Here is a 132,365-nt window from a genome sequence, read left to right as displayed (position 1 = left end):
GAAATGTGAAATATCTCCTTGGGAAAAAAGCTGACCTGGAAAATAGATCCATGAGAAATCATGTGAAAATCATTGGACTACCTGAAAAAGATGACCAAAATAAGAAGTTAGACAGCATCTTCTAAGAGATTGTCAGGGAAATTTGCCCTGATATTCTAGAAGTAGAAGGTAAAACAGAAAATGAAAGAATCCACCAATCACCTCCTGAAAGAGATCCCCAAATGAAAACCCTCAGGAATATTATAGCCAAATTCCAGAACTCCCAGGTCAAGGAGAAAATATTTCAAACAGCTAGAAAAAAGGAATTCAAATACTGTGGAGCTATAGTAAGGATAACACAAAGTCCAGCAGCATCTATATTAAAGAACAAGAGAACATGAAGTATGATATTCCAGAGGACAAAGGAACTGGGACTACAACCAAGAATTGCCTACCCAGCAAAACTGTTCATAATGTTTCAGAGGAAAAAAATGGGACTTCAATGAAAAAGAGGACTTTCAGGCATTGATGATGAAAAGACCTGAACTGAATAGAAAATTTGACTTTCAAATACAAGACCCTAGAGAAGCATAAAAAGATAAACAGGAAAAAGAAATCATGAGGGATATTAAAAGACTAAACTGTTTACATTCCTACATGGGAAGATAATACTTTGAACTCATAAGAACTTTCTCAGTATTAGTGTAGCTGAAAGATATACACTTAGAGGACACAGGTCTGGACTGAATTTGAAGGGATGATATCTGTAAAGCATTTATTTTTTTGTTTATCCTTGTTTTTTGTGGGGCAGACAGGGTGGGGTGTCTTATAACCTAGCTAATGTGGAGATGATTTCCATGACTACTCATGTATAAGTGATATTGAATTGCTTGAGTTCTTGGGGGTGGGGAGTGGGAAGGGAGGGAGGAAGAAAAGTTGAAACACAAAGTTTTTTTAAAAAAATGATGTCAAAATTTGTTTTTACATGTATTTTGGAAAATAGAATTCTAAACAGGAAAAAAAAAGAATAATTGGACTACCTGAAAACTATGATTAAAAAAAAGAACCTAGACATCATATGTAAAAAATTATCATGCAAAACTGCCACAATATGTTAAATCCAGAGGATAAAATAGAAATTGAAAGAATCTATCAATCACCTCCTCAAAGATATCCCAAAATGAAAACTCCCAGGAATAGTATGGCCAAATTCTAGAGCTCCCAGGTCAAGGAGGAAATATTGCAAGCAACCAGAAAGAAACAATTCAAATATTTTGGAGTGAGGATCACACAAGATTTAGCAGCTTCCATGTTAAAGGAACAGAGTACTTAGAATATGATACAGGCAGTTTTGCTTTATGTAAAATCACATTAAACAAATTTGACCTTACATGAAGAATTCTGAAAGAAATCCACATCCCCTGCCAAATTTTACCTTAACTTGATTGTACAGTACTGTTCTCTCTCTCTCTCTCTCTTCCTCTCCTCTCCTCTCCTCTCCTCCCCCTCAGTTCAGAGCTCTGTAGTCCCCCAAGCCCTCCCCAAAAAAACCTCCAAGTGAAAGAATGGACATACAGAGAGACTACTACTGCCACTGCTGCAGGATCAGGGGTTTAGTTTGAGATCTCTGGAGCTGAGTGAGAAGACCTTTGCCCTGCTCTGCCCATTCACCCATATGTCTGTATTTCCTATGTCTGTTCTCAGGTACAATAGGTCTGTCCCTGCCCCACTGTGTGTCTCATTGTCCTCTCCTGTATGTGTCTATGTCCACCCCCCATGTATCTGCCCCCTACTTGTTCTTTCTTCTTGTTCTGGCCAGGCCACTGTGATGAAATAATGAGATTTAGCAGATACTCAAAGACCCACCTGGAGATTAATCTAGACTGATTGAATCAAGTGAGAGTGATTAACTGCTGATTAGCCTACTTCAAGTTAACTGGATTGTAATCACACCTTGAGAACACCTTCAGAACCAATGGATTTGGATGACACCAACCAATCAGCTTGAAGCAGTGTGTAAGGACGGCCTCTGTTCCAGACCTATAAAAAGCTTCCACAATCAGTTTGCTGGAAAGAGTTCCTGATTGAAGCAGGCTTGTGGCAGAGGACTTGAGAAAGAACCAGACTAGGCTGGAACTCTAGGCTAAATAGGCATTTTTCTTAACTTTCTGAACTCCATGGGAATATCTGTATACTTTAATAAATGTTTAATGCCCAAAGACTGGTGCTAAAGCTTCTAATTTAAGGTGACCACAATTTAGATTTTAAACATCACACCACCATATGGCTGACCCCAGCCCTTCTCATGTTCCTTCTCCAGCTCTCACTTCTTTGTCCTCAGTTCCCTCCTTTCCCCTGCACTTTCACATTATGTAAAAATTGCTTTATGTAGAGGACTGCAGAAAAGTCCACTTACATAAATGAGAACTATCTGTGACAAAGGAACTAGTATTACCAACAAGAATCACCTGCCCAGCAAAACTGTGAGTATAATCTTCCCGGGGAAAATAGGCATTTAATAAAATAGAGGACCTTTAAACATTCCTGATGAAAAGACCAGGGCTGAATAGAAAATGTCACATTCAACCTATACGACTCAAGAGAAACATAAAAACATAAACATGAAAGCGAAATCATAAGGAACTTGATAAAGCTAAACTATTTACATTGCTATATGGTAAGATGATATATGTAACCTCCAAGAATTTTATCATTATTGTGGAAGTTAGGAATCCACAGAGGCAGAGGGGACGGCTGTGAGTTGATTATGATATTTTTAAAATGAAGGGATAATCAATAGGGACATATTAGGAGAAGGGGGAAGGGAGAGATAGAATGGGGAAATTTTCTCACAGTAAATGAGGCTCAGAAGAACTTTTACAATCGCAGCTAAAATTGGGTGGGGCAATGTTTGAAACTCACTCATTGAAACTAGTTCAGAGGAAGGTGGCTCCTTACACACTGATCAAAGCTAATTGGAGTATCATTCAATTCCATTGGTAAACAGGACCTGAGGGTGGTCCATATTAAAATGAGCTCTACCCAAGGTCTAATGGGAGACCGACCTCCTGAGGGCAAAGTCAGAGTCGAGATAGGTATGGTTTAATCCCCTAAATTCACTAAACTAGTCAGAGTCTATTCTCCACCTCTATTGTACACCCTGCACAGGATTAAAGTTCCTCCCTAAAAATTTATCTCTCTAAAGTGAGTGTGGGGTGGGGGGAGAGAAAGGGTCCCCCCCCAAATTATTAATAATATTTTCTCACAATACACATACATAATTAGTTCCTATCTTAACCCAATAGGGAAATAGGAAAGGAAGGAGATCAGAGAAAGGGAGGAGGTAATGATAAAGAAAAGAGGGTAGATTGAGGGAGGCAGTGGTTAGAAGCAAAATGGATTTTTGAGGAGACACAGGATAAAAACAGAAGGATAAACAGAAGATAATGGGATAGAGGAAAATACATAGTTAATCACAACTGAATGTGAATGGGATGAGCTCACCCATAAAACAGAAGTGGATAGCAAGATAGATTAGAAACTAGAATCCAACAATATGTTGTTTACAAGAGACACATTTGAAACAAATATACATACAGAGTTAAAATAAGGGGCTAAAGCAGAATCTATTGTGCTTCAGCTAAAATAAAAAGGGCAGCAATCATGATCTCAGACAAAGCAAAAGCAGAAAATAGACCTAATTAAAAGAGATAATGGGGGGGCAGTTAGATGGTGCAGTGGATAGAGCACTGGCCCTGGAGTCAGGAGGACGTGAGTTCAAATCTGGCCTCAGACACTTAGCACTTAACTAGCTGTGTGACCCTGGGCAAGTCACTTAACCCCAATTGCCTCACCAAAAAAAAAAAAAAAAAAGAATAAAGGATGGGGGCAGCTAGGTGGCACAGTGGATAGAGCACTGGCCCTGGATTCAGGAGTACCTGAGTTCAAATCTGGCCTCAGACACTTAACACTTACTAGCTGTGTGATCCTGGGCAAGTCACTTGGCCCCAATTGCCTCACTAAAAAAAAAAAAAAGATAATAAGGGAAACTACATTTTGTTACAAAGGTACCATAGACAAATGAAATAATATCCAAAAAAATTTATAGCAAGTTTCTCTGATAAAGGCCTCATTTCTCAAATATAAAGAAGGGAACAATCAAATTTTAAAAATAAGAGCCATTTCCCAACAGATAAATAGTCAAAGGACATGAACAGAGAGTTTTCAGATGAAGAAATAAAAACTATAATCATAAAAAATTGCTCTAAATCACTATTGATTAGAGAAATGCAAATTAAAACAACTCTGAGGTACCATCTCACATAAATAGCAAATGCTGGAGGGGATGAGGGAAAATAAGTCCACTAATGAACGTTGGTAGAGTTGTGAACTGGTCCAACCATTCTAGGGAACAATTTAGAACTATGCCCAAAGGTCTATAAAATTTTGCATACCCTTTGACTCAGCAATACCACTACTAGACCTATATCCCAAAGAGATCAAAGAAAAAGGAAGGACCTATATGTACCAAAACATTTATAGTAGCAATCTTTGTGGTGGCAGAGAATTGGAAACTGAGGAGATGCTCATCAATCAGGGAATGGCTGAACCAACTGTGGCATGTGATTGTGATGGAGTACTATTGTGCTATAAGAAATGATGAATCATGGGGGCAGCTAGGTGTTGTAGTGGATAGAGCACCAGCCCTGGATTCAGGAGGACCTGAGTTCAAATCTGGACTTAGACACTTGACACTTAACTAGAAGTGTGACCCTGGGCAAGTCACTTAACCCTCATTGTCCTGAGGGAAAAAAAGAAAGAAATGATGAATCAGAAAAACAGGAAGAACTGATGTAAATGAAGAATTGGAAGATAGATCATTGTACACAGTGACAGTAATATGCAATAGTGACCAACTGTGAAAGACTTGGTGAGTAGGGGAATGGTGGAAGGGAGGGACAGAATTTGGAAATCAAAATTTAAAAAGAAAAGAAAGCAAAAAATTAAAATTGTGTGTGTGTGGGAGATCTCACCTTTATTTTTATTTTTTAAAGAAAGAACAAAGGGATCATCAGGAGTCAAAAGGCTTTAAGGTACTAAAGATTTAAAGGGATCTAGAGAGTCATGGGAAGGGAAAGAGGATGAATCAAAGTGATATTCAATGGACCAAAAACCTTGTATAAATTTAATTAAACTCAAGAGATTTGGGATAGGGTAGGCAAATAGGAGTTTGGAAGAACCTATGAGAGAAGACTAGGATCATATGAATATAAATAACAATAGATAAGGGGTCAAAGGATATGAACAAACAATTCTTAAAAGAAGAACAGAAATTGAAGGAATGCTCCAAGTCATTAATAAGAAGATAATTGCAAATCATAATGACTCTGAGGCTTAATTGCAATCTAGCAAATTAGCAAAGATGATAAAAAGTGGGTACTGCCAAAGTTGGAGGGGTTGTGGAAAGATGAGTTAATTGTGTGTGTGTGTGTAATCTCATTATCCTTAAACTGGGGGTTCCATTGCCGGACATATAGCCCAAGGAAGCCAATGATGATAACAAAGCATATTTGTATAACATTTTAAGGTTTGCAAAGTACCTAATACATATTATTCATTTGATCCTCACAATGACTCTGGGAGGTAGATGATATCATTATCCCCATTTTACAGAAAAGAAACTCTAACCTAAGAAATCAATTAACTTGCCTAGAATCACCCAACTACATATCTGAGGCAGAATTTGAAATTTGGTCTTCTTGACTCCTAGTCCACTGACTCTATCCACTGTGTTGCTTAGCTATGTCAATGACAAAAAGACTTCATATATACCAAAATATTTAAAACAGTATGGGTTTGGTGTGTGTTTTTGTTTTTTTGTTTTGTTTTGGTTTTTGGTTGTTTTTTGGTTTGTTTGTTTTTTGTAATACCAAAGAATTGGAAACAGTAGATACTCATCAATTAAGGGGTGTTCAAACAAGTTGTGGTACATGAATATAATGGAATATTTAAAATTATGAATACAATGAACACAAAAGCATGGGAAAATATATGAACTGATGCCAAGGGGAGCAAGAAGAATGAGGAAAACAACATAAAGAACTACAAATAAATAAATGGAAAGAGCAACAAGAAAAATGAAACTAAGTGCCACCAAATTATAATGACTAAGATTGGCACCAAGGAAGACTGATGAGAAGGTGTCTCTTCCTAATTCTTTGCAGAGGTAAGAGACTATGGGTGTGCAATAATATATGTAATATCAGACTTTTATTATGTGGATTAGTTTCACTGAACATCCCCTGCCACCCCCCCACCTTTTTAAAAAATTGTTCTCTAGAAGAAGGAAATGTATACAAAGGGAAATAGAGGTGATATAAAAATAAAAGATCTAAATTAAATTTAAATTAATCTTCTAATTTTTATTTTTAAAAAATCATTGTAAACAAAACTAATAACGGACAAAATCTTAACTTAAGAGAGAAAGGGGAAAAAAGAGAAAGGGAGAAAATCAATACATAAAAAATAATGGAAACAAATACAAATCCTATGGTCATAATCTTGATATTGTTGTCATTGTTATTGAGTCTGTCCAACTCTTTGTGACCCTGTGGACCATACTGTCCATGGGGTTTTCTTGGCAAAGATACTGAATTGGTTTGCCATTTCCTTCTCCAGTGGATTAAGGCAAACAAAGGTTAAATGATTTGTCCAGAGTCACATAGCTAGTGTCTGGGGCTGTATTTAAACTCAGGTCTTCCTGACTCCAGGTCTAGTGCGCTATACATCTGGGAAATGAGCTAGAGAAGGAAATGGCAAACCATTCCAATATGTTTGCCAAGAAAACCCCAAGTAGGGTCACGAAGAGATAGCCATGACTGAAACAACTCAACAACAGCAAAGCTGTTTGGAGGTATGAGGTAAAACGACTTGTCCAGGGTCACATAGCCGATTTGTGTCTGAGTTAGGACTTGAATTCAGGTCTTCCTAATTCTGTCTACTACACCATGCTGCCTCATCTTTCAGATCATAGTTCAATAAAAATGAAAACTGGGGCAGCTAGGTGGTGCAGTGGATAAAGCACCGGCCCTGGATTCAAGAGTACCTGAGTTCAAATCCAGCCTCAGACACTTAACACTTACTAGGTGTGACCCTGGGCAAGTCACTTAACCCTCATTGCCCTAAAAAAACAAACAAACAAAAAAAACCTAATACAATGTTCAAGCAAAAGAAATGAACATAAATAGGGAGTAAATAATGACATTTTGAATGCTGAGTAAATCATTAAACGAATCATAGAAACAACTATTAATTATGTAAAAGAACATAATAACAGATATGACAGAAGCTTCTAGATAGCCTAATGGATAGAGTATGCTTAAATCTTACTTCAGATACTCACTAGGCCCTTGGGCAAGTTAACCTCTCAGTCTCAGTTTTCTCATTTATATTTAAAAACAAAAAACAAGGGAGAAAGGGATGATAACAGCACTTACCTCTCAGGGTTGTTGTGACCATCTGGAGATTATTATAGATTTTGGGGATACAGCCAAAGCAGTCCTTGGGAAAAAAAGTTGTATCCCTGAAAGTATATCATTAACAAAATAGATAAAGTGATATTTAATGAACCAAGCATACAATTTTAAAAAACCCTAGAAATCTTCATTTAAAACAACAAATTAAAAACTCTAATCATAAAAGCAGAAATATTTGAAAATTAGAGGAGAAAAAGATAAAATGAAGGAGAGGTTTTTAAAATGACAAAATCAAGAACTTTTTTTTTTCAAAAGGAATATCTTTAAAATCACTAAGCCCTCCATTTACTGAGGATGGAAGAGGAAAATCAAGTCACCAAAATAAAAAAGAACAAGGTAAATTTACAATGAAAGTACAAAGAATAATCGGAAACTACTTTTAAAAAGTATTATTATCTTTTCAAATTATAAAGCATTTTTTTCTTTCCCATCTTCCTCCACTGCCTCCCAACCCAAAAAGTTCCTTTATTACCAAGCACAATCAGGCAAAACATGTTGCCATAGTGTTCACATCCAAAAATGAATTTCTCATTCTACATGTTAGTCCATGACTTCTGTCATGAATTGGGCAGAATTCTTCATCAGTTCTCTGAAATTATGAGTGATCGCTTAGTTGATCACAGTTTTAAAGTCTTTCAAAATGATTCATTTTTGTAATACTTTTGTTACAGTGTAAATTGTTCTTGTGGTTCTGCTCACTTAACTCTCCACTAGTGTCTTTCCATGTCTCTTTAAAATCATTTTTTCCCTTCATTTCTTATAGCACAATAGTATTCCATTACACTCACATACCATAAATTGTTCAGCCATTCCCAGCTCCTTGGTTTCTGATCTTCTGCTACCACAAAAGAGTTGCTATAAATATTTTTGTATATATATAACATTTTCCTCTTCCTTTGTTTTTTCTTGTTTGTTTTGTGAGGCAATTGGGGTTAAGTGACTTGCGCAGGGTCACACAGCTAGTAAATATCAAATGTCTGAGGCTGGGTTTGAACTCAGGTCCTCCTGAATCCAGAGCTGGTGCTTTATCCACTGTGCCACCTAGCTGCCCCTTTCCTCTTCCTTTGGAGTTGAGGTCAAAGGGTATGCCTGGCTTAGTAACTTTTTGCACATTAATTTCAAATTGCTGTCCAGAATGGCTAGATATCAACTGTGTTATCAATATGCCTGTTTTCTTGAAGTTCCTCCAATATTTGTCTTTTTCTTCATTTCTCTTTTTTTCTCATCTTTGCCAATCTGGTGGGTATGGAACAGCAGAATTGCTTTAATTTGCATTTCTCTAATTATTAATGATTTTGAGCATTTTTTTTTCACATATTATAGCCTGGGCTTCTTCCCTTTAGAACTGTCTGTCCTTAAACCTTTTGTCAGTTGGAGAAAGGTTCTTATTCCTACAAATTTTTGAATCAGTTCCTTCTTGAAAATAGGGCCTTTTTCAGAGAAACTTACTCTAAAGATTTTTTTCTCCAGCTGTTTCTTTTTTTTATCTTAGGTATATTAGTTTGTGTAAAAAAAAAAAAAGAAAAACACTTTATTATAATCAAAATTATTCATTGTATCTTCTGTGATCCTCTCTATCTAAAAACTGCTATATCTATTCCATCTCCAACAAAACTGAAAATATAAAGGAAATGGAATATGATCTACAAAATATAAAATAATTCATGTCATATTATACTGATATTCTATTTAATTATTTTTCTGACCAGACCTGTAACTTAATTGGTATAGCTAGTTCTCAGGAAGGAATTTCTATCAATGCAGATCAGAACATTCTCTGCAACTTTAAATAGTCTTACACAGTTGGCTAGGGCAGTGAGAGATTAAGTCACATGCTCAGGGATACACAGCCAGTAGGTGTCATGTTTTATACATACATATCTGTGCATACATATTAAAAACACAATTTAAAAAAACTCTGGGATCAACAAACCTGAATGTTCTAAATGTTTTGTTCACCTTTAATGGTTTCTAGTAGAACTGGTAGAATGGCTCAGAATTGTTCTTAGAATTCTGACTCTCTTTCTGCTAACATTTTTGGAGTGCCGACACTCTCCTCAGGCATATTATTGAGGAGTCTCATAATATAGCCTAGCTAATTAGAAACACATTCCAAACACAAAATTCCCAGCCAGGTGTACTTATTTATTTTTCACAGGATAAACAAATGAGGCAGAACAAAGGTGATATTTACTATTTGTTCATTTAAGAGGGAGGGGGCACTTTCTACAGTGCCTAGCATAGTATTTTGGGTTGTTTTTTTAAGTGCCTAAAAATCATTTTGGAAAAGAAAAGTTTTTGATAGTTGATTATTCCCAACGGCTTCAAACTGCAGCCTACATTTTGACACAAATGGATGCCCTACCAAGAAAGTAAGTGGTGACAAAAATGATATATACATTCCTATAAGAGAAACTATTTAATGGAGACATGTCAAGGGATTCCAGCCAGCTGTCTCATCTAAACCATGTTTATCCATATGTTATCACCATGTGTCTTTGTAATGCAGTTCAACTGAATCAGCATTCTTTTTTAATAGAATAAAATGACAATTAGGTACCTATTTAAAGCATGAACTCAGTGACTTATTAAAGCATAAAATTCACTAATAGACATGTGTTTTGGGGTTCCCTTTATCATTTCCGAGGCCACAGCTGTAATAGGCACCTGCAGAAATGTTCAGTTTTGTCAGGCATGTTCCCGTATTAAGACTGTTGGGGTTGTGAAAGGAAGACCGTGGTTAGTGCAACCAGATAACTTTTTCCTTTTTTCTTTTTAAAAATTATTTTTCCATCGTAATAGTATTTTTTCCAGTTACATGTAAAGATAGTTTTCAACATTTACTTTTATAAGATTCTGAATTCGAAATTTTTCTCCCTCCTTCCCAAGACAGAAATCAATCTGATATAGGTTATATATGTGTAATCACATTAAACATATTTCCACATTAGTCATGTTGTGAAGAATCAGAACAAATGGGAAAACTTCAAAAAACAAAACAAAAAAAAGTAAAATATGGTTCAATCTGCATTGAGATTCTACAATTTTTTTTTTCTGGATGTGGAGAGCATTTTCCAACATGAGTCCTTTGAAAGTGTCTTGGATCATTGTATAGCCGAGAAGAGCTAAGTCTATCACAGCTGATCATCACAGAATGTTGTTACTATGTACAATATTCTCCTGCTTCTGCTCAATTCACTCAGCATCAGTCTACTTAATTCTTTCCAGGTTTTTCTGAAATCTGCCTGCTCATTATTTCTTATAACACAATAGTAGTCCATTACATTCATATACCACAACTTGTTTAACCATTCCCTGATTGATGGGTATCCCTCTCAATTTCCAATTCTTTGCCACCACAAAGAGAGCTGCTATTAATATTTTTGTACATGTGGGTCCTTTCCCCTTTTTATGATCTCTTTGAGATACAAACCCAGTAGTGGTATTGTTGGGTCAAAGGGTATGCACAGCCCCATATCCCTTTGGGCATAGTTCCAAATTGCTCTCCAGAATGCTAACAGATAGCTCTTAAATTTCATGGACTAGTTTCACTAAATTCTATTTCTTTTTGTTTTGTTTTGTTTTGTTTTCTGCGGGGCAATGGGGGTTAAGTGACTTGCCCAGGGTCACACAGCTAGTAAGTGTCAAGTGTCTGAGGTCGGATTTGAACTCAGGTACTCCTGAATCCAGGGCCGGTGCTTTATCCACTGCGCCACCTAGCTGCCCCTAAATTCTATTTCTTAGAATCAAAAGTTAGACCTGTTGTGGGAGTGGTAAAAGGATGTCCCTTCTGTTTCTCTATGGCATATGAAGCACAAATCAAATTTTTTTTAAAGCAGGGTAAATTCTGCTGTAATACCCCAGAAAGCACTGCACTATGCAAAACCTCATGGTAGAACCACAGAAAGTTTATGGGGGAAATGGGATTAGGGGCACAATGCTCAAAAAACTTATCAGTGACAAATTTTTAAAACTGGGAAGCCAATAAAAATGACAGCATAGTTGTACACACATTAAATAAATACGCTGGCAGTGGCTGCAGCCTCAGGCTGTCCAGGTTGCTGCTCATCCTGTTCTTTCACCACCACCACTCCTTTCCTCCACTGCCTTTACCCCCCACCCCACCCCACTCCCTGTCTCTTTACCTTGGTTCTGGAGTCAGAAGGATTCGAGTTCAAATCTGACCTCAGACACTTGACACGTACTAGCTGTGTGACCCTGGGCAAGTCACTTAACCCTCATTGCCCCATGGGAAAAAAAGACCATTTTGGTATACAAAAACAGAACAGAAAAAAAATAGGATTGTATATAAAACTGTCACTTTCTATTATGCACAGTTTGTTTTTCAGTGCCTATTAAATTTAACACAGGAAAAGGGAAAAGGACCCACATGTACAAAAATATTTATAGCTGCTCTTTATGTGGTGGCAAGGAATTAGAAGTCGAGGGGATGTCCATCAATTGGGGAATGGCTGGACAAGTTGTGGTATATGAATGTAATGGAATACTATTGTGCTGTAAGAAACAATGAGCAGGAGGAGTTCAGAGAAACCTGGAGGGTCTTGCATGGGCTGATGATGAGTGAGATGAGCAAAACCAGAAGAACATTGTACACAGTATCATCAACATTGTGTGTTGATCTACTGTGATGGACTAGATTCTTCTACAGAAGAGTTCCAGGGGACTCATGATGGAAGAGCATCTCCAAATCCAGGAAAAAAAAAAAGAACTGTGGAGTATAGATGCTGAATGAACCATACTATTTCTTTTGTTTTTGGTGCTGTTGTTTTTCTGTTTTGAGGTTTTTCCTCATTGCTCTGATTTTTCTCTTATGACATGCTTAATGCAGAAATATGTATAATGTTATATATATATATATATAACCTATATCAGATTACCTGCTGTCTAGGGGAGGGGGGAGGGAGGGAGAAAAACCTGAAATTCGAAAGCTTGTACAAACAAATGTTGAGAACTATCTTTACATGTAACTGGAAAAAAAATACTTTTATCAGAAAAAATTAAATTTAACATAAATAGCTACAAGTTGCCCTGCTTGTCCTTATCCCTTTCTGAACATCATTCTATTCTCGTCTGTGTATTTCACAAATCATATGTAACAATTTCTCAATACCTTTTAGGGTCAAATAAAATTTGTTCAAAATATGTCAACTCGGGGCAGCTAGGTGGCGCAGTGGATAGAGCACCGGCCCTGGAGTCAGGAGTACCTGAGTTCAAATCCAGCCTCAGACACTTAACACTTACTAGCTGTGTGACCCTGGGCAAGTCACTTAACCCCAATTGCCTCACTAAAAAAAAAATAATAATAAATAATATGTCAACTCTTCCTAAAGTTGTCAGGGAGTAAATAGATTAAAAATTAATTTTCAAGTGTTAGGTTGAAAAAGATACCTCACATTGTTCAATCAATGATCTAGACAATAAATATGCTTTGATCCTTTTTTTAGAATAAGTTGAGTTAAGATTGGAGCAGTCCCAACTGTTCTCTCCTTAGAGAGCCTAAAGTGTGAGGGATTAACTGGGCAAAGCTATACTCTCTGAGAAAGTTCATAGTTCACCACCTGCCACTCTCAGAAGGCTACACGCCTATCTGTTCAGCATTGCTAGTTCACTTACAGGAAGCTGAGTCAAAGTCTAAGCCCATATGAGAGCTGGGGGGATGGGTACCTCAGTATACTCAGTACAGTGCAGAGGTTATACCAGGATACTATTGGCAAACCCATTAGTCTGGTAGGCAAAAGAAATCCACAGAGATCTAGCAGGACAAGAAGCTTACTAAAAGATCTGGCAATCCCACCACAAAGACAGGCTTTAAAGAGGTTAGGAGGCTTCCAGACCTGAGATGGCTTCTAACTCCCTTTCCATTACTGTGTCTCTGAAGATGCCCATCAGTAGTGATAGTAGAGGGGATGGGGTAGGAGGGATAGTTAGGGACATCAGAGAGTTAGCAAATGGGCAAATAGCTACCCAAGCCAAGATCTTTCACCTGAATTATTTTATAATCATTAATCTTTATTAGTACTTACTCTAAGCACTGTGCTAGAAGGAAGGAACCAAGCACTTATTAATCACCTACTGTATGGCAAATGCTGTGTTAAGCAGTTTACAAATATTATCACATTTGATCCTTACAACAATCCGGGGAAATAGGTGCTATTATTATTCCCATTTTACAGTTGAGGAAACTGAGGCAAACAAAGGCTAAGTGATTTGCCCAAGGTCATATAGCTAGTAAATATCTGGGACTAGATATGAATTCAAGGGTCCTCTTGACTCCAGACCCAGGTCTCCATCCACTGTGCCACCTAGCTGCCTTTAAACACTAGAGAGAATACAATTAATTACCTATCCTCATGGAATTTGCTGTTTCAAAGAATAGCACACATTTCTGTAGATATAACCCATGGTCCAGTGCCCCCAGAGACTAGGGATGCACATAGTCCAGGTCCAATTTTGGGAGCTAACCCTAAAAGATTGATTATTCCTTGTTTCTTGTTGCTTCTGCTTGGAGTTACTCCAGGAACTCTCTAAAAGGAAGTTCAAATATAATTCATGACGAGATTTTCCCTAAATGTAGGTAAAAAAGGGATCTTCCATTCCTATACAAGCACCCAAGGTAACAGATGCAAAATGGATGTTGCAGAGCCTTCTTTTCACCCCACAGAAAATTCAAAAAATGAAAAGGAACTCATAGAAGTCCATGAACAGATAAATCCATAATATACTCAAGTAAACCATAGTATTCCTAGAAGATGACTAAACCATGAATTGCAATTGGGACAACTCTTAGGCATTCTGGTGAGAACCGCATTCTACATTGTCACATACACACCCACACTTACAACACTATTCTGTAGTTTAAACTCCCCTGGAAGATAAACATAGTTTGGGAGCTGCTCAACAAACAACCCCTCATGATGATGGTGGGGTTTTGCAAGGTCCACAGCTCTTATCCAACCTCCCTTCCCCAGGGGAATGCCATTAGTCTTTTCTTTTTTTCTTTTTTTTTAGTGGAGCAATGAGGGTTAAGTGACTTGCCCAGGGTCACACAGCTAATAAGTGTCAAGTGACTGAGGCTGGATTTGAACTCAGGTACTCCTGAATCCAGGGCCAGTGCTTTATCCACTGTGCCACCTAGCTGCCCCTCGCCATTAGTCTTTTCAGTGCAGAAAATGAGGTGGTGATCCCCTTCCTTCTCTAAGTAGCATGCAGTTGAGGAGTTCTTCTCCCTCTAGAAGGTGGACAGGCAAGACTGTTTAAAATGCACCTTTGAACATGGGATTAACTACCCATAGAAGGCTACCCAGGAAATCTCCCTTCATGGGCTAGAAGGCTAGTTTCTAGCATCATCCTGATGCTAGAATTAAAAACACCTACTCTCAGCTCTGGTGGGCACATCCGTCTGCCCTCCATCCTGTGCTTCTGTAAGAACTTAATCATAGCCCCAGCTGTTCTCATCTCTTGGGTGGGACAGGTCCATTATCATAGACTTTATCCTCTCTGACATGCCCAGTAAAAAGGAGAAGAAAGCCAGATGTCTGCTGGGAACTTGAGGTTCAAGAACTCATGTCTAAAGACACTTGGGCAAGGGTATCCTGCTCACTAGATCAGGTACTTCTGATACAAATTACCATTAACTGCTCCTGGAAGCAGAAGGAGAAATCCACCCCACCCCATACATCTTGTACTCTGAAAGAAGGCAGAGTATATCCTAAAGAGAATAAGAGAGAGCTGGACTCAGCTTCACTTTTATAGACAATGGAGTGGAAGGTTTCTCCCGGAAGTCAGTCCACTTGGTCCCTTATCAGCTAATTATTAGCTCCCCATTTCCTCATACTCTGTGGAGAGGAGTCACTAAGATGCGTAGTATTATGGTTACTGGAGAGTTTGTCAAATTAAGTGGGGAATCTTGTGGGGGGTTTTCTTGCAAATAAAAGAAGTCTTGAATGATTTTTGTGCAATCAAAAGTTACAAGCTCCCAGACCTGCCCCTCAGCCCCTGCACTCATCCTTTTCTCCCATCTCCACATTCTAAATGCTACCATCCCAAGCCAGCAGCTCTGTCCCTCTTCCCTCTTGGCTCTAAGGGATCAGGCCCTGGATGGAGGGTAACCACCTCCAAAGCCTTCACTTGGTAAGCTGGAGGACCGGTCTACCCTGCCCAGAGTCCCAGGAATTTGACTCCCAAGTGCCCTGGACACTTTTCCCAAATGGAACAAAGAAGGAAAAAGCAGGAGTTTGGAAAAGATGAAGGGGGGAAAGGGGAAGAAGGGTGGCTGTGGTCCCTCCCAGCTGTCTCAGCCACCAGTTTTAAAACCTGGATCTATGTGTCCATAGCATCAGCTATTAACCACTGGTGGGGAGCTCTGCTCAGCCCCATGGCTGAGCATCTCTCCTCACACAAGCGCACACACCCTCCCTCTGTTCCCTACTCCCAGAGTACTCAGCATCAGGCTTTGGCCAGCAGAGGTAGAGGTTTGTTTGGTTGTTTGGTTTTTTAAACTTTTTCAGTTATATTTATAGTTTAAATTATTCAAAACATTATTCAGCTTAGAAACTATGTACAGATGGGCATACATACAAACATATATATTATATACATGTTTGCATATATGTTTATATATTTTAAAATCTGAGTATTCTTTCAAAAAACTCCATAATATACTTATTATTTAAATCAAGACAGTCTATAATTCTTACAAAGTAATTAAAATAGAGTTTCAGACACCAAATTGAATTGCAAAATAATCTCTCTCCTCCTACATACAACTTTTGTTTCCCTTAAAGAATGGTGGGAAAGTTGAAGGCACAGTATAATAGCTTTTTTTAGAATGAAGGAGAAAGAGGCTTCCTAGAAATGGCATGGCACCAATACACACACACACACACACACATATATATATATATAAACCCTTTTACATATGGTCACAACATGCTTTCATGTACATTATTTCATCTGAGTCTCACAATAAACCTGTGGGGGAGGTACAACGAGAATCAGTATCCATATTTTACAGATGAGGAAATTGAGGCTCAGAGGGAGTTGTGACTTGCCCAACATCACAGAGTGTTTGTGTAGAGGCCAATAGGAAGATGGTAGAAGGAGAGAGGTGGAGAGGGTGCTGCTCTGAGTCCTGGAGGGGCCTCAGATAGGGTAGAATCCACTACCCAATTATTGAAGCCTATATTATAGAATAATTGGAGAAGCATTCCTCCCCCATAAGATGCTCTGCTGTTTCCTCTCTGGCTGCTAGAGCTGAGGTCGCCCTCCTATTCTATTCTCAGCCTTTTATCTACCTGCCATTATCTGGCTCTGTCCATGCCTCTGCTCCCTCTTAGCATACGACCAGAACTAGGATGGTAATTTTCACACAGAGTCTCTAATTCCAGTCCTTTAGGATACTGGATTTCCTTAGAGCAGTTTTAGAAATATATTATATCACGCTCACTCTAGGTAGAAGGAAAAGTACTTGATACTGGTACTGGGGTGGGTGGGATTTGGGGGGGGGGGGCAGGAGGGAGGGAAAGCGATCACATTGGTCCCAAAAACCACAGTACTTCTCAAGGACCAGCATAGGATCATATGATTATAGACATAGCATATTCCGGATGAGGAAACTGAGATTAAGTGACTTCTCAAAGCTCCAAGCAGTAAGAAGAGGCATTAAGGATGTATATATGTGGATATATGTGCTGGAATTCACTAGACTGAGAGACAGATTTGAGATGGAGAAATCAGAGAAGCAGGTTATTATTGAGTGAGAAGCTAGAGCCAAAGATCTAAACTGTTGTGCACACTGAAATAATAATAATCACAATAGCTAACATTTGTATAGCACTATGTGCTATAAACTGTGCCAAGTGCTTTACAAATGTGATCTCATTTGATCCTCACAACAATCCTGGAATGTTGGTCATGTTATTGTGCCCATTTTATAGATGAAGAAATTGAAGCAGACAGAGGTTAAGAGACTTGCTTAGGGGGGCGGCTAGGTGGGGCAGTGGATAAAGCACTGGCCCTGGATTCAGGAGTATCTGAGTTCAAATCCGGTCTCAGACACTTGACACTTACTAGCTGTGTGACCCTGGGCAAGTCATTTAACCCCCATTGCCCCGCAAAAAAAAAAAAAAAAAAGAGAGAGACTTGCCTAGGATCATATGGCTAGTAAATATATGAGATCAAATTTGAATTCAAATCTTCCTTACTCCAGACCCAGTTCTCTATCCACTGTGCTACCTGGCTGTCCCTACTGAAACAGTTGAGATCAGTAGCTGTTTTGGATATTCCTATAGTGTTTTTCTCATGGTTCCGTACCTCCTGCCATTTAAGAGGGCTCTGTGTGAGAATGGCCAAGGTTATATAGGAAGATGCACACAAGCAGTACACCTTTAAGACTCATATGTCCTAATTCCTTACGTGCTTTTTTCAAAAACGCAGGCTGTCAGACATGGAGATTCTAGTTCCATGATTAAGCTTCTTTCTCTTTTCTTCTTCTTCTTCTTTTTTTTTTTTGTGGGGCAATGGGGGTTAAGTGACTTGCCCAGAGTCACATGGCTAGTAAGTGTTAAGTGTCTGAGGCTGGATTTGAACTCAGGTACTCCTGAATCCAGGGCCGGTGCTTTATCCACTGCGCCATCTAGCCGCCCCCTCTCTTTTCTTCTTTAATGGCTGTTTGCTGAGTATAGATTAACAACAATGCTCTTCCCAGTGTATGATGACTAGATGTTTGCTAAAGTACCTGCTAGTTCTATGATCCAGTGAGCCAGCAGGATTGTGCCCTCCTGATGGGTGTGTTTAAGCACAGACTCACATGGTCCTTTATGTCTAAATGACCCTAACTATGGTTAATATTTTGCCAAGATCATCTTCTTACCATTGACTATGTTGATATTCTCTGCCCACCCACCCCCCTCACTGTATTTCCAGAGATCATTCCCCCTGGGAACTGTGGATCTCCTGCTCTGGGGCCCATTCAGTAGGTCTGTGAGCACAAATGCAAATGGATTGAACACATATATAGCGCCACAAAAATGATGCACCCAGCAGAGATGACAAGCACAGAGAAATCAATCAGTCAATGAACATGCATTAAGAGCCTACTTAATGTGCCAAGTACTGTGCTAAGCAAAGAAAATAATGCCTGGGGAGAGCAGCTAGGTGGCACAGTGGATAAAGCCCTGGATTCAGGAGGACCTGAGTTCAAATCCAGCCTCAGCCACTTAACACGTAGTAGCTGTGTGACCTTGGGCAAGTCACTTAACCCTCATTGCCCAGCAAAAAAAAAGAAAAAGAAAATAACGCCTCCCTTACCTACCCACCCACTTAGCAGAGAACAATGCAATGTCATCAGGAGAGGACCTGAGCAGATCTGCAGTCAGAGATGTGAGGTGCAATGGTCTCAAGTGTTCTCTGCCTCCACAGTTCCCTTATGTGTACCCCTTTACTCCTGTTCCCTGCCTACAAACTCTGTGTGTTCTCCCTTATCGGTGATGTGGTAACCTATGGGAAACTATTCCCTTATGTGTATTGAGGGTTTTTTCTTCTCACTTTATTTGCTATGATATTGGATGAAATGTCTTTTCTTTGAACTAATACCCTTTGACTGGCTGGCAAAAGTAAACACAAGGTCCGTTATGCCAAACTGTCTCTCAGGATGCCCTCCCACTGAAAAGGCTGAAGTCAGGCAAAGGCCTCTGAGGGAGCAGCCACAGACACCGACTCTGGCCACCTTGTTGAAGCCAGTCAGCTTTTTATCCTTCACCCACCGGCCAATGCTCCCCACACCCCAGAATGTCACTTCTTTAGCATTCAGGTGTGCTTGGCACTATGTAACCATCATGAAGAATTACTATATTTTTAAAGAAAGCCCTCTATGTCCTGAAACACATATTTAAACAACCCAAAGATATATTTATAATTTTTTTGTTTCCAAAAGGCAAAAGAAAAGTTTTCTACAATGATGCTATTTTCAAAATACATTACTTTCCTACCATAGCTCAATTTCAACTGGCACATAATGAAAATAGTATTTGTAACCTTTGTCAACTATAGTAACACCTCTAATTGCATTTGGCACAGTCATCAGACTGAAAAAAATCTGCTAAGAAAGCAGATTGAGAAATTTCATTTGTCTTCTTTGCATGGCAGAAAATCTATTCAGTTAAATACTGATATACACACAAATACAGTTTTGAAAATGCTCCCAGTTGAAAATAACTTTTAATTATCCATATTCTACTTGAAGGGGGGGATGAGGGAGCTTTATTGATTAGTATGTCAACCCCATGCAAAGGATATATATAACAATATAGCTTAAAATTTTACTCTTTACTAAAATGTTTCCAACAAATAGTGATCACAAAACATTCCACTCTATCTCCTTTGATGCATTTTTTGTTATTTCTCTCTTCTTTAAATTGGTTGGACATTTCCCCTTATATCAAAGAATATTTCAGCTTGATATAAGAAAAATCTTCCCAACAAGTAACAATTTCCCAACAGTTAGAAAGTCCCAAACATGAATAGGCTTTCTTAGAAGACAGTGAGTTTCCTTCACTGGACATCTTCATGGGGAGACTAGACAACCACTTGTCAAGGAAGTCATATAAGAGAGTCCTTTTAGGCACAGGTAGATGGCCAATGAGGTCTCTTCCAAGTCCTATATTCCATTACTCTTCTTCCCCAGCAAACTAATAGTCTCTCATCCTCATTTGGTTGAATTCAACCAACATTTGTTAAGCCCCCAAGTGAACAATACTGTTCTAGGAGATGAAGACAAAAAAGCAAAAGGGAAAATTTTCTTCTCTCAAGAAGCTTATGTTTTTCGGCTCCTTTCTAATGGAATTTGTGCCCATTGTTGTTAGACCCATTCCCGTGCCATTGAGGAAGAAGACTCATTTTATTACTAATTAAAATAAAATCACAGAGAAGCTCATGAAGAGCTGTTCCTTCCCCCCTGCCCCCAAACCAAAGGAAAAACCAGTGGAGTAAAAAATAGGTGTTTATGTAGCAATATTTAATATACATCCTATAATCATAAAAACCTGTTTGTTCGTTGCATGCCTGAATTTTGCCCACCAGATGTCTCTCACAGATTTTCACACTCACTTATGTAACACCAAAGACAAATTGTATCAAAACATCGGGGAGACCATTTTATAATGGATCACATTTATACTATCCTATAATAATATGAACTAAAAAAGACCAACATCTGAAAAGGGGAAAAAAACGTGTGTTATCAAGGTTTTTAAAAATGTAAGATTTTTTTACTTAAGTATAATAATGTATTATTCATGTTAATATAAAGTCTAATATTTAGGGAACAGCTTCTGTTGCTGAAATCCCCTCACATAATTCCTATTAGCTCGTTTTTCTCTTCATACTAATACCTTCTTCCTAATAATGTGTGTGTATATGTAGGTGACTTTGAACCACTGATTTCCCCTCCATGGACCTCAGTGTATTTAGCTATAAAATAGATTGGGGTGAGGGGGAGTTAGTGAATTTCAGCGATCTCTGTGGTGTCTTCCTGATCTCACATTCTATAGTCCTCCCTTCTCCCAGAGTTAAACAGGAAATTAATGGCACACTCCTTGACATTCAGGCTAAACCTTCTGTTATATCACATTGTCTCCTGTACCCCCTCCTGAAAAATGAGCAGCCTTTACCAAGTCCATATACTGGGGAACAAGCACTTACCCAGGCTTGTAAGATGTAACAGAGGAAAATAAAGAGAAGACTCTGCCCTCAAAGTTCTTACTTTCATTCCTGTGGTCCTCCTCTTATCAGCTATGATATGTCCTCCATCTGTAATTTTTGTGTGTGTGGCCTGACAATCAACATGCAATTATGAAGCATTAACTATGTGTTGTGAGGCACTGTGCTAGGTCCTGGAGATACAAATATAACATCTATGCTCTCAAGTATCTTAAATTCTGTCAAAGAAAATAATATATACATATGTAAGTGTAACATTGTACCAGTATGGGTATAAGGTTGATGAAACTGAAAGGGGAAAAGGACTGTCTCCTCTGTCTCCCAACTTTGGAATCTAGGTGTAGCCAGCTAGGACAACTCAAGCCTTTTCCCTTCCTAGTAGGTGGAGAATTCCCATTAAGAACTTCTTATTCCCTAGGCACCACCCTGCAGAAAGTATGCTTGGAGAGAAAGAAAAGTGTCAATGAAGCTTTTTTGAACACATAGAAGAAATGAGAAGGAAAGCCAGAAGAAATCTCAAATAAACAGGAAAGCAAGATTTGGCAATTGATTGGAAATGTAGATTGAGAGAAGGTAAATAATCAAAGATAATGTTGAAGTTATGAACCTGGGAGACTGTGAGGATGATGGGGAAAAGATAATGAGTTTTCTCTTCTGATATCCAGTCTCATATCTTCATGCCATTGGCCATCTCAAACTGGATATCCCATTCATCTCAAACTGGATATCCCATTCATCTCAAACTGGATGTCCCTATCCATGGGATGGCTCATGGATATTCCATGTGACATGGGGCTTAGGATGGCCAGATAACAGCATGGACACACCTAAGAAATGAAGGGAGATAAAATTCTACAGCAGGAAAGTCAATTAAGCATGGCTACTACCTGACCAGAGCCAGACAACAGAGATTACTCCAGAGGTCAGAACCATTGTGGGAAAATATGGGCCCCCCCTCAAAAGCTGATTGACGTTGTCTGGGGAACAATTAATGTTTGGAAGGTGAATTTCAGCTGGGAGAAGGGTCACGTGGGGGAGGAGTTTAGAGGGCTGCCCCTTTGACTATACTGCATTACAATTGGCTAGCGTTTGGCACCAGTGTCTTGGCACTCAGATTGTAATTGAGGAAGAAAGGAGGGGCCAGTTGGATTAAGAGATAAAAGGGCTCCCGGTACTAAGGGAATTTCCAAGATGAGACAGTGATGGAGGAGGCTAAAAAGGGATTAACAGACAAACCTAAGATTTGAGCCTAAAACTTCAGCTTTAAAAAGGGGTTAACAGATAAACTGAGGCTTGAGTCCTGATCAGTAGCACCTAAAAGGGTTAACAGAGAAACTAAGGTTTGTGTTCTTATCAACAGATCTGTAACGAGGGGGTTCAGTCCCTACCAACCAATACCATCAACAGAGACTGTAACTAGGGACCATTAACCATTAATAGCCATTAATATCACTAGATGACAGGATACCTAGAAACCAGATCTTAAGTAAAGAGATATCAAAAACACAAAGACCCTCTGGTCTGACAAATTTAAGCATGTATTTATGAACATGCTCAGAAAAGGCCAAATGTGTCCTTAGGTTCACCTTATGATGTGTAAATCCCCAAAACACACCTCCAAGGGAAAAGGTACCCACCTTGGGGGTTGTCTTAGGACCCCAGGAAGTCCATATTAGGATAAGACCTCCCATGAACCTCCCATGAGGAGGAGATTAAGATAATGAAGAGATAATCTACTTTTTCTCACTATAATTATAAACATTTTCCTCTCCCTATTTGAGACACCTCTCTCCTTGGGTGATTCTCCCTGTGGACTCACAGTGTTTCAATAAAACTTGGGAAACTGAGTCACTGAGTCTTGTAATTCTTTTGGGATGCCCCATGATCAATTTAATCAATTAAATCCACCCCTACTACAACAGCAGTCTGTGGAAGGAGGGGAAGATTTTGAATTACAGGGCAAATCAATGACAAGGCCAGGGGAATGAAGGGAGGATAATTGGTCGGAGCCCTCAACAAAATGAATCGTCCAGGAGGATCTCACCAATGGCAGAAGTGGGGGAGGGGCTTACAGAGGGACCTAGTAAGTAGGCTATTAGGGAAGTAGAGGCACCTGTTACAGGAGAAGGGAACTGTCCAAAGCTGAACTGATTATCTTTCTCTGTCCCCCCATTTCAAAATTCCTTATTATTGTCAAAGATACCACCATCCTCCCACTCACCCAGGTTGACAACCAGAGAGGCTCACTTCTCAACTCCTTACCCTCTCTTAACCCCATATCCAATCTGACACTAAGTCCTGTCAATTTTATCTTCACAATGTTTCTCACAGATACACCCTCTTCCTTCCTCTGACACTGCCACAACCCTGGTGTAGGCCCTTATCACCTCATACCTGGACTGGTGCAATAACATGTTAGTTAGTCTCCCTGCCATAAGTGTCTCCCCACTATAGTCCATTCTTCACTCAAAGTATCAAAGCTATCAAAGTGATCTTCCTGAAGCATAGGCCTCCATTTCACAATCATCTGACCTCCACTTACACTGAAGTTGCACCATACCAAGAGAAAAGCATCTGTAAACTATGGGCCAATTTTTGATTCCTGGAAAAATCTAAACCAACTCATCAATGATAGGTGAATATCTCAAAAGAGAACTAGTGATTGCAGAAAGTCAGCATGTCTTCATCAAAAATAGGTCATACCAGACTAACCTTTTTTTTTCTTCAAGGTTTTTAAATTAGTAACTGAGACAATTGCTATAGCTATCATACATTTCGATTTTAGAAAGACTTTTGATAAAGTATCTCATACTCTTCTTGCAGAAAAGATAGAGACATGTGGAGGAGATGATAGGTGATAGAACTGGGTGGATGGCCAAATTCCTAGACTTGCCATTAATAGTTTGATGTCAAGGTAATAGGAGGTTCTCCAGTGAAGCACCCCAAGAATCTGTCCTTGCCCCAGTGTTAACATTTTTATCAATGAATGACTTGCTTATCAAATTTGCACATGACACTAAGATGGAAGGGATAACAATCACTGGATTACAGGGCAGCTAGGTGGCGCAGTGGATAAAGCACCGGCCCTGGATTCGGGAGTACCTGAGTTCAAATCCGGCCACAGACACTTGACACTTGCTAGCTGTGTGACCCTGGGCAAGTCACTTAACCCTCATTGCCCAGCAAAAAAAAAAAAAAAAAAGGAAAAAAACAATCACTGGATTACAGCATCAGGTTCCCCCCAAAAATCTTGACCAAGTTAGAGCAAAGGACTAAGTCTAATGGGATGAAATTCAATAGAGATAAATGCAAAGTCTTACACCTGGGTACAAAATAAACCTCATAAGTACAAGATGGGGAAGTTGTGGTTAAACAAGTTTACCTGAAAAAGATTCAGAATTTTAATGGCCTGAAGGTACGATATAAGTTAATAGTGTGGTATGGTAGCGAAAACGACAAATTTGATCTTGGGCTATATTGAGAGATATCTAGCTTCCAGGAAGGAGGTGACATCCCTTCTATACTCTGTCCTTGACAGGCCTCATCAGGAGTGTGGTGTTCAGCTCTTGGCACTACAGTTTAAGAAAGACAATAATAAGATAGAGAGCATACAGAAGAGAACAACCAGGCTGGTGAAAGGCCTTGAGTTCATACCATATGAAGACTGACTGAAGGAAATTGGGACGTTTAGTCTAGAGAAAAGAAGACTTAAGAGGTACATGACAGCTGTGTTTAAGGGACCTAACTAGCTATGTGACCCTGGGCAAATGACTCAATCCTATTTACCTCAATTTCCTCACATATCAAAAGAGCTGGAGAAGGAAAAGCCAAACTACTCCAGTATCTTTGCCAAGAAAACCCTGAATGGGGTCACAAAGAGTCAGACACAACTGAAAGATGATTGAACAACAGACAACAACAACAACAACAAAAAGTGTAATTGGGATTTGGTTCATGCACAGACCTCATTTGCTTTCAAAGCTAATTCAACCTCTCCAAGTAGAGATCACTAGAAATCTTTTTTCTGGAATAACTGTAATGTGAAAGGGAAATGGATCAGAGAGACTATGGAGTATGCACAGATGTTCTGTAATTGGCTCTGTTCATCTAAACAGATGTTAAAAGTGATTGGCTTTGATTGGCTGCAGAAGCATTAAAAAGGGCCCATCAGTTTCTATAATTCCTCTTTGCCTTACTCACCTGTTTGCTTCATTGGAAATCTCCTTTGCTCAGGTAAGAGACCATGCTGAGGCCTTCTGGACCTCAGAAATAGCACCTGGGCCTTGGTCTTTTTATTTGTTATTTTCTGTTCTAGGTGAAGGGAATGGAGCCTCATACCCAAGTAAGTGTGAAAGGTCCTCACTGGGGTACCCTTGCATCCCAGTGGTCCAGAGTTTGGGTTTACAGACCTGGATGCTCAGAGGAGCAAGAACTGATCTTTAGTAGTGACCTTCAGGACCCCAGCCCAGCACAAGGATTCATCAGTAATGCCACATTTGGACATGAACTTGGTGAGACCAATATGAACTGAGATAAGTTTTGAACCTTTTCTCCCAAAGACCAAAGTGATATAAAATGTTAGGAACAGTGAGAAGATGTTATATCCTGCTTTATCTTTGACATTAATGTCATTTTGTAAAAACTAATTGATGTTAAGTGGTTAAATGCAACTGGGATGTTAGTTATTGGCCCTCTAACAATGGGAGAACACGGTTGTTGGGGACTCAAACTGATGACATTCCCCCTAGAACACAGAAAGACAGATGGGGCAGCATGGTCCTGAGAAAATGGGCCAGAGTAAACTTTCTACATAAGTTTTTAAAGAGCCATCATGTGGAAGAAGGTTTCAATTCATTCTGTTTGGCCATGGAGAAGCAAATTTAAGCTTGGTGTCAGGAAAAGCATCCTAATAATTATAGAGTGGTTCCAAAGGGCTGCCTCAAAGGGTACTGATCTTTAGACAGTCTGAATGGTCACTTCTCATGAATACTGTACTGGAGAATCCTTTGGGGTTTGCATTCAAACTAGATGGTCACTAAATGTTCTTTTTAACTTTAAAAATTCTGAAATTTGGGGGCAGCTAGGTGGCGCAGTGGACAGAGCACCGGCCCTGGAGTCAGGAGTACCTGAGTTCAAATCTGGCCTCAGACACCTAACATTTACTAGCTGTGTGACCCTGGGCAAGTCACTTAACCCCAATTGCCTCACTAAAAGAAACTAAAAAAAAAATTCTGAAATTTTGTGATTCAAGAATATACATTTTTTAAAAGTAAAGCATTCAGGGGCAGCTAAGTGACACAGTGGATAAAGCACCGGCCCTGGAGTCAGGAGGACCTGAGTTCAAATTCTGACTCATACACTTAACACTTACTAGCTGTGTGACCCTAGACAAGTTACTTAACCCCAATTGCCTCACCAGAAAAAAAAAAGTAAAGCGTTCAATCAGGATTAAAACAATTAGCGAAGGAATAGAGTAAGCAAACACTCTTAGAACATACTCATGGGAATCCAAGTCTCCTTTCCTAGCAAAAATAGACGATCAGGGAAGATCAGATTCTGAGAAAACAATTCCCCAGGAAGACTCAAGGTCTGGATAAGGAAACTGTCTTACCAGGATAGGGAGCATGGAGAAAATTCACCCAAGTAGGATGTCTCCTCTCTTTCTCTGTTCACAGGCAAACTAAAAAGCAAGCTCTTGTTCTCAGCTTCTGCAGTTTACTATTGGCTACCATAAAGCAGGCTTTACAGGGGGTTGCTTCCCCCATTCTTTATTGACTATCACCATGAGCACAGCTCTACTTCATTTAGAATCCAAACCTGACACAGTTCCCTTGTATTCAGGTACAAAGTACTCTTTGCAAAATAAAGCTTTAGGAGTTTCTCCCAGTGAATGTTTGCTCCCTAGGCTCAGGCATTATTGGATGATGACATTGGACAAGCACAGACCTATTGCTTTTAAATAATATGTAAATAATATTTACCTTACCTACCTCACAGGATTGTTGTGTGGATCAAATGAGATAATGCACTTAAAGTGCTTTGTAACTGAAAAGTAATTATATGGTTGTATGGAAGCCAAAAATGCTAAAGCAATATTGAACATGGAGATACATGGCTTCAAGGAATACACAGGATGATTCTTTTTTTTTCTTTTTTTCTTTTTTTTTGCAGGGCAATGGGGGTTAAGTGACTTGGGTCACACAGCTAGTAAGTGTCAGGTGTCTGAGGTCGGATTTGAACTCAGGTACTTCTGAATCCAGGGCCGGTGCTTTATCCACTGTGCCACCTAGCTGCCCCAGGATGACTCTTATAAAGCGTGTACTGCTAAGTCCAGATCTGTAGAAAAAGGTAAGTTGGAGAATGTGCAAAGGTTGGCACCTAGGATGGTGAAGGGCACCGAGTCCATTTTTATATGTGGATCAGCTCAATGCAATGGGGATGCTTAGCCTGCCAAAGAAAAGGCCCTATGGGGACATGATAGCTACCTTCAAAGATTTAAAAAGCTGCTTCATGGGAGAAAGATTTGATTTATTGTGTTTGGCCCCAGAAAACAAAACAGGAGCAATTCATGTCACTTGAAAGGATGCAAATTGAGGCTTGATATTGGGGTAGTGGGGGAGGGGGGGAACCTTTCCCCAAAATTAGAGCTAACTCTAAATAGAATGGTCTCTTCCCAAAGATAGCAGATTGCTCCTTATTGGAAGTCTACAAGTAGCAGTCACATAGTTTCTGAGTTCCCTTCTAATTCTAAAATTTGATGATATAAATGGAATGGGATCCATGTGCCATCCATCATCCCTGACCCACATGGCGCATGGTCAAAACTGACCTTTCTGATTATTGGTCCCTCATATGGGAGTTGTAAGGCTGATTTCCAGCTATGTATGACTCAATGCTGAGAAGCTTTCCCTATAGAAGCAAAAGTATCTTAGTTGACTGCTGATGACTCAGCATATGGACAAAAGCGGGAGACCTGGTTCTTTCCTTTTTCTCTTCCTTTCCAGCTCTAACATGTGTGGACCTGAGAGCCTGCTGGGAGAAGAAGCAATTGTCCCATCTCCTATCAGGCCTCTATGCAGCCATGGACATGTGTCCTAATGAGCGGTTTTTGCCTGGGTCCCTGGCTGCTTTTCCATTTTGTGTGAAGCTTCTCTCCTAATGTTAGGTGAGCATCACAGTTAGAAGTGACCTCATGAGTTCAAGAGATCCAGAAACTGTGGGTGCCATAGGGACTGGAGCTGGCTGGAAACAGTAGGAGCTTTTGTATCAGAGAGGCTGGCCACTGACTGGTCTGCATCCATTTGAATTCCCAACAGAGTTGTAAGGAAAGTGCCAAGCTGGAAGAAAATGGAAAATGCCTAATTAGCAGTCCTACAAACTGCTCTATGTTCTGATGAGTTTTAAATATTAACTTTCTCATAGATTGGACCAGTACTATATGTTACTGAAACCTGTTGTTAAACGTGCTCTTGGAAGCTTCCAAAAATGTTTTGCCTTTCTTGTATGTGTAGAAATAAATTACCTGTCACATATCCTTGCTTCAAAGTATGCATTGATCACATCTTTTAATCTCTCACCCCACCATTTTCAGAACCCCTAAACTCTGGAGTTATAATCTGGTTTATTGTAATTAAAATTATCCTGGGGTAGGGAACTTAATTAGCCAATGAATGTTTGAAAAGAAAGCTTTCTCTCTCTTTAGAGGCAGACTCTCTGGGACTGAGTTTGGTCCAAACCACATTGCTGGGTACAGGATAAGTAGAGATGAGTGCCCTAGTTTTTGTGTGTCCAGAAGTGGTGCCTCAGAACTAGATAAGTGCAAAGTAGTGTCTAAGGTTACCATATTTGAACTCCACAAAATCCCATATGATCTCTCTCCCAGGAGTTAACCAAGAAGACTGTTTTCAAGGTAGAAAACATGGTGTAGTGAAAAAAACATTGGACTTTGGGACACTAATGCACTGTTGGTGATTGTTGTTGTTTGTCCTTTCTTAAAGAGGACCATGACATCAGGAGGTGATATCATGACTTGCAGTGAATGGGATTTAAGTGAGGGAGGGCTGTGCAAAGTTACCAGCCTTGTTCTCTCCTCCAGAGCCAACTGGGTACAGTGGCCAGATAGATAGATAGATAGATAGATAGATAGATAGATAGATAGATAGATAGATAGATAGATAGATAGATAGATAGATAGATAGATAGATATGTGTGAGTATATACATATATACGTGTGTGTGTGTATATGTGTGTGTGTGTGTAATATCAGGACAACTGGAGATGGCCCTGGATGTTTTGAGGCATTTGGGATTAAGTGACTTGCCCAGGGTCACACAGCTAGTAAGTGTCAAGTGTCTGAGGTCAGATTTGAACTCGAATCCTTCTGACTCCAGAACCAGTGTTCTATCCACTTTACCACCTAGCTGCCCCACTGTTGGTGAAGTTGTCAACTGATCCAACCATTCTCGAGAGAAATTTGGAACTATGCCCAAAGAGGTATAAAACTGGGCTATAAAACCCTTTGACCCAGAAATACCAATACTAGGTCTGTATCCCAAAGAGATTTTAAAAGAGAGAGAGGAATAGTACCTATTTGTACAAAAATATTTATAGCAGATCTTTTTGTGGTGACAAGGTTTGGAAAGTGAGGCAATGCCCATCAATTTGGAAATGGCTGAACAAATTGTGGCATATGATTGTGATGAAATACTATTTGTGCTATAGGACATGATGAGCAGGATGGTTTCAGAAAAAACTGTCAAGACTTATATGAACTTATGCAAAGTGAAATAAGCAGAACCAGGATAACATTGTATACAGTTAACAGCAGTATTGTATGATGATCAACTGTGAATGACAGATATTTTCAGCAATATAAAAATCAGATTCCAAAGGACTTATGATGAAAAATTCTATCCACCTGTAGAAAAAGAACTGACGGAGTCTGAATGCAGATTGCAGCATACTCTTTTTTACTTTATCTTTTTCATTTTTTTGGTCTGTGTATTCTTTCACAACATGACTAATATGGAAATATGTTTTGCATGACTACATATATAACATCAAATTACTTGCTTTTTCAATGAGGGGGAGGAGGAAGGAGGGAGAGAACTTGGAATTCAAATTTTTAAAAATGAATGTTAAGCTGTTTTTACATGCAATCAGAAAAAATAAAATATATAAACATCCGACTGAGGAAGAACATGATGAAATGAAATAAGCTGAAGGTTAGCTTTCATATTATAAAACAGTTGAAGTGTTCCAAAGGTAACTCATTCCATGTCAAGATATATAGAGGGAGGCCCACAATGTGTTGAGTGGACCGTTTCTGCAGAATTTGAGAGGATGTGGACCAGAACTGAGCAGAGCAATCAATGAAGCAATTGATAAACATTTACCATCGACTATATGCAGAAACAAAGGATTACAAATAAAACCAGGGGCAGTTAGATGGAGGAGTGGATAGAGCACCAGCCCTGGAGTCAGGAGTCCCTGAGTTCAAATCTGGCCTCAGACACTTGACACTTACTAGCTGTGTGACCCTGGGCAAGTCACTTAACCCCAATTGCCTCACACACGCACAAAAATAATAATAAAACCAAACAGTCCTTGGCCTGAAGGAGCTTATATTCTCTTGGAAAGAACAACAACATATACACATTTAAGTACAAAAGGTATACGAAGTTAAGTACATAGCCAGTGGGGGAGAGGGGGGGAGAAAGCACACTAGTATATGGAGCCTAAAGACAGAATGTTGTGTATATGGAACAGCATATAAGCCAGTGTAGAGTATGAGAAGGAAATTAATGTGCAACAATCCTGGGAAAGTAGACTAGAGCCAGAGTGTAAAGAGAAATAATAACTAGCACTTAGCACTTTCAGGCTTGCAAAGCATTTTTACAAATATCACATTTGATCCTCACGGCACCCTTGAGAAGGAGGTGCTATTATTATCCCCATTTTAAAGATGAGGAAGCTAGTAGGTTAAGTGACTTGGTCAAGGTCACATAGTAAGTGATGAGTTTGATGTATTTGAACTCAGATCTTGGCTCTAGGTCCAGAACTCTATCCACTGTTCCACCTAGCTGCCTTCAAATATCAAATATGGAAGTGTATATATACAAATACAAAATATATATACACACATATGTTCATATATACACTTACATATATATGCATGTATTTTTCCCCTGAGGTCAATAGGGAACCACTGGTACACTTTGAGCAGGAAAGTGACTTGGTCAGACCTGTGTTTTGAGACTACATTAGTCAGATATATGGAGGATGGATAAGATGGCATGTATTGGTTGCCATATATATGGTTGGGGGGTATGCACATAAATGAGATTTTTATTATTTGTTTTCCATTGTGTCTAACTCTGTGAAATCCTTTGGGATTTTCTTGGTGAAGATGCTGGAGTGGTTGCTATTTCCTTCTCTAGTTCATTTTACAGGTGAGGAAATGGAGGCAAACAGGGTTAAGTGACTTGTCTAGGGTCATACAGTTAGTATCTGAGGCCAGATTTGAATTCAGGAAGATAAGTATTTCTGTGCCTAGCCACCCCATAGATAAGATTATAAGGCAAGAAAAAGGTTCCTAAAAATGGGTACAGTCAAAAGTAGAATAACTCCCTAGAGAGGTAGTGGGTTCTCTGTCTATGAGCATCTTGTTTAGTTTGTTGTACAAGAAATTATTTGTTCATTTATGAATTGGACCTCCAAGGGGCCTCACAACTCTGAGATCTTGACTTCAAACCTATCTCATAAGATGACACAGCCTTACTCCTTACCAAGGCTAACTCCTCTACCTGTTCAAGTGATCCCACTTCAGCTTATTTCTTCCAACAGATTGTCCTCTGGCACCCCACACTATCACTTATTTTCAATCTTTCTCTACTGTTTACAAACATGCCTATGTTTCCTTCATCCTAAGAAAAAGATTACCTTGATTTGATTCTGCCATCCCCCTATATATATATATATATATATATATATATATATTGCCCTTTGTAGCTAAACTACTCTAAAGGGATTTGTCATGGGTACTTCTATTTTCTCTCCTCTCACTCTCTTTTTTAACCCCTTATAATATAACCTTCTACCTTCTCATTCCACCTAAACTGCTCCCTCCAAAGTAAACAATGATTTCTTAATTGCCAAATCCAATGACCTTTTCTCAATCCTCATTCTCCTTGACCTGGATGGCAGCCTTTCATACTCTTGTTCACCCTCTCTTTTTGTTTTGGGTTGGTGGGGTTTTTTTTGAGATTTTTTTTTTTTTTGGTTTTCAGGATACCCTCTCTCCTGATTCTCTCAATGGGGCTCTTCCTTCTCTGTCTCCTCTGCTGGATCCTCCTCCAGATCACACCCTCTAACTGTAGATGTCCCTCAGGGTTCTGTCCTGTGTCCTTTTCTCTTCTCACTCAATACTACTTTACATGGTGATCTCATCAGCTCTCATGGATTTAATTATCATCTCTATGTTGATGATGCTCAAATCTATCTCTCCTGCCCCAAGCTCTCTGGTGACCTCTAATCTCCCATCTCCAACTGCCTTTCAGATGTCTCTGATTGGACGTTCAGCCAATATCTTTTTTTTTTTTATAGTGAGGCAATTGGGGTTAAGTGACTTGCCCAGGGTCACACAGCTAGTAAGTGTTAAGTGTCTGAGGCTGGATTTGAACTCAGGTACTCCTGACTCCAGGGCCGGTGCTCTATCCACTGCCCCACCTAGCTGCCCCTCAGCCAATATCTTAAACAAAACAGAACTCATAATCTTTCCTTCTAAACCCTTCTCACCCTTTCCCTGTTACTGTAGAGGACAATGGTCTCTTAGGCTACAAACCTATGAGTTTTCCTTGACTCCTTATCTCTCATCTCCCATATTCAATCTATTTTAAAAAGTCTGTCAATTTCACCTTCAAAACATCTCTCCAATAAACTTCCTTTTCTCCGTCTCACCACTCCTTCAGGCCCTTATCACCTAGGGACTATTGCAATAGCCTGTTGGTAGGTCTGCGCGCCTCAAGTTTCTTCCCATTCCAATCATCCTCCATTGTTACCAAAGTGATTTTCCTGTAGTGCAGGCCTGACCATGTCATCTCCTACTCAATAAACTCCAGTGGCTTCCTATTACCTCTAGTATCAAATACAAAATGTTGTTTGGCATTCAAAGCCTTTTTTAACTTAGTCCCCTCCTACCTTTCCAGTCTTCTTTCACCATACTCCCCAACACTTACTCTTCAGTCCAGTAACACTGGCATCCTGGCTGTTGTACGAACAAGACTCCATCTCTCTCTCTCTCTCTCTCTCTCTCTCTCTCTCTCTCTCTCTCTCTCTCTCTCTCTCTCTCTCTCTCTCTCTCTCTCTCTCTCTCTCTCTCTCTCTCTCTCGGCATTTTTTTCTTTTTTCTGCCTGTCCCTTATGCCTGGAATATTCTCCCTCCTCAACTCTGCCTACTGGGTTCCCTAGTTTCTATAAAGTCCCAACTAAATTCCATCTTTCACAGGAAGCCTTTGTCAACCTCTCTTAATGCTGGTGCTCTCCCTCTGTTATTCCTATTTATTCTTTATATAAGTTACTTTGTACATATTGGTTTGCATGTTGTTTCCCCCATCAGATGGTAAGCTCCTTGAGGGCGGGGACTGGGGTAAGGATAATGAGTTCAATTTTGGAAAGGAATCTACAATTGAATGGGGAGAGTTCATGGTGGGTTTAAAATGTCTACTGGGCATCCAATTCGAGATCTGTGAAAGTCAGTTGGAGACGCAAGATTGGAGGTCAGCAGAGATCTCTTTTGCCTCTTTTTATATCCTCAGCACTTAGCTCCGTGACGGGCACATAGTAGGTGTTAATAAATGTTTAATGATTGATGATTGACTTGCTACTTACAAAAAAGCTGTGTACCCTTGGGTAAAGAAAGCACTTTCCACCTCTGAGCCTCAGTTTCTTCATCTGTAAAACAAGGGGGGTTGTAGCGCTAACGTTGTGTGGAGTAAGACACCTTCCTTCTCGACCCACCTTACCCCCACCCCCTTCCAAGTCTCCAAATGCAGTCAACACCGTTTCCATCCACCCACGGCCACTGTGCCCTGCCAAGTCCTCCCAGAAAGAAGGCAGAGGTAGCTCCTTCATTAGGGACGCTCAGCGCTGGGCCAGGCGCGGAAGATGGAAAATAACCCCGCCCGAGCCCTGGCCGCTTCCCTGGGAGCCTGACAGAGAGCAAGGGTTCCCAAGGGGCTTGTGCGAGGAAGAAGGGCGGGCGGCAGCATCCGCCCCAGCCGCGCAGCAGCAGCCGCGGGAGGCGGAGCGTTGCACCTGGCGCCGGGTCCTCCTCGCTGAGCCCTGAAACGGGTCCAGCCGGTAGCGTGCGGCTGCCTGCCCGCTCGGGGAGGAGGAGGAGGAGGAGGAGGAGGAGGAGGAGGAGGAAGAGGGGGAGGAGGAGAAGGGGGAGGTCGCGGCCCGGGCTAGCTGAGCTCGGCGCTCGTTCGCTCTCTGCGTCCACCGCCTCTCGGAGCGCCCACCCCCGCCTGCCAGCATCCTGCCTCCCGCTGCCACCACCCCCCCTCCCCCAGGAAGAGACGGCAGAGGGGCCGGGACCCAGCAATGGTGCTCGCTGCCCCGACGGCCCCCGCAGCTCCTCCGCCCCTCCCGGCTTCCTGCAGCGGCTCCGCACCTGCTGACAGCGGCCGCCGCCCCGGGGAAGGAGCTCCGAGCGCCTCCCGGAGCTAAGAGCCGCCGTCTCCAGCCAGGTGAGTTAGCCCAGGCTCCGGGCCGGCGGCCCGACAGTCCAGGGCTAAGGATGGGAGCGCTCGCTGCAGCTACACGTCGATGCTGTAGACTGCCATGCCCGGCCCGTTCTCCAGCCCCCAACTCAGTCCGCCTGCTCAGCGTTAGGAGTCGGGGCGTCTGGGGTGCCCGATGCTCCCCCTCTCTACCTCCCTCCCCGAGACGAATCGTCTGGCCCCCAGAACAGTTCCGAGGGGAGTGGGGGTGGGACTGGCGGGGGGTGGGGGGGGCACTGTGTCAGTATCTTGGGGGAGGAGGGATGGTTTGCCAGGGGCCCTCTAGGGAGGTTAGTAATTCTCATGCATCTCATGTGCGTGTCTACTGTCTCTGTCACCCTCGCCCTCGCTGTCTCGCTTACTAGCTTCCCCCCTTCCCCCTATTCCGTGGTTCTTTGGAGGTGGGTTTTGTTGTTTGTTTTTGTGTGCCCGGGCAAGACTGCCAACCCTACCCAGAGAGGCGCAGGGCAGGACTTCCGCAAACGTAACCTGAGCTTAGAGAAAACAAAGGGGCTGAAGAGTCAGTCCACTGTTGTTTCTGCTGCTGTTTCTGGGGAGGAGAGAGACGAATGTCCTCAACCTCCTGCTTTCTGAAGGTCCCACCCTCACTCCTGATAACAAATATCCGGCAGGAGAGTTAGGTACAGACGTTCTCCGTAGGAGAGACACACAGGAACCTCTTTCCATCTTCCCACCAGACAGGCACAGTGACTAAGATATGCCCACTTCCATTGTAGGAGGGAGAAATTGACATCTCATTTTTCACTAGCTACATACGCGCACAAAAAGAATTATTCCCGACATTCTCCAAGAGGAACTTTCCACATTCAGTGCAGGCAGCAGACTCGTAAACCAGGGCCAGCCTGACTGTACAAAACAGTGCTCTGAGATAGGTGGAGACGCACACCCCCCCAAGCATTTATTAAATGTTTGCTCTGTGTTGGGGGACAAAAAAAATGGGACAGCCTGTGTGCCTTCAAGGAACTTGCTTTCCTAAAAGGGTAGGGGAGGATAAGGAAGATAACACTCAAATATGTACAGTCATCTAAGCACAGAACAAACAGAAAATAAATTACAAAGTACTTTTGGGAAGGAGCCGAAATCCGCATATAGAATGTGGAATTTGAGCTGAGCCTTGAAGGAAGTAAAGGATTCTACAAGTTATAAGGGAGGAGGGGAGTGTATTTCAAGGCATTGGGATCAATCAGCCAGTGCAAAAGCACTGAGATGTACTTTGTTGAAGAGCAACAAGAAGATCAGGTTAGATGAACCATAGAATATGGGAAAGCAAGCATAGCAAGTAGGTGTAGGGTAGGTTGGGGTGGGGGGTGGGATGTCAAATTCTGAAGGGTGTTAAAAGTTAAACTAAACAGATCAGTTTGCATACCTTCTCCCACCAGGTACAAAGGTGAATAATTTACCTTTAAATTCAGAAAAAGGAAAAAATTCTTTATTTGCTTATACCACCTTCCTGACATCCTATTGTTTTGTTTGTTATAAAAAATTATCAAACATCTTTTTCATATAGATACCATTTATGACAGGTGACAGACTTTAACTACCTAGCACCTCAGTTTCCTCAAATTGAAGGGGATTCATTAAATCTTAGTCTTTTGAAGAGTTAGAATGGTTCATCTGGAAGATATATAATCCAGTTTGCCTATTTTAAAGATGAAGAAATTAAGGCCTGGAGAGATATACAGTGACTCACCCTTAGCAGCCCAGGTAGTAAGTTGTAGGGTAGACGTTGGAACCCAGGACTTCTGTTGACAACTCCAGGGTTCTTTCTATGATGCACCTGACAAGATGACCTCTGACTTTTTCCTTTTGTTCAAATTCTTGTTTCACGACATGACTGATGGGGAAATATGTTTAATGTGATTGCAATGTATAACCTATATTAATGATTGCTGGCTGGCTTCAGGAGGGGGAAGGGAGAAAAATTTGGAACTCAAAATCTTCCAGTGAATGTTGAAAACTATGTTTACATGTAATTGGAAAAGATAAAATAAAATACTATTAAAAAACACAAGATGACCTCTGAGAGGCCTTTAAGCTCCAACCTTGTAGGTCTCTGCTGTGAAAATCTGACAGCAGTGATGCAAATAAACATTAGGAGGTTATACATACAGTTGGCTAATAAACTGATCAGACAGATGTGGGATAAATATTTACATGACAGGGTTTTCTATTCTTATGGTGTGATACTATTCTTATGGCATATGCCAAGGGAGGATGATGTCTGGCCAGCTACAGATGAACGGACACATCATCCATAGTATCTATGTAGGGTATCCTTGACATTTATTAGCTTAGGATACTGGTTGAGATCAAGGACATTTTAAGTCTGAAAGTGGCTTGTGTTTATCAGTAGGTATTAAAAGAACATTAGGAGGAGGAGGAGCATTACTAATGAAGAAGATGTAGGAAGCTTTGGGAGACTAGGAGGGGGAAATGTTCATATTTCTGTGATATAGTTAGACCATTGAACATATTTTCAACAATTACTTCTTTTCAAATGGTTCTTGTGCATAAGCTGAGGCATTTACTACACACACAAAAACAAGAAGGTGAATTCAAAGGCAGACACCAATAGAACATAGGCATATTTATTAAGAGGTTGATCTTTCCAGTTTCTTTACTGTTTAGAAGCTTCCATTCCTCATCCCCCTACTTTAAAGCCTCCCTCTGCTTCCTGTCTCTTTCCACTAACAGATCTTAACTTCAGTGTTCGTGTGTTAATTAATGTTATCATGTGGTCTCTTCAGTGTACTCATACCTCCTTCTAGTTTGTCCATTTGGAACTGCTGCTTGGTCAGGTACAGTAAAACCCAGAGGAAGCCTATGCTTCAGTGCATAGTGTTGTTTTTCCATAACTTTTATATATGTTTATACGTTACATCAGAGGCAGCATGGCTTTGAGACTAGAAGGCTGACCTTAGAGTCCGGAAGTTCTGTGTTCATTTTTTCCTCTCCTTCCTGCTGGTAGAGTGAGCAAGAACAAATCCCTTAATCTCTTACTGACCCCCAGGCAACCCTTAGACTCTAAATTACCACAGAATAGTTGATCTGTATCAGTGGAAGGAGTTCCTCTAATGGGAATTCCCTAAACGGATGAAATTACATATATACAAGACAGATTACAGATTGTTACTAAATGCATATTCTCCATAACATATTTATGCATTTATGTGCAGTCAGATTTCCCATTACATGGTATACTTAAACTCATAGTGGGATTATCCAAGTTTTGCTTTGTTCTTTTTTCTGATGGAAGTACCAAGACACAGTAAAGTTGCTATCAACATTTGTTAAGAACTCAAAAAGTGTAAAAGCATATGAGCTTAATATTAAGTTTAGTTGGTTGTGTATATGTGTTTGTATAAATACGTAGTTTGATCTATTTCAATGAATTCACTTTATACCAAACTCGGTGTTTTTCACTTATCTCTTTCCCTGATGATCATAAGTATTCAAGGATTTACTATATTTAATCTAGAAAATCATTAGGATGGAAAACAGTAAGTCTAGGTGGGGTAGAAACCAGAAAGGTTAGGATAGATCTTAGGAATTGCAAATATTAAGGGAAAAAAAAAAGATTGCTATTCTTAGGGGCAGTGTGGTATTATGGGTACAGTATTGGACTTGAAGTTAGTAGTACTTGAGTTCAAATCCATCTCAGACACTGTGTGGCCCTGGGTAAGTCACTTAGTCTCTCTGAACCTCAGTTTCCTCATCAGTAAAAAAGTAGTACTTATAGTTCCTATCCCACAGGGTTGTGGGGAGGATAAAATGAGACACTATATGTAAAGCTCTTTTGCAAATTTTAAATGCACTCTGTAAATGTCATCTACTATTCTTAGACACCTGGTTTTTTTACCTTTTCTGATGCTTACTTGTAGCTTGTGTTTTAGCACTCACTCTCTTGTTTTAACCCAGGATGCTTTTGTGCTGTTCGATAGATAGATAGAGGTCAGTAATATATATATATATATATATATACATATATATATATATATATATATATATCAGTACAGAAATAATTCCTTTGGGTAGAGTGATGTCATTTGGTTGTTGTGCCCTCTGTAGTTCTTTAAAGGGTAAAGCCACTCCCAGTGAAGGGAGAAGAGGTACCATGTTCCTCAAATAAACTGGAGCAGCCTTTTTTACTTCATTTTCTAGTTTGTGTCAGTGACATAACAGAGAAACAGCAAGCTGTGATGTTTACATGGTACATGTTATCCACAAGGCCACAGTTATTTGTTTTATTATATAAAATATATTAAGAGAAGACACTCTTAAGAGACAACTCATAGTATTTCCATTTGGCCTTAGCTTGAGATAAATCAGATTTTACAGAAACTGAAAAGGGAAAAAGAACCTGTGTGTGCGTGCGCGCGCTTATATAGATAGGCTTCTTTTAAGAATTATTCAAATTCAGCTGCAGGAGAACATCTTGAAAATGATATTATTGTCACATTAATTTAAGGAAGAGACATTCAGAAAACTTTAATCTGCCATCCAGCATGTCATTCATTTAAAGGTTCTAATTGTATTTCAGGTTATGAAAGTAGGATTCAGGAAGCTCTGTTGCTAGGTAACTCCCCAATAAGCTCTGAGAAATCAACACAGAGTTCTATTTTTGGCCAACTGAGTCATAGAAAATTTAAGATCCTCCTGGAAAAATTAATTTGCCATAACCCATAGCATGCATGGCATTTGAATTAGGGGTTAAAGAAGTATTTTCAATCCAACAGGACCAAAGAGGAACTGTTTTCCATAGGCCAGGAGCCACAAAGAGGAGACACTAGATTGAGAAAATTCTGTGGGCTGAATCTAGGGGAGGAAATGGAGTAAGCATTTATAGAGCACCTACTTTGTACAGGCACTATGCTAAATGCTTCTTTACAAATGTTATCTCATTTGATCTTCACAACCCTGGAAGGTAGGTGCTATTATTATTCCCATTTTTATAGTTGAGGAAACTGAGGCAGACAGAAGCTAAAGGAGCACTGGTAAGATTGTGTCTGAGGCTGGATTTGAACTCAGGTCTAGCTGAGTCCAGGCCCAGTACTCTATATACTGCCCCACCAAGATGATTTACTGAATTGACATTTGGGTAGTTTTAAGCTGAGTTGTTAGAATCTGATATCAAAGGGTGGTAGATCTAGGCTCCAGACAGAAAGCATTGTGTTTCCTTAGTGACTCAAAGAACTATGATTGAGGGGAGGGAGAGAGAAAAATTTGAAACTAGAAATCTTATAAAAACAAATGTTGAAAACTATCTCTAAATGTAACTGGAAAATAATAAAAATATTTATATGGAAAATTTTTTTAAAAGAACTATGATTAGGGGCAGCTAGGTGGCGCAGTGGATAAAGCACCGGCCCTGAAGTCAGGAGTACCTGAGTTCAAATCCGGCCTCAGACACTTAACACTTACTAGCTGTGTGACCTTGGGCAAGTCACTTAACCCCAAAAGCCTCACTAAAAAAAAAAAAAGAACTATGATTGGTCGGAAAATATAAGAATAGGGAAAACTGTGAAGTAGAACTGAAACTATAAAAATGAAATTAATGTTTCAGACAAGCAAAAAAAAAAGATAGAAACCAATCTTGAAATTACATGCCTATGTTTAGTTTGAGCTGCTCTCCGTAGTAATTAAATAGCTCTTGCAGTCTATTCAGCAACAAAAATGAAAATCTCTGACCTCAAAGGGCATGTATTCTACTAAGCAGCTTGTGATTTGGGGAATTTTGTTTCACTATTCTTGGCTTCAATTTCCCCATGTCTAAAAATGGTCTCCAAAGTTCCTTCCAGCCCTATCAATGATCCAATGTACCTTAGAGGATGTTGGAGGGAGGGGGAGGAAGAGGGAAACTTTGTAAGAGAAGTGAAATCAGAAGCCATGGTCCTAGTCAAGGGAAGAGGAAGTATTCCGAAAGAGGAGCAGGTCATTACTATCAAAAGTTGAAACTTTGTCAAAAAGAACTAGGAATGGGAAAACACTATTGAATCTGACAATCAAGAAGTGACTAAACCAATAAACATGTATTAAACAACTACTATGTATCAGGTAACGAAATAAGAAAAGGGATACAAAAAGAGGCAAAAGACAGTTCCTGCCCTTAAGGAGCATGCAAACAAATGTATACAAAGCAAACTGTATACAAGATAAATAGAAAATAATTAACATAGGGAAGGTATTAGAATTAAGAAATGATGGGAAAGGCTTCCAGTAGAAGCCAGGAAGGTCAGTAGTCAGAGCAGAGGAGGGAGGGTATTTCAGACATGCAGAGAGAATGCTCATAGCTGAGAGATGGAGTGTCTAGTTGGAGGAATAGCCAGGAAGCCAGTGTCATTGGACCAAAGAGTATGAGTTGAGGAAGTAGGTAAGGTGTGAGAAGATTGGAAAGGTTGGAGGGGGCTAGGTTATGAAGGGCTTTGAATGCCAAACAGCATTTTGTATTTGATCTTGAAGGCAATTGGGAGCCACTGGAGTTTGTTGAGCAGAGCAGTGACATGATTGGACCTTCACCCTAGGAAAATCACTTTGATACTTGAATGGGGGGTTGATTGGAGTAGAAATAAACTTGAGACAGGCAGCCCCACCAGCAACTATTGCAATAATATTTTTTTTTTTTTTTAGCGAGGCAGTTGGGGTTAAGTGACTTGCCCAGGGTCACACAGCTAGTAAGTGTTAAGTGTCTGAGGCCGGATTTGAACTCAGGCACTCCTGACTCCAGGGCTGGTGCTCTATCCATTGTGCCATCTAGCTGCCCCAGTGCTCCATCTAGCTGCCCCTATTGCAATAATCTTGGTTCGAGGCATGATAAGGGCTTTCACTAGAGTGGTGGAAGTGTCAGAAGAGAGATGAGCTCCCTAGAGATGTTGCAGAAGTGAAACTGACAGACTCTGGCAATAGATTGTATGGATGGTGTGGTGAGAGACAGTGAGGAATCCAGGATGATGCCTCCATTGGGAGTCTGATGAACTGGGAGGATGTTGATACCCTCTATTATAATAGGGTGGGTAGGAGGTAGGGAGGGGTTAAGGGGAAAGATAATGAGTAGTGTTTTGGACAACTGATTTCAAGATGTCTACTGAATATCTAATTCAAGATGTCTAAAAGGCAACCCCAAAGGACTAATGATGAAGCATACTATCCATCTCCAAAGAAAGAACTGATACTTATTGAACACAGACTGAAGCATGCTATTTTCAGTTTCTTTTATTTTTTCTTTTATTCAAGTTTTCTTATACAAAATTACTAATATGATAATGTTTTACATAATTGCACATGTATAACCTATATCTGATTGTTTACCACTTCAGAAAGGGGGTGGGAGAAGAGGGAGGGAAGGAGGAATAAAATTCAGAACTCAAAACTTTAAATAATAAAAAATTTTATTATTTTTTTAAAAAAAGAAAAGATGTCTAAGAGGCAGTTGGAAATGTGAGCTGATGAGATCACAACATGTTGTGGTATATAGAGAGAAGAAGTAGAAAAAATATATGGAATGATTCATGAATTTGCATGTCATCGAGGGGTTCAGAGTACCCTTGGAAAGGGGAGTCTCAGTTGGATGGTTCACAAGCCAGATAGCAAGGGTTGAGTAGTGAGTAGGTGCTGAGGAAGTGGAAGCTAAAATGTACACAATTATTTCTAGGATTTTGGCAATGAAAGGGAGAAGAGATGTAGAATAGCTTTGAGGAATGGCAGGATCAAATAAAGGTTTTTAAAGGATGGGGTTGACCTGATCATTTTTCTAGGAAGTAGATGAATAGTGTTGGAGGAAGAGAGAAAAAGAAATCAGAGATTTTTTAAAAATCATGATCAAAGGGGTAGGCTCCCAGAGTGGTTGAGATAGAGTGAAGAGGACAAGTTAGAATTGACCTTGGCAAGTAATCCATCCTCTTCAGAGAATGAGTTACAGAGGAGAGATAGGGCACAAATCATGAAAGGGAGTTATAGTGGGGGGACGGCAGAGAAGGGAGTTCATGCTGGATGGCTTCTATGTTCTTATTAAAGTAGGAGATGAAGCATCTGCTGAGGGTAAGTCAGGGAGTAGAGAGGCTTGGAAACCAGAAGATCCTAAAAGGTTTGGATCAGCAGCTGAGGGCAATGAGATAGAGTCAAGGAAGAAACGACAAAGGAAAACATTTTGTAGTGCAGCCAGCTGTGTGTGAGTCTGGATAGCAGGAATTTGTAGAGGACCCACCAGTCTTGATGCTGTAGGTTCTTTTGACATTTAGCAGCTTAATTATATGAGTTAAGAAGGTGGATGGTGTTGTGTGCATTGTTGATTGTCCTATTTAAAAGGTATTTTCTGTAGATTTATGTTTGAATAATAAACATATGCCAACATGAAGTTCATCTCCCCTTCTCTTGCATTCCCCTTCCCAGTCAGTTGACAAGTCTCAATGAAGGCCATATGATTGTCCTTTAAACAGAAAAAAGCCCCAACTTTTATAGCATATATTTTTAAATGACCCTTCCATGATAATAACATTTTTTCACTAATGGGATATAGATCATGCCTTTATGGTTTTAACCTATAGGAAAAGCTCTATCATCTCTGTTGATAACTTTACTTTAGTAGGTTCATTATTACTCCTCTGATGGAATTAAAAATAAATCTAACTTCAGAGTATAATGCATTACACACATAATAAATATACACATTACTGTTTGAGGATATAATGCTTTCAAGGGGATAATTTAAAGCAACAAATTAATAGAAAAATATTGAAGATAGCCAGATGTCTGAAAAAAAATTTTTAAATGATAGATTCTGATTTAGTAGCACTCAAACAAAATTAGACTTGAGAAATCAAAATCTAGACATTTTGGTTAGGATTTTTCTTTACATTTTGCTTTCTCCCCAACCATTAACAGTCTCTGAAATTTTGACCAATTGATATACTCAATAAGGCATTACTGACTAGCAGTAAATTCTCTACTAGTGGCTGGCTCCAGTACTTCTCCTTCAAGTGGATGTGGCTTTATAGAGGATTGGAGTATGGGGAAAGCCTTTTTTTACACTTCCAAGTTATCTTGTGTTGAAACTTGAAATGTATTTTCCTTCATACCCAATGTTATAAATAGTGGCAATGTAGTTTACACCCTTTTCAACAACTAATTTACCATTTAAAAAAGGAAATTACCTGCAAATACAAGCATTTATTTGAATTTCATTGTCTGTTTTTGTTAGTTGAAATAAATAGGCTTGGGTTCTGTTTTAAATAAGCATGTGTAATTTCACTTTAAAACATACTATATACCTTGCATTCTTATTAATTCATTTTAAGCATTTTCATTGCCCTATTCTTAAAATTTTATTCTTCTTCTTGGAGAAGGTGGAACTCAGAAGACAGGAATCAAAGCCTCATATTCCAGGCTGCTATAATAAGAATTTGATTATTTGCTGTTCACTCGCCACCTGGTTTATGCAAGAAGCAGGATGAAAGTGTGTTCTTTGGTTTTTCACAAACCATACTTTCCTGGCACAAACTTAATCATAATCCTAACGCTGACAAATAAGAATTTAGCTCTACAGTATGGCTAAAAGATCCTACTTATAAAATTGTCTTTGATGTTTATCCTTTGTTTATTCAGACACAAGTGGTTGAAATCAGGTTACTTTTGTTTTGTTTTGTTTTGTTTCTATAGTGTTAGGTAGGTTTGAAAGCTTTTCTTTTCCAACTCTCCTTTCTACCCCAGCCTTTACTAGAAAGAAAACAATTTCTTCTCCTGTAATTCCTGTCCCTTTAATAAATCAAAGCAGAAAGTATATAATATAGGATTTAAGCTCTTAGCATTTTAGGTTTATTGTTTTACCAATATAATTTTTTCAGTATAGATTCTGGATGATTCAGTACTCTTAACTATTTAAAATAATTAGCTGTTTCTACCTTAGATTTACTTAATTATCATTCAGGAGGTTCAGCTGACTGTTCTCTGTCAGGAGACAAGTGGATTTTATCAGGCTCGATAGTTCACAAACATCCATCAATAAGATGAATATCTGAAAGACAACTCTGATTAAATCCTTTGATGTGCTACCATAAAAGAGAATAGGAGGTCATGATTGAGCTTAAAACTATATCAGGGCATTCACAAAGTTCAGAATCATTAAAGATTCTTAGTATTGCTAATTTTGATATGATGATTTAGATTAGCCTTGCAAATTATCAGGGATCTGTAGGCCCACCACCTGAAAGAAATATTTTACCTTAGGGGAGATTCATCTCCTTTGAAATAACCATGTAATAAAATACCATATGCATTGTACTGCCCATTTTTAGGCTGCTAATGCTCAGGGTAGATAGATAGATAGATAGATAGATAGATAGATAGATAGATAGATAGATAGATAGATAGATAGATAGATAGATAGATAGATAGATAGATAGGAACATAATATAATTAACAAACTTTTTAATTGAATTTGTATTTAGTAAAGATTTATTTTCTTTCCCTCCCCGTATTAAAAAAAACATTTGTAACAAATATGAACAGTCCAGCAAAGTAAAAGCCCACATTAGCCATGTCAAAAATGTATATCTATTCTCTATCTTGAATCCATCACCTCTCAGTCAATGCCCATACTTCATCACAGATCCTCTGAAATCACAATTGGTCATTGCTTTGATTAGAGTTCTTAAGTTGTTCAATGTTAACATTTATTGAGAGTCTGTCCATATCAGTGCATCTCAAAGAATATTCCAGGAATTGTGTGAAATTTAGACTTGCAAACACATGAGTATGTTTGATTTTCCTGACCCATAGTTTGCCAGTATAGCTCATGGCAAAGAATAACCCTGTGCCATTAGCAAAAGAAATTTGAATCCTACTTGGCTACTGCGTACAGTCACTATGTCAGGATTTTGAGGTCATTGTTCCTGCCCTCAAGGGGCTTAAAATCTAGTTTGAGGGACAAGAGCATGTAAAAAGATAGATAAAAATATAAGGTAACAAAAAAAAAAGCTTAGGAATTGAGAGGAGAAAATGACCTTACCAGGTATGGGAAGGGCACATTAAAGCTGTGTTTTGGAATGCTGATTATTTCTGAGTCAGTGTACAAGGTTACTTTGGGTACAATTTATTCTAAAAGGGTACCCTTACATGAATATTAACATAATTAATTGTATTCCAGTCTTGTAGGAAAAAACCCAAATATCAAAAGTTAAATTCTTGGTATAGTGACACTTAGTGACACCATTTATACATTTTATTTTATTGATTTATCTTTTTAAGTCACATTTTAAAGTTTTAGTAATGAATTTTGTTTTTTATATATAGTCATTTCCCCATATGCCACCCTCCTCTGCTGAATCTTATTTATTTATTTTTGATTTATGGAATAAAATAAGCATTTCCATAACAGTACAATAAAAAATACAATAAAAAAGATGATTGCACATGGAACTGCAAATCTGATATGCACAACTTGATATTCCTTTCAAATATACAACTAAATTATCATGTAACTTTTATTCCTTTTTTTTGTTCTCACCTTGGGTCCCCCCTCCCCACCCTGGTCTAGAGATGGCTACCATTTTCTTTTTCTGGCAGGGCAATGAGGGTGAAGTGACTTGCCCAGGGTCACACAGCTAGTAAGTATTAAGTGTCTGAGGCCGGATTTGAACTCAGGTCTTCCTGAATCCAGGGCGAGTGCTTTCTCCACTATGCCACCTAGCTGCCCCTGATGGCTATCATTTTCAATCCATACCACAAACTTAAAAGTTTTACATTTTACTCCCCAATATGAAATGTTCATTTCAGCTACGTTATCTTCCTTTCTGTACCCTGAACCTATCATGTTATTATGAACTCTTAGTGGTCACTGACTCTTGATGTTCTCTGTCTCCTCTGACAGCTTTCTCTTCCTCTCTAGAGACCCAAATCCTACCCTTTCTTTAGAACCCTGACTCCCGTAGCTCCTGATCATCACCACCTTCACTGGATTCCTGTGACCCTTCTCATCTCTACTGCTCCTATTGGCACTTAATCCTATATTGGTTTGAATTGTTACCTGTTTCACAATTATATACATCTTTATGCACATATATGTTTTTGTATATAATCGTCATCTAATTTTTCTTTTGCACAGCCTTTGGAGGCGACCTAGCTAAATACTGTGTACCTGTTAGACTCTTAATAGTTAATGAATGAATATATTCCTAATAAAATTCAATATTTTATCTTCTCTGTCCTTTAGAAATCTAAATTCTTTCTAACTGAAATCACACTTAATCACCCATGAACTGTTGGGCTGCTAGGTGGCACAGTGGATAGGGTTCCAAAGCCTATCAGGAAGACTCATCTTCCTGAGTTCAAATCTAACCTCAGACACTGGCTGTGTGACTCTGGAAAGATCACTTAATCCTATTTGCCTTATTTTCCCTATCTGTCACATGAGCTGGAGAAGGAAATGGCAAACCACTCCAGTATCTCTGCCAAGAAAATCTCAAAAGAGGTCATGAGGGATCAGACACACCTGAAATGAATGAACAACAACAATAAGAAGCCCATGAATTTTGATTATACAATCCTGTGTTATGTTGTCAGTCCAAATCATTCATGAACTAACTTTTTACTTTGTGGAGCACCCATTCTTCTTGATGTACTTTCCTTCCTTGGTTTCTTGTAGTTCTCTTACCTGTGGCTTTTCCCCTTTTCTTACTGTCATTTCTTAGCTGGGTTTTTTTTTTCTACATACCTTATCTTATTCAGAGACATGGTTTCAGTTATCATTGCTTTTTGAATGAATCTGAAGGCTATATTACCATCCCTAACTTCTAGTCAGAAGACTCTCATTTCCAACTGTCTATTGGAAATCATGTTCAACTGAAACTTCAATCACATGATGTTTAAAACCAACTCATCTTTTCTTTTTAAATCTGCTCCTCCTACTTCATATTGTTGTCTGTGGGGAAACTATTTACCATGCTTATAACCTCTGTATCTAATTCCTCCTGCATTCCAAATATCCAATTATGTCCTATCAATTCTATCTAGTATCTGTTGAATCCATCCCCTTCTTCTCATTCCCCTCTTCCCAACCTTGTCTTCATTTAATATTATAGCCTCTGATAATGGTTTTCTTTTTTTTCTTTTTTTTTAATGTATAAGGTATTTTATTTTTTCCGTTACATGTAAAGATAGTTCTCAACTTTTGTTTATACTCTGATAATGGTTTTCATATCTTCTAGAGTCCCTTCATTCCCTGTAGGACTTCCTAATGTATAGATAGGTCTGATCACGTGATCCTCCATTCAAAAATCTTCAATATCTCACCAATATCTGTCAAATAAAGTCCATATTCCCCACTAGTTATTCAAGGTTCCTCCACAATCTGGTTCTAGCTTTCTTTTCCAGCTTTCTCTGTCACTACTTCTCCCCACACACTCTGATTTCAGCCAGTCTTCATCCCCTGCACATACCCTATACATGTCTTTTTTTTTTACTCATATTGTTCCTTATGAGTGAAATGCGCTTTCTCTCCTCTCTTTTGCCTTAGTTCCACCCCATCAATTCTGAAGCTGCTTAGGCATAATTCAAATGCCCCCTTTTTTCATGAAGTCTTTTCCTGATCATCTTAGTTGAAAGCAATTTCTCCATAATCTGATTTCCTGGCGCTTTGTACTCCAATTATACCCTTATTGTGCTCCAATTTATATTTAATTTTCTTATATACACGGTTTATCATCCCTACCAGAATATAAATTTTTCAATATTGCTCCATCACTGCTTAGCAAAATATAGGGCACATGGTGTTCACTCTAATAGATGTTTGGCATTGGGAACTCTAAATTCCTGTTTCTATATTATAGCCCATTTTTGACAGTAAGGCATTGTGGAACAGCTGTCTTTCACTTTTTCATACTAAAGAAGGCTAGATAGAGCACAGATCTTTTAAATGTGTGGATAACCTAACTACTACATTCATTAATGTAGTTTTGGGTTAACCAATCAAACTTAGCAGTGATTTGTGTTATGTACTTAGATGTGTCATAAATGTACACTTTCAGATCCCTTCTCCCATCACGTTTGTAGCTTCTCTTGCCACTTGTGTAAAGCCACAGGTTTGGGAAAAAGCAATCAGAATGCCTATATGGATGAACCAGCCACATTTTCCTAATTAGGCATCAGGACCTAAGTATTATGTTATATTTAAGGAACTTGTACTTAGTAAAATTGGTAGAGTTGGTGATTATTCCTTCAGCTTCATAGGGTTCTTCTAGCTTGTGAGCTTTGCCTCATATCTGAAAATGACACTTAACCTTAGTACTCAGAGTTCCATTGAGTCACTGAGAATGTTCATTTAAATGGGCATTAATTATGTGGTATATTTTAATAGATGTGTTCATATGAATTATTGGCCTTACTAATTCCTTGAAGTGAATTAAAGACTGTACCTTGATAAAGGCATAATGTTCTTTGCTGTAAATGTTAAGATTCTTAAGGAATGAATGAAAAGGCATTTGTAAAGCATTTATTACATATGAGGCACTGTGCTAAGTACTGTACAAATGGATATAAATTGAAAAAAAATTTTTTTAATTAGAAGGGAATAGTAAATAGAAATAAAAAATAAAAAAGTGAGACAGTCCCTGGCACATATTCATATGTCAGTCTCTCTCTCTCTCTCTCTCTCTCTCTCTCTCTCTCTCTCTCTCTCTCTCTCTCCCTTTCCCTCTCCCTCTCCTTCCCTCCTTCCCTTCCTCCCTCCTTTGGCACACTCATTTGGTTATTAATCATGTGCCTCCACTCTTGGAGATTCTCCCTGTTGTCTTTAAGTTATTGTTAAAATCTGATACAATTATTTGAATTTTCCCATGTTTATGTTTCATCTTTCTAAATAGACTACAAATTCCTCAAGGCCAGGTACTCAGTCTTTTTAAGTTGATAATTTAAAAATTATTTTAAAAACTACATAGCCTCAAAACTAACAAAAAAATTTAACCACTATAACTGTATAATCAGAATTATTTGTAATCAAATATACTTAATTAGCATTTAACAACATGTTCTCTTCAGTTGAACAAACATCTAAATATTAACTGCGTGCAATACACAGTACCCAACACTGGCCAAAAATTACAGAACTAAAAATTAAACAGCCTCTGACTTCAGGGAGCTTAATAGAGGAGAGGATACAAAATATATACAAGTAAATAAAAACAAGTTATATACAACATAATACACGTTAAGAGAGAGATGAAGAGAGTGAGACACACACAGAGGATGCTGATAATTTGTGTGATAAGGAAACTAAATGTTGAAGTTGATGCCTGAGCTGTAACTTTGAAAGAAGCTAGGAACTCTATGAGGCAGAATTAAGGAAGGAATGCATTCTAGACAGAAAGAGAAGGAATTTTCCATTAATTCTAGTAGCATCTTGGCTTGTCCTTCAAAATTGATCTTGCCCACAGTCACATTCATTCCAGAAAAGGAGCCATTTGTGCAAAGGCATGGAAGCAGCTGTCAGAATGTCATGTATACATAGCAGCTATATGGCCAGTTTGGAATGGAGGCTCTGCACATGGGAGCAATATGAAATAAGACTGGAAAGGTATGTAGGAGCTAGAATGTGAAGGGTTTTAAATGCCAGGTTAAGGATTTTGTATTTTATTCTAGAGGAAATGGATGGCCATTAAAGATTATTTTTGAATATGTGTATATGGGGAAGTGGTGACCTGATCAGGTCTGTGTTTTACAATGATCAATTTGGCATCTGTAGAGAGGATAGACAAGAGGGAAAGATTGGAAACTAATTAGGAAGCTATTGCATTGGTCCAGGCAAGAGGTGATGAAAGTCTGAAGCATAGGATAGAGGCTCTGTCATTGGAGATAGGAGAAGAATGCAAGAGATAATGTGAAGGTAGAGTCCATAAGATTTTTCAACTGATTGAAGATGGAGATTGAAGGAGACGGAAGAGTTGAAGAAGACTCCAGTGTATTGAATGGGTGTGGGGCTAGGGAAGGGACTGGAAAGATGGTGGTACCGTCAACAGAAATGGGAAAGTTTGGAGGAAGGATTTTTAAAAAATACAATCAGATCCATTTTGTTGGTCTTTCCAGGTTTTTCTAATAGTATCTTGTTCATCATAACCTAAATAAAGTACCTTAAACTTGACAAAGAATTTTCTTCATATTAGCCCAGCAAAGTCATCATAACGATTTCCCTCCATACTATTCCCTTCCCATGATATTTACTCTATTTTCTATCTTCTTTTAAACTATTCCTCCTCAAAAGTGTTTTACTTCTGACTGTCCCCTCCCCTGCTCTGCACTCCCTTTTTTTTCACCCTTCCTTCCTTATCCTCTTCCCCTCATACTTTCCTTTAGGGTTAAATATATTTCTCCTCCCAACTGGGTGTGAATGTTATTCCCTCCATGAGCCAACTCTGATGAGTTTAAGGTCTTTGAGCTAATTCTATGTTTCAAATTTTCTTCCTCCCTCTCTCCTCAACCCTCCCTATGAAATCAAAATATGTTAAGTTAAAATTTGGGGTGTCCTAGTAGAAGTATCTAGTTGGCAATTAACAACAAGGAACTGAAGTTAGGAGAGTGATTAAGGCTATATTTATATATATTTGCATGGAGGTGATAACTGAAAACCAATCAATCCATAAACATTTGTTAAGCACCTACTATATGCCAGGTACTGTGCTGAGTGCTGGAGATACAAAAAAAAGGCAAAAGACTCAAGGAACTTACAACCCAATGACAGACACAACATGCAAACAAATATAAACAAAGCAAGGTAAATATAGAATAAATAGGAATTAATTAGCAGAAGGAAGACACCAGAATCAAGAGGGGGTGGGGAATATTTCCATTAGAAAGTGGAATTTTGGTTGGGACTTGGAAGATAAGTAATCAGAGTAGATGAAGGGGAACATTCCAAGCAGTGGGAATAGCCAGAGAGAATGCCTGGAGTCAAGAGATAGAATGTTTTGTTTGTAGAACAGCCTGCAGGCCAGTGTCACTGGATCAAAGCCACATATCAGGGTGTAAGGTGTAAGAAGACTGGAAAGGTAAGTGAGGGCTAGATTATGATGGATTTTGAATGCCCAACAGAACATTTTTGTATTTGCTCCTAGAGGCAATAGGGAGCTACTAGAGTTTATTGAATAGGGGACCAACATGATAGGCTCAGCCTTATAGTTGAATGAAGAATGGATTGGAGTGGGGAGAAACTTGAGGCAGGCAAATCAACCAGCAGCTTTTGCAGTAATCAAGGCCGGAGGTGATGAGTGCCTGCATGATAGTGGAAGCTGATGAGAGAGTACACATATAGAGAGGATGTAAAAGAGAGTCCAGGACAGAGCTTTTGTGGGATTTTATCACTTAGTGGGTAGGAGGAGGATGATCAATCAAAGGAAACAGAGGCAATGGTCAGAGCTATCCTATATGCTGGTACAAGGATGGACTGTCAGTGAAGGAAAGGCAAGTGCTGATACTGGAGAACAAGGGGCCCCGCTACCTACCACCTAATACTTCCTGTATCTCAGCCCTGGGATAAGGGCAAGGTTTTGTGCCCCTTGGGAGGTGATTTGACCTTCTTCACTGTCACCACCATAGAGCCTCCTGTGCAGATTATACAACCCCTCAGTAAAGTGTTCATGTCTTTTCATGAGCTCAAAGCAAGTAGTCTCAACATGTGAAGTATTCTGAGCTGGTTTCTCTGTTGTTGCTGTTCAATTGTTTCAGTGGTATCTGGCTCCTTATAACACCATTTGAGGTTTTCTTGGCAAAGATACTGGATCCCTTCAGTTCATTTTACAGATGAGGAAACTGAGGCAAACAGGGTTAAGTGACTTGCCCTGGGTTACACAGCTAGTAAGTATCTGGGGCTGGATTTGGTCTCATCTTCTTGACTCCAGATCCACTAGACCACCTACCTACCCCTATACCACACTCTCTCTCAGTAAACAACAGAACTTTCCAAAATAAAGTTGGAGGTTGATGAACTGGAAGGCTAGGATGTGGGAGGGGACATGGACTTGTAAACTGAATTTCTCAAGTATTGAAGGCAGGAACAATTTATCCTGTACATATCTCATTTCTACATAGTTATTTGTATGTTATATCCCCTATTAGACTGTGAACTCATTGAGGATAGGGGCTTTTTTGGTCTTTCTTTGTATTCCTAATGCTCAGTACAGTGCATACTAGGTACTTTGTAAATGTTTATCGACCAGACTTGACTTAAGATAGAGAATCAATTTGAACTCCATTGAGGAAAGAAGGAGAATATCATCAGGGCTGCTGACTGACAGTTAACTGAGAGTTGGGTGATAAAAACGGATGGAGCCAACCTCTATGGAAGAGAAATTGCTGAGTGAAAGTGACAAAGGGACACACTAGAAGCAGGAGGCAGGAGTGAAAGTTATGCTTACTTCACCTCCTGGCCTAGAGTTTCATGGAACATGAGAAAAGGAACACCTGGTTTGGGCATGAGTTGCTAGGCATGAAATTTTCAATATATGAAGAATATGGAAAGAGTGTGTAATGACTTAGGGTAAAGGGAAATTTGTCAACAGTGGTTCTAGTATTCCAGAAGGCTCAGTGGAACCCCAGGGCAAGAGGACAATAGGAATTGGGGAATATCTTTTTATGTGAGCATCATGGTGTTCTGGAAAGAATATTGGACTTAAATTCAGGAGACATCTGGGTTTGAATCCTGCTACTGGTAGCCATTAGCCACATAACCACAGGAAAATCACTTAAGCCTTGGACCTTCAGATTTCTCATCTATAAAAATTGGAGGGGGCAGCTAGGTGGCACAGTGAATAAAGCACTGGCCCTGGATTCAAGAGGAACTGAGTTCAAATCTGGCCTCAGACACTTGACACTTACTAGCTGTGTGACCCTGGGCAAGTCACTTAACCCTCATTGCCCTGCACATAAAAAGGGAAATATTCTATAAAATGGGGATAATATTAGTACTCTCTGGGTTGTTGTGAGGATTGATGAGATAATTTATGTAAATGTTTTGAAGACTATAAAGGGCTCTATGAATGTCAGCTATTATGAAATTTCCTATCTCTTTTTGTAATATGTATCTATATTTTGTACCATGCCTTGCCCATTATGGGCACCTGAAAGAATACTTGGTTAGATTCAAAACGGTTCTAGGCCCTGCTAGCCATAGCACCCAATGGAGTGAGATGAAGAGAGCCTAAAGGTCTGCCTGTCCCCAAGACCCTCAGTGGTCTATCACAGAGATGAAAAGCCCTGCCCTTAGGTTATGACAGGCTCTAGAAGGATCCTAGGGTTATAATGAAAATGTTACCTGAGGTGCAGCTAGGTGGTACAGTGGATAGAGCACCAACCCTGGCGTCAGGAGGACCTGAGTTCAAATCTGGCCTCAGGCGCTTGACACTTACTAGCTGTGTGACACTGGGCAAGTCACTTAACCCCAACTGCCTCACCAAAAAAAAAAAAAGAAAGAAAGAAAAGAAAAGAAAAGAAAAAGAAAAAAGAAAAAAAAAAGAAAAAGTTACCTGAAATATTACTCTATTACTACCTTAGCAGGTATTTCTTTGGTAGATTACCCAGATGTCACCTGGCAGGGGAGTTTTGGCGAGAGCCTCAGAAATCACCAATAGAGGGAGGTGGGGTGAATTTGGACTTTTACTGCAGCAGTGGGAAATATTATTTAGGCAGTACAACTACCCCGAGCTTCTGTGGTCATATATTCTCGCCCGTGGGGAGACTTGCCTGGCCTACTTGAAAATCTGGCTTAGCACCAGCCCTGAAGGAACCAGGTCAAGATGACCTAGAAGGAGACTGAAGATTCTGTGATATATTCTCCATATGCCCTTCTAGTGGGAAACAACTTGTACCCTGATCAGTATATGCTTTAGCCTTCTCACAGCATGAGTGTCTGGGATAATTCCAACCTCCTCCTTTTTTCTTACATTGGATCCGTGCCTGACAGCCACCCAAGCTGTCATTACTGCCAGAAGATCTATTAGAACCGACAACATGAAGATCTGAGTCCCTGAAGAATGCTTGATTTGGGGAAGTTCTGTTGCTTACTGAGAGGTGGTATGGTATTAGTGGAAAAAATGCTGCTCTTAAGAACAAGGAGAGCCGGGTTTCAAGTCCCACCTTTTCATTTAAGTAGCTGTGTGACCTGGCTTAAGTCAGTTTATCTCTTTAAGCCTCAGTTTCTTCTTGTATAAGATGAGGATAAATAGTTGCAATCCCTGTCTCAGAGGGTTGCCGAGAAGATCCAATGAAGCAATGTGTGCAAAGCACCCTGTAAACCTGCAAGCGCTCTGTAAATGTCAGTGGGCATCTTTGTTACTGGCACGTAACAATGAATTTCTGAGAAGGCAGCAGGGAATGAACTCAAGGTAACATCTACAAAGACTTGTGGAGGAGTTTCAATTTATGTCTGCATTTTATAAAAAGGGTAGCTTTAGTAATAATTATGCTTTGATCTCATAAACTAAAAAAAATTATAAATAACTACAGGGTTTATTCATTTACAACTCAAGCATTTGTTAAGTGCCTAGTACAGTGCCAGGCGCTGGCATCTAGTCCATACCTTCAAGAAACTTCCATTCTATTGGATGGGAACAACATGTACGCACAGAAAAAAGTGTATCTAGATTATATACCAAATAACTATGAGGTGATTACAGTGGGAGAAGGGAACTCACAACTGGAGGAATTATGTAGGATAGGCATGATGTGGGAGGTGAAATTTGTATTGACCCCTGAATAAAATTAGAGATTCTATGAGGCAGAGGTGAGGAGGGAGGGCATAACCTAGCACAGAGACTGATAAGAAATGTGAAGTAGGCCAGTTTGGCCAGAACATAATAGTTCGTAAAGGAGAGTGATGTGCAGTCAGCCCTATTGTGAAGAGCTTTAAAGACTGTTTACACTAGAGCTTGTATTTTACCAAAGAGGCAATGGGAGTCATTGGAACTTCTTGAGCTGGCAAGTAACAAAGTTAGACCTGTTGATCTAAGATGGTCTTCTAGAGCAGAGATTCTTAAGCTTCATCTCAGGATCCGTTTGTACTCATAAAAATTATTGAGAGACCCAAAGAAATTTGATTTATCTGAGTTATATTAAACTTTTAAACTGATAAAATTTTAAAATATTCATTCATTTAAAACAAAAAAAACCCATTACATGTTAACACAAATACCATTTTTATTTTTTAACATTTTTTATGAAAAATAACTATAGTTTCTAAACAAAAAAATGAGAGAATAGTGACATTGTTTTATGCATTTTTCAAATCTCTTTAATGTCAGGTTTAATAGAAGACAGCTAGCTGGATTCTCACATCTGCTTCTCCATTCAGTCTGCTGCTATGTTTTGGTTTTGGTAGAAAATCTAGCCTCACATAAATAGGTAACTGAGTGTGGGGGGGGGCGGGTCGGGGAGGGAGTCTTATTAGGCAAATGCTGCTTTAGCATTATTATGAAAATAGTTTGATCTCATGGGTTTCTGAAAGGGTCTCAGAGACCCCTATCAGTCCATAGACTACATTTTGAGAACACCTGTTCTAAGCCCCTTCGAGAAATTCAGAACCAGTTTTCCTTGTCTTTCCTAGTCTTTTATCCAAGGGCACAGGCTTGGTGACTTTGGTAAGTAGAGAGGTGCTGATAAGCTAGCTGTCTTTTCCAGATGGTTGTTTCTCAGCCCTACTTGTCAAAAATAGTTTTTAAAAAATATGCTGCAATTAGACTTGCACATGATATTATTACATTTGCAAGTCTAACCTGAGGAAAATATAACTAAACAATTATAACATAGTTTATTTTTCTTTTGAGAGTATTTTCAAAAGCTTTTCATTACTTGCTTCTGGGGCAGGGGGTTAGTAAGTAATATTTGGGGCAACTTTGATTTAAATACATAATGAAGAAAGCTATCATTTTTTCCAGAAATCATTTCATTGCCTACCATTAATAATTCAGAAGATACCTGCTGTTTTGTGACTCATTGTAGGGATTAACAACTTATATAAACAGGTTCTGAAAGAGGCTGTTATGTTTTCCCTATGATAATTTTGATGATTACTTTGAATTGTAATTTTGTCAGAATGAAAACTACTTCTGTTGACATAGATTTCATCTCTTACAGGCTTCAGTAGATGGTCTGCATGAGTTCCTGGGGCTTGAACAATTCATTCTTTATCTAGTAGTTAGAAACCAAAACAACACATGATCCGGTAGCTGATGAGAATAATAATAAGTGACATTTACATAATATGTTAAGGTTTGCAAAGCATTTTACATACATGAGATCATTAGATCTTCACTCTAACAACTCTGTGAATTATGTACTGCAGTTTTATTAACCCCATTTTATAGATGAGAAACTGAGGCTCAGAGGTGACATTACTTACCCACGGTCACACCTCTGTAAGTGTAAAAGGTAGAATTTGAACCCAGCTATCTCCTGATTACAAGCCTTTCTACTTGAGGTATAGCCTCCCAGAACCTTCTGGTGAAAAACCTCTCTAAATTTAACTAGACTGGTCCTCAGATGAACAGATATGCAATTTTTTGTGAAGCTGTGTTCAGACTTTGCTGGCTTGCCATGGCTTGGGCTCTACTGGTCAAGCCTAAAGATCATCTCCATGCCATGATGAAGTGATTGGAGGAGAACCTTAGTGGAAAGGTATTGATTAACATCTTTACAGAAACAGAAAATATAGGTGAGAACTTTAACATTTTTAATGAAGTAAAGAAATATTAGGAAAAACAATGTGGTAGTGAAGATATGTCAAACTCTAGGCCAGCAAAACTCATGAGTGAGGTCTGAGCCAGATTAAAATGTAACAGGGAGATGTTTAACAAAATAAGGAAAACACAGTACAATCTTAGTTAATTTATTTCTGTTCTTGAGCCTCTGTCAATAGCTTTGGTTGATTTTGTTAATTTCCCCAAGTGTTTTGGCACATCTTGACAGAGACCTAAATGTGACTTGAAGGCATTGAGTTAAAGGCCCTTTGTAGCCAGTCAGGTCAAAGTCTTAATTATTAATACTACTGAGAATGACTATGTGAGCTGATAAAAGTAATTCTTGAGTATTTGAGGACAGACCCTTAGATTGATTTTGCTCATTCTAATCACTTGAAATACTTCCCTTTTTGCTAAGACAGGAGGAACCTTGTGATGAGTCATATGAATTCATATGATAGAAAGGCAGTTGTCCAGGAAAAATGATTTTTATCAAAGACCAAGTCAACATCCTGTTGAAAGACACATTCTCCACTTGATAATTAGAGGCACAGCATACATTTCTTTTAGCATTTGAACATCTGTTGCTCATTGGTGTGGGTTCTTATGAGATATAGTTAGCATCAATTCCTCTGCCTTCTGCTAAAGACTCAGCAGCTGATGGGTATGAGCATGTAGGAGCTGAGCAAGGTAACTGAAAAAGGGGTAACAATGGCTATATTTGGTAACTAAGTAGCATCATTCCATCATGGTGATGAGAAATTGTTCAGGACAGCATTAAAAAACATCAGAACTCTAATCATTGCCATGACCAATCTTGACTCCAGACACTGAAACAGAATTCTTCCTTTCTGATGAAGAGGTGGTGTACAGGTGCCTGATGGGACATACTATGTCAATGATGGCCAACTTGTTGGTTTGTTTTGCTAAGATATACTTTGTTGTTACAAGGGGTGGAACAGAGTATCATTGGGAAGTGACAGGTGTTTTAAAAAAGCATAAATATAAACATTTATTTTTAATTTTAAAAATTAATTATAATGTTTCATATGACTGAGGTTTAAATAAAAAGCACAAGGATGGAGAGTTTTGAAGCTCAGCAATCAGTTCAGTAAGGAGGGTAATCTTTAAGGGGGGATGAGAGATCATTTGTTCTTTCCTGAGGTCAAAATGGAATTGGAGGGGGTTGTGGTTTGCTAGAGCCTCACTGAGATAGGTGAAGGAAGTTGTTAAGAAGGTAAATTCAAGTAAATCCTGCTGGATTAGTTTTCACTATTTGAGATCTTGTTTTAACAGTAAGAATCTGGTATTTTCAGATTACCTCTTGCCTGCTTTTGGGTAAAAATGAAATGTTACATCTAGGTTTTAACATCCTCTGTGTAAAATATACATAGTGTTTTTTCCTTTTTAAATGAAGGATTTTGGCTTAATTTTTGTGATAATAGTTTATAATGAATGAAAAACCTGTACAAATATGTAGCACTCCTACTATCCAGCATGACAGTGTACAGTGCTTATTCAACTCCAGACTAGAAGTGAAGAAACAGACCTGCTAGCTAGAGCTCACAAAATTGTCTGCCTCTCTCTTCTACTTAGAAAGATTTTTAGGTTTAAAAAGAGCGGTGAACAAGGTTCCAGCAGATTTTAAGAAAAAATTAACTGGTATAAAGCAACTCATGGGCTATTGCTTAATTTGGGGGAGGGGGCAGTTAGAGTATGAAATATCTTAGACATATTATTGTGCATCTTGGACAAATACCAATAGCCATTTCTGGTAGTTGTCCTGGGAGTGGAAAGTATTAATAATAACTAGCTTTCTATGCTTCCCACCTTGGTCATTATGCCGTTCTTTTTACTTAAACTTAATAATAATCATAATAATAGCAAATAGTTAAATGGTGTTTTATGGTTTACAAAAGCACTTTACATGTTTTCTCACTTGATCCTCACAAAACCCTGTGAGATGGGCACTATATTCCCATTTTATAGATGAGGAAACTGAGCCTGAAGGAAGTGAAATGACTTACCTAGGGTGACAGAGCTACTACATGTCTGAGGCAAGATGTGAACTCAAGTTTTCCCGATTCCAGGTCTAGCACTCCAGGTATACAACCCTCTTAACAGCCTCTCATTGCTGTAATTGATCCATGAACTATTATAAATGCAAGATATATTGACATAATATCACTGATAGGAGGTACTGTATGGTGACTTCTCTCCATAAAGGGATTATATCTGTGGGCATCTAGGTAGCGAAGTGGATTGAGTGCTGAATAGCATCAGGAAAACCTCAGTTTGAATCCTGCTTCATAAACTTACTAGCTTTATAACCCTAGACCAGTCACTTAAACTCTCAGCCTCATTTTCCTGATCTATAAAATGGTGATGATGATAATAGCATTTATTTCATCAAATTGTTATGAAGCTCTAATGAGATAACATAAACTGTTTTGCAGACTTAAAAGCAGTATATAAATGCTAGCCGTTGTTATTGTCATATAATGCAAACAGTGCATCCAACCCTTCCTTACAAGTACATCTTTGTTATGAGTATAGTGACTAGCTTAGGCAGCTTTCTCTTGCCCAATAAGTTGTGGGTTTTGCTTTGTTTATTTGTTGGAAGGTCATTGATGTTTATTCTTTACTATGAAGTGAATGGATAGCTCTCCTAATCCTTTATGATATCAGGCTTCATAATCTTACAAAATATATTTGTGCAAGTCAAAAACATCATCCTTGGGATGTCATTGGTCCTCTTTGAGACTGAAGGATGAGTAACAACAACAGCCTTCATAAGTGAAAGGCAACCAAAATCATATGATTATCTCAATATATGGAGAGAAAGCTTTTGACAAAATATAGCACCCATTCCTAATAAAAACACTAGAGATCATAGGAATAGGAGGAGCTTTCCTTAAAATAATAAACAGTATCTACCTAAAACCATCAGCAAGCATTATATGTAATGGAGATAAGTTAGAGGCCTTCCCAATAAGATCAGGGGTGAAAGAGGGATGTCCATTATCACCTCTATTATTTAATATTGTATTAGAAATGTTAGCTTTAGCAATAAGAGAAGGAAAAGGAATTAAAGGAATTAGAATAGGCAAGGAGGACACAAAACTATCACTCTTTGCAGGTGATATGATGGTATACTTAGAGAATCCTAGAGAATCAACTAAAAAACAACTTGAAACAATGAACAACTTTACAAAGTTGCAGGAAATAAAATAAATCCACACAAATCATCAGCATTTCTATACATGACCAACAAAGTCCAGCAGCAAGAGATAGAAAGAGAAATGTCATTTAAAGTAACAGTAGACAATATAAAATACTTGAGAGTCTACCTGCCAAGACAAACCCAGGAACTCTATGAACACAATTACAAAACACTTTTCACACAAATCATATCTAAATAATTGGAAAAATATCAATTGCTCATGGATAGGCCAAGCTAATATAATAAAAATGACAATTCTACCTAAATTAATTTACTTATTCAGTGCCATACCGATCAGACTACCTAAAAATTATTTTATAGAGCTAGAAAAAATAATAACAATTCATCTGGAAAAACAAAAGGTCAAGAATATCAAGGGAACTAATAAAAAAATGCACACAAAGGTGGGCTTTACTATAAAGTGGCAGTCATCAAAACTATTTGGTACTGGCTAAGAGGATCAATGGAATGGGTTAGGCACAGGAGACATAGTAGTAAATTACTTTAGTCATGTACTGTTTGATAAACCCAAAGACTCCAGTTTCTGGGATAGGAACTCATTATTTGACAAAAACTGCTGGGAAAACTGGAAGATTGTATGGCAGAAACTAGGCATAGACCAACATCTTAGACCTTATACTAAAATAAGGTAAAAATGGGTACATGATTTAGACATAAGAGGTGATACCATAGGTAAATTAGGAGAGGAAGGAATAGTTTACCTCTCAGATTTATGGAAAGGAGAACAATTTATGATCAAACAAGAGATAGAGAATATTATGAAATGCAAAATGGATGATTTTGATTACATTAAATTAACAATTTTTGTACAAACAGAAGCAATGCATCCAAAATTAGAAGGGAGGCAGAAAGCTGGGGAAAAAATTTTATAGCCAGTATTTCTGATAAAGGCCTCATTTCTAAAACATATTGGGAACTAAATCAAATTTATAAGAATCCAAGTCATTCCCCAATTGAGAAATGGTCAAAGGATATGAACAGGCAGTTTTCTGATGAAGAAATCAAAGCTATCTATTGCCATACAAAAAAATGCTCTAAATCACTATTGATTAGAGAAATGCAAATTAAAACAACTCTGAGATACCACCTGACACCTATCAGATTGGCTAATATGACAAAAAAGGAAAAAAATAAATGTTAGAGAAGCTGTGGAACAATTGGAACACTAATGCATTGAACTGAGCCAACCATTCTGGAGAGCAGTTTGGAACCATAGCCAAAGGGCTATGAAGCTGTGCATACCCTTTGAACCAGCAATACCACTATTAGATCTTTTCCCCAAAGAGATCATAGAAGAGGGAAAAGGACCCACATGTACAAAAATATTTATAGTTGCTCTTTTTGTGGTGGCAAGGAATTGGAAACTGAGGGGTTGCCCATCAATTGGGGAATGGCTGAACAAGTTGTGGTACATGAATGTAATAGAATACTATTGTGCGGTAAGAAACAATGACCAAGCAGATTTCAGAGAAACCTGGAAAGACTTACATGAACTGATGCTGAGTGAGATGAGCCGAACCAGGAGAACATTGTACACAGTATCAACAATACTATGTTTTGATCAACTGTGATAGACTTGACTCTTCTCAGCAATACAATGGTCCAAGATAGTTCCAAAGGACTCATAATACAAAATGCTCTCCAAATCCAGAAAAAAAAGAATTGTGAAATCTAGATACTGATTAAACCATACTATTTCTATTGTTTTTGTTGTTATTTTTCTTTTTGAGGTTTTTCCTTTTTGCTGTGATTCTTTTTTCACAGCATGACTAATGCAGAAATTGCTTGCTGTCTTGGAGAGGGTGAAAGGAGGGGAGAGAGGGAGAAAATTTTGAAACTAGAAATCTTATAAAAACAAATGTTGAAAACTATCTCTACATGTAACTGGAAAATAATAAAATACTTTTATGGGAAAAAAAAAGAAAAGAAAATGTTCTTCACATCCAGGAAAAAGAACTGTGGATTCTGAATGCAGATTGAACCATATTGTTCCTACTTTTTGGCTGTTTTTTCCCCTTCTTTTTTGAGTTTTTTCCCTTGTGTTCTGATTCTTCTTTCACAATATGACTAATGCAGAAATATGTTTGCTGTAATTGTACATATATAACCTATATCAGATTGCTTTCTGTCTTGGGAGGGGGGAGGGAAGGGAGGGTGGGAGAAGAATTTGGAACTAAAAATCCTATGAAAACAAATGTTGGAAACTATCCTTGCATGTAACTGGAAAATAATAAAATACTTTTATAAAAAAATAAGTGAGAGGCACCTAGAAATCTGATTTAAAAAAAAAATCTATTCTCTCTAGTATGTTTTATTATAGATGACTCCCTAAAAATTCTTTATTTTCCCTAAGCATTAGTGAAAAGATAGGAGACTAACCAGTCAGTTGTAAACTTTAGATTGGAAAGTATAATTTGTCAAAATAATACTGGGTAATGGTTAGAACATTTTCTTTTTTGAAACTATTTTTCATTTCTTCAGTCTTTTCTTGTCCTGTAGGCACATGATTCAAATTGGTTAATAAAACATTTCTTCTCCCATAGGTACGCTTTATTGGATATGATATAAGATTCCCAAGTTGGCTGTAAACCTAATAAAGCAGAATCGGTTTTAGGATCAAAATTGTCATTTCTAAATATATGTATTTTTTTTTCCTTTATAGGTCAACTAGAAGACTTTTGAAAATTATCCACTTTCTGATGTTCATAGTAAACCATGGCGACTGATGACAAAGTTGCCATTTTGACTGATGATGAAGAGGAGCAGAAGAGAAAGTATGTTCTTGCTGATCCTTTTAATGGTATTTCCAGGGAACCAGACCAGCAACCTGCAAATGAAACCCCTTCCTCAACAGAAACTTCCACTATCCCAGAAGAAGAAATAGACTGGATCGAGAAACACTGTGTTAAAATAAACAACGATCTTCTTATTTCAAAGGTCTTTTATTTTTTCTTTTACTCTGCATATGGCTCTCTTTATCCACTTTTACCTGTGTACTATAAACAGCTGGGCATGTCACCCAGTCAGAGTGGACTATTAGTGGGCATTAGATATTTCATTGAATTCTGCAGTGCCCCCTTTTGGGGTGTAGTTGCTGACCGCTTTAGGAAGGGCAAAATTGTCCTCCTCTTTTCACTTTTATGTTGGGTTTTATTCAATCTTGGCATAGGATTTGTCAAACCAGCTACCTTGAGATGTGTACCAAAGAGCCCACCTACAGTGCATCCCACCAACGGGAGCCATCTTTTAACTACTATTCCACCAAATTCTTCAGTCATCCCTCCCCTTACCATAGTCCATGCCACACCACCAAAAGCTCTGGAGAAAAGGAATTCACTTGCTGATTTGATGTTAGAAAATGAGTTAACCAGCCCTGGACTTGTTTCTCCTTCCCCAGCTGATGACACAGCAGTCATAGTTACTGTTAAGACTCCAACAGCTCTAACTACTAACAGTTCTATGCTCTTAATCCAGAACATAAGCACGACAATGATTCCCACTGTAGCTGGTAATCTCACCAAAGTGACGGCCACCCCTTCTCTCACCACCAAAGTATCACCATCGGACCAGCGTACTCTTGTTTATGATCAGCAAGAAGTAGAAGCGATATTTTTGGTGATCCTGTTGGTTGTCATCATAGGAGAGTTTTTTAGTGCATCCTCTGTCACCATTGTGGACACAGTCACACTACAGTATCTGGGAAAACACAGGGATCGATATGGATTACAACGCATGTGGGGTTCTCTGGGCTGGGGATTGGCCATGCTCTCAGTGGGAATAGGTATTGATTACACTCACATAGATGTTCTAATTGATGGCCAAGGGTGTAAGCCCCCTGAGTACAGGAACTACCAGATAGTCTTCATCGTTTTTGGGGTCCTGATGACCATGGCTTTGATAGTGGCTACTCAGTTCCGCTTCCGCTACAGCCATTTCAAAAGTAATAACAACAAAGGGAAAGAGGTGGAAATCCCTCAGGTGGAGAGAAACAATTCTACGGAATCCTCTGAAGACACACCGACCAGCTCCAGTCAGTCTCAAGCATTCAGTTTTTGGGACCTGATTAAGCTGCTTTGCAGTGTACAGTATGGCTCAGTGTTGTTTGTGGCATGGTTTATGGGTTTTGGCTATGGATTTGTATTCACTTTCCTCTACTGGCATTTGGAAGACCTCAATGGCTCAACAACCCTATTTGGTGTCTGCTCTGTCCTGAGTCATGTTTCGGAACTGACTGCTTATTTCTTTAGTCACAAGCTTATTGAACTCATTGGCCACATCAGGTAAGAAAAATAACATTTTTCATTGCTATCATCTGGTTGAACTAAATTCCTAGTTTGTGTTAGATTGGGTATAAATTCATGATCATATTACTTGCATTATGGGGAAAAATTAGATTATCTCTTGATCAACTTTGTTATCATTGGTTGTTGTTTTTGTTGTTATTTAAAGAAAAAGACCAGTTGTCCATTTAGACTGGGATCCTTTCTTTACCTGAGGCCCATGGGCACCTCTCTTCTACCATGGTTAGATTTCAGGGGGAGTCCATGAATTTGGATGAGAAAAAAAAAAGAAGCACATATTTCTTTTCACTAACCTTTGGTTTCCTTTGAAATCCTATGTATTTTGTTTTATGTTTTGAAAAAACATTATTCTGAGAAATGCTCCACTGGCCTCAACAGACTAATAAAGGGGTCTGTGATTTAAAAAAAAAAAGGTTAAGAATCTAGAGAAAATGTCCCCCTCCCCAAAGGCCTGCTAATTCCTTGCCATTTGTTACCTGCAAAATTTGTCTTATGGAAAATGCTTTAGTTAATATGTGTAGTATATTATAATGCAGACATGACAGCTACTTCCTGGCTTGGGATTATATGAGTCTGGTCATAGCAAGTCAAGTTTCTCATATTTTACTTATGCCTACTGTAAAACTTTAGAAGTAGTCTATAATAATGGCAGTTACATTCAACAAGGATTTTGTACTATCACAATCCTCTTTCACAGTGCTTACATTAAGAGGAATCTTGCAGAATCCTTTTCTTTTAAAAAAAAATGAGTCTGTGAATTGGGGGCTGGGAAATGTATCTTTAGCTGACAGGAAGATAGAGAAATTTGTATTTCCCGCTTCACCATTAACTCCCTGCCCACTCACTCTCTCTCTTTTCGAGATCCTTAAATGATACAATATTTACTAGGCTTCCAAAGTACCTTGTCTTCTTGAGCCTCTGAAGTTTGCATGAAACTGAAACCAGTTTACCACCCTTTAAAAATCCCTGTCCTCTTGGGTTCCCTGAAATGTGGAACCTGTACATATTTTAAGATTCTGTACTGTAGAGAGAACTCAGGACATATAAAAGTCCAAAGACAGTCCACATAACAGATCTATGTAGCCTTATGCATATAGTAGACTTATATATACAGCCTTATAAATATGTGAGTGAGCATGCGTGTATTTACATGTATGGCTTTTTTTAAACATCAGGTTTTTTAGATTGGCAGTTCCTTGAGATCAAGGACTATTTTTTACCTTTTTTTGTATCCCCAGAATTTAGCACAATGCCTGACTCTTAAGTAGACATTTAATAAATGCTTGTTTACTTGACTTGGAAAAAGGAAATTTTAAAATGGAAACATGATAGTTTTAATTCTCATTTCCTTTCTCTTAAAAGGAAGAATATTATCCACTTTAAAAATGTGAGCCAAGGAGAAACTACTATTGAATTCTTTTTGCTTGCTGGGTATATGTTCACTTCTTCAGTTTTTCCTGTGGTACCCACACTCGTCTGTCCCTCTACCTTTTTGTTCCTTCACTTTTGCTAAAAGTAGGCCAGGATCAGTTTATTTCTTTTTCCTTGCTCTGGTCTACTTGACTGAGACAGAATTAGGCTGACTGATTCATTGAGATGTAGTGTGGTTAAAGTAATACAGAGCAGAGGTATCAAACATGAGTGCTGCCTGAATAAAACTACATTGAAACATAGACAACATTACATTTTGCCCCCACAGGGAGACTTAGGTATGCATTAGTAGGTCCCATTTCTATTTGTTTGATACCAATGATTCAGAGTGCCAGTTAGAATTAGGAAGATCTGAGTTTAAATCTCGACCGACACTTATTAGCTCAGTGACTCTAGACAAATCACTTAATTTGTCTGGACCTCTGTTTCTTCATTTGTAAAATGAGGGGGCTGTACTTGAAGAACTCTAAGACAACTTGGGAAGACTCCTTGGGCAGCTAGGTGATAGGTAGATAGAGTGCTGGACCTGGATTCAGGAAGACCTGAGTTTAAATCTGGCCTCAGACACTTCCTAGCTGTGTGACCCTGGGCAAGTCCCTTAACCCAGTTGGCCTCAGTTTCCTTATCTGTCAAATGGGCTGAAGAAATGGCAAACCATTCCAGTACCTTTGCCAAAAAAAAACCCAAAATGGGGTCATGAAGAGTTAGATTCAACTAAAAATGGCTAAACAACAACAAAGACTCCTTAGCAAAAGGATCTTTTGGCCCCTTTGCTGCAACTCAGGAAAACTGCCTTATGATTGAAGTTAACTGGTATTTTCTGCTTCCCTTCCTCAAACCATTTCACCTGCTTGGAGCTATGTAGATGGCTAGAAAAAGAGACTCTTTGGTTATGGTGTGGTATGGGAAGTTCCAGACATCTCTACTTTCAGTAGGTGCTCAGTAGTAGATTGAGTGGAATTCCTAGATATTACTTAGTCCAACAATACCATTTATGAGTTGCACAAAGCACTCTCTGTGTACATTGAAAGTTGCATCAGTAAGCATTTATTAAGTGCCTTCTATGTGTCATACGCTGTGCTAAGCAATGGAGATACAAAGAAAGGCAAAAGCCAGCTCCTGATCTCAAAAAGGATACAGTCTAGTATAGGAGACAACTCACAAACATCTATGTGCAAAAAAAGAGATATGTATAGACTAGACTGGAGGTGAATTCAGAATGAAGGCACCAGCCTTAAGAGAGATCAGAAAAGCTGCATGCAGTAGGTGAAATTTTTAGCTGAGGCTTGAAGGAAGCCATGGAAGGCAGGAGGTGGAGATGAAGGAAGACATTACAGGCATGGGGAACAACCAATGAAAATGAATGAAGTGGGGAGTTGGAGTATCTTTTGTGAGGAAACCAGGAGGCCTGTGAAAGAAAAATTGAAGTGATCTGCTTCTTATATGCAAACCAAAATAATGTTTCTTGTCATCTTTTTGGAGTGAGAGGGGCTAGGATGGAAATTTAATTTTAAAATTATTACTGGGTTCATGCTATTTTTAAAAAAAATGATCACAAATAGAATGTAAAACTATCTTTTTATTTACTGGTGGTTTATTAGACTGAAATGATAATACTTTATTCCATTAATCTCAAAAACCCCAAACATAGAAGAGAATAAATTCCTAAAAATAATTTTGAAATTCAAGCTATTTAAATTTGGGTAAAAAGAAAAATAAACTTAAAAATAATAGTAACAATTAATTTTGGTTTTGTCCCCCTTCCTACCTTTTTTTCTGTGTGTATAAGTAAAAGGCCTTGGCATTGTTACTTTTGGTATGTAGTTTGAGTACATAGTGTCATCCATGTATTTTTAAAAATTCTGCTTTCTTTGCTTTGTGTTACATTGTATAAATCCATTTTTGTATGTGTTTATCTGTATCTTTATGGTACACTGTTTCATTATACTAATACTATAATTTAGTCATTTTCAATTATTGGATATGCTAGTCATTTCCAGTTTTGCTACTGGAACACAGTTATGCATATTTTATACATAGGTCTTTTTCTTTTAATAACATCCTTTGCATATATAGCCCTAGCTGTGGATCTCTGGTTAGAGGTTATAACTTTCTGTCTTGCTAGATTTTTCTCCAAAACAATTTTATTGATTTGACCTCTATCAACAATGAAATAAATTCTTTTCTTTCCTATAAACATTAAATGTTGTCATTTTAGACCAATTTATTTTTCAACTTGGTGGATGTAAGGTGGTATTTTAGAGATGCTTTAAAGAGCAATTCTTTGCTTATTAGAGTTTGAATAATCTGAAAGTGATTATTAACAGTGTCTTTTAACTTTAAGGGAATGAATATTGTTCTAGTGATTTTATTATTAGTTCCTTAAATATTCTGTCAGATTTTTATCAGCTGTACTTACTACAAAATTTTCCTCCAATATGTTTTTCTTTTTTCTTTTGAACACATTGCTTTTTGTTGAGTAAAATCTTTTTATTCGTCATAAAACCAAATCTTTCAGTTTCTCTAATAATTTCTTGTTTGTGGACAGTGGAAAATAAGTCTATCGAACAACTGAAATCTATTGTTCCCTTTCCCTAATTTTTATGATATAATGTTTGTATAGTTTATCTAATAGGGATTTTTCCAGTTTATGGCATGCAGCATGCTAACTTTAAGGTGCTATAAAATATTATTTATTATCATTATGGTTCCTTTAGCAAATTTTGTGGTTGGGTTTTCATATTCCCATCATTTTACTTCCGATTTCCTGTTCTTTCTTTACAATAGTTAAAATTCTTCCTCATCATCTTTCTTCCTTTTACTTCCTTTGTCCAGTCCACACCCATTCTCAGACAGATATCAAGTAAATCAATCCTTAGAATGTTGCTACTGTTATCAAGCAGGTCTTGGAGGGGAATGGAAAAACATGGCTTCCCTTAAGCTGTGACCAAGTACATTATCAAACTTTGTATCCTTGGCCCTAAGTCCATGCTTACTTAGATCTTTCTCCCTTACCCCAGTCCTTTAGTTTAACCCCTTGAATACTACAGTGCATTTGTCTTTCTTGAAAATGGCATTTCTATTTTTATTCATTTCTGTTAGTGATTTTCATAAAAATACAAATAATTTTTCTGGGTTTATACCCTGCTACCTGATTAAAGTAATTTTGTTGCTGTTATTGTTGTTTAGTCATTTTTAATTATGTCTAATTCTTCATGACACCTTTTGGTGTTTTCTTAGTAAAGATACTGGAGTGGTTTGCCATTTCCTTCTCCAGTACATTTTACAGATAAGGAAACAGAGGCAAACAGTGTTAAGGGTCACACAGCTAGTAAGTATCTGAGACCAAATTTGAACTTATGAAGATGAGTCTTCCTGATTCCAGGGCCAGCACTCTATCCACTGTGCCACCTAATGCATTAGAACTTAATTTTCTAAGATTTAATTCAGTAAATAATTTATTAAGTATCACATATGTATAGAACACTCTCTCAGGTACCAGAAAAGAAACAAAGTTTTGATGAAACATGGTTTTATGGCTGTATTATAAACTCCTTGTTCACAGGTAGTCTATAATATAATAGAATGATATGACAAATGCACAAATAAAATATGAGAAGTATTTAATACATGCAAATAAAATGCTATGTGAGGTCTGAGGGAGGATCATTCCTAGTTCAGGGAATCAAAGTAGGGTTCATAGAGAAATTTCTGATCATGACTTGGATCATAAAGGGACTCAGCAAGTGAAATACTTATATTTTGCAGTTAAGTGTAGCTTGGTATATCAAGGGAGTTGGATCTTGGCATTGGTGCATCAGGATAGACTTGTGATGGGTCATTGTCATTAAGTGATTAGTTGCTTATGTGACTGTAGTATTTTAGCTATCATTTTGGGGTATGATGAGATCAACATTTGCCACCTCTTTGGAGAGGGTTTTGTGAGTCATGTAGTGTTAGCAGAGATTTTTAGGCAGATTGATTTTTAAAGCAAAAAAGTAGCGATGTTTTCATGGTTTAAAGTTATTATTAGAAGACTGTCATATATTCATTCAACCGTCTGCAATGGGAAGGATTCATTTTCCCATGAGTTTTTGGTTTTATATGTTCTTTGTCAGATCAATAAAGAGGGAGTGATATATGACCTGTGTATATGAGGACTATGCATAAAGGTTTTGTATGTGTCCCATAAAAGAGCTTCAGTTTCTTTATGCATTAGTTCTGCTCTGAAGACTGTGACAAGCACAGGGAAAACACAATACATAGTTATTCAGAAAGTAATCCTAGATTAACATATGGAATAATGATGGACAATTTATACTCCTGATGACAAAATTTTAAAGTCATTTCACTTCTAAATCTCTTGACAGTTCTGAGCTTTATTTGGCAATTTATGAAGGGAAAATGAGACAGCAGAGCAATCTACCAGTTTTAAAAGTGGTTGTGCCCAACAATAACAGTTATCAAGGTTTTGGGAGTAAATGGTTTTCTAATTTTGCCCTTGGTTCTTATCTTCCATTGTAAAGCGTTTTGTGTAGTAAGTAAGAGAGTGCCCACATTTCACCCAGGAGCAGCAAATTTCTGAAAGGGTTTAGGGATTTAAGGTAATTGCATTCTCAGGCCTATATTGTATGTAAATAAGATTAGAGCTAATGAATTAAATTTGTAAAGTTATCCCAACTATGTAACTAGCCTGTTCAATATTTCAGTGCCCAACTATAGGGTTGGGATCACATGAAAGTGTAAGGAAAGTCAGGTCTTAACATGGTTCAAGTTCGACCCTTGTGCAAACAGCCTCTTATTGTATTGTAGGGAGTTACTTGTTTAGTTTGAGGGGCAGGTTAGTATCCCTTAACCCTCAGGCTCGCAAGAGATTGTATAGTGAAAAAAGATCACTGGGACTGAAGTCAGTCAAATACAGCCTCAGACACTTAGTAGCTATGTGACCCTGGGCAAGTCACTTAACCTCTGCCTGTCTCAGTTTCCTCATCTATGAAACAAGGATAATAACAATACCTACCTCCCAGGCTTGTTGTGGGGATCAAATGAGATAATATTTGTAGAGTACTTAGCAGAATCCCTGTCATATAGTAGGTGCTATGTAAATACTTATCTCCTCCCTTCCCTTGGTATCTCCATCCTTACCAATATCTGAAATTCTGGACTAGGAGCTTAACCCTTTATAGGCAAAGACAGTGCAAGGAGAGAGGCCACAAGTAGTGCAAAAAGCAGGTGCCTGGGAGTTGGGAGACTTGGGTTCCAATAGTAGTAATAATAATGATGATGATACTATGTGCCAGACGCTGTGCTAAATGTGCTTTGCAAATATTACCTCATTTGATCCTCAAAACAACCTTATGATGTAGGTACTATTATGACCCCCATTTTACAGTTGAGGAAACTGAGGCAGACAAGTGATTTGCCCAAAGTCACACAGCTAGGAAGTATCTGAGACTGGATTTAAACTCAGGTCTTTTTGACTCCAGGCCCAGAACTCCATCCTCTGAGTCATCTAGCTGTCTCTAGTCCTAAGTCCACCATTAACTAGCTGTGTGACCTTGAGCAAGTCATTTCATCTCTAGGAGCCCTAGTTTTATACATCTATAAAATGAGGGGTTTAGATGAAACCATCCTTAAAGTTACTTCTGATTGTAAAGTTCTTTGACTTTAAGTTCTGATAAATTTTTTCTCTAATCCAGTGCCTGGATTTGTGACTCCTTGATAAAAATTAGGGACACACTTTTCCTTCCTATTCCTTAGGGCAGGATTCTTTCTCTCTATTTCCTTAAATCATTTGTCTCGTGGCATTATGTCCAGCATCATTATAGCCTGTCATGAATGCAAAAATGTTACTGCTATACCATGTGGGCAAAAGGATTGAGGTTAGCATAATTGAAGGTCCAAATGATGTCAAAAGGATTGCAATTTCCATAGTAATATAACAATAATAGCTAGCTTTCATATGGATTTCTAAGGTTTTCAAAGCACGTTTTGCAAATATTATCTCATTTTATCCTCACAACAACAATGTAAGATAGGTGCTCTTATTATCCTCACTTTACAGATGAGGAAACTGAGGAAGGCAGAAGTTAAGTGACTTCCTCAGGGTCATACAGTCAGGTTTCATTTGAACCCACATTTCCTTGACTACAAATCCAACCCTGTCATTCATTGTACCAATTAGCTGCCTCAAAATAAAAAACAATTTAAATCTCCCCCAAGTGCAGTTTAAATAATCCTGTTCTTTCAGAGCTTTTTAACTGTTTCTAGGTCATCAAATGAAATCAGAATTGAATTTAAGAAGCTGATTATCTAATCCACAAGGAGCAATGGAGAATCAGAATCTTCATGCTTTTGCAGCAGGTCTTATTCTTGCAGTGTGATCTTCCTCCTGGGGACAATAGTACTCTGTATGCAGCAGCTTCATTTAAGTGAAGAATTAAATCATTTAACCCTTTTAGGCTTCAAAAATTCTTTAGGGAAAGCTTGTTTTCCTTGACACACTTCTTAGTAGTTGATGGTGTAAAATGTAATTCATGTTTTCTTTCCGCATCGATGATGTCAACCCTGTTTTGTGTATTTTTTGCCAAAGCACTATATCCTTCTACCTGTTATCTCAAATGTAAAGCAGGATTATCATGTTATGAACCAGATTTCTCATAGCCAGAGACTTGGTTTTCACTTAGTGACCTGGAAACATCATTTAACACACCACTCTCCTCTCTATTAGTATCCTCTATGCATTCATTTTAGCCACAAGAGCTGTTCAGCTGCAACAGTCAGTACCTATCAAAAAGCCCATGGAAATGATTCTATTAATTATCTATTGCCAAGATCAGTCAAGCGCCATTTATTTAGCTCCTAGTATATGCCAGGCACTGTGCTAAGCCCTGGGGATACCAAGAATTTGAAATACATCCCTTGCTCTCAAGGAGCTCACGATCTAAATGGGTCAAGGAAAGCATAGATAGTGTCTTAAAATATTAGTGCTTTGGGGGCAGCTAGGTGGCACAGTGGATAGAGGACCTGAGTTCAAATCCAACCTCAGACACTTCACACTTAACTAGCTGTGTGATCCTGGGCAAATCACTTAACCCCAATTGCCTCACCAAAAACAACAACAACAACAAAACAAAAGAAACAAACAAAAAAACAACAATATTAGTGCTTTGGATAGTTTTGCCTCAGACACATACTGTCTGGGTGATGACAGGCAAGTTGCTTAACCTCTCAGTGCTCTATTCTACTGCCAAAGACAGGGTTTCATTAATCCTTTTTTGGGTGATGAACCCCTTTGGTAGCACATTTAGTAGCTAACTAGCTGTATGACCCTGAACAAGTCACTTAACCTCTGCTTACCTGTTTCCCAATCTATAAAGTGAAATTTATGGATCCATTCTCAGAATATTTTTACTTAATATACTTCTCAACACCTTTTTAATTACCTCTTTGGTCTCCCATCTCTGATTGGAGTGCTGGAGGATGAAGCAATAAATTCCTTTCAAAGCCTTCCTTTAGCGAACTTCTGAACTTCTGGAACTTTTCAGGTAACTCTCCATTTTCTATCAGTACCCTTCTTGGTTTTGCCTCCACAGAATGTCATGCCCCTGATCCAGGTACTCTGACAGCACCCTACCCCCCAGCCTCCGTTTTCCAACTTCCTTCTTTTGTGTTGTCTTCCCCCATTAGATTGTAAGCTCCTTGAGGGAAGGGGCTGTCTTTTTCTTATTTGTATCCCCAAAGCTTAGCATAGTGCCTGGAACATAGCAGGTGCTTAATAAATGTTTATTAAATTTGTTTTTTTTTAAAAACCATTATTGGAGGAAATAACCATTTCAGTTAGAGATCAGTGAAAATAAAGATATCATTTCTTTTCCCTTCAATCAGGGTCCTCATGAAATCTGTCCATGGATTATGTGGACCCTTGCTCTAAAGCTATAAGTTTTAGAGAAGACATCAACCTTAATAGATAGAGGGGCTTTCCTGATCTGGGAGTTCCCATTGTCAATAAAATCACAGGTCCCTTCTCTAACCCTAACCTATGGGGGCTGGGGGTTGGTTGTTTTTTCCCCCTGCAGGAGGCAGGATATAATCAATATTATATTTTGTTTTGTCAAAACAAAAAAGTCCCCAAAGCATCACTTCCCTTTTCACTTGAAGCATTTTATTTTATTTTTCTTGAAGCATTTTAGAATGCAATTCACAGCATGAGAGTATATAAGGAGTTAAGCACTATCATAAATGACATAATGAATATTGCCCAAGGCGGGAAAGCTTTCCCCCCCCAAACCAGTCCTAGACCTTCTGTCCCCTTAGTCTGGAAACAGCCTCTTTTTTTAGCCTTTTCATACTAGTGTGGGCATTACCAGTCTCTTGACTGGTTAGCTGTGACCTCACTCCTAACCTCATATTGATTTAACTGGCACAGAAGTGTCATCTCTTCTAGTATACAGATCCGGTGAAATAATTTTTTTTTCTGTGAAAAGTAAGCAACTGTTAACATTGCTATCATCTGCAACCCAGTCTCTACCCAGCTATTACAATTCTTGTTTTAAAAACAACAAACCAACAAATCTTATCATTTCTTATGTAAAAATAGTAGAGGATAAGAAAAGTTATTATGTTTAAAAGCTGCATTGTGCCCCTTCTCTGCCTTAACAAATCTAATTAGTTAGCAGTCTCTGTACTGTCAATTATCATAAGTTAAATTGCTCAAAAGCGGACTGTAACTAGTACTTTACCACCAATAGTGCCTTTGTTGTCACAACCAGGAAAATGCATACTTAGTTTAATACTAAGGTGCAAGCTTATACTGAGAGTTAATCAGGATTCATTTGTATTAAAGCTAGTTGCTTTAAAACAAGATAACATAAAACAAAAAAAAACTACTGTCTCAAAGGAGCTTTCTTCTGTCTTGTATATTGATCATGATTTATACAGATCTGTTTAATGGGCATGTGTAGGAAAAAGAAATGTCATAGGTCTGTCATTTTGCTACAGGATTCAGTTCGGTTGTTCTAGTAATGTCTAACTCTTTGTGACCCCATTTGGAGTTTTCTTGGCAGAAATACTGGAGTGCTTTGCCATTTCCTTCTCCAGCTCATTTTATAAATGGGAAAGTGAAGTAAACAGAGTTAAGTGACTTGCCCAAGGTCACACAGCTAGTAAGTGTCTGAAGCCAGAGTTGAACTCAGGAAGATGAATCTTCCTGACTCCAAGGCCAGTGCTCTATCCACTGTTTTGCAAATTGCCTACTTTTGATGTTATAGAATCATTGAGTGTCTGAGCTATAAGAGATGGTTGAGATCCTTTAGTCCCCTCAATTTGCTTGAGAGGAAACGAAGGCCCTGGTGTATGGTCCAGTTAACTTTACCAGGCCCCATGGCCACAGACAAACCTTAATTTGGATCAGCACATTTGTTCTTTTGTTTACAAGGATCAGATAAGTGTGTATGACTGCTTTAGAACAACAGATTTAGAGCAAGTCATGCATGCCACACTAATCTCGTTTCCTTTATAGACAAGGCCACTAGACTGGTAGGCCAGGGTAGTGCCATAGACTGTTTACAGCAGAACATTTTTTTAAAATGGTGTCATGTTGTCCTCATGGGCAAGATAGCAAGATATATGTTAGCAGCTTGTCTAGGTAGGTCATATTTAGAACTGGTTGAATGACCAAATGTAAAGAAGTCATTAATAGATTGGTGTCAGTTTGAAGTAAGATCTTTACTTTGGTACCCCAAGCATCTTGTCCTTGACTTTATACTTTTTCTTTCTTTCTTTTTGTGAGGCAATTGGGGTTAAGTGACTTGCCAGGGTCACACAGCTAGTGTCAAGTGTCTGAGGCTGGATTCAAACTCAGGTACTACTGAATCCAGGGCCGGTGCTTTATCCACTGTGCCACCTAACTGCCCCAGACTTTATACTTTTTAACATTTTTATCAATGACTTGGCTGAAGTTATAGCATGCTTGTCACATTTACAAATGATACAAAACTGGTAGAAAGAACATGGCTGACAAAGTTAGGATCTGAAAAGATACAGGCTAGAATTTTCTTGATGTAATTTAATAGAAGTAAGTAGAAAATCCTTCATATGGGATAAAAAATCAACTTCATAAGATGCTATACCCATAGCTAGAAAATAGCTCATGTGAAAAAGATCTGTGGGTTTTTTTGTGGGCTTAAAGCTCAATATGAATCAACAATGGGACACGGAATCTTTGGCATTGTTTCCAAAACAAGGAAGGTGATGAGCTAACTGTACTCTGCCCTCAGAAGCCACACTTAAAGTATTGGGTTCGGTTCTGGGCAGCACATTTTGAGTACAGTGATAAACTGGGGAGTGTGCAAAGGAAGGTGATCAGGATGGTGATGGGCCATGGAAGACTAAGACATGCAAGGATTATTTGAAGGAATTGAGATGTTTAACTTGGAAAAGAGGAGCTTTGGGGAGGGGGAAAGGAGGGAGAAGCAGGAATCAGGAGAAAGGGAGTAATAATGGTTTGGGGAGGATTTAATGTGAAGGGGGATTAGACATGTTCCATTTGACTCCAAAAGGCAGGACTGGAAAGGTGAAGGTTGCAGAGTTGGATCTGGGACAATTATTAAAATTTCAGTGTGAGCATTTGCACCTTGGAAAGCAGCAAATGCTACACATCAGGACTTGATTTATTATTTTGTGAAGTGAAGGAGAAAAATAATGCAAATTTAATTTAAAACTGGATCATGAACACTTTTTTTTCCTAAAGAGCCATTGTTAAACATTTATCAGCATGTTCCTGACATACTGGGACTAAGCATGGAATAAGGCTTTGACTGAACATGGAAAAGGAAGGGTATCTTCATGGCTCCAAACCAGTGTTGTACATATAAAGTGATCCTCATAGTCCCTCAGCAAATAATCAAATTAGGAAAGACTTGGGAGGAATCTCAGCAGAAGCACCACTGAAGAGTCACTTTGTTATGTATAATACCCTAGCATCATTTGATGATTGTAACTACTACCTCTGATACATTTTGTATTAAAAACTCACCAGTAGGGGCAGCTAGGTGGCACAGTGGATACAGCACTGGCCCTGGAGTCAGGAGTACCTGAGTTCAAATCCGGCCTCAGACACTTAACACTTACTAGCTGTGTGACCCTGGGCAAGTCATTTAACCCCAATTGCCTCACTAAAAAACAAAAAACAAAAAACACCTCACCTATAGGGGCAGCTAGATGGCACAGTAGATAGAGCACTGGCTCTGGAGTCAGGAGTACCTGAGTTCAAATCCGGCCTCAGACACTTAACACTTACTAGCTGTGTTGACCCTGGGCAAGTCACTTAACTCCAATTGTCTCAAAAAAAAACCTCACCTGTGGTTTTGCTTACATGTTGACAGAATTTTATTTTCCTATTCTCTTCTCACTTTGTCATTTGCTCATTCAGCAATTGAATTATATACAAGCCACTATGGAAGTTTATAAAGAAGAACAAGATAGAGATCTTTTGTTTACGTAGTTTATAATCTCATACCATCGAGAAGTTAAGATCTGCCTTTTTTGAAATATGGCTAATATGGAAATATGTTTTGCATGGTTTCACATGTGTAATGGATATCATATTGCTTGCCTTCTCAGTGAGTGGTAGAGTGGGAGGGAGGGAGAGAATTTGGAAATCAAAATTTAAAAAGAAAGAAATAATAAATTGAAATTTTTTAAGGAAAAGAATTTAAGATCCATTTTGATAGGAAAAATCTATCCTGGCTCTTTAAATTACTCAACATTTACTCTGGCATGTGAACAAATTTACCATCAAAGGAAGTACAAAGGTCAATTGATTTTTATTCCCTTAAAAAGAAAAAAAAATTCAGTTCATGGAATAAGAAATCATTATCTCCTATGTAGTATTTTTAGTGTTAATAATTAACAGTTAAGCTGTCAGAATGAAAGGCCATTATTTAAAGAAAGTAATCAACAAATCAAGTCCCAAACAAAAGTGAATGGCCTGTTATATGGCAGGCATTGTGCTAGGGATAGATATAAACACATACAGCCACTGGCCCTCAAGGAACTTGTACATCGACAAGTCAATACAATATATGCTGGTGTCTTAGAGCAGTCTTAAGAGTTAATAGCTTTCAGGGGCAGCTAGATGGCACAGTGGATAGAGCACCAGCCCTGGATTCAGGAGGACCTGAGTTCAAATCTGACCTCAGACACTTAACAATTACTAGCTGTGTGATCCTGGGCAAGTCAGTTAACCCTGATTGCCCCACAAAAACAAAAAAAAAAAAATTTTTTTTTTAAAAAGAGTTAATAGCTTTCAAGCTTTAATAGCTTAAAACTGTGCTAAGACTTTTGTAATATTTTATTTTTCTCCCAATTACATGTAAAGATGATTTTTAACATTCATTTTTTAAAATTTTGAGTTCCAAATACTCTCCCCCCAAATCCCTCCCTGAGGCCATAAGCAGTTTCATATAGGTTATACATATGCAATCATTGTGCTATTACTTTTGGAACATTGTATGTGTATGTGTGTATGTGTACACATACACATATGTGTTACATATACATGTCTCTTAAACATAAAGAATAAATATAGAGTGAGGGTCATTGACAACTGGGGGAGTCAGGAAAGGTCTCTTGAAGGAAATAACACTTGAGTTGAGCCCTGAAGGAACTCTAGGTTTCAGCAGAGGTGAGAAGGGAAGGCATTCCAGTGATGGAGAATGGCCTAAGCAGTGAGAGATGCCTTGTATATAGAGAACAGCAAATAGTTGAGTTTGGCTGGTATATAGTATTTGTCATCAATCAAGAAAACAAATCTGGAGCCAAGTTATGAAGGCCTTTAAAAGACAGAGGAGTTAGGATTTTATTCTCAAGGCAAGAGCTAAACACTGAAGTTTCTTGAAAAGGAGAGTGACATGGGCAGATCTCTGTGTTACAAATATTAATTTGGCAGCTGTTCAGAGGAAGAACTTTAAATTTAGTTATTAATGTAGGGTTTATTTTCACTATTTCATTTTTTGTTGTTTGTTTTTTTAATTTTTTTTCTTGGTGAGGCAATTGGAGTTAAGTGACTTGCCCAGGGTCACACAGCTATAAAGTGTCAAAGGTCTGAGGCCAGATTTGAACCCAGGTCTTTCCTGAATCCAGGGCTGGTGCTCTATCCACTGTACCACCTAGCTGCCCCAATGTAGGGTTTATTTTAATGCCTACTGGTTAAATAAAATTCTGAGCCACTTTCTGAGCCAGTTAGCTTAACTTTCTTTAATGGTGCTCACTCTTGTTTCACAAATGAACACCTTTGGTCAAAAGGAGAACTGGCCAATAGATCAATGTAAATTTATCCCAAGTGCTAGGGTAAATCAATTAATTAATTAATCGACCAATTGATTAATTTGAAAAATCTGTATATAAGATGTGTGTAATATGTTTGTGCATATATGTGTGTAGATATGTGTGTGTGTATTCTAGTGATTTATTGATGGGGTATCTATAGAATAATTTTTCCATGTAGTTGTAGTAATCATTCACATTTATACAGAACTTGAAGTTTTTGAAAGTGCTTTCCTCACAACCCTGTGAGACAGGTAGCTCAAATATTATCCTTACTTTTCAGATGAAGAAATTGAGACCCATAGGGCATAAATAAATCCCATAGTCACATAGATTACATTGGGTGAAATCAGCCAGGATTCAAACCCAGATCTCCTAATTTCAGTCTCAGAACTCCTTTGGCTACACTGTTTGCCTCTTTTGCCAACTGTGAGAATGTATAGATTGTCTGATACCCATGTAGTTAAATATACCTAGAGATTTCACACATTTGGTGTAACAACCTTTGGCTCAGTGTGTTTTCATCAAATAACATAAGATTTCCTACTATTAGGACTAGAGTTCCAGGTTCTCCTTTATAGCTTACTACAGGCTTAAGTGCAAAATCATAGTTCCTTGTTAAGAAATGCTCTAGTTAACACTTAGAATGAGTAAACAGTTGAGTGCTTTAAGGTTTGCAAAGCTATACATATGTCATCTCGTTCAGTTCTCACAACAATATTGTGGAGTAAATGCTATTTTATCCTCATTTTATGGATAAGGAAATAGAGACATACAGAGGTTACATGACTTGTCCAGGATCAAACAGCTACTAAGTGTTTGAAGCAGGATTTGAACTCAGGTTTTCCCTGGTTTAACTGTGCACTGCACAGCTTAGCTGTCCCACAACAACTCAATTAAGGATTTTAGCATGGCTTTGTAAAAAGAGTGCGTTTGAAGTACATAACAAAAAGTCTTGCAAAATGCCTTCAGAATAACTATGTGAAATTTAGATTATAATTATTCCCATTTTTCAGATGAAGAAACTGAGACTTATAGAACTTAAGTGTCTTGCCTCAGCTCCTGCAGCTAATTCATTTTATAGCTGGGATCATAGAACAAGTTTACTGTTACCTGAGAACTCGAGGTTCCAGTCTTTCCAGTGTTCTGAGCCACCTGAATTGTCTCTTCCATCTGTTTATATCCAGCACTCTAAAGACAGCCAGTTACTGTTGCTTGTACTCAGTGGAACATCATAAATACAGGTCTGTAAAATGCTTTTGCAGAGGGTACAAGAAAAGAAAATTCCCTTCCTAGTCCCCCATCCTAACCCTTTCCTGGGTTGACTAAGGAGCAGTTCCAGCCTCTCCTCTGCTGTGTGCTTAAGCATCTTTTTTTCCCCTCCTCCCTCCTGCATACACCCTTGGAGAACAGCTCACAAAGAGAGATGAGAACATTTAAAGAAATATTTATTTGCCATTTAAAAATTAGACGCATCAACATAGTAAAATAAGAATAATCATCTATTTATTCTTGTTTGAAACAGAGTTTCATGTAGGCAGTGAACAGTGTCATTAGACATCCTGGAATCTCTCAGAATACCTTAAATATACTCACTCCATAATGGTAAGCCTTAAAGAACAGGAGGCCTAGAACAAATGAGTCATTACTCTTATTGTATTAATGCTTATATATTTTGTTCTTTTACCAAATTGTAAATCATATAGAGTTTCAGACTTTCTTTGGTAGCTATTCCCTCATTCTGGGTTTTTAATCTAATTATCCTTATTTTTGACACAGGATGTCTGGTGGAAGGGGAGGCATGCTGGAATTGGAGGCAGGAAACACCTAGGTTCAGATGATTTCTTCATCTGAAAAAAATGCATTCCTATCTGACAGTGTTGTTGTAAGGAAAGTGCTTTGTAAGTCTTGCCAGTATTTTCCCCTCCTTTTATGGGACCATTCCTGTGAGTTCTTTGTATAGAGTATAGAGAATTCCCTGTCAAGGAATCTGTACTACCAGTGCAGTTTGGGTACTTGCTTTCCAGGTTCTAGTCTAAAAAAGTTGCTTGGGGTCACTGAGAGATTGAATAATGTGTCAGGATTTGTACCCAGGGCTCCAAAGTTAGCTCTCTATCCACTATGCAACATTACTACTTTGAAAAATTGAATCCACTATATACAAATGTGAACTATTGTTGGCATCATTACCTCTATACTTTTAGATAATGTGATTATCTATAACAGACATTAGAAAAATAGTAGCTTGTCACTATTGCAGTCATAACCCTTGTTTGATCCTTCCATACCTCCTAACTATATCTCTTCTGCCCTTTGTAACTAAACTCTTTGAAAAGGTGTCTACAATAGTGGCTTCCACTTTTTCTCCTCTCATTCTTTTCTTAACCCCTTACCATCTGGCTTCCAACCTTATCATTCCACCAAAACTTCTCTCTCCAAAGATGCCAGTGACCTCTTAGTTGTCCAATCCAATCGTCTTTTCTCAGTCCTCATATTCCTTGACCTCTCTGCAGCCTTTGCCATTGTTGATCACCCTCTCCAGCTTGACACTCTCTTCTCTCTAGGCATTTGGAACACCATTCTCTCCTGCTTTTTCTCCTACTCTTCTTGATCCTTGCTGAACCCTCATCCAGATTATGCTCTGTAACTTCAGGTGTCCCTCAGTATTCTGTCCTGGGCTTTCTTCTTCCTCTATACTACTTCAGTTGGTGATGTCATTGGCTTCCATGGTTTTAAATACCATCTATATGCTGATTATTCTCCAATCTATTCTGTCCCAACCTCTCTGCTGACCTGCGATCTTGCTCTCTGACTACTTTTTAGACTATTCAAAATCGATGTCCCATAGAAATGTCTTCAATGGAACTCATTATCTTTCTTCTCAAACTTCTCTCCTTCCCCTCCTTCCCCCCCCCCTCCCCACCCCAAACTCCTTCCCTATAACTGTAAAGGGCAATACTGTCCTCCCAGTCCCTTGGTCTTAAAACCCTGGAGTCATCCTTGATTCTTATCTTCCTCCCTCCTGTATCCAATATGTTGTCAAGATTTGTCCATTTCACTTTGTAACATCTCTTCAATATTCCCCCTTCTCTCCTCTTACACTTCTACCACCTTGGTGTAGGTTCTTTTCACCTCACACCTGGACTACTGCAGTAGCCTGCTGGTGGGTCTTCCTACTCCAATCCACCCTCCATTCAGCCACCAAAGTAATTTTCCTAAAGTGCAGATCTGACCATATCACAACCCTCCCACCTACCCCCACCTCAAAAACTTCAGTAATTCCTTATCACCTCCACAATCAAATACAAAATCCTTTGTCATTCAAAACCCTTCATAATCTAGCTTCCTCCTTCTTTTCCATTCTTTTTATGTCTTGTTCCCCACCACGTATTCTTCCATCCAATTTCAGTGGCCTCCTCGCTGTTCCACAAACAAGACACTCCATCTCTTGGCTCCAGGCATTTTTTCTCTCCCTTTCCATCCCTTCTCCCTCCTCAGCTCTGCCCACTGATTTCCCTGACTTCTTGTAAGCCCCAACTAAAATCCTATCTTCTATCAGGAAGCCTTTCTCAATCCCTCTTAATTTTAGTGCCTTTACCTCTGTTAATTATTTTCTATTCATATTCATATATATCTTGTTTTTATATATTTGTTTGCATCTTGTCTCCCCCATTAGATTGTAAGCTCCTTGAGGACAGTGACTGTTTTGTCTCTTTCTGTGCTTAGCACAGTGCCTGGCACATAGACACTGTTAAATGTTTACTGATTGACTGTAACTGATTGATTGCTGTCATTTCTTATCTTAGTTGTCTAGTGAGTACTGAAAGGTTAAGTGTCTTTCCCAGTGTCACAGGCAAAAGGTATCAGAGATGACTTAAACTTAGACCTTTCAGGCTTCAAGGTCAGCTCTCTCTCTCTCTACCCTACTACATTATGCTAAAGAGCTCCATAGAATATATAATGAATGCAGGGGCATAGTGCATTGTGGGAAGATTCCTTCACCAAATGGCATAAATTAAAAGTTTCTACACTTAAATAGTCCAGTTGCAATTATCTAAAAAATTAAATTATGAGGAATAATTTAAGCCCAAATTGCTGTAGATTTCATTACTTTCTTTTTTTTTTTTTTTTTTTTGGTTTGTGAGGCAATTGGGGTTAAGTGACTTGCCCAGGGTCACACAGCTGGTAAGTGTTAAGTGTCTGAGGCCGGATTTGAACTCAGGTACTCCTGACTCCAGGGCCGGTGCTCTATCCACTGCACCACCTAGCTGCCCCCAGATTTCATTACTTTCTAAAGTGATCCTGAAGTAGTAGTAAGAGGACAGCTGTGGACAGAGTATATAATAATAAAAACAATCATCATCATGTAAATGGTTCTTTAAAGTTTTAAAAATACTTCACCAATATTATCTCATTTGTTCCTTACAACAACCCTGTGAAGTAGGTGTTTTATTATTCTCATGGTTTTACAGATGAGGAAACTGAGAGAGAGGTTGGGGTCATATAGCTGGTATCTGAGGCAAGATTTGAATTCAGGTCTTCCTAACTCCAATTCCAGAGCTCTCTTCACAATACCACTTATATTTTGTTTGTATTTGCATATTTATATCATATTTCTTTACTATACAATATACATTTATATAATTTTCCCATAATTATGCTAGGGTGATAAGGATATTGTAAAAGATAAAAATGACATCTTTGATAAGTATTCTTTCTTGATTTTTTTATTCATGGCTAGCCTTGAGTGAATAGTCTTTAACTTTATCTGGGATGGAGGAAAGGGTGTAGATTGCAGAAGGTATCTGTGTGGATCTGAAGAAATGTTTGTTGTTGAAGAATGAGATGTCGGAGACAACCAAATGAAGTAGTTATTTTGTATGGCTAAAGATTTATCTAATAAGAGCTACTGTGTATAGACCGAGAAAGGAAACAAACCAGGGATACAGTTGAAACCAGATGAGTTATTTTTAACAAACAACTGGTTGGGTTGTGTATTCTTTTTTGAAATAATTACCTCATTAACACCCAAATGTAAATTATTCTGCCAAGGAAACTCTTTAGAAAAAAAATCCTCCTTGGTGATCTGCCAATGTTAAATTAAATCCTAGCTAGGGAAAATTTTAGTATTTAGTTTCCTAAATTTGTCAGCTGGGTACAAAGTACTGTGGTGTTGTAGAAAATATTGGATTTGTAATCAGAAGTCCTATATTCAAATCCTAGCCCAATTTTTATGACCTGCATGACTCAGGTCAAGTCACTTAAACTCTGAGCCTCGGTTTCCTCATCAATATTACTGCCTTAGACTAGGTAATATCTCAGATTCATTCCAGGTATAAACCTGTGATCTTATGAAAGCAGCACTCTCAGAAAATCCTTTTAATTTCTAGTTTCCCTATTGCTATAGAGTCAGAAGACTACTGAGCTGGTAATATATCAACATAAGAGAATATGATAGGGCAGCTAGGTGGCGCAGTGGATAGAGCACCGGCCCTGGAGTCAGGAGGACCTGAGTTCAAATCCGGCCTCAGACACTTAACACTTACTAGCTGTGTGACCTTGGGCAAGTCACTTAACCCCAATTGCCTCACTTTTAAAAAAAAAGAGAATATGATAGTATTACTGTTATCAAAGGGAGGTTAATCTAACATTTATATTACTTCAGACATATGATTTGGTTTATGTGGGTCCCACTGAAGCAGGATAATCCAGAGACTCTTGTTTCAAATCCTGCAGCCTCTGGGACCTTGGGCAAGTCATTTCCCCATGTACTGCCTCAGTTTCTTCACATGTAAAATGAGAGAGTTGAACCAGATGACCTTCAAACTCCCAGTCAGTTCTGGATTTTTGATCCTTTTCCTGGCACAAAGCTCAACTATCATTTGCCTTAGTCAGCATTCTTGGTGGGCTCCTCTGGCTGAAAAATTCACCAACCTGTGGTCTACCTACCCATGATATCAATTCTCTCTGAACTTAAGCTGAGCTAAGAGCTGACTTATTTCATGCTTTGGGCCCCTGACCTTTTAAAGCTAAGGAGATACTTTTTTTTAAACCACCTCAAAGCCTTGAGATTCTGAAAGTAGAGAAGAGAGGATGCTGACACAATGCAGAGCCATACTGTGGGGAAATTGGGAGGGAAACCCACTGAAGAGGACCATGAGAGCCAGTGTAGTAGAATGGATACTGTGCTAGAAGCACCTGGTGAGTCTGTGAATCTTGGAGAATTACACTTGCTGAAGAAAAAAACCCCAACTGGTATACAATAATGATGGGCCTAAATAGGCTGCAGTAGGTTACCAACAAAGAATTGTGATCAAGAAGTGGAAGAAAGAAAGAATGAAGGAATGAATCAATCAATGAATGAATGAAAAAATGTGGAGTCAATAAGATTTGGGTCTTAGTTTGATACCTACTATCTGTTGATCCAGAACAAATAACTTCTCAGTACCTCTCAATGCCTCAGTGTTTTTGTGATTTAACCACTGTGTTTATAGATAGGTTGTAATGTGTGGCTACAGGGAATTCCCACTTCAACAAAATCCTTCTAGAATATGTGTGTGGGAATATTCTTTCTACCAGAGGAAATGATAAAAATTCTACTCATTAAAACATTTTAGCTTCTAGAAGTGTCAAACTTATAACATTTATTATAGAGTAATAAACACCATCCCATTTCAAGAGAATCAGAAAACCTAAGTCCTAGTCCTGTCTTCACTAGATTGATTATTTGAGACCTGTCCATTAACATCTTTGAACATCTGTGTCCTCTATAAAAAAAAAAGATGAAATGTTGCCTTTCCCACCTATTTTACAGAGTTGTTGTTAGACAGGATAAAATGAGATTAATGTGTGTGAAAGACCTTTGCAAAACTGTACAGCGCTATCCTAGGGCACCTAAATGGCAGAGTGGATCCTGAGTTCAAATGAAGCCTTAGACACGTTAATAGCTGTATCACTCTGGGCAAGTCAATTAACCCAGTTTGCCTCAGTTTCTTCATCTGTCAAATGATCTGGAGAAGGAAATGGCAAACTACTCCAGTATCTTTGTCAAGAAAACTCTGAATGGGGTCATGAAGAGTCCAAGACAACTGAATAAGAAGAAGAGTGACGTGCAAATACAATATATTTTTTCTTATCATAGAAAATACAGACTTCAGCAGAGTGGTTCGTCTATTTAAAATTGGAGTCAGGGCCAGTTGGCACAGGTTGATTATAGCACAGAGATAATGGGGCTTTGCAAATGAATGCTGCTGACTTGGGAGTGGATTGGAGAAGGACATGGATATCCCTGTGCCTAATCATAACCACCACTGGAAAAGCAATTTTTAAAAACAGGTCCTACTGTTGGGGAGTCCATAGCATCATTTCCCCATGGAAAACATATTTTTTCTTTTTTAATAAAAGTATTTTATTATTTTCCAGTTACATGTAGAGATTGTTTTCAACATTTGTTTTTAAAAGATTTCCAATTTCAAATTTTTCTCCCTCCCTCCTCTCCCTCCCCCCTCCCCTAGATTGCAGGTAATCTGATATAGGTTATATATGTGTGTGTGTGTGTGTGTGTGTGTGTGTGTACATACGTATGTATGTATAAACATTAAACATTTCTGCATTATTCATGTTATAAAAGAAGAATCAGAGCAAAAAGGAAAAACCTCAAAAAAGAAAAACAATAGCACCAAAACCAAAAGAGATAGTATGGTTCAATCAGTATCCATATTCCACAGTTCTTTTTTTTTTCTGGATTTGGAGAGCCTTTTCCATCATGAGTCCTGTGGAACTTTCTTGTACCATTTTATTGGTGAGAAGAATCTAGTCTATTACAGTTGATCAACATATGTTGATGCTACTGTGTACAATGTTCTTCTGGTTCTGCTCATCTCACTCATCAGTTCATGCAAGTCCTTCCAGGTTTCTCTGAACTCCTTCTGCTCATCAAAAACACATTATTTTTTAGAATATTAGCTCATCGGGGCAGCTAGGTGGCACAGTGGATAAAGCACGGGTCCTGGAGTAAGGAGTACCTGAGTTCAAATCCGGCCTCGGACACTTAACACTTACTAGCTGTGTGACCCTGGGCAAGTCACTTAACCCTAATTGCCTCACTAAAAAAAGAAAAAAATATTAGCTCATTAGGACTAGTATGCAAATAGATAACAGCTGGGCTAGCAGCTGGAGGAAGGCGTGTGTATTTTGCTTTAACTGAGTGCTAATACTTACATTTTAAAGGAATCATTAATGAGTATTCTATTGTATCTATTATAGGAAGCATAAGAGGGAGTGAGAAAAGGAATTTCCAAGCCATATTTCTTGGGTGTTCTGTGCTCTAAGTTGCAGACAGGCAGCTTGTTGAGAAGCAAAGCTAATTAAGTAATGGAGAGGGCAGGGACATTTCCTGGGCTATAGTTTCAAAGATGGCCTCAAATTAGGCAAAGAGCCACCTCCTCTGGGACAAGAGGGCTTCCCTGGTCTTGTTTACCAGGCTTAATATCAACTGTCTCCTTCATCTGATTATTTGGATGTCACAATTTTCTACTTCATACCTTCCTCTAGCCCCATACAGATAACTATTGGCATTACCTTCCATCCTTACCTCCACCTTTATTCCTGAAGCTCAAATTGTCTCTTTATTCTAAACTTAGAGACACCATCATATGGGATGAGTAAAAGTCATGTACGGATATTTACCAATGAAGATTTCTTTTATCTTTGCTAATAACCTCATCACCTCAACACAGGTGTAAATATGTACGTTGTATGTGTATGGTTTCCATCTCCACATTTGTGTCACTTTCACAAGAAAAGGCATCCATAATAACTTGCTTATGAAATATTGCTCAAAATGTAAATTTAGACTATGTTTCTTAGCTGGACAATCAACTGGTCCCAGAATTGAATAACTGGAAGAGAGTAGACTGAGCTGTTCAGTCACTTTTTAGTCATGTCCAACTCTTTGCAAAGAAAATGGAGTGATTTGCCATTTCCTTCTCCACTTCATTTGACAGAAGAAAACAGGGTTAAATGATTTGCCCAGGATCACACAGCTAGTACGTGTCTGAGGCTGGATTTGAACTCAGGTCCTCCTGATTACAGGGCCAGTGCTCTATATCCACTGTGCCACCTAGCTGCTTCTGACCCATCTCCTTTTCTTTTGATGATTCTATATGTTTATGAATTATAACTACCATCTCTGAAGAAAAAATTGTGGGTACCACAACAATGATGGACATAAATAGGCTGTTGCACATTACCAAAAAGGAGGTGTGATAAAAAAAAAAACCGTGATTTAAAAATTTATAATATCTATCAGGCTATAGGTATGGTCGTGTGGGTTGGTAGAAAGAGCTCTTGACTTAAATTTGGGAGACAGGGACTGAAATTTTTACTATGACACTTATTAGCTATATGACCATAGATGAGCAAATAATTTAATCTCATTTTCCCTCATAAAGAGGCAGCATACATAGAGGACAGAACTTCAGTTAGGAAGACTTGGGTTCAAATCTTTGACAGTATTGGCTGTGTGACCCTGACTCAAGGCAACTTCCCAAGACTTTAAATTGATGGCTAGTCCCCATTTTATTTCGGTAGAAGTTTCCTCACGGGAGAACTACATATACAGATAGAATCATGGAGATTCAGACCAAGAAAAAAGGGATAATAAACCTAACTTAACAGAGTCATTGCAAGATAAGTATTTTGTGAACCTTAAAATGTGAGCTACAGGTATAGAGTGTGATTAGGTGACACAACTGGCAGCAAAGTGGTACAGTGGAAAGAGTGCCAGGCAAGGAGTCATCTTCTTGAGTTCAAATCTGGTCTTAGACACTTACTGGCTGTGTAACACTTACTGGCAAGTCAGCCCTATTTGCCTCAGTTTCCTCATTTGTCAAATGAACTGGAGAAGGAAATGGCAAACCCTTCCAGTGTCTTTGCCAAAAAAAGACAAAACAAAACCCAAATGGGGTCATGAAGAGTCAGACTCGACTGAACAACAACAAATGGTTATAGAAGGCTAGTTATGACTGTTTATTATTAGTATTACTGTTGATTACCAGATCATCAACTACTTGTTAATTTGTAAAGGCTTAGAGAGAAGGATCTTGGGTCAGTGAAATAAGGAATTCGTTAAGATAGCAATAATGACTTAGATTTCACTTTAACCCTTTTTCCAGAATAAGCCATTGCAGTAAAAAATAGTTATTAAGCTATAAATAGGTAAATTGAAAAGCCAGTTTTTATATTCACTCATTCTCCCTTACAATATACCCACAGAAATAATGTGTAGCATAATAGAGTTCTTCCAATATGGTGTGCAAACATGTACCAATGGGCAGTTGAATATATTTTGTTCAGGAGTCATTCACTGGAGTTCTTTTATTGATCTCTCTGGTTATGGTGGGTTGGGAAATAATGGAAATGCCACCTTTGATTAGAACTCTATGACTTTTACATGGTCTCTCATGTTTCTGGTGAGGAAAGGTTCCAAAGAGTAGTATCATCTGGTTCAATTAAATTCCATTTACTTCTCCTATCCCTCCAATTCAACATTGTTTTGGAGCACATTATTGATGCTCTATCTCCCATTGGCTAGAATCATCCCAGCTAAGCAAAAATAAACTTGGCAGTTCATTCAAGTGTTAACTCCATACCACAACCACTTTGTCTTTTACTTCACAGTAAATGGCATCTAGTCACTAGTTGCTGAAGACATATACTCCTTATTTTTACCATCCTGTGATGTTTCTGTGTCTCTTTGTCAATATGTATAATTCCCATAAAATTATTTCTTATTTCCATAACAATAGTGTTCTACATATTCAAATCATGTGATTTTCAACACAGCCAAATTTTCTGCTAAGCTAAAATCCAAAAGTTCCCTTAAGGTTAGAAATGCACTGATGAGGGGGGAAAAAAGTCTTTAAAGACCTTTGGCATAGTTCTTAAAGCTACATTTTTAGACTACTGTTTTCCCTCTTTGGTGAGAATATGTGACAGTCTCTTTGGTGTTAATGCCAAAAAAAAAAAAAAGACTATTCTTTCATGTAACTCTCTTAACAACTTAAACTTTTAAATGGTTCATTGCATTTAAATAGCTTAAAGTACCCTCTCATAATATATAGCTAAAATTAATTGTCAATTCAAAAAATGTGAACAATACCAAACATAAACTAGACTAGATTTCTTTTTAAAAACTGGTAACAAAAAGGGAGTGATTGTGGTATGATGGAATAAGCACTAGCTTTGGGGGTTGGAATACTTGGGTTTGAACATCTGTTCCTGCTTCCTGGCCATGTGATCATGGGCCTGTCAATTATTCACTCTGAGATTTGGGTTTTCATCTATAAAAAGAAGTGATGATGCTAACACTACTGACTCCATTGGCCATTGTGAAGAAGGTGCCTTATAAAGTGTAGTGACTTGTAAATGAGAGCTATTAGTATCAGTAACTGCTCACTAGGATCCTGTTGTAATGCCTGCAATGGAATGTATGGAGATGATCCTGATGCTTCAAAGTTCTTGCCAATGGTCTACAAACTCTCAATCTGGAAAAGCTTAACCGTGATGCTTCATTGTTGGAATATCAGCTTAGTATAGGGTGAAGTTCATCACCAAAAAGTTGGCAACAAAGTAATAGGTATGTTTTTTGGCTATAACAACTCACAAGACTTATTTGGTTTTTTTTTTTTGTTTTTTTAAAGATGGCCCATGGATGCTGGAGCATTTCATGGTTATTGCACAATTAATCTTTATGTTTATCTTTGTGCCTTGTCATGCATCAGTACAGTTGCTTTCCTTCATCTCTAATGACTCAAACAAGCCACTATTTACCTCAGAGGCAAAATTCTTGGCATGGAGCAGGGGCCATACAACACACCCCTGCCTCCCATTAATTATATAGTTCAGTTTTCTCTCAGGATCCTGGTATAACCCTGGCCAGAAAATAGAGTACCAGGATACTTATTCCTTCTCTAGGATAATAGGTCTGTGCTTGAAGGTCACCTCTACAATATTGTCAATCAGAAGAGAAGAAATGGGAAAAGAAGACAAAGAAGTGAAGGATATGCTGGGCCCCAAGCCACCTAGTGTACTGATCATAAATGCTCAGAGATAAGATAGTCCAAGATGTCAGTGGACTGAAGGTATAGATGGGGCTATGTCATAAACTGAAGTGGGTTACCTTAGGCCAGGGGTTTGGACAGTAGCTAAATTGAAATACCATCATCATGGCAACCACCAGCCTGGGGTGGGCTCATTAAAAAAAAGATTTAGGATGGCCATTGAGAAAAAAGGGGAGTGGTGGGTAAGGAATAAGTTGCAAAACCAGTTTTCTTAATAGCCTAAGAGAAAATTCTTATTGCCAGGAAGAAGCTAGTTTTGAACTGGACTAATTAGGGGTCAGCTAGAAAATTGGCCTAGAAGATAAGAGGAGACAATGAAATATGTATGCACTGAGTGTTTTATTATCTCAGGTTTTTGCTCTTTTGGCAAGAGAAAGTTTATAGGTCAGGTGTTCTGGTGTGCTAGCACATGTTGGCTCATTGAACATTTTGTTAAATAGGGCTGAGGTATTTTCTACCCAAACCACAAAAGTACAAAGAACCAAATATGATATTTGTTTTGGGATACCCATATTGTATATGTCTTGTGACCTCTTATAAAGGATGCATACATCCTCTGAAACAGCTATTTGCTGCCCCATAACTCTTCTGATATGCCTCATTCTCGCCTTTTCTCTCTCCTTTTGCATTTACTTAAATATTTGCTAGCCAAGAGCCTCAGTTTGATTCCTTGCCTTGGCCCTGTGCTGAGAAGGGAAGGCTGTGTTTAGAGGTGTGATTTTCCCATAGAATTCCCAGTTGAACAAGAAACAATAATCACTTATTTAAGCTGCAGCTTTCCACATAGGCCTACTAGCTTCTCTTTCTCCAGGCTCAGAAACAGGAAAATAATAGGAGTTAGAAAACAATCAGTAGAAATTAAAGACAAGCTAAGAAGAGAGACTTGCTTACTAGGATTTAATTTTAACTGCTTGAGTTTTTTCTCTTGAAATTAAATCTCACCTTCCAGCTATTACCTGTTTCTAAACCAGCTGGTCTGGTTGAAAACTGAATAGGCAGTAACTCTACGCTTGTCGATAATACTTTAGGGGGAGTGAAAGTTGGAGAAAAATTCAAGTAAGCAATTATGTAAGCCTATGGTAATTAGGATAAGGCTTTTTATGAAACTTTCTGAACATTTATTGATTATAGAAATAAGAGCAAGTTTGTCATTTCCAAATACAATTTTTGCTCATTAGACAACCACAATGCACTGTAAGAAGTTTTGGGTGCTTTTTAATTGAATTCCATTTTGTTGGTGAGTGGTGGTTTTTTTTTTTTAGGTTCATAGGATTAGGGCTGGAAGAGAGATCTTAGAGGTCATTTGTTTTCACCTCCTGATTTTATAGGTAAGGAAAGTGAAGTCTAGGCCACGTAGCCCACTTAAATGACCACTCACAGTGTCAAAGCTGGGATTTGAACCCAAATTCTTTGACTCCAAACTTTTTTTCTACTGCACTGTGTCATGACTGTTTTAGGTATTTTATGTAAGTGCATAACATATATACCGTTTTAATAATGCTCTTTCCACTGTCTAATGAATTGGCTACAGTTCTATGCATATTTACCCTACAACCAATTGGATGGAAGCCAATAATGTCATTACTGATGGCAGAATGCCCAGACTGTCTTAAAAAAAGCATCATCCTAGCTGCTAATTAAGTTTCAGGAAAGAAGATGTTCCCCTTTATATTAACAAGCAAGTTGAAGGGACTGAGGGCAGATATGTTAGAGGCACTGCTCTTCCTCTTGGGATTTCATGATTAAATCCAGGAGTTCCTAGCTCCTAAGTTTAGAATGGGCGTGTTTGTCAGTGGTGAGTTTTTGGAGTAAAGAAAATAGATGGGGGCAGCTAGGTGGCGCAGTGGATAGAGCACCGACCCTGGATTCAGGAAGACCTGTGTTCAAATCTGATCTTAGACACTTAATACTTACTAGCTGTGTGACCCTGGGCAAGTCACTTAAACCCAATTGCCTGGAAAAAAAAAAAGAAAATAGATGATGCTTGTACATGTTGTGTCTCATACCCTGATCTTAGTTTATAATGCCTCTTCTTCCTTTTAAAATTTTTTTTAGGGTTCTGTATATTGGCCTGGCCTGCAACACAGCTCGTTATATTTATATCTCCTATTTGGAAAATGCTTGGACTGTTCTCCCAATGGAAGTCCTTCAAGGTAAGAGACATTTGCAATTAGGAATCTTCTGCAAAAAGCCAAGACCCTAAATCATTTATCGGCTTCCCTGAGTCTTGACCATTAAAAAGTTCAGTAACTCTGTGTATGTGACTAGACAAAGGCAGGAAAAACCCACTGTTTTATATGATTTTACAGTGGTTGCCATGGAAAAGGTTGACATCAGGGGGCCGGTTCAGCAGTTGCCCTGAATACTGTTCTGTTTGTTGATCTAAACAAAGCTAAATGTGATCCACACCCTTATAATTAAACAGACAGGGGAGCTCAGGCAATTGACAAAGTCTATAGGTGTAGCTTGTTTGTGTATGCCCTCATCTGAAGCAACCTACAGTACTTTTATTGTGGAGGGTGCATTATTTTAAAGGGCTAAATGTACTGAGAAGAAAAAGCCCCCCCCAATAATTAATCACCTTGTTCAAATTGCACATAAGTATTTTTCAGTCTAGTGATTTATAACTCAAGTTTTAAACAGAAAATGAATCACGTTTCCATTTCAGCCTTTTATTTCCTTTACCTTAAAAGAAATTCTAGCCTAAATTATCTTGTCTGCTTCAGTACACTTTTTTCTCTCAAGAGATTTGAGATGAATTACTTCCAACTGAAATCCAGGAGAAACTGGCTTATAACTCTTGAAGAAGGAAGGAAGGAAGGAAGGAAGGAAGGAAGGAAGGAAGGAAGGAAGGAAGGAAGGAAGGAAGGAAGGAAGGAAGGAAGGAAGGAAGGAAGGAAGGAAGGAAGGAGAGAGGAAAGAAGGAAGGAGGGAGGGAGGAAGGAGGAAAGGCTGGCTTTCATGTCATTTAAGGCTAAACACAGCACTGAGTAATATGCTATTGAAAAGAATCTTCAAAGGGGTCATATGGCATGATTCCACAGAACTCTTCTTTCTCTTCTATAATGCTCCACAACAAAATTTCAGGGAGCTTTTCACATGTATAAACATCATAGTATCATAGATCTTGATATGGAAGGGATCTGAGAAGCTATCAAATACAAGCATCTCATTTTAAAAATGAAGAAACTGATGCCCATGGAGGTTAAGTGACTTGCCCAATGTTACAAAGGTACTAAATGCCCCATACGTGCCTTCTCTCTTCTGACACTGCTACCATACTAATGCAGATCTTTATCACCTCACTCATGAGTTATTAAAATAACTTGCTTGTTGTTTTGCCTGCCACAATCTCCCTACCCCTGTCCATCCTCTCTTCAGCTATCACAGTGATTTTCCTAAAGCACAGATCTGACCATATTACCTCCCCACTCAGTAGACTCTAATGGCTTCCTGTTACCTCCAGGATGAAATATAAAAATCCCCTATTTAGCATTCAGTGCTTTTCATAACCTACCCCCTCCACCTCTCCAGCCTTTTTACTCCTTATACCCTGACTTGTAATGTGACCCAGTGATTCTGGTGTTCTTGCTGTTCCTGGAAGAAGACACTCCATCTCCTAACTCTGGGAATTTTCACTGTCTTCCCTCTATGCCAACAATTTTCTCCTTCCTCATCTTTGCCTCCTAGCTTCCCTGGCATTTAAAAGTATGGGTATCCAGGGAGAACTAGCACCTCTGGTGTGAGGGCTTGCTGAGTCCTTTTCAGGGCTGCTCATCTACTTTTGGTGTCTACCTTTCACCCAACTCTCACCTGTGGCTCCAAGAAGCTGTGGCATGCACATTGGCAACACCCCAAAACACCCAAACCCCATCTCAGACAGATGGACTAAACCAGGTTGATGGTAACCAACAGGCCTCAGACTTGTCAGTGAGTTAGGGTGATATATACCCCAAGTATGTGAAGACTCCTCCTCCCCACCTCCTATCCCTGGTAGAATAGAGAGAAGAGAACAGTTTGTTTCAATGGCCATGAAGGCAGCTGAAACAAGCAGTGTGAAGCTGTTAGAGCTTGGTCAGAAATCAAGGATGCCAAGGTCACTTACTGCATCCCAGTCCATTGCCAGTCTTCTTGACTTTTGTCTTACCACTGGACTTAGAGGACTCTGGGAGAGAGAGAGAGAGTCTGAGGACTTTGTACAACCCTGCCTCTCTTAAATCCAATTCACTCAAAATCAAGACATCACCCCCATGATGTCATTGGTCCTCTCAGAAAACAAAGGAAGAACAAGATCCCTCCTTTCCCCCACCTCCCTAGATTCTAGTGCTTCCCTCTGTTGATTATCTTTGATTTATCTTGTACCTAGCTTGTTTTTACATCGTTAATTGCATGTTTTCTTCCTCATTAGACTATGAGCCCTTGGAGAGCAGGGATTCCCTTTTGCCTTTCTTTGTAGGTCCAACACTTAGCACAGTGCCTAGAACACAGTAAATATTTAATAAATTTTATCAACTCACTTTTGACTAACCGATTCATTCCTCAGTCTTCTTACTTTAAAGCCAGTACTCTTTCCATCATACTATGGGGGAGCCAGGCCCAATGTTGTTAGTTGGCTTGCCATTTGTATAATGATTGATTGATTTGCCATATAGTATGTTAGAAGTTGTACAGTGCCTGCAGAAGACAAGGACTCCTTGAGGTCAAAGACCATATTCTTTTCTCTTCAGGAACACCATTATGTTTAAAAAAAAATTAGCATGAACTGTGTAAGAAGGGGTGACTTGATTATGTTAGTCATGAAAGGTGAATATCCTCTACCAATTTTGCTTAACTGATGTAGGCAGGGAATAAGGAGAGGGAAAGAAATATGCTAGGGTCTCCTTAATTTCTCACTTGGATTTTTACTGGGGATCTCAGATTGCTCACAGATAATGTTTCATAATAGCAATATTCCCAGTTGGATACCCACAGCCCAAAGAAAAGTTTATGTTCCTTTAAAAAGGAATTCTGTTCCTACCTTTCCCCCCGCCCAGGATTTCAGTTCATAAGTAGTGTTTTTGGGGGATTATTGCATTCTTCATTTAGTGCCAGTAGAACCCCACTTAATGACTCACAGCAGTTAAAAGGATGTTCCCTGAATATGTAGAGTCAGGCCTTAGTACCAACTGATTCAAACAGAAAGCTTTGTGTGGCAACTTTCAACAAAGCCGCTTGTGTCTCAAACTGGCCAAGATGGTTCCATTCCCTGAGGGACTGAGGGTGAACCCACTTGGCTGAACCAAACCCAAACCCTCAGACTTCCTTTGATCTGCTGATGACACTATGGAAAGCTGTAGGTCATCTATCTACAGCATGAGTTGTGGGACCACAGTAGACCTTTTATAAAGAGGTTAGCTGAGTTGGTCTGAATTGTCTCTTCATGACAGCCATAACATAACCTTCAGATCCCTTCCAGACCTATTAGTAATATTGGGGTTTTGTTATTGTTGATCCTTAATACATTTCCACATTATAGAGAGGCAGATGCCACATAGTGGATAAGAAAACTTGCCCCAGAGTCAGGAAGGTCTGGGTTCCAGCCCTCCCTCTGATACATAAAGACTGTACAACCCTGGCCAAATCACTTAATCCCTCAATGCACCAGCTAATTTTTCTTAAGTCTAAAAGTCAATGAGCAGGTTTAGCTTTGAATTGGTAGAGGAACTTTTCTTTTCCATGAATTTTCTAGACCAGTGAAATGACAAGTCATATTTTTTAAAATTTTTTTTTAGTGAGGCAATTGGGGTTAAGTGACTTGCCCAGGGTCACACAACCAGTAAGTGTCAAGTGTCTGAGGTCAGATTTGAACTCAGGTACTCCTGACTTCAGGGCCGGTGCTCTATCCACTGCGCCACCTAACTGCCCCACAAGTCATATTTTTAAAATATTTTTAATTAAAATTCAGATGAGCCAATAGAATATGAACAAATTCCAGAGGTATTTCAGCTTTACAAAGCTCCCTACTCTGCTCATGGGAGAAGGGGCGCCCCTTGCATCTTGGCTTATAATATTACAAAGCTTATCTAACCAAGAACTTATGAGGTATCAGGAATGAAGCACCAGTAGTAGTAGTCATAGGCCTCCACCAGTCGCAGACAACCATGGATCAGCGCCTTGAAGAGCCACAGACCACAGTGTGGCTGTGTAGTCCGATATGGGAGCCACAGCTCCTGAGTGACTTATAACCAGTAACTGCCACATCCCATGTTGTATCTACCCTATGAGGAGTAGCTGGAGTGTCCTCTCCAGGGTGCTGGCCTGGGCAGATCAATATGGAAAACAAGCTGTCGCCCATGCAGCAGGTTTTCCCTCTCTGCGACATGGGTGGATGCAAAGGAGAGGCAGAGCCAATACAGTTTGGCACCAGTGCTGCCTCAGGAGTTGCCAGAGGGATGTGATGTCCAATATCCAACTGCCTAAGGGACTCTGACTCCTGATTTTTCCTTGGGGTTAACTCCTGAAGCCTTTCCCATATATGGGTATAGCCGCAAGGCAGCAGAATGAAGCACCAGCTCATGAGAAAATCACTGGGGGGAGATACAAATATTATTTCCCCTGGCCTTCACTCCCATATATTCATGCATATTTAAAGCTCTAAAAAAAAGATTAGCTAGTGGTACTCACATTCCTAGTTTCACCACCTTACCTGCACCCCACCACACACCTCTGCCCAAACCCTACCATAATTGCAGTGAACGCACACTGGTTTGGGAGTTCTAGAACCTGAATCTAAATCTCAGCTCTTCTATTTATTGCTTATGGGTATTAAGGACCTCAGTTTCTTTTCTTTTTTTTTTTTTCAGGGCAGTGAGGGTTAAGTGACTTGCCCAGGGTCACACACCTAGTAAGTGTCAAGTGTCTGAGGTTGGATTTGAACTCAGGTCCTCCTGAATCCAGGGCTGGTGCTTTATCCACTGCGCTACCTAGCTGCCCCCATGGGCCTCAGTTTCTTGATCTCTAAAAGGAAGGAGTTGGATTAAATCACTTCTAGGGTCCTTCCACCTCTGGATATATGATCCTCTGATCTAATGAACTTATGTCCCAGGCATCTGGAAATGGTAAAAACTAAAATTATATTAAAGCTATCAGTCATTAAGCATTTATTAAGCACCTACTAAGTGTCAGATGCTGTGCTAAGTGCTGGTGATACAAAGAGGCAAAAGACACTCCTTGCCCTCAAGGAGCTCACAGTCTAACAACCAGATATGGATCAACAAGCTATGTACAGAATAGATAGGAAACAATTAAAAGAAGGACTAGACTTAAGGGAGGTTGGAAAACACTGCCTATAGAAGACAAGATTTTAGTTTGGAGTTAAAGGAAACCAGGAGGTGGAGGCTTGGGAGACAACCAGAGAAAATGTCCAGAGCTAAGAGATTGGGAGTGTCCTGTTTGTGGACCAGCTAAGAAGCCATTGACAGTGGATAGAAGAGTATGTGATTGGGTAATAATGTGTCAGAAGACTGGAGAAATAGAAGGGGCCTAGGTCAGGAAGGGCTTTGAATGTCATTATATCTGCCCTATTGTCCCCAGTTGACATGTTTCCTCTTGGTGTTGCAGGTTGTAACATAACGTAATGTTGCAGGTGTTGTAATGGTTGCATTCCTGATTACCCTCTATTTCTGGTGTCTCATCAATTATTCATAAGGTAGATGGAGTTTTAGAGATTATCTAGCCTAATCCTCTTATTTTTCAGATGAGGAAACTGAGGCCCGGTTTTTAAGTGCCTTGCCATGAGATCTTACAGGTAGCAGACCTAATAAGTGAACCCACTCTTCTGCGTCTAAATCCAAACTTGTTCTGTCTTGCATTCTTTCAGGACAGGGATGCTTCTCCTGTGATTTTGTGTTTTGTGTGATAATTGGTAGGTGAGGATTTGAGGAAAATTGATTTTCCCACTGCCTTGGCCCCTGCTCCTAATAGGGAACTATAGAAGGGATAAATTAAGGGGCTCCGTGGGGACTCTGAAAATAGTCTTTCATAGTTCCTGATGTCTTACAGGCATAGTCTCATTTTTCAAATGAGGTTTCTCATTTTCCTTATATTATACATTTATTGTTGCATAATAAATATTACATAATAATGTTGCTTGTGAGGGACTAAGGCTCCTCTCTTTATCTTCCCACATCCAATGACTCATAAACCTTCTCTTGCTGTATTCTAGAAGACAGTTAACATTTAAGTACCTAGGGTATACTCAACTATGTACTGGAAATAGCCAGTAAATGATATTAAGAGTGAGCTAATGGAGGAAAGGAGGACACCAGAGACAGAAAAAAAAGTTAAATATCTTTAGCTAGGGTCAGGAACATACAGTTTGGTTTGATTTGATTACTCAAGGCTCTTTTGGCCTCCTACTTTAAAAGCAAATGATGATTCGCTACAGGATCCAGCTAAGAGGAATGACCCAATCAAAACAGCATTGAAGGAAAATTATTTTTGCTACTTAAAATGGATTTGTGGTGAGGGAGGCCTGAGTCAGAGAGACCCCCTTCCAGCAAGGAGGTTGTTGCAACCCAGGGGATGCTTGCAAGCTACTTAAATTAGTGCTTTGGGCAGTGATGAGTGAAAACAAGCTCATCTCCCAGTTCTTATTACCATCCACTAAGGACAGTTTCTCTGTAGGACTCTGGTTCCATTACTGATGCGGGTTTCAGGATCAGTGGGAGCAGGGTTAAGATTTTGATGAAATATGGTTTTTTAATGTTAGCAGTAGGAGGGCTCCAACTGACATTTATAAAGCATTAAATCCATCATATTTAGCATTCTTATTCAGGCCAAGAAGAATCGTGTTTTCCTCGCTATGCCATATTGGAGGGCATAGAGAGCTCTTAGAAGGATTGCTGTTCAACCCACCATCCCTGACAATTGAAATTCTAGCCATGATCCATGTCTGTTACAATCCATATTGCAAAGTGGCCGAATGCTGCTGTTTCTGCTAAAGGTCTGTCTGAACCATTCATTGGCAGGAATCCTGCATTTTAATACATAAATGGGCACATGCTGTAAATGGAGCTCTCCAATTAATAACTGAAAGAAAGGGGACTTGCCCTTATGAGCTACTCTTAAGAGTAATTTTCTCAGTATCATCACCGTAATGCAGTATCAATATGTATAACAGATGACCCAGATTAGTAGATATTCCACTGTAGCTAATAAAAGGCATGATGTAATTTTTAATTTTAAAAATGAATTCTTGGGGCAGCTAGGTGGCGCAGTGGATAGAGCACCGGCCCTGGAGTCAGGAGTACCTGAGTTCAAATCCGGCCTCAGACACTTAACACTTACTAGCTGTGTGACCCTGGGCAAGTCACTTAACCCCAATTGCCTCACTAAAAAAAAAAAAAAAAAAGAATTCTTATTCTTTAGGACCCATCTCAACCCTCACTTCCTCTATGAGTCCTCTTCCAGTTTATTCCATCCAATGCTGATCCTTCTTCCCTAAACTCCTCTTGCTTTTACAGTCAGGACCACAAGTTTTCTCATTGTTTGATGAATGTTACTTTGTGGTGTTTTTTCCCCCACTTGATTCTAAGCTTCTTGAGAATAATGACTCCTGCCTTTACTTATGTGTAGCTCAGAGTGCTGGGCATACAGTAGCTGTTCAGTAAGTATCTCTTGATTGATTTAATAGCTGTTTAAACTCACCAACATAATTGATTTTTTAAAATTATCACAAAAGTTCCTTTGCAGACACCCAAACAAACTCAAGGCCATTCCCAGAAAACAATTTATTGATTGTTAGCAGAAAGAGTGTGTCCTTTAATTTCAATTCTATGGTACTGTAACACCATTAGGACAAGAACTATCACTACTTCTATTCACACTTATAGGACCTTGAGGTTTAGGTTACTTTACATTTAATTTTCACAGCAACCCTATGAGGTAGGAGCTATTATTATGCCCATTTCAAAGCTGAGGAAACTGAGTCTCTGAGAGGTTGAGCGACTTGCTCAGAATCTATATCTTTATCCACTGCCAGAATCTATATCTTAAAAGTGTTTGAAGCTAGAATTGAAGACCGTTAAGTGGATGGTTTTCTCTTATAACATGCTGCACCATTGGCCATATAGTATTTCATTAGAGTTTTGTTGTCTCTTGCTGTTGACTTTATTCATATTGTTGCAGTAATTGTGTATGGTGTTCTTTTGGCTCTGTTTTCTTCATCCGGAATCACTTTATACAAGTATTCCCATGTTTCCATGAGTTTTTCATATTTGTAATTCCTTACAGTGATGTATTTTTTTTTCATTACATTCGTATGCCACAACTCAGTCAATTATTCCTCAATTATTGGGCAGACATTTTGTTTTTGACTTTTTGCTAACAAAAATAACACTGTTGTTTGTATGTTTTTGCACACATGACTCTTTTCTTGGCATCAGAAGCCTTCTTGGATCAGAGTCCCAGGAATAGCATCTCTCCTTCAAAAGTATAGTAACTTACACAATTCAAAATTATTTATTAGGATGGCTAAACCAATTCACAGCTCTAGAAGCAGGGAATTTTGAATTCCTACCATTCCATAAGGCCTTCTAGCATTTGGTTTTCCCTTTTTTTGCCCATTTTTTCTTACTGAGGAAGATATGAGGTAATACTTCATAGTTATTTTTAATTTCTCTGAACATTTTTCAGAGGATTACTGGTGGTTTCTATTTCTTATTTTGAAAACTTTGTTTATATCCTTTGACCTCTTGTCTATTTGGAGAATGGCTTTTAATTTTTTAGATTTATGCCACTTCCCTATATATTTTTGACTATTTAACTTCTGTTAGATATTGAATGTAAAGATTGTTTCCCAATCCACATCTTTTCTTCTGGCTCTAGGTACATTGATTTTATTTGTACAGAGGTTTTAAAAGTTTATATAATCATGCTGTATCTGATTATGATTTTTCCCTTATCTATAGTTATGATAGATAAAACCTTCCATTTTCTAAGCTTTTTAGTTATGACTTTTTGTGTTTAGATAATTTGTGTATTTGTGATGTATCGTGATAGATGGTGGTAGATGCTATTCTCAAACTATTTTTTGCAAAGTTGCTTTCCAGTTCTCCCAGGAATTCTTGTTGAATAAAGATTCTTACCTTTAGTAGTTTGTGTTTTTTGGTTTGTCAACTGCTGTGCACATTTGTTTCTAGGTCGTGCTTGTCTAAGCTATTTTAGTAACATATTTTTCTACTTCTTATTTAGTACCAGCTAGTTTTAATATTTATTGTTTAAAATCTGGTAGTGGACAAGTCCTTTCTCCTTTAGTAAAAATTATATCCCTTGATATTTTTTATATTTTATTCTTAAAAATTATGTTTACTGTTTTGTTTAATTCAATAAGTACCTTTGGTTTCTTGAGATAGCACTAAATCTGTAGAATGACTTGAATAGCATCATAATTTTTTTGTTGTTGTTTTTGTTTTTGTTTTGTTTTGTTTTTAGTGAGGCAATTAGGGTTAAGTGACTTGCCCAGGGTCACACAGCTAGTAAGTGTTAAGTGTCTGAGGCTGGATTTGAACTCAGGTACTCCTGACTCCAGGGCTGGTGCTCTATCCACTGTGCCACCTAGCTGCCCCCATAATTTTTACTATATTGATGTGGACATAGTTTTTTTTTTTTAAATTAGAGAACAATATAAGCTTCTTTATTTTACAAAATCAAGCTATGCCACAAACTTGAAAATTAAATTTAAAAATAGAATACTCTCTAAGATAATCACAGTTCTTATTAGATATGAGCTAGGACAGGCTCTAGGCAAAGTTTTAAAATTGTGTTGCCTCCACAATGAAATTCTTCTTCTTTTTTTTTTTGTACAATGAAATTTTTAACATAATCTCATATCTCAAAAAAGTAGTTTATTCTAGCTTGAAGATAGAGTAGTAGCACAAAATGTTTACTTTTTTTCAGGTACTGTTTTGAATTTATGAGTGATGACAATACAATTTTTGCTTTAGCATCTGTGAAGTAACTGAATGTATCAAAATATTAAAAATATACCTTGGGGGCAGCTAGGCAGCACAGTGGATAAAGCACCAGCCCCGGATTCAGGAGTACCTGAGTTCAAATCTGGCCTCAGACACTTGACACTGTTAAGGCCTAAAATTCTAGATAGTCTGTCTAAAATATCTAATGAGTGGTCGCCAATAAATTATAAGCTTTAGCAAGAGTTAGACTTTTAAGCATTTATTAAGGAGAATAAGAGTTTGGTAAAGAGAAAAGAAAAGGCTTAGATTCCTATCTATTAAAGGGAGAGCACATTTCTAGCTCCACTGTCTACCAGAGTCCAAAGGGAAGAGCTCGAGTCAGAGCACCCAGCTCTTCCTTCTTCCTCCCACTAGCAAACGTCACTTCCTGAGGCCAAAGAAAAGACTCCTGGTCTTGCCCTCAAAGACCTTTGCTTCATGGGTGGAACTCTTCTACAGTAAGTCTCCAGCAGGTGGTGTCATTCCAATCGTTCCAACACATACTAGCTGTGTGACCCTGGGCAAGTCACTTAACCCCCATTGTCCCACAAAAAAACTCAAAACAAACAAACAAAAATATACCTTACTTCATACTCTGCATGTTATCTCTTTAATCATTTCTTACCCTGGAGTCCATGGATAGATTTCATGGGTTAAGTAAACTCGAATGGGATAAAAAAAAAACCCAAATCCTACATCCTATTTTCAATAATTTCTAACTGAAATTTAATAGTTCCTTCAATAATTTAAGACCATTATTCTGAGAAGAGGTCTGTGACACAAAAAAAGGTTAAGATCCCCTGCCCTTGACTATTGCTGACCTTGTCTGCCCTAAATCCCTCTATGTAGTATAGATGTTATCTTGCCATTCCATTATAAGTCTGAGTAAGAATCAGTTATAGAGGAAATATCTGACATTTTTTTTTCCCCATAATGGTCTCTGAATCATTTCATCATGCTCCTCCTATCCCTTCCCCTCCTTTCTCTTCCCCTCTCCTTCCTTCTCCTCTCCTGTCTCTTTCTTCCCTTCCCTTTCCTCCTCCCCTCCTCCTCTTCCTCTTCCTCTTCCCCTTCTCTCCCCCTCCCTCTCTCCTCTTCTCTTTCTCCTGTCTCTTCCCCTTCTCTCTATACACTCATATGTTCACATGTGTTTTGTGTGTATCTTTCCATGTGAATTGAAACTTGTAGAACTGATCCAGAAATTCAGGCCCCCTTCCCACCCTCCCACCCCCTCTTTGCCCAGCCCTTTCCCTGTCCCTTTTATGTATCTATTTTCCAGAATCTAGGAGTTGGAAAATACTTCTGAGGCCATTTAATCCCACCCTTACTGGGATAAGAATCTCTCTACATCATAGCTGAGAAGTAGCCACCCAGCTTTTCATAAAGGCCTCATGAGGAGCAATCCACCATCTCCTGAGCCCATTAGACCACTTTGGGATAACTCTAATTGTTAGGAAATGTTTTCTTATAACAAATATAAATTTGCCTTTCTCTCTTCAGCCTCCACCCAGTGTTTCTAGTTGTGCCCTCTGGGGCCAAGCAAAACAAACTGAATCTCTCTTCTAGTAATGACACTTAATACTTGAAGATAATTATCAGGTCTCCCATAAGTTTTTTTTTTTTAAACCTAGAAACATCTACAGAAACATCTGCAGTTTATTTCATTCATACCCTTATATGGCATGATCTTAAGACCCTTTATCATCCCTGTCCTCTTCTGAACTCTTTTCAACTTAATCAATCAATCAGTGTCCTTAAAAATGAGATATCCAGAACTGAGTACAGTGTTCCAGAAGTGTTCTAACAAGGAAAAAGATCTACAGGGCTATACCTCTCTAGGCCTGAGGGCTATCTGGGCCTCTCTTAATGCAACCCAAAATCATATTAGCTTTCTTTTTTCTTTGCTGCTACACCACACAATTGACTCTTTTTTTTTTTTTTTTAGTGAGGCAATTGGGGTTAAGTGACTTGCCTGGGGTCACACAGCTAGTGTCAAGTGTCTGAGGCCGGATTTGAACTCAGGTACTCCTGACTCCAGGGCCAGTGCTCTATCCACTGCGCCACCTAGCTGCCCCCACACAATTGACTCTTAATGAACTTATATTCCATGAGAACCTCTGAATTGGTCTCTGGTAAACTATAGCCATGCCTCTCCCATATTATACTTGCAAAGTTGATTTTTTAAACCCAAATGCAAGATTTTATTTTCTTTTTCAGTTTCATTGTATTAGATTTGTTCCAACATTTTAGCCTGGCTAGATTTTTGGATCTTGACTCAGTCAAGACCATTTTGTGTCACCTGCAAATTCAATAAGCATACTATATCTTTATTCAAAACATCAAGGGGCAGCTAGGTGGCACAGTAGATAAAGCACTGGCCCTGGATTCAGGAGGACCTGAGTTCAAATCTGGCCTCAGACACTTAACACTTACTAGCTGTGTGACCCTGGGCAAGTCACTTAACCCCACTTGCCTCACCAAAAAAAAAAAAAAAAAAGAACAAATGTATTCAAAACATTGATAAAAATGTTAAACATCATAGGGCCAATCATGGATTCCTGGAGCATGCCATCAGAGAACTCTTTCCAAGTTGACATTGATTCATTTATTAATGACGACACTTTGGGATTGGCTGTTCAGCCACTTTTGAATTCAACTAACTATAAAAAGTAACCACAACAAAAACACAACAATATTTTTTTTTTGTAGGCAATGGGGGTTAAGTGACTTGCCCAGGGTCACACAGCTAGTAAGTGTCAAATGTCTGAAGCCGGATTTGAACTCAGGTACTCCTGAATCCAGGGCCGGTGCTTTAACCACTGTGCCATCTAGCTGCCCCAACACAACAATATTTTTAAAATTCTTTCTATATCTCTAGTTTTATAAATCCTCATCTTGCCTGTAAGAAAAGCATGAGACTTTGTCAGATGCTTTGCTAAAATCAAAGTAAACTAGATTTCCAGTATTCTTGGTTTAAATTGTCATGTTGATGAAGCCATGCTGGTTCTCTATGATCAACATTTTCTTTTCTATGTAGGCACCATTCCTTTCACAATTCATTCTAGAATTTTTGTCCTCAATAGAAGTCAAGTTTACGCACTTTGTTTTCAGACTTCATCTTTTAACCTTTTTATTTGGGGAGTGGGGGCAATGGGGGGCCCAGGGTCACACAACTAGTAAGTGTCAAGTGTCTGAGGTCAAATTTGAACTCAGGTCCTCCTGAATCCAGGGCCGGTTCTTTATCCACTGTGCCTAACCTTGTTTTGAGATTAGGAAGAAGGTTGCCCTTCTCCAATCCTACAACACTCTTTTTCTACCTCCCTGCCTCTCTTGGATTTCAGATCTCTGCTTATCCATTTTTATTCTCTTGTCTGCAGTCTAAAGACCTTTCTCTTTGGCAAGGAAAACAAGCAACATAAGAAGTGACCAATTCTTTTTTCTCTCCTTTGTCCATTTTTTTCATCCCATCTGTCCTGATCACAGATCCTAAACCTTCTTCCTCTTTGCCCCTATAATATAATCCTTTAAAAACAATACAGTTCTCTATATCTCTTCTTAAACTTTTGCTTGGGTTGTGATACCTATAGATCTTTCAACCTCAAACCACACCAAGTAGATGGTTGCCAAGTCTAATCCATTTTTTTTTTTAAATCAAAGGATTATACTTAATTTGCTTGGTCCCAGGAAACAGAACAGAAAATAAAGTGTAAGTGTGGCAGAGACAAATCTGGGCTTTATGCAAAGAAAAAATTATGTTAATCAGTTCTTCCTATTTGATACTGGGTCAGATAGGTGGTGAAGTGGATAGAGTGCTAGGCCTGGAGTCAGGAAGACCTTCCCAAGTTCAAATTTGGCCTCAGACACTTACCAGCTGTGTGTCTCTAAGCAAATCCCTTAGTCCCATTTGTCTCAGTTTCCTCATCTGTAAAATGAGTTAGAGAAGGAAATGGCAAACCACTCTAATATCTTTGCCAAGAAAACCCCAAATGGGATCACAAAGAGTCACATGCAACTGAAAGAACTGAACAACAACAATTTTTATAATGGATCCCCCAGCATTTGCTATTAATGATGGTATTTTTTGTCGAGTATGAGTTGGATCAGATGGCCTCCGATGTACCATACAACTCTGAGATTCTCTGAACTCCATCTTCCAAGGTTATTTATGCTATAGGATACAGGTCATGCTGCTTACCCACTGTACTCCCTCTCAGTGTGCATAGAGGCATTGCTGTATATAAAATGACAAGTATATAATGAGCAGTCACTTCCACATTGTATATCCACCAAGAAAACTTCAGTTGCTATAAGTATAGTTGTTATCTGAAGGGCCTGTAGCTATTTGTGACTTGGGCATTTGGTCTCATAATCTGTTCTTTGTTTCATGGTCTGCTTTTGTAAGCAAAAGCTTGGTAAGAGACCAGCCTATGCCAGCTTGCTGCACACTGGGTGGGTCTGGCTGGGGCTGCTATTCCCAAGCAATCTGTAGAAGCCCTGTATGGCTTCAAATGAATGTTCATTGGGTCAGTAGTTTCTCTTAGAATAAAACTCATTACAGCTAATTCTGAGATCACTGCAGGAGGCACTGAGTAATTACATACCTTATGTTCAGAGGCCACAAGAAGAAGTTTGGTACAATGGTAAAAGGGTCACTGGGCCTGACTCTGACACATACTGTACTCACTGTGTGACTCTGGGAAATCAGGTAATGTCTCTGTGCACTGAGATTATTAATTGCAGAAAAGGTGAATTCTTCACCAACAGTTCCCTACTCTGGTGTTTTGCATTCAAGTCTTGGTCTTGCTGCCAATTTTCTGTGTAATCTTGAATCACTTGAGTGTCCTGTGCCTCAGTTTTCTTGTTTGCAAAATAAGGGGGTGGATACACTCTAAGGTTTGTTCTACCTTGAGGATTTTGTGGTTCTAAGTCAGCAGTAGAAATGGGAACAGAGAGACAAATCCATTGCCCAATCTACCAGGTCACAAACCCTCTCAAGCATGATGTGATTGCCAAAAAAGCCAGTGTCCCAGCATGAAATCCACATACCTGCTCAGGAGTACAGGTTTCTTCTTGTTGATATGAAGTATTGATTATATTAGCACGCTCTTTATAGGCCCATATTGCGCAGTTGTGAGATGGGTGCTGCTGAATCAGGAACTAATATTGGCATGTAAGTTAAAGGAAATATTTTCCCAACATATAAAAAAATGTTAATAACCCCCACATGACATTTTAACAGCTAAGAGAGGAAAGGGAAGCTACATAGAAGCGAATGTGTTGACAAATGATGGCAAGATGAATATTATTTCTGCCCTTGTTGAGCCAGACAGATTCTTACTCATAATCTTTAGATTTCAAGAATTGGTTCTCTTAGAGATTAGCTATCAAGCCAAGCCATATCTTTTCATGGAAAACAAAACAAAGTATTTAGCATTTCACCCACCCTATGTTTTATTGTTTTCAGACAGAATAAAAAAGGAGTTGTTCACACTCCAAATGGTTAGGCTCTTGACAGTGGTAGTCTGTTTGTGGGTCTGTTATCTTCCCATTATGTCTCCAAGCTAATCTTCAGGGACCAGCACTTAGGAGGAGACTGGAGTTGGGTTCTCAGCTTCCCTGGTTCACTTAGTTTTTAAATTGTTATCTGAGGATGGGCAATGAAACATGTTATTTGCTTCCTGACAGAAAAGTGATGAACTCAAGGTGCAAAATAAGACATTTTTTTTTAAATAGCCAATGTTAGATTTTGTTTCTCTAGACAATGACTAGAATACAAGAATTTCAGTTTTCTTTTAGTTTGTGGAAAGGATCATTAGGGATGGGGAGCTAACAATGAGGTTAATACAGTTTTTTAAAAGGCAAGAAAAGAGGGTCATTAAAGCATTTTTTAAATGTGCAGAAGAAAACCAGAAAGAAGGTCAGGAGGAAACAGACAAGTGAAACAAATTTGAAAATGACCGCTGAGTTTGTTGTATACTTGAGTAGAAAGAACATAGTACAGATTCATAACTGCATGGGCATATGCTATACATAAAATGCTATGCGTTTTATGTAAATGTTCAGCTTATTTGGTATCTATTAAGTTCAAAATTTTAAAAATAGATTATAAAGGGCAGCTAGGTGGCGCAGTGGATAGAGCACTGGCCCTGGAGTCAGGAGTACCTGAGTTCAAATCTGGCCTCAGACACTTAACACTAGCTGTGTGACCCTGGGCAAGTCACTTAACCCCAATTGCCTCACTAAAAAAAAAAAAAGTAGATTATATGGGGGTGCAGCTAGGTGGTGCAATGGATAAAGCACCAGCCCTGGGATTCAGGAGGACCTGAGTTCAAATCCGGCCTCAGACACTTGACACTTACTAGTTGTGTGACCCTGGGCAAGTCACTTAACCCCTATTGCCCTGCAAAAAACAACAAGAAGAAGTAAATTATATTAAAATGGGCAAAAAATATATTGTGTTTTTGATGTAGAATTGTCCAAGGAGTGGTTTTGGAGATAAGCCTAATCTGGACAAGTGCTTCTCAATCTGTTGGTCTGCAAACCTCTTGGAAGCTTCCAGGCTATTTCTAGTGATTTATGAATCTATGTGGACACCAAGCATAATCTTTTTAAACTTTATTTGGCTGCAGCAAAATATGCACTATGACTCATTACAATAAATAAGCAAGTATACATTCTGTAGGCAGAATAATATCTTGTACATGTATTACTGGTTTTCAAATGTATATGGATGCTTCTGATTAATAAAAATAAAAATTCAAATTAAAGTGTTGTTGAAGTATAGAAAATAAATCATCATTTAATACTGCCAGCCAAGATAGGTGAATGGTTTTATTATTTTTTTTTTTGATGACCCACATGCCCAGTGAAAGGAAATGGCTGTGGTCTCATCTTTACCTCAAAGATAGTCAGTTGCTGGTTGTATATTAGTACTGATAACTGAGGGTTAAAATATTGTTAGTTTCTCTAGTCCCTCAAGACTTCTAGCCTGTCAGTCTGAGAAATTTAAACTATATAGCTCCTGTATAAACACATTTTGCTCATGTCACTGAATAAATAAGCATCCTTATTTAAGTATGTGCACTATAATCATCTGCTTCTTTCTGCCATTACTGTAATGAGGAAAAAAGATCCCTTCTACTTTTCTTCCTGTTCTACTATATATTGTCACCTACTGGAGACCAGAGGGTGCCAGCTGTGGTACCAGTGGGGGGTAGATGGTCAGAGAGTGAGACTTTGGTGAGGAGATATGATTCCAGGTATTTCTAATCTTGAGGAGGCTTTTGTTTGTTTGTTTGTTTTTGTAGGACAATGAGGGTTAAGTGACTTGCCCAGGATCACATAGCTAGTGTCAAGTGGCTGAGGCCAGATTTGAACTCAGGTCCTCCTGAATCCAGGGCCAGTGCTTTATCCACTACACCACCTAGCTGCCCCCAAGGAGGCTTTTTTGATGGTCCTGTCTAAAGGACTGTGTCCAAGAACCAAACTAGCCAAGATCAGAAAGGCTCATTCCAAGAACATTGGCCACCAGCTAATGAATTTTGTTGTCCAAAGGAACTTAATCTACTAGGGCATGGAATGATAATGATCTATGTAAATGGAAATCATATCCTTCCCATTAGAGCCCCAGTTATTTGAAGTAAGATGGCGGTATTCTGGCACTGGAAAAGACTTAAGAAATCTAATTCAGCCCCTCACTTCATACTTGAGAAAATGGAAACCCAGAGGGGAAATGACTTGTCCAGTACAACACAATGAGTTAGTGGGAGAAGTGGGGCTGGGATTGGAGCCTGCAGACTCATTGTTCTTCCTCCTGCCCCTCTCTTTCATATGGTTCAAGTGTCATTTATTTGGGGTTGGTAGATATTGAATGAATGAATGAATGAATGAACAGGAAAGCATTTATTAAATGTTTACCATTTGCAAAGAACTGAAAAATAATGTTAGGTGATGAAGGCCTGAACTAGGTGGTGGCCATGTGAGTAGAATGAGAGGGATGAATATGAGATCTGTTGTGGCAATAAAATCAACAAGATTTAGCAACTGATTGACTATGGGGGATGAGGGAGAATGAGGAGTTGACGATGGCTCAGGTTACAAACCTGGGTGAGTGGAATGTACCCTGTACAGTAATAGGCAAAGTTCAGAAGAGGAGTGAGTTTTGGGGAGGAAACAATTATTTCTGTTTTGGGCTTGTTGAGTTTGAGATGCCTATGGCTCAATCAGTTTGTAATGTCCTTTAGGCAGTTGGCAATCCAGAATTAGAGCTGAGGAGGTTGAGTTGGGTTGGCTTTGTTTATCTGGAGTCACATACATAGAGATGTCAGTGAAACCCATGAGAGCTTTGAGATTTCCAAGAAAGAGAGTGTTGAAAATGGAAAAGGAGGGCTAGGGACAGAGCCTGGCGGTGTGCCCACACTTAGAGGATGTGATATAGATGATAAACCCAGTGAAGGAAACTGAGATGGAGTGGATCAATCTGGTAGGAGAAGAACCAAGAAAATAGTTCCATGAAAACTGAGAGGAAGGGGCAGCTAGGTGGCACAGTGGATAGAGCACCAGCCCACTTACTAGCTGTGTGACCCTGGCCAAGTCACTTGACCCCAGTTGCCTCACCCAAAACAAAAACAAAAACAAAAACTGAGAGGAGATGGTGTCCAGGAAGAGGGGTGGTCAGCAGTGCCAAGTGATGCAGAGAGGTCAAGAAAGATGAGAATTATGAAAAGGTAATAAGATTTGACAATTTAATAATCATTGGTAACTTCAGAGAGAGACAGATACATTTAAATTGAATGATAAAGTTGGAAGTCAGATTATAAAGGATTGAGGGGTTCCAGGAAAAGTGAAATAGAAACTTTTTTTCTTTTGAAGTTGAGCTGTGAGAGGTGGGAAAGATATAGGAGAAGAATAAGGGGTGGCAGGATCCAGTGAGGGCTTTTATTTTTTTTAAAGGAGGAGATTTGAGCATGTTTGTAGACAGCAGGGAAGGAACTAGTAGGTAGGGAGAGGTTGGGGATTAGAGAAGGGGAGATGATTGTGGGAGCAAACTGCTAAGTATCTCAATTATGATTATAGAAGAAGAAAGATGAATGAGAATGAATGAAGAAATCCTAATAAGGATTTAGAGAGTAACTAAAAATTGTAATCCTTTGTGTTGAAGGGGTTTTTTTTGGGGGGGGGGGTTTGGACCAAATCTATGATTTCCTTGGTACAGGGAACTTCTGGGTGAGGCTTTTTCCTCTATCAAGGCAAACGACAGCTGCTTGGTGAAACTAATAATCTTAGAGAAGTGCCTGGGGCACTGAGAGATTGACTTGCCTAGCATCACACCCTAGTGTATATCAGAGATGGAACTTGAACCCATATCTTGCTGATCTCAAGATCAAGTTCTCTAAACACTATACCATGTTGGCTACTATTGAAATTAATTTGTTAAATAGTTACTAAGCAAGTTTAGTGGGTCAGATGTTCAGTTTTTAAAAAAATAAAACATTACATTTTTTAAAAAAATCAATGTGTCTACTCAAAATTTGCAACACAAAAAGGCTTCTAGATACTGTACCAGCTTTCTCTCATTCTCTTGCACAGTTAGACAACTGGGTTCACTCACTGCCATAGAAAAATAACTTACTGCATAATTGGCCATTTTTCTTTTCAAAAGCTTTAGTCTTTCTCCTTTCACTTTGTATTATCTATACTTATAAATCACAATCCTGGAAGAGAAATAATTCATCCATTGCATCCAAGGGTACCATGTCAGAGTTCCTTTCAAGTGATGGAGTTCTCTGTTACCTAACCAAGACTGTAACATGATAATTTAGCATTTGGAAATCAACTGCAAACAATCTTTTCTAATGGCCAGTTAATATCAGTTATCCATTAAGAGTAAATTCTATCTTCAGTTGCTGATAAATTTTAAGTGGCCTTGAAATTCACACTGAGTTATATCATGCACATGGGTATTTCACTGTTTCTCTTAAAGGAAACCAACTTTTAAAATTGTTTATATTATCTTTGGTGAGAAAAATGTGTAAATGCAACATTCCACACTTAGACAAAGAACCTTATTTTATCCTGATTTATACCAATAGAATACATTTCAACCTCCCTTTCTATATCACTACCCATGATACTTCCATTCACACAGTGTACAATTCAGCCAACATGGAATGATTCATGGTTTACAGTTCTCATCTTGCCCTCTCATGTCTTGATGGCTTTGTGGATTCCACCAGCCAAGCCTGGATTGCATCCTCTCCCCCACAACTTTACCTACTGAAGCCCTTTCCCATCCATCAAAGCCTAGTTCTAGTACAATCTCCTCATCGAGACCTCCCCTACTTAACCCAACCAGCATTGATCCTCCCCTCTTTGAATCTCTTAGGCTATTTTGCTTGACTTTACCTGTGTACTTAGTCATATTCTAACCCTAAATGGGGTTAAGAAGAGTCTGACATAACTGAAAAGACACAGCAACAACAAATTTGTATTATTCGTGTACATGTCTCATCCCTCCTTTATGGATTTATAAACTCTTTGTGGAGGACTATTCCAGTTTTCAATCCCTAGGGGTATCACTGTAAAAGTGATTAGCAAAGGGGCAGCTAAGTAGCACAGTGGATAGAGCTCTGGCCCTAGATTCAGGAGGACCTGAGTTCAAATCCAGACTCAGATATTTAACACTTACTAGCTGTGTGACCCTGGGCAAGTCACTTAACCCCAACTGCCTCACAAAAACAAAAACAAAAGTGATTAGTAAAAAGGTCTGTTGAGTTACTTTTCATAAGGATCCATACTTTATTTTTTAGGTCCATGCTTTGTGTAGTCCTCCAGCCTGCAGTTGATCAAACAGACAAATTGTACTGATTTCCATTTATGAAGTATGCCAAAGAACATCTTAGATATTTTTGGTTTAGAAGTAATTGATTTCTTTGGAGACATTTTGAAAGGCAACCAAATGCATTTGGTCTGGTTCTTAGCCTAATGTGACTCATCTTAATGTAGTACAGGGGGAAAGAACACTGAATTTGAAGGGCTGAAATTGGGAGTCACAAGACTCAAATTGGAATCTTCACTGATGCTTATTGCCTCTGTGACCTTGGACAAAATATTTAACCTCTCTTTGCTTCAGTTTCCTTTCCTGTAAGGCGAGGACATTGAACTAGATGACCCCAAGGGCCTTTCAGCCCTAGATTTGTAATGCCAGGGCTTGTTAATTTTTGCAAATTGATTTCCAGTGTCTTGATTTTGAAATCTCATAAATTATTTGATTTAGGAAAGCATTAGGATTGGTGAAATAATGTTAATAAGACTTCTTTACCTTTCCTACAGAGATAATGTGGAGAGAGAATTATTTTGTCTTTTAAAACTTTGCGTTCGGGGCAGCTAGGTGGCGCGGCGAATAGAGCACCGGCCCTGGAGTCAGGAGTACCTGAGTTCAAATCCAACCTCAGACACTTAACACTTACTAGCTGTGTGACCCTGGGCAAGTCACTTAACCCCAATTGCCTCACTAAAAAACAAAAACAAAAACAAAAAAACCCAACCTTTGTGTTCCCTAGGTCTTGAACAATATTTTGAATACCATAGAAATACTTATTTGCTGATTATTCTTCATTCTCATATCCAAAATAATGAAGAGTTAATCCCACCTCTGCTAAGTTATGAATACAAACATCTGGGGTGTGTTTATAGTGTATTTGTTTTACTCCTGAAACATACAACCCATAAAATAAAAATTTTAAGGTATGTGTTTTGCCCAGGGATGGAAGGAAAATATGGTTACTTTGAATCTGAAAAGCAAATAATATGTGAATCATTTTTGTTTGGGTACTGGACAACCAGCAGACAATTTTTGTAACGTTCAACCTTTAACAAAAGCAGTAGTATATTTATTATGTGTTTTATTCAGAAGGAAAGCTTATAGTTGTGACTAGACCAGTAAGCCCTTGGAAGCATTTTCAGCCAAGAGATAGTGGGTTTTGGGGGCAGCTAGGTGGCACAGTGGATAAAGCACCAGCCCTGGATTCAGGAAGACCTGAGTTCAAATGCGGCCTCAGGCACCTGACACTTACTGCTGTGTGACCCTGGGCAAGTCACTTAACCCCAACTGCCTCACCGAGAGAGAGAGAGAGAGAGAGAGAGAGAGAGAGAGAGAGAGAGAGAGAGAGAGAGAGAGAGAGAGAGAGAGAGAGATTGAGATTTTGGGTTTGTATAGTCTAACCAACAAAGGATAATCGCTTAGCACTGATAGAGTAAATCCATTTTCCATGGCTGGTGGTGAAAGCTGTTTCCATTTTTTCCCCAAGATTTTATTGGTATCTTCTTATTTTTAAATCACCTACATTTCCCCATATATACCACCTTTTCTCAGAGAGCCATCTCATACAACAAAGAAACATGTAACAAAGAATTTTTTAGAAAAGGAAAAAAGGGGGCAGCTATGTGGTGCAGTAGGATAGAACACTGGCCCTGGATTCAGGAGGACCTGAGCTCAAATCCAGGCTCAGACACTTAACACTTACTAGCTGTGTGATCCTGGGCAAGTCACTTAACCTTCATTTCCCTGCCAAAAAAAAAAAAAAGGTTCAGAAAAAGTAACCATTCTATCAGCCAAGTCTGACATTATATACAGTGTTACATAATGCTCATCTTCTACTTCTCCAGAAAAAGGAGGGAGGTACCCTCTCATGACTTTTCTATTCCAGTACCCTTTTCTCTTACCCACCTCAAGCATAGAATTTTGGAGGGCATATTAGTGGTAAACTAGTAACTTGATTTCAGACTTGACATGGCATGTTTTTATTTTAGATTTATAGCACACACCTATTTGCCACTACAATTGTTGCTCTTAATAAAGACTTATAAATCTGATTACATATAAAAAGGGGGTTGCAGTTGTGGGGCTAGAGGGCTTCATAACATGACTTAGATTACTCCAAGTAGCCCAGGTCCCTATTTATTGTAAGACTCCCAATCTAGCCCTGTACCCTCATTTCATAGATGAGGATGTCAAAACCCATAGAGCATTCATAGTTCTAGGTTGTAAGACTTAGTCCCAATCCTTCAGGAGATTAATATGTTCTAACACGGTTACAGACATTCATAAAAATGTACAGAACACATTGTTTAATGCTATAACTAATCTATTAGATTCAACAATTCATTATTGAACATTTTGAACTATTGGAGTCCATCCACATTAATGAAGTTTTGTCATACTTTACAAAATTTAGTTATAATTTTATTTATACATTATTATATTGGTTTTTAATTATGCTTTAGTGTATTTGTTCAGGATGCAGTTGTCTGTGGCCTTTAAGTCTGTCACTATCAGTAGCAACTTTATTTCTCAGCCTCTACTCATACAGCCATCAACACTGGAAAAACTAATAGAAGCTTTCTGTTGTGGGAGATGTCTATGCAGGTGTCCATGCAGGTGGTTAGACTTAGGAAGGAGTGAAGTTGTCTCCTCATATGCAGTAATCTTTTGAGAGTCCCTTGGACAGCAAGGAGATCAAATCAGTCGATACCTAAAGAAATTAATTCAGACTATTCTTTGGAAGGACAAATACTAAATCTGAAGCTTAAATGAAAAGACAGGACTTATTGGAAAAGGCCTTGATGTTGGGAAAGATCAAAGGCAAAAGGAAAAGGGGAATGGCAGAGGATAAAATGGATAGATAGTATCATGGAAACAATACACATAAGCTTTGACAAACTTTGGGAGGTATTAGAGGATAGAAAGGCCTGGCATGCTATAGAATATGGGGTCACAAGGAGTTGGACATGACTGAATGACCAAACAATAACAGCATGCAGGAATCTAGCAAATATCTTAGTAGTTTATTCCAGGCTTTTAAAAATTCCCAGTATGTGAAGACACTAAGGACCTAAAACTGTTTCATTATCTTCCTATCTCCTATCCCTACTACAATGCCTTTCGCAGAACAGATATTTAATTAATACATATTGACTGGATAGCCAGGAGTGCTGATCTGATAGTACAGTTATCCCTTCCACATCATGACCTTACCCCCTGTGGATGATATATCTTGGGTTGGCATAAGAAATTAAATGGGAATTTTGAAGGGGTTTTGTGGAAGCCTCAGATAACATGCGAAGGCCAGCAGACGACAGAGAAAAAGTTTAGAAACTCAGAAATGCATAAAATATAGGTACAGTAATATATAATATCATCCCAAATTTTACAATGAGGTATGGTAAGTACCCCATAAAAGAAAAAGAAAAAATTCAGACTTCTTCTCTAGTATGAAGGGAGAGGCAAACATTTTGCAAGGATTTTCCAACTCTCAAGGGGCAGGGCGGGACGGGGTTACCATTCCCCTAACCCCCAGATGTGGAAGAGATAACAGTGCCTCATTTTCTCTTCTTACCCTAGGTGTGACCCACGCGGCTATCTGGGCTGCCTGCATTTCCTATCTCAGTGCGGCTGTGCCTCCAGAATTGAGGACATCAGCGCAGGGAATCCTTCAGGGACTTCATCTGGGTTTGGGAAGAGGATGCGGAGCAATGATTGGTGGAGTTTTAGTCAATTACTTTGGTAAGTGATGGTCTTCCCTCATCAGCTTTTTCAAGTAGTTTACTACTCTTGAGAGACGTTCCAAAAGGACTTTGAATTATTAGAAGTTTGTCTTTTTAAAAATTTATTTTCCAGACCAGAGACTTGTCTTCATGCCCGTTTGATATATTTTGTGCTAGTATAATTTTAAGGGATTTTGCTAACATTATGGGTGTGCATAGTGTTAACTTTTGATTAGTTTCTGCTCACTCCCCAACCATACTGAGGATGAGTCATGTGAGATCCAAACACTGGCTGAATTGTGTACCTCCCTGATCCAAGGAGGTCCCAGCAGATAAGGGAACAGAAATAATTTGTTTGGTGTGAGTCAAAGTTGGCCTTGCATACTGCTCAAAGCAAATAAGGGAAAGGAAAAAAAAATGCTGCAATTCAATTAGAATTTAAATCAAAGAAATCTAGGTAGCCCCAATTTCTGCTGGTACTACAGTCCTGTTGTCATGTTCAAAATGTCAGGCTTTGCTTTGGTGGGGGGTCTATCAAATATATTTCATTAGGCATCTTTTGGGGGCAGCTAGATGGTGAAATGGAGAGAGAACTGGGCCTGGAGTCAGTAAGACCTGAGTTCAAATCCAGTCTCAAATATTAACTGAGTCACTTAATCTCTGCCTACCTCAGTTTCTTCATATGCAAAATGAGGATAATGGCACCTACTCACAGGGTTGTTGTGAGATTTTAATAAAATTAGTTAATATTTGTAAAGTACTTTGCAAACCTTAAAGTGTTATATTATTTTCTTTAGATTAATGAGTATATCTGTACTGGGAACTCCATGTGAAGAAACTTCATCTACTAATGCAAATTAGCTTCTTCTGCAATGTATAGCATTAATGCATGTGCCTACGGGCACAAAGAAGTTAAGTAATTAGTCCAGGATCATTCCACTGGTATTTGACTGAGGTAGTATTTCTACTCAAGTCTTCCAAACTCAGTAATCATCTCTCTAACTACTATGCCCTACTGTGAGCCTCTCCTATGTACAGTGGTGGAATGAAAATTCAGGAATCTTGGTTGTTAAATTATTTAATGGAAGGTGAAACCTGGGGCATCTCAATCCTATAATCTGTTCCTTGTCATCTCAACTAGATAATAGATAGGGACACCTTGAGGATCTGTCAGAGGAGCTCTCTCCATAGATGAAGAGAAACATAGAAGCTGTCTAGTGTGTCTCTGAGGAAATGCATTCCAGCAGAGGGGAAGTGGCTTGCTCCATATCACACAGCTTTATGGCAGACCCAGAAACAGGGCCCTTGACTCCTCATCTCATCCATTTTCCACTATGTCATTCTGAAACATTTTCCTCTTTGAGTATGTCTCACTCTGTGGGAGGTATTGGAAGAAATGCACTCATCCTTTCTCTGTGTGCTTATTTCAAAGAGTTCTTTTGACTAATTTTTTAAAAATTAAAATATTTATTTATTTATCTATTTTAGTTTTCGACATTTATTTACATAAGATTTCCAATTTCAAAATTTTCTCCCTCCCTCTCCTCCCTCCCCGCCTTCCCCTAGACAGCAGGCAATCTAATATAGGTTATATATATAACATTAAACATATTTCTGCATTAGTCATGTTATAAGAGAAGAATCAGAGCAAAAAGGAAAAACCTCAAAAAAGAAAAACAACAGTACCAAAACCAAAAGAAATAATATGGTCCATTCAGCATCCATATTCCACAGTTCCTTTTTTTCTGGATTTGGAGAGCCTTTTCCGTCATGAGTCCTTTGGAACTCTCTTGTACCATTGCATTGGTGAGAAGAATCTAGTCTATCACAGTTGATCAACACACAATGTTGATGATACTGTGTATAATGTTCTCCTGGTTCTGCTCATCTCACTCATCATCAGTTCATGCAAGTCCTTCCAGGTTTCTCTGAATTCCTCCTGCTCATTGTTTCTTACAGCACAATAGAATTCCATTACATTCATATACCACAACTTGTTCAGCCATTCCCCAATTGATGGGCATCCCCTCAATTTCCAATTCTTTGCCACCACAAAAAGAGCAGCCATAAATATTTTTGTACATATGGGTCCTTTTCCCTTTTTTTATCTCTTTAGGAAAAAGACCAAGAGTGGTATTACTTGGTCAAAGGGTATGCACAGCTTTATAGACCTTTGGGCATAATTCCAAATTGCTCTCCAGAATGGTTGGATCAGTTCACAGCTCCACGAACAATGTTCCAATTTTTCCACAGCTTCTCCAACATTTATTATTTATTATTTTCCTTTTTTGTCATATTAGCCAATCTGATAGGTGTCAGGTGGTACCTCAGAGTTATTTTAATTTGCATCTCTCTAATCAATAGTTATTTAGAGCATTTTTTCATATGACAATAGATAGCTTTGATTTCTTCATAAGAAAACTGCCTGTTCATATCCTTTGACCATTTCTCCTTTTGACTAATTTTTACAGGTGCTGCTGCAACTTTCAGAGGGATTGGAATGGCCTGCCTAGTGATCCTCTTGCTCTTTGCCCTGATACAGTGGCTTGCGGTCCCAGATGAGGAAGAAGGTTGGTGTTCTCTCCTTGCTGCCACTCCTCAATCCCTGGGCTTTGCCAATGACCATGCATAGTTCCTAGAAATCCAGACAGGCTAATACAGCACGTAGCAGAACTACGTATCCCTGATTCCCTCCCAAATCCAGTGACATGTCTTTATTGGTGTGTTGAGATTTTCTTGGATTATTGGTAAATATATCCACTAGACCATGCTCTCAGCCATAGCATCTTGGTGATAGAAAGGACTTTAGGGCTCAAGTAATGAATTAGTCTCAGATGTTTTGTTGTAAGTAACTCTCTGTTCAAAAGAATATTGTTATTTTAGATTTCAGTAGGAATGGGCAGCTAGGTGGCATAGTGGATAGAATGCCAGACCTGGAGCCAAGAAGACTTATTTCCCTGAGTTCAAATCTGGCCTCAGCCACTAGCTGTGTGACTCTGTGCAAGTCACTTAATCTCAGTTTGTTTGCCTCAGTTCATTCATCCATAAAATGAGCTGGAGTGGGAAATGGCACACCACTCCAGTATCTTTGTCAAGAAAACCTCAAATGGGATCACAAAGAGTGGGACACAATTGTAACATCTGAACAACAGGCTCGAGATAGATTTTAAATTTCTGTAATGCATACAAATAAGTCCAGAATCAAAGTGATGTGTGTATAAGGTTGTAAAACACTTGGAGGCCATTCACTGGAACAAGAGACTTGTCTCACTGATGTTTATATGGTGCTGGCATAGCAATGGAATGGAATACTCTTAGAAAAGGGGTTAGTTTCAGAGAAGCTTGGGAAGACTTATATGAGCTAATGCAGAGTGAAGTGAGCAGAACCCAAGGAACAGTTTATGCAATGACAACAACACTGTAAAAACAAATTACTTTGAAAGCTATAAAGCGGGGGCAGCTAGGTGGTGCAGTGGATAGAGCACTGGCTCTGGATTCAGGAGGACCCAAGTTCAAATCCGGCCTCAGACACTTGACACTTACTAGCTATGTGACCCTGGGCAAGTCACTTAACCCTCATTGCCCCACAAAAAAAGAAAAGAGAAGAGAAGAGAAAAAGAAAGAAAGCTATAAAGCAATGACCAATCATAATTTAAAAGAACCAATGATGAAAGCATACTACCCACCTCCTGACAGAAAGGTGTTGGACTCAGGATGCAGAATGAAACGTATATTTTTTGAGCAGGGCCGGTGTGGGAATTTGTTTAGTTTAACTATGTAAAATTTTATTACCAGAGGCTTCCACCAATGAGGAGGATGGGAGGCAGAGAAAATATATTTTTTTATTCATTAGGAAAAATAAAATGTAACTTTTAGAATCATTCATATAGCACTTTGTAACTTATAAAATGATTTTGTGATGATATCTTATTTGATCACAATAACCCCATGAATTGGTAGGACATGAATTTGTCATCATCATGGAATGTTAGAACTGAAAGGGGACCCTTTGAAATAATTTCATTTTTGTTTGAGAAAACTGATTCCTAGGCAGAAGTTAAATTACTTCACCAAGGTCACTCTGAGAGTTAGTGGCAGAGATGACACTAGAACCCTGGTCTCCTATTATACTCATTATACAGATAAGGAAAAATGAGGACTCATAGGGGTGAAATGACTTTTCCAGAGTTGCACAGAAATAAATGATTGAGCCAGGTGTGTCCAAAGCCAAGTCTTCTGACTCCCAGTTGTTGTTGTTGTTGTTCAGTTGTGTCCTATTCTTTTTGACCCCATTTTGGGGTTTTCTTGGCAAAGATCCTGAAGTAGTTTGCCATTTCCTTCTCTGGCTCATTTTACAGATGGGGAAACTGAGGCAAACAGGGTTAAGTGACTGGCCCAGCATCACACAGCTAGTAAGTGTATGAGGCCAGATTTGAACTTGGAAAAATAAGTCTTCCTTACTCCAGGCCAGGTGCTCTATCCACTGCATCACCTAGCTGCCCCTCTGACTCCCAAGTCTAGGCCTTTTCCCACTGTATTATTCCCACCTTTCAACCTTGTTTTAAAAGTTATCAACTTTTGGTTCTGAGGTGCAACCCTGTCCTGGGACCTGGTCTTAAAGACAGGATACAGCCTCTATAAAAGCAATGTCGAAGCTTAATTAAGGTGTGTCATGCTTTTTATTGATTTCATATCCACCTTATAAAACATGAGTCAGGCCATGGGGTAAAACTGCTTGTTTCCTGGCTTGTAGGATGGAATTCACTTCTTTTGGGCCTTGTTTTTTTCAGCCTTCCTTATCGGAAGTCCTGAAGTGTTTCTGTGAAATGCTACTGAACCCCTAGGGGCTGAGTTTAACAGAGTTTAATTCAGTAAGAAGAGACAAAACCCTGTTTTTTTCACTGGCCTGACTTGGGTCACCTGGCTCCCTCACAGCCTTGGTTCAGGTTTATGAGGATTTCTCTTCCCCTTCCCCTCCCATGCATCAAGTTATCTAATTCCGAATGTCCATCTCACAAAAGTGATGTGAGAGCTCAGTATCACTCCCTGAAACTGCCTTTCCGATGTCTTCTTGAAGTGAAGTTAAATGGAGATCAGACTTCCCATATATTCAGAGATTTGCTGTAGAAAGAAGTCCCAATTTGCAAACCTCAACAATGCATGCTCTACAAATGGGTTACCTGGTGAAAACGTGTTGCATGTCGCAAATCCCATTAACCTGGGAGTTTGAGTATAATGTGCTTGTATGAGTTAAACTGATTCCCTCCTCATCTCCTCCTGGCCCCAGGTAAAATCCCACCTTCTACAAGCAGGCTTTCCTGATCCCATTCAGCCATAGTGCTTTCCCCTGTTCTCTCCAATTCATCCTCTTGTTTCTTGTTTGCACATACTTTTTGTATGTTGTCTCTCTTTGTTTGTGAGCACCTTGAGAACAGAGACTTCTCTGAGGGAAGGGGGCCTTTTTTTTGTAACTGCAGTGCTTAATTAGCACAGTGCCTGGCACATGGTAATCACTTAATGAAGGTTGTTGACTTGCACTACAAAGAAAACTCTTCAGAGTTGTTCTAACTTCCCTCTCATTTCAGATAAGACAATGCTAGCAGAGAGGATCCCTGTTCCTTCCAGTCCGGTCCCCATAGCAACTATTGACTTGGTGCAGCAGCAGACAGAAGATATCATGCCTCGCCTTGAACCCAGACTTCCTCCCAAGAAAACCAAACACCAGGAAGAACAGGAAGATGTGAACAAGCCTGCGTGGGGGGTCAGCTCCTCTCCATGGGTCACTTTTGTCTATGCGCTTTATCAAATTAAAGAGATGATACAACTAACCAGAACTAGCCGGGCCTCTGAGATTCAGCCCTTACAGGTAAAATGCTTCCTACACTAGAAATATGATTGTTCTCTTATTAACATTCTCTTCTCTCATTCTGGTAAGGTCAGGGTGGGATGCTAGAGACCTATAATTTCATCAGCATAGGGAATTCCTGTTATGGGAACTTTGCCCACTGATATAGATCTACAGATCAGCATCTCATCTGTGACATATGAACTGCCTGGAACACTGAGAAAGGGATGTGACTCGCCCATGGACACATAGCTAATAGGTGTCAAAAGCAGGACTGGTTCTAAGGCCTGCCTTTTATCCACTATACTACATACTCTTATCTTCTCTAAATAACTTAAATAAATCTCCAAATAGTTCTGTGTTCTTTCCAGCGCTGGTATACGTCATCACAGGGATAGGATAGATTTTTATGGTCCCTGCTCAAAGCTATGATAACGGTGAATTGGAGCATGGGTCTTGCCCGAGGAACATCAGCTGACTACTAAGTCAAGGACTACTGACTACTAAGTAAGGGATATTTTGCTGGCAGCCTCCAAAGACAGAGGAAAGGATCAAATCAAGCCCAGATTATGAGTTTTCTTTAACTCCGGATCTGCATTTTTTCCCTAGTGAGGATAAGTCACACTGGCAGGGCACTTCTGATGATTATGTAGTTGTCTGTATCTGGATTTGTAGATAAATGAAAAGAAAACTGGAAAGCCCTGTAAGTACCAAGAGTGCTCATTCTCTCTTTCCTATGCCAATAACCTCCCCCCCTTTAACTCTCCTTGTAAGTGCCACAATCCTAGACCAGCGTGCAGAGTGACTTCAGAGCCTACTTGGAGAAGGCAGGGGGAAGGACCCAGGAGAAGTCAGGGAAAGAGAAATGAAGAGGAAAAGGAGGCAATTCATCTTGTAGGAGATGTGTTAAGTCCTCTTCACACAATTGTCACGATTATTCATTTTCATTTATGCATGTCCAATTTCATCATGATATTCTTTTCATCCCTGAAAACTGTGATACATGGTGTCTCACACCTATAAAGACAGTAAAACACAAGGATATAATTCCCTCCTTTAAAAAAAACAATCTTTACATTAAATTAATTACAAGCTCATGTCTATTTTTGTATGAGCCTGGAAAAATTTATCTACATTTCTTCAAACTATTAGCTCTTTAAGATTACCCAGAGCTATCAGCCACAGATCCCTCATTCTTTCGAATAACAGACCATTACTCTACCGTATTGCTATAACAGCAGCCCCACTGAATTATGACACTTTCAATAGCTGATTCAAGTCGTTTTGTTTTGATCTTGAACTTGCCCCCCTTGAAAATCATAGGCAGCAAATCAGAGGGCACTTTGCAGTTTTGGCTCATAAAAACAAATATGGACTTTCCTAGACATTTCTACCAGTAGGTGCTCCCATTTTTTCAAGTACTAATTTGGGCTTCTCTTATAAAATGTGTACTCCAGAATCCTGAGAACAGGTTTCAACTACCAGAAACAAGTTTCTGTCCCTGGTGTCACAGAGATTGAGAAATGACCAGCTATGTGGCCTTGGGCAAGTCATTTAATTTCCCTGGCCCTCAGTTTTGTCATCTGTAATAGGGGATGGGGGATAGGGGGATTGGACTCAGTAACATCTTCAGTTCCTTCTAGCGGCAGTGCTCCATGGTTATATAATATAGTCCAATGTTATGAGGCATTTCATTCATAATGAGCAGCCTGTTCTGTATGCAAGAATAAGTCTACTTATAGTGTTTATGTTTTTCATGCGGCTTCTTGGCAGATAGGAAAAGAAATGAAAGGTAAGCCATTTTACCCTTATTTCTTCAGTACTCACAGTCACCTGCTACTTTAGGGCAGCCACCCATATTCACATACCCCATTGAAAAGGATCATACAGACATGGTTTCTGGGAACACTTGAATATGCTTGCCATCAGTTTGTGAGAAGTTGAGCAGCCATCCTCTCTACATGGGCTCTTTTCTACATTTATATTTTCTCCTTCTACAATGTGTTGTTTTCTCTTCTCTAGGGGACCAGTGAGAATCAGGGAACTTCAGCACCCTGCACAGCAAGGCATTCCCCAAGTGTGACTAACTCTGACCTGTCGGGAGATGGGCCACCTCCCGAAGCAACATCCCAGACCAACCCCGCTTCCCCTGTTGCAGGTCACTTCCCCAAGGATGATCATGCTCATCTTGCTGCATCCTCTGTAGTGGAACACCTTCCCAAGGATAGTCACCCTCAACCCACTACTAGCACACACTGAGACAAAGCCCTCTCATTTTACATGTTACATAGAAGGAACTCTGGGCCTCTGTTAAGAAGTTCAGAACCTGGGACTCTATTCATCTTAAAGATTATAATACAATGCAACACATGCTTTTAAATGTTTAAAATCATTAACATGAAAATGCATATTAACTACAGTACATATTCGCAAGGAAATTTAATCTCGTTGAGAGATTATGGAATGAAAAGAAATAACAGAGAGAATGCTCAGCTCTTTTGCTAAAGTTTGGTTATGTCACAAGATTTCTTTGCCAAGTCGTGAAGAATTGAAACCAGCAGTTACGTTAGAGGAGGGAAAGTGTTTCAAGTTGTTTGCTGTTATAATTTATCCCTTCTGTGATCAGTTATTTGAATTTTGTTTCATTTTTACTGAAAAAAAAAGGAATAGGATATGATGCAATTAATTTATTTTTTCTCTTAAGGAGAAACATCATGACAGAAAATGATGTGAAATACTAAAGAAGAAACCAGGTGAAAATTAGTAACGTAGAAGTTCTTTTGTAAAAAAGAATATAAGAAAGGGAAAAAAGTCTCACCAGACACTTTGAATATGTTTAGCTAATATATTTTTCTAGGTGGATAGTGTATAAAGTAATAGTCAAATTGTTGAGAAGTAAAGTTGCAGCATTGGCTGCTGCAAGTTAAATTGAGCTTTAAAAAACATTATTCTATTTTATTTTATTTCTTTGGAAATGGGCTTTAAGAAAGACCAGAAATGAGGGATTATTTCAAATAAACCAATTCAGTATGCTGTAGCTTATTAGACAAGGGTTATTAGGTAGGTTTCTAATGTAAACTAGCCCTTCTCACTGTTTACAAAGGCCCTAATTAACTGATGCAATTTCAAAAAATTCATCTAATTTCCTAAGGGGTTCTTTAATTAAGCAGTACTGTGGAGGCTATTTATAAAAGACAGTAGGAAATTAAGTGCCTGGGGTGAGGTAAAATTAGTAAGAAATTATTATATCATGTTTTTTTGGGTGTTTGTGGATACCTTCCCCACTCCCTTTGGTGGAGGGAGGGAATAGGGAATGAGGAGCAAAAAGGAAGGAAATGAAAGTAACACATTTCCCCCAACCTAGGGAAACAAAGTCACAGTACATTTTTACAGTCTAGACATAGTCAGACACTGGCAGGTTCAGACATAGGTATTTGCACCTTCAGACATTCCCACCTCTCCTGCCAGAACTCAAGCTGAATGAATACCCCTAACCTAGATTGCTGCTAGAGAGGCAGGCTATAAAGCTAGCAGCCCGCCTTTGAGGGAGGAGGTGGAAGACACTGTTGTAAATAAAAGTTAGCGATGTTTGACGTTGGGCCTTTCTCACAGACAAATCAGCCCTGAGTTCAGCACAGGAGTATAGACAGAGAGAAGGAACAGACTTCAAAATGACACATTCCACCCTCTGGTCCTCTGGTGTAACTGTTAAGTCTGGGGGGGTCTTCCATAACCTCCTGCCCAGGACTGCATGGGAGGAGGGGGGAGTCTGCCCTTGAATGTCTGGCTTCACAGTGAAACACAGCATTAAAAGCTAAATAACTGCAAGAAATAGAACTAGCCACTAGTTATTTTTGCACTTGAAAAAACGTACTGTACTGTAAATGATCATGACTCATTTTAAGTGACCTTTAAAATCAGATATATTTATTGTGTTTATATAATTATGGAAATGAAGAAATAGGTGATGGGCTGCCCCTCACCTCTGAATGTACAGTTTGTGGACTGTCATACTGTAGGAAGTCTATAGCTTATACTGTATTCTGTGTTTACACTTCTGATTTATTCCTTTGAAACGCCTGCTGTTTTGGAAATGCACCATTGACATGTTGGAAAAATAAAAATAAATGCACATTTTTAAAATACCTGTTAAATGGTTTGGATGTGGCCGATTATGCATAAAAAATCTCCCTTGACCAGACATATGCCTATTCCAACTTAACTTTTTTTTTTTTTCCGATGAGGCAATCCAGGTTAAGTGACTTGCCCAGGGTCACACAGCTAGTAAGTGTCAAGTGTCTGGGGCCGGATTTGAACTCAGGTCGTCCTGAATCCAGGGCTGGTGTTCTATCCACTGCGCCACCTAGCTGCCCCCAACAACTTTTAATGGGGTTGTTGACGCCAGTGCTTGCTCAGCAAAGTAACAATTGCCTTTTAGGAATTAATACCCAAAGTTTTTACTTCATTTTGTTACACCATGTTTCCCTCCCATTCCCCCTAGCCCGCAGTGTTATACTTTTAATATTCAAGTGAATTCAAATTAATTTTTGAGGATTTTGCAACTTAATTCTTTAAATCACTGGAAATACATAGTGATGTTACAAAATCACTGCCTTATTTCATACCGTTTCATGTAATATTGGAGAATTACCTCAATTTAATGGCCTTGTTGTTTAGTTGTTTCAGTCATATCCGATTCTTCGTGATCCCTTGAAAAAACAAAACCAGCCCAGAGCTATGAGGGTGGGATATAGACAACTTTAGGGGCAGGTGAATCTGTTTCTCTGTGTTTGCTTTGGCAAGGACAAATTGTATTCTGTTTTTATGAAGCCTTTGCTATTTGCTCTGTTTTGCAGAGTCAGACTATGTGACCCCTCTTGGGCTTTTCTTTCTTTCTTTCTTTCTTTTTGGTGGGGCAATGAGGGTTAAGTGACTTGCGCAGGGTAACACAGGCTGGATTTGAGGCTGGATTTGAACTCAGATCCTCTTGAATCCAGGACCAGTGCTTTATTCACTGTGCTACCCAGCTGCCCCTAAGTCCAGTATCTTTGCTAAGAAAATCCCAAGAGGAGGGCAACTAGGTGGTGCAGTGGTTAAAGCACTGGCCCTTGATTCAGGAGGACCTGAGTTCAAATCCGGCCTCAGATACTTGACTTACTAGCTGTGTGACCCTGGGCAAGTCACTTAACCCTCCTTGTCCGACCCCCCCCCAAAAAAAGATACTGGACTGCTTTGCCATTTCCTTCTCCAGCTCATCTGACAGATGAGGAAACTGAGGCAAACAGGGTTAAGTGACTTGCCCAGGGTCACACAGCTAGGAAGTATCTGAGGTGAATTTGAACTTGAGGAAGATGAGTCTTCCTGACTCTAGGTCCAGCACTCTATCCAGCTGCCCCCCTCGCTGTCTTGTTATTTGTAGTACTTTAACTATTTCTTTCTTTCTTTTGTATTTTTTGGTGAGGCAATGAGGGTTAAGTGACTTGCCTAAGGTCACACAGCTAGTAAGTGTTAAGTGTCTGAGGCTGGAATTGAACTCAGGTCCTCCTGACTCCAGGGCCGGTGCTCTATCCACTGTGCCACCTAGCTGTCCCTTTAACTATTTCTAAAGCAGGAAGTTGGCAGGGGGGGGGGGTCATTTTAATTTCTATGAAAATAAATACTTTGAGGGAGAGTTCTAAGAGGGGAGATGTGTAAGTCAATACAGTGTGTCCACAGTTGATAGTTGGGACCCAGGAGTTGTGACAGATACCAGCATACAATAAGCCACGTAGCTATTAAGTGTCCGAGGTGGTATTTGAATCTGTCTGGTCTTCCTGACTCCAAGTCCAGTGCACTTACCCACTATGCCACCTAGATTAAACTTCAACACATACCAAACTATTCTTTCATTAGAAACTCTAGGATAATGTTACCTTCCCAAATGTACTATAGTCATTAAATAGTGAAAGCAAACTATTGAAGAAATAAATCAGGTAGAACCAGGATCCCAGGAGAGGAAAGGTCATGTGGAAGGAAAATGGGTATTTACAAGGCAAAATTAGTTGAGGGGGAAAAAAAAAAGACTTGATTGCAGAGTATCCATGTTTGGTTTGAGATAGAGAAAGGATTCTAGGGCATTTAATTCTGTGACTTCCATTTATTTTTACCTCAAAATTTTACTAAAACATTTGAAATCAATTTTGCAACCATTTGACTTCTTTAAAAATACATTTTATGGGGCAGCTAGATGGCGCAGTGGATAGAGCACCGGTCCTGGAGCCAGGAGTACCTGAGTTCAAATCCGGCCTCAGACACTTAACACTTACTAGCTGTGTGACCCTAGGCAAGTCACTTAACCCCAACTGCCTCACTAAAAAAAAAAAAAAAAAAAAAAAAAATACATTTTATGGGGGCGGCTAGGTGGTGCAGTGGATAAAGCACCAGCCCTGGATTCAAAAGGACCTGAGTTCAAATCTGGCCTTAGACACTTGACACTAGCTGTGTGACCCTGGGCAAGTCACTTGACCCTCAATGCCCCACAATAAATAGATAGATAGATAGATAGATAGATAGATAGATAGATAGATAGATAGATAGATAGATAGATAGATAGATAGATAGATAGATAAAATAGTTTTTTAAAAAAAAAATTTATTTTATTAGAGGTAGCTGGGTGGTATAATGGATAGAGCACTGCGCCTGGAGTCAGGAAGACCTCAGTTCAAATCTAACTTCAGACACTTACTAGCTGTGTGAACCCTGGGTAGGTCATTTAACCTATATCAACCTCAGCTTCCTCAACTGTAGAATGGGGGCAGAAATAGCACCTGTCTCACAGGGCTGTTGTAAGGGTCGAGTGAGATGTTTGTAAAGCACTTAGGACTGGGCCTGGCATATAGTTGTTGTTTTTGTCAGATTTCAGAGGACCAAAGACATCACAGGATAATGTTTTGACTTGTGTGTGAACTGAATCTTTCTCTCTTTCTTTCTTCCTTCCTTCCTTTCTTTTGGTGGGGCAATGAGGGTTAAGTGACTTGCCCAGGGTCACACAGCTAGTAAGTGTCAAGTGCCTGAGACCAGATTTGAACCCAGGTCCTCTTGAATCCAGGGCCGGTGCTTTATCCACTGTGCCACCTAGCTGCCTGTGTGAATTGAATTTAAGTGAGACAGAGTTGTACAGTCATCAGCCTCACTCCCTCTTCCAGAATCAAGTGGCAAGTCCAGTGGCAAGACAAAAGTCAGGATGACAGACGTTGGTCTGGGATGCAGTGGATGGCCTTGGTGTTGTCCATATCTGACAAAGCTCTAAGTGTTCCATAGCACCTGCCTCAGCTGCCTTCATGGTCACTGTTGGAATAAATCATTCTCAACCGCCCATTCCACCAGGGAGGGTCTTCATATGCTCCCCCTACCTCACCAAAGGGTCTGAGGCTGGGTTAACCTGTCCTTGCAAATTGTTCTTACTGGGATGTGGCTGCTTGTGCTTTAGCTTCTTGGAGCCTCAAGTGAGGGTTGAGGGCCAGGTGGACACCAAAATTGGATGAGCAGCCCTGAAAAGGGCCCTCACACCAGAGATGCTAGTCCTCCTTGAATACCCATAAATGCTTATGTTTCCCCCATGATGTTTTTTTATATCATTTATATTTCCCAGTGAATTCCTCCCTCCTAGAGAACCATCTCATTTTAATAAGTATGAAGAAAATGTCAGCCAATTAGCATTTATTAAGCACCTACTGTGTGTCAGACACTATGCTAAGAAAGGCAGAAAAAGGGAGTCCCTGATCTCAAAGACCTTCTTGTCTAAAGGGGAAGACAACATGC

General features: G+C 39.0%; 1 protein-coding gene across 3 annotated transcripts; it reads left to right on the top strand.

Annotated features, from left to right (window-relative positions):
- The first annotated feature begins 34,760 nt into the window (after nt 1–34,760).
- On the top strand, nt 34,761–128,710 carry MFSD6 (major facilitator superfamily domain containing 6). Of its 3 annotated transcripts, none has more exons than XM_043994374.1 (8): nt 34,761–34,999; nt 63,666–65,283; nt 94,239–94,336; nt 118,578–118,739; nt 121,192–121,290; nt 124,306–124,586; nt 126,343–126,357; nt 126,588–126,730. In XM_043994374.1, exons 2-7 carry the CDS (start codon nt 63,719–63,721, stop codon nt 126,352–126,354), a joined length of 2,217 nt encoding a protein of 738 aa, XP_043850309.1. In that variant the 5' UTR covers nt 34,761–34,999; nt 63,666–63,718; the 3' UTR covers nt 126,355–126,357; nt 126,588–126,730. The 3 variants fall into 3 exon arrangements, with proteins under 3 accessions (XP_043850309.1, XP_043850307.1, XP_043850308.1); XM_043994373.1 differs by having other exon boundaries at nt 34,764–34,999; nt 126,339–126,357; nt 126,588–126,731; XM_043994372.1 differs by lacking the exon at nt 126,343–126,357 and having other exon boundaries at nt 34,763–34,999; nt 126,588–128,710.
- Nucleotides 128,711–132,365: the final 3,655 nt, after the last annotated feature.

The sequence above is a fragment of the Dromiciops gliroides genome, chromosome 3 (assembly GCF_019393635.1).
Source record: "Dromiciops gliroides isolate mDroGli1 chromosome 3, mDroGli1.pri, whole genome shotgun sequence".
NCBI classification, from domain to species: domain Eukaryota; kingdom Metazoa; phylum Chordata; class Mammalia; order Microbiotheria; family Microbiotheriidae; genus Dromiciops; species Dromiciops gliroides.
The sequence above is the reverse complement of the archived record's forward strand: the minus strand, read 5'-3'. Positions and strand labels throughout refer to the sequence as shown.

Bases quoted from the DNA above. Each gene is read 5' to 3' on its own strand.
- MFSD6 (XM_043994372.1), top strand. From the start codon at position 63,719: ATGGCGACTGATGACAAAGTTGCCATTTTGACTGATGATGAAGAGGAG. The intron at 65,284-94,238 runs GTAAGAAAAATA...AATTTTTTTTAG, and splicing joins GAACTCATTGGCCACATCAG to GGTTCTGTATATTGGCCTGG. The intron at 118,740-121,191 runs GTAAGTGATGGT...TAATTTTTACAG, and splicing joins AGTTTTAGTCAATTACTTTG to GTGCTGCTGCAACTTTCAGA.